The following is a 124566-nucleotide window of genomic DNA, read 5'->3' as shown; positions in this document are numbered from 1 at the left end:
AGGGTCGATTTAAAAGGGAGGTAGCTTTTAGAGGGTCTACTAAAATTCCACAATGAAATTTCGTGACCTTTTCTTTACCAAACCATAAAATTTCGTACATATCTTTATCTTATCTCTACTTTCAAAGGCTATTTCTTGGAGTGATAAAAGGTTGGTATCTTCTCACAGTTGAATAAACTGGTTAGGTGCGTAGGTCGTTTCGGCGATGCGATGTGATAGAGCGAATTTGAATGTGAATTAGGACGAATTTTCATGCATGCGATAGAAGATACTTTGGTTGCTATTTGGTAGCGTCTAAAGCAGGCAATATACATTTTTGGCGGTGAATTTTGACATTTTATACAAAAAAAAATCCAGGCTGCACTTATATCCGTCCAGATAAAAAAAAAAGTGACCCAAAAGTTATATTTCGTGACTTTTTCTTTACTTTCATGACCGTTTTCTGGTTTCCTGACTTTCGTGACCGATAGACAGCCTGTTTTAGTTTCTCCCCCAATCTTCCACAAATATAGCTGAGCGAGCGAAAGGGGGTTAAAAGCCTCAGATCTCGTTTTTTCTACCGTTGTACAGAAACAGAGTAACTAGTTTTTAGAGCGATGGAACGACTTGGGGGAGATTCTAAATGCCATCTTAAAGGGTATAGTAGAGTAGGGTATGGTGGGGGTAGGAACGGGTTAGCTTAAGGTTAGGGAAGTTTTGACACATTTTCATACAATTAACAATGAAATTTGTCGTTTCTGACTAATTATGCAAATTGGAGCGGGCACTGTAAAGTTAACGCGCAATTTCAAATATACTTTCAGATGCAGATTTGCTTTAGGCATTTTACTGCTCGCTGATTTTGTGGTTAAAACACTGGAATTAAAAGAACGACATTCATGATTCCCACCAAAAATCTTTTCTTGAAAATGTAGTGTTTTCGAGTAGTGACGTGTCGTTTCTTAGCTCCTGTGGAGATTAAGTATGCATTAAGGAAATCACTGTAAAAGTAGTTTATATATATATATCAGGGTTATTCCATTTAAATCACATGTTTTTTTTTTTTTTAAATCAATGATTTAAATCAAATTTATTTTTCCTTGAACTGAAGCAAAATGCAATACTTTTGAGCATTCTGAAACTCTAATCCAATTTAAATCAAAAGTCCGTACTGTGTAGCGGCAGTGATGCCAGTTAATAAAATAATCAGAAGGAATGTTCTTAATAGATTACTTGGTTTATGTATAGTGATGAAAGTTAGTTTATGATTCAAGTAAGGTACATACTGAGCTATTAAGATCAGATTTTCGTACTTCTTGGAATGGCATATTATTGATTGTTAAATAATTTGACGCATTGTAATCACCTATCGTCACGTATAGTGTTTGTTTCCTTATTAGTAGATAGCTGTCAAACGACACCATATAAGGAATCTAAAATTAACATTTAGCCAACCTCGTCATTGCTGTTCCGTTTATTAGTTCATAGTTCATATCTTTTATGATCAGGTAGGATGCAAGTTTGAACCATTTTTAAATTCCTGGGCCAAGAATTTTGACAATGTAGAATCCATTGTCAATGACAATGAATAATTTAGAATTTAATATTCACAATTTTCAGTTCAGGATTTTACATACCATGTTTGCTAATATACGTACCTTTCTTTTTATTATTTTTATTATATATACCATAACTGCAAAATTATTAATAACAACATTGAAAAATATATTTTTAAGAGATGGCATTTTTTTTATTAGAAACTACAAGCTGTTTGTTTATGGCAGTGTCTACGTCTTGTGCGAAACTACTTTGTACTAACTGCTAAACCATCTTATATAGTGTTGTATTATGGTGGTCATACTGAGTGTAGATAACTTGATTTACAAGTTTGCCTTGAATACATTTACGGTTTTTAAGCGAAAGATAGTGATGTGTAACAGATAAAATATTTGCCTATACAATACATCTAGCGATCATTCCTCTTCCATAGGTAAATGTAAGTGCGTACAAGAAATATGAACACGTAAAAAGATATTGATATTTATTACAATATAGTAAAAAGAGAAGAGTGTAAAAAATTATTCACTTTATAAACAAAAATATAAAATAGGCTATATATTCACTCTGCAGTGCAATGCAGATTTTTCTACATGAGCATATTTAAATTCTTTTCTGATTAAGTTGCTCAAAAAGAAAAACTAACTTAGAGGCTTTATTAGTGCCTCTAAACGATTTCGTATATTAGATTGTACAAAATCAAACGAAGACAAATTCTTTCACAGTGTGTGTATCGATAACGAAATCTGAAAACGGTCGCGAAAGTCAAGAAATTTAGCTTTTGGGTCACATTTTTTTTGTACCTGTACAGACTGAAGACTTTTGTTGTATAAAACGTCAAATTTCACAAACAAAAATGTCTATGGTCTGTCTTAGACGCTACCAAATTTCAAGAAAAGCACGTTTCTATCGCTTGCGTGAAAATTCACCTAATTTGCTCTTAAGAATGTTACAAATGTTATGGTTTGGTAAAGAAAAAGTCCTGAAATTTTAGTGGACACCCTGTTTTAACCCCTGCAGATGAAACGGAAGCTGTAAACACCTGCATAATTGGCTTCATATTTCCAACTCAAGCATAATTGCTTTTGATTTCCACTATTCCATGGCTGTTACACCTTGTAGAACACACTCGGTGAAAATCACGCTACAGAAAGGAGGAGACCGCTTAAAATTTAATTACCATGGGCAGTAGAGAAGTACCACCGTAAGCTTCTGCAAATTTCAAAGCTAAATTGTTTCCTTCGGCAGGTAATTTGAATTTTCGCTGTTTCGGATCGAGAAGATAGGCCGGAGTACGTCTTTTAGACTCTTCCATATTTCTACAGCGTCAGATATCATTGTTTCATTTCTTTGGATTCTTTCCAATGCAACAGAGATCGGCTTGAAAGTTTGGACCATGTGTCGTACATTTCTTTAATATTTACATTTTTCGCTTTCTGTTGTGTATTTTTGTCTATTTTTGATCGATTCTTCACATGCGTTAAACAAGACTGGCCAATTTTTAATGTCACTCTCGTCACCCCCCAGAATCTTCCACTAGTTGTTCTGCATTGCACACTTCTAAATGCTTCTTTAGCTGGATAACAAGATCTTGCATTTTGCATGAAATCCTTTCTCGTTTGCAGTTGGAATTTGGATTAAAAATAGAAAGAAAAAGACTATACGTTATCTTTCGTTCAATCATTCAGATTTGAACTCACGAGATCAACGTGACCACCCACTGTTACAAGTTAAGAGAACAGTGATGTACTGCCCCTGACTAATTGTCACGTATGAGGAACACCTTTCGGAAAACGCCTTAAATATCGTGAAACCCCCAATTTTGCTTTTTAGTCTAACTAAAAGGAACTGGGGAAACTTCCGTAACTTATCAAAAACAAAATAACAAAAGAGAACAATTATATTTTACTGTTTTTTTTAAATCAACTACTAGTGATTTAAATAAAAAAAAATATCCAAAATAATTTTTAAAAAAAATCGTGATTTTTTCAACCCTGAATTTATAATAAAAACTTAGCTATCTTGAAACTACCATAAATCTAATTTATCTAACCTTAGCTATGACGTGCATTTTTATTTCAAGAAAAGCACGATTATAGCCATTTTCTTTATGTATCTCTGAAGCAAAGGATTTATAAAATATGATTCCTTAAGACAGAGGTGTATATATATTCCACGTCATATGTACTGCGTTATAGTCAGCTTTGTGGCGGGCCTAAATGCTTGCATAATAATTTGTAGGTATATGAATAAGTTGTGTTCTTGTGTCGATAGGTGTACATACCAGGGTTGGCTGGTTTAAACCAAGGTGGTTTAAACAAACAAAAAAAAAAAAGCTTTATATCGTGTCAACTTAATGGCACGTTTCCACATATTAAACTATCCGCATTACGTTTATCTACTTTTTACCTTTTAATCAAGGGGTCCCGTGTTCAATTCTCGGTCATACCACAACCCATCTTTCAAGTGTAAACCAAGTAGCGATTTGAGGTGTCCTTTAAGCGAAAGTCTTCTTCTGATAACCTTGGTATTTCATATGGATGTTAAGCCTAAACATACGAAATGAAATCAAATTATATATTTCTACTTGAATGAATGCCTGTTGTTTCATAAAGAAGTCAAGGTTGCTTAAATATATTGATAGAAATTGGGAAATTTATCAACTGCCTACGTAGCTTCCAACATCAACTTGGATTTGACTTTGTTTTAATTTTATTGAATGATTTCTACATACCAACTTTGTAATTTAATACCATAGTTTTAGCGAAGTGATTATGATATGTTGACCTTAAAATTTTACATACAAACATATTTAAAGTAATAACAGGATTCCGATGGCTAAGGCGGGAGTTTCCCGATTTATATATAATTCTACTTGTGTAACTGTTTATCTTTTTGTCTTTTTGAAATGACTCTTGACAATTATATTAACAAGTACGCCTATGTAAAGATCAGTACAACGTATTTTTATCAGGAGTCCTTCGTGAGTGAGTCGGCAATCGCATTTGTGACCAATTAGTCCTGGTTTCGTGTCCAAATGGACAATTTCTCTTGGATGTAAGTCGAGAAGCAGTTTGGATTCCGCTTTAAGCTTATGTGACCCCTTCCAGCGTAACCTTGTTGTTGCATAATAACACCGAGGCGAAACAAACTAATTTCTGTCCATATCTAATATAAATACATAGAATAAATTATTTAAACCAAAAAAGCCTGGTTTTTTGGTTTTTTCAATAAAAACCATGGTTTTTGCCAACCCTGATACATAATATTATTGTACTATTTGATGCATGGCTTCAAAAATTTTCTTCTGTCCTAATAGATTCCGAAAACCAGGCGCCACAATAATAGAAGTTTACGTCAGTACAAGCAGCTCCTGAAAGAGAACAGCGATTGAAGGTAACAAATGTGAAGTTCTCTCAAACAGCATGAGTGTTCTGTCTGATCATGTACAGGACTTGTAGTTTGAGCATTGAAATACCCAGTTTCCGCTTTTCTGAACGTATCAAAATCCTTTAATGTTGGGCTGTCGATTTTAAGGTTCAAGGGAAATCGGCAGCTTGAAACTTTATAACAAATCCATTATAATTTGTTTTCTAATACTGCACATATAGACACACAAAAATCAGAACCACTGTCAGGTAAGAATTGAAATACTATCGTCAAGGACTCTACGTAGGACCAATGTTTTCAGGCTGAAACATGAGAGATTTTTATGAAGAAATTCATTATCATCAAATGAAAAAGTGTTTCTTGAGAATTCCTCGGTGCACATTCACTTTATCGTTTTGTCTGTAAATACTGCGTCTGGACATATCATAAACTACAATGTAAAATACAAACCAACCTGTGCTAAGTGAACACTTAAAAAAAGTACGAATGCTATCTAATCGAGTCAAGGCAAGAGAGCAGCAGGGGTCCGTCAGCGATGGTGTATGTGTGTAAACAAGGATGTTGCTAAAAACTAGGTTAGGTACACTCTCTATCGACAACTTTGTGTCCTCAAAAAAGAAAGTACCTTTCATTGCTGACTTTTGCCACTTCGCACCAACATCATGTTCGTATTTGAAGATCTACATTTGCCATATTTTCTGGTCAATTTTAATAATCCGTGCCGCTCTATATAAAATATATTCCTCACTGCAAAGGGTGTCATAGACCTGACAATTGAAATGTTACAACCGTCACACGCAACTAACATCTTTGAATGTTGGTGATTAATTTCCTCATCATACCATAAATGTCTGACGTCACTATGGTTCCATTCAAAATAATAATAATAATAATAACGCAACTTTTAACCTTGAAAATGCCACATTATACTTGTTAGCATAAATTTAAATTTAAAATATAACCAATTTATGTACGTATTTTTCACATTTCTGGTTCTACTCTCCGGCACTTAACCCCATATTTCCAGTGAAACTGGCACTCAAAATTTTTCGAATCCTAATACAATGTACGGAAAGGAATGTTATTGGTTGGAGGTACAAAAATAAGACTGTTAGATTCTAATTTAATAACCTGAGGCATGTTCTTTGTACTGTCGAATGACAATTAGATAGTGTTGGCTGGTTTAAACCAACTTTTTTTTTTTTTTTTTTTTTTTGAAAAAAGAAAAAAAAATTAAACCCAAAAACGACAAATGTTCGTGTGTTGAACACATTTGTAGCTTATCACGTTTCACTCCCGTATATTATTCGTACTATATTCAGAGCTAAATTCCCCATTCGTTACTCAAGGAGATTACACTAAAAAGCAACTTTTATTTTGTTTTATTTTAAGCTTATGAATGTTTCTTTTGTGATTTTTTTAATAGTTTATTATTATTGTTATGCAACTGCAATCAAAGAAAAATTCTAAATATTGTTTCATTCTAATAATGTTTACTATTGATAAAATGCATCAAAGTGACGTACTTTCGGGGGGGGGGGGGAGGTCATACAAACCCCAGAAAATCAGAAGTATCTATTTATGTATAAATAGGTCAGAGCCAAAGTGGACTCAAATAATTCGTATCTTTATTCACTTTTCTTACTGATACACAAATGAAGTATTTCTTTAACTTGGACTAAATTAGTTCGTCTGTACTCTGCAGTATTTTGAAATTGTTCATATGTAATTCTGTATAATGGTTTCACTTGTGCAACTGTTTATCTTTTTGTCCTGAAGTGACTCAATTATATTAAGAACTATGTAAAGATCAGTACAACGTATTTTTATCAGGAGTCCTTCGTGAGTGAGTCGGCAGACGTATCGTATTTGTGGCCAATTAGTCCCGGTTTCGAGTCCAAATGGAGGAAAAATTTCTTTCGGATGTAAGTAGAGAAATTGTTTGAATTCCGCTTTAAGCTTATGTGACCCCTTCCAGCATAATCCGGTTCTTGCATAGGGACACCAAGGTGAAGCAAACTTATTTCTGTCGATGTGTGATATAAATACACTGAGCAAATTATTTAAACAAAAAAAGATTTAAACAAGAAAGAAACTGGTTTTTTGGTTTTCAATAAAAACCATTGTTTTTGCCAACCCTGCAATTAGGTGGTGTAGAACTGAAGTGAATCAAACGCCATGTAGTAGAAACTGAGAAACGTAGTGGTAAAGTTTCCACTCTTATGAGCTTTAGTGCAAGCTTTACTGTTTTAACACGACAGTCTACCACTTTATGGGTGCTATAGTGTGTTCACTCTACCAGTACAAGCAGTGTGCCAACTCAAGGATCAGAAAATATCTCAAAATCAGCTGAAAGTGGAGTTGGTTCACTCTGGTTCTACATCATCCAATTTTGTATCTTGTCCCAAATATATAGTAAATCACTGAATTTATAAGAATAACATGTTAGAGTAACATGTCTCTGGTTAGCAAATTAAAATATAATGCTTAAAAAAATCTTACGCTGTATAAGTAACAAGAATACTAGTTGAAATTGTCGCGAGTGAATTACGTTGAAACAATATGACCGATTTCACGAGTTTCTCTTACTTAAAAGAAACACAGTTTGGCTCAAGCATAGTATAGTCAATACATCCAAAAGAATAAATTCATGGTAAAATATTTATTAGCTATATATAGTATTCGGTATGATTTGGTTTAATTTTTTAGGAAAGAAAACACTTCAGTAATAGCGACTTTTAGAGTTTTCCCGTACATTTTCAACTACTTACCATATACGCTCGCGTAAGGTCTTTTTTTTTTTTTTTTTTTTAAACTAAAATCACGGTGTCAAATACAATCACATTTTTTTCGAAGTAAATTTCATTTTGAACTCCCTCGAAATCCAAGATGCAGGTGTGCATACAGCCTGTTTGGACTGCACTTCGTTCTTATCTCCCGTCTGCTGACCGGATTTCTGACGCCGACGTTATGACTCACGAACACCTGCACGAGAATGTAAAGGAAAGTTTCTCTAGTGTGTCTAGTTTTAAATAGTGTGTCTAGTGCCAGAAGTACGAAAATTGGTACCGTGTTAGAAATAGTACAAGACGTAACTTAGATTTTCAAGCTGTGATTTTTAGGGTGCGGACATTACCCGGGTCACTTTTTTTCCCCAAAAAATATCTCGCAAGTTGGGGTGCGGACATTACGCGAGCGTATACGGTATTCTTTTGACCTCTATATAAACGCATTTAGTAGTTTGATGCCTCAGTTTTAGAACCTATGCGCCAAAAGTACAAGATCTGTTTTATAGAGTTATTAACAATTGGTGAACAAGGCAAAATAATAAATGGAAACTACATAGGAAAATTCGGACAAACGCAAGTAACAAATTAAGTGTTTTCATTTTTGGCTACAATTTCCTTACTTATTTATTTAATTGGTTAGTTTAATGCTTCATGATTATGTACAGACGCCCAAGTAGTTTGTGATAATATTGAATGAAATTGTAGAATGATGGAGGAAGAAATGGGAGAACCCCGAGAAAATCCGAGCACATGGTGTTTGTCCACTACAAAGGTCACTTGGTAAAATGAAGGTTATACTAGGTATGCACTTTCTAGTAAGTGAAACTTAAGACTTTTACGCAAATTCTATAACACAATATACTGCATCTTTTTCATTGCGTAAATTTTGTTCATTTATTCTTAATAAAAGTTCGATTGATTAGTCTTCAAGCTTTGATTAGTGAATTTTCAAACGTAGATTGAATACAAACTTGTTACATTTAGCATATCTTCTATATTTTGAATAATAAATTATGCTCCAAAACGTCCTTGATTTGTCGTGTACCAAAGGCAAACGTAAATTTTCTTACAAATATCAAAATTGCGAGCAAACGTAATACACTATATATATATATATATTTTTTAATGCCTGTTTGAATGAAGCACGGTCACGCAAACGCTTTATCATTAATAGTCCAGCTGGAGTGGTGTCGGGCTGACGCTCCAAGTATGCCATGATCTTTGTCAGCTAGTGTGCAGCATTTGCATGTGTGGTCCGCGTAATTTATTGTATATACAAGCTGTGCAGAAACTGTGCATTTAATGAAAATAAAAAGCAGAAGTTTGGCGTACTTATAGTTACGTTCTTGCTAGCATAGCTTAAAAATACAGTAAAACCCGCCTTAAGCGGACCTTTTATTAAACGGAAATATTTTACGGTCCCATGAATTTTGGAGTAAAAAACGTGTAAAAGTCTCTTCATTAAGTGGAAACTGTTGTGCGGACAACGGAAAGCACAATAAACCTTAAACGGAAAATTCTGAGTTCCAAGCTACAACGTTAAAAAAAAAAAAAAAAAAAAAAAAAAAAAAAAAAAAAAATCCTGTAAGAGGGCAAACATATCCATTACACTGTCTGCGATAAATTCTTCGTTCTTTTGTTAAATCTTTCTGGACAGTGTTGACCTTTCCCAACCACTACTCGTATTCACCCTCATAATTTCCGGCTAGTCCTATGGAGCATGTCAGCTGTCAGTCTTCTTTGTTTAGGCGCACTATTGTTCCGTTTCTGTAGCGACTAGACACAGTCAACAAAAAATGAGAAAACTGATAAAACAAGTTCTGAAAAAAAAAAAAAAAAAGAGAGAGGAGGCAACGAAACAGGAATGATAAATCTCCATAACGTGTCGTGAAGACAAGCAAGAAAGGGTTCAGAGGACTTTCAGAATTATAGAGAAAACTTTTCTGTGTCTTGAATTATACCGCGACCCTGAACAAGGTATGTACAGCAATATATTTTCTGAGTATGTCCGTTAGAAGCATGTATTCTTTATTTTTAAGGAAACGTCTAACCCCATTAAGCGAAGTTTTAATATTCCACGATTATGCACCAAGGCTAAGGGGGGCTGTGATTATGAGATGGGTGGTATATCTGGAGTGGCGACAAGCCTAAAAAAACAGAAAAGAGTCAGAGAATTTTGATTTGCAAAGAATTAGAGTAAAAATGAAATCTCAAGTTTTACGCCCCACGCTTATACCAGTTAGGCTAAAGGAGACGACGATGATGAGAAATGAATGAAATGGTGGAATGAAGAGTGGAGGAAACGGGAGAACCTCGAGAAAACCCACGCACACGGTGTTTGTTCATCACAAAGTTCACTTGGCGCGGGCTGGAATCGAATCCAGAACCCCATGCACCAGAGCTGAACGCTCTACCACTGAGCCACCGCGGCCCTTTGCAATGAAATAGATTGAACATTTAAAATGAAAACAATTGATGATTTCAGATGTATTTGAGTGGTTTGTTTTCTAATTGTCGGCTTCAAACTTAAAATTTTACTTGTTTTTTCCACAAATGTATGTTGTGTAATTGTGCGCATTATTTATTTATTCTTGCGTTTGCGTAGTGGAATGTCATATTGGTGAATCATCTACAAAATGCTGTTGGATCAGCGATCGAATGTAAATTCATTTTTGACGCATGCATAATTCTAGCCTTTCTTCGTTTTCTTCCCGAGACTAATTTAAATTTTATTGGAGTTTCCTGTCCTGAATTAAGTGAAAGTAAGCTTATCACGCAAATGAAAGGATTCTGGAATACGGTTTACTCGTATTTGAGCTTTTGTGTTAAAATACTATTAATTAAAATGCGTAAAGGTTATTTGAACGTTATAAAACATCAGCATTATTCTTGAATTTTCAATATTCCAATTTCTCTTCCTGGTAAAAGGGTAGAATTGCCATAAATAGTTTTTTTTTTCGGGGGGGGGGGAGGCGTCTATTTTAAAAACAATAATATTTTTGTTTAGCGTTCCACGTTTGTGCACTGACGCTAAAGGAAAATGTGATTATGATAAAGGAAATGGGCGCTAACGAGAGAAATCCGAGAACATCTGCGCATATAATGTTTGTCTACCACAAAGTTCCGAGACAAGTCACAAACAAATATGTTTTGTAAAGATTCATAATTTTTAAGGAGGTTCTCATCGTATTTGTTTATTTTGAATACTAATTACAGAGTTACTTGGTGAAGGACTTTACAGAATATAATTTACAAAAGTCTTTATCTGTTTTTCTCGCAAAACTTTCGTTTTAAGATCCCAGCTTTAAAATAAATAAATTTTATGTGCAGCAAAATTTATTTAGATTTTGGTTTATTTTCTGCTAGGTTGTAATACTTCGTTTCCTGAAATATACAACCTCTTAAACAAAAGACAGGTCGGATGAATCACATGTCATACCAGAAAACAACAGAATGTTTTTCGTATATTCTTACTTTTACCCTGCTGACTTCAATACCCATAAATTACTCCTTAATTGTGGATTCAAGGAAAGTAACTGGACAAAGGTATGTTTTGGAGACACTCGAATTGGCAGTAAAACAATTAGCAAATCGTATGAAACAGATGGTAAATCATTATAGTCTGTTTGTAGTTGATATTTTCTCTACTTCCATCACTTATTTAATCGTTCTAGATTAAAAATATAAATAATGTATCAAGTTCAGGACTTAAAATTAACCTAATTTTTTGTATTGTTGTTCTTTTTGTGTAAGACGAAATTATCATGTGCAAACTGCAACATTATCGTTCAATTTCCACCTCTGACTGTGGCAAAAATACAGGGAAAAAAAGAGCCAGATCTAAAGGAAATTCGTAAGGATCCAGGGTTATTTTTTAGGACTTAATGTCTGGACTTTCTGTGACCAGAACTGTACATCTACGATTCTTATCAACAATCGTGTTACTTTAATCAATTAAATATCCAAATTATGCTATACGTAATTAATTATGGGGAGTCTTACAGAACGACAATGTCAGTTCGCTCTCGACATCAAATAAAAACTCTAAGAGCGCGATTTTTTCACGTGAACTCAGTATCACAACAGGTTCCATCTATTGCCTTACCTATTTAAACCGAAAGAGCTAGGAATCAATTAATGATTTTCAGTTTCAACGTTTGTCTGCATGGAATCAAAGTTGTGGTAGCAAGAAGCTGGTTTAGAAATGGATTCAGAAACCCAAGAATAGGTTCCACTTCTACTTTTCTATCTACTACAACAACAAATGGTAGAAATCTCCCAACTTCCGGTCTCGGCATTAATCTCCAGGAAAAAAAAAAAAAAAAAAACAGCGAGACACTTTTTTGATACGGGTTTGCTGTCTTAAGAGTAAGTTCCATCTGAACTCTTATGTATGATTGCATCTTACGTTTTTTCATATAAGTTTTGCATCTCTTTTTTCCCGGTTAAACGATTTTTTTCAGTTTAACGTCCCACGATTATGTCCTTAAGGCTAAGGGAGACGATGAGTAAAGCAAGTGAATGATGTTAGAAGAATTGGTGGAATGAGACTGTGGGAGGAAACGGGAGTAACCCCAAGAAAACCCACGGACACGATGTTGTCCACCACAAACTTACTTGGCCGGAGATCGAACCACGGACACCACGCACCAGAGGTGAGTATCCTACCACTGAGCTACCTTTCCCCCGAACGATTTCCTTCGTTTTTTAATAAAAGAAAGTCTAGTGCTGGACATCTTAGAAATGCTTTTATAAATGTTTTTTTTTTTTTTTAAATTAGAGGAACACATTTCTCACACAGTCTTTAACAACGCAACCCAACGTTATAACTGATTATTCATAGAGAAAATACACAACAGATTGGGTTTTTTATTTCCTATGTAACCGGCACCCCAACCTTATGTTTCAGAATAATTTGGTTTAAGCATTTTTGCACAGTCTCGATCATATTGCAATTTCGATTGATTGTGATGTACTGACGTTAGAAACAGAAGCTACTAAGACATTCCTCATTTTGAGGTTTAAAAATAATAATATAGAAGTACACAGTTAACGGATTAATTTTAAGTTTCTAGAACAATATAGCAGAGTGAAAACATTTTTAAATAGAACTAACAACACGTTTGTAGGTAACGCGGACGAATTTAGAAAAGTGAAAACAAAAACAATTTTAGTTTTGTGAAATGAAAGTACTATAAAAACCGTAGACAATTTAGTTTAGAGGTGCAGATAATTTATCAACCTCCTAGTTATCACTCTTGCTTCGTAAAAAAGTGACATTGGGAAGGAGTAGTTTTGTTACTAATGAAAATGGACGTAAAGACACTGTAAGTACGCTCGCATAAAGCTCTGTTAGTGACTCTGGTAAAAAATACACATAAACAGTCCTGACATGTAAGACGAGAATGTGAACCCTTCAATTATCTTGTAAATATCATTCATTTAATAAGCTCTTTTGGTAATGGTTTATCTTATATGCACTTTGTTATATATTGTTATAATAAATTAGTTTTCTTCATGTAAAGCCTATAAAAGTAAATTTCTAACTCTATACTACCTGCCCTATGGCATTCAATCAATCATATTATTTTTTAAAGATTTGTTACTACTGTGAACTAATAAAAGCAGAACTCCAAGTGGGTGAGATTTTCGGTATGTCCTGCAAGGATTTTTTGAACATTAAAAAAGAGTGAGACGGTTAAAAAAGTCTTCATTAAAATATAATTAAAAGGCAATCCAGATTTATGTAGTATACTTGGATTTCAGATAAGAGTCCCTATCAGCAGCAAGGGTACATAAAACTAGCACTACAATATATATATTCTACCATTATTGGTAAGTTACTTGCCGCTAGTGAGAAACTTCCTTGCCCCATGGTCTTCAGCTATACTATTCGTTATCACGTACGATTTTTCTGTTTTAATATCGTACTTTAATTCTAGTCGTCTTCGCTCCCTCCCTCTCTTTCCTGACACCATGATATAGTTTCTTAGTGTCCCAACAAGTTTCTTTTCCTCTTCTTAATAATATCTAAAATTGTTCTGTTCTCCCCCACCATTTCTAACACCCTCTCATCAGTTTTTCGGTCGGCCTAGCGGATTCTTTCCATTCTTCTTCACACTCACATTTTTTCCAAAGCTTCCAGTCGTTTTTCATCATCGCGTAATGTCCATGTTTCTCTCTCTCTCTTTCTGTTTCTGCTGATATCAGAAAGAGAACAAGTTTTTTATGGGTTGCAATTATTTTTAATGCAATTGCCGCAAGTGGCGGCACTAAGGTCGTAGTATTAGGGTGTCAAGATGTGAGGCAAAAATATTTTCGGGATGCGAGGCAACCACGCGTTTTAGTTTAATTATTATTATTCACCGGTCGTACATAGAAAAATAGGGGGGCGGAGGCACAGTTGTAGATCGTTCACCTCCGGTGCTTGGGGTCCCTGGTTCGATCCCAGCTCGCGCCGTGTGGACAAACACCGTGCTCGTGGGTTTTCTCGTTTCCTCCCACTTTCTTCATTTCTCATCATCACCGTCTCTTTTAGCCTAACCAGCATAATCGTGGGACGTAAAACTGAAAGATTTCACTTCAAAGAAAAATGGGGAGGAAAGCAGGAGTGAGAAAAAATATTGGGGTGGCGGTCGCTCACCTGTGACGCCACCAATGATTATCGCAGTTTCTAATTAAAATTATTCTTCGTTACTATGTGAAACATATTGTTCTTATATGTAGCTACGCTACATTATGAATATCTTCTATTTCCCCCTATAAATCATAACATCTTCCTTTTTTCTCAGGAACGTTTGAAAACTCTAATTAAACCGGAAGTGGTACAAATCAACTATTTCCGGTTCCAACACTGATCCCAGTAGAGTAAGAACGATGGCAAATTGGTAGAAGCTGTTTCTCTGAAATTAGTTCTGCGTCTCAAGGGCAGGTTCCATCTCTTAACTTTATCCCTTTTGCAACCGGAAGTAATATGATTTACTTACATCCGGTTTCAACATTGAATCTGCATAATTTGTAAGTCTATCGTAGTTTTACGGTGTGAACCAAACCTTACTTGTTTAACAAGTTAAAAAAAAAGCAATTTTCAATACGTACATATTGTGTGTACAACTTTACTTCCGCCATTTTCCAATAGATGGCTCTAGCAGTAAGTGATGATGGAAATAAACAGATTTAGACGTCATACAATAAGCTTGGACATATGCCAACATAATCAGATCGAAACATAGTCGATTTGTGTCCGAATCGTGAAGTTATTCTCGATTGAAAATGTCAGTTTACAAGCACAATTCTCGTTATTTGCGGGAGGTTTTAATTTTCTCCTTAAATATGAAGAGAATGGTTTCATTGGTTTCAACGCTTCAAGAACAGGGATTTTGACGTCAAACATCGGCATAGTGGTGGAAGAGAGGTTTTTAAAGATACAGAATTGCGAGGCATTACTTCAAGATTTGGTGTCAAACGCAAGAATTAGCAAGATCTAGGAGTGACTCAACACGCCATTTCAAAATGCCTTAAAGTCATGGGAATGATAATGATTCAGAAACAAGAAACTGGGTGCTGTACGACTTGAAGCCAAGAGGTATTGAACGGCGTTTGTTTGCAGGTGAACAGCTGTTCGAAAGGCAAGAAATGGGGGGGGGGGGGATTTCTGCATTCCATTGTGATTGGGGACGAGAAATTGATTCATTACGATAACCCTAAGCGCAGAAAATCATGGGAACTTCCCAGACATGCTTCCACGTCGACGGCGAAACCGAATGTTCACAGCTTCAAGGTCATGCTCTGTAGTTGGTGGGACCAGTTCGGCGTAGCGTATTACAAGCTGCTAAAATCGATTGAAACGATCACAGGCGATCTGCATCGAAAGCAATTAATGTGTTTAAGCCGAGTATTGAAAGACAGACAACCGAAATACAACGAGATACACGATAAAATGATTGTGCAGCATGACAATCTCGACCCCATGTCGCGAAGTTGGTCAAAACATACTAGGAAACGGTGAAATGGGAAGTCCTGCCCCACCCGCCGTATTCTCCAGACATTGCTCCTTCTGGAACACGGCCTGGTTGACCATCACGTACGTTCTTATGAAGTAGTCAAAAATTGAATCGATACGTGGCTCGCCTCAAAGGATAGCAGTTTTTTTATGCGGGATGCATACCTTGCCCGAAAAAAAGGGAACAGGCCAGCGATGAACAATATTTTGAATTGTAAATGTATAACCAGGTTTGTACAATAAAGCATCGAATGTAAATTAAAAAAACAGCGGAAGCAAAATTGTACACCCAATATTTTCCACCTACTCTGTAGTTACATACATACACTGAAAACCGGGTCTGGATTCCAAAAATTTTATTCATTCAGAGCACAAAGCACAAATAGCCACTCAGAACCTACAAAAAATATATAACACTGCATCTTTACCAATTATCGTATGCAGTGAAATACGGACAATGCACAATACAAAAACAAACTAATTTATAATATACATCTGTATTTTTTTTACATTGCTTTTAAAATATCTGGTAACAAATGTACATAAAAAAGAACATGTTCTCTTGAGATCTTCCATTTTTTCTTCGATCACATACACACCCGGAAAACCACGCTTAAAATTGACATTAAATCAACACAAAGGAATACAAAACACACAAGTGCTTATATACCACACATACACACACACACAATTTACAACGAAAATTTATACAAACAGTGATAAATATACAAGCACTGGTTTACAGGCGGGTCGTTTCATTATTATACTGCTTAAGAATTTACACTATATTATAGTTACATATATATATACATATACAATCAGTACCTGCCTACTCTTGGTACATGTTCGACGGTTTCTAGCAGGCCACTTCGTATCACATATCAATTATTTATATCTAGAACAAGGCTATTCAATCTCTGGCTCAGCAACCTAGGTTTTCTGAAGTTTAATATTTCGAGAAATGAAGACTACACCTGATAAACGAGTTAAATTCAATGTTTATTTCAGAATGAATGAACCGAACTATCATTTGATAACAATTGCACGACTTGATGACAACTGTATATACGTGGGCCAGTCAAAAAGTTAGTTGCACGAGTGGCAACACTGCAGACATGTAGCTGTATCGTGTGACGTAGCGGCTTTCACGAGGCAAGTGGAGTTGTTCTGATAATCAGTCGTAAATATGTCTCAACAGCTGCAAGTGGCGTCCAAATTGGAAATGCGTGCAGTTTATTATTATTATTATTGTGGGCGAAAAGGTGTAACTGTAGTGGAATTTATCAGCAGTCGCATGAAGTGTATGGTGAAAATGCAATGTCACGTCAAGCTATTGCCAAGTAGTGCAACATGTTTGAGAATGGACGTACAGATATTGACAATGTTGAGCGTGAGGGAAGACCTTATAGCTCAGACTTTTTATCGTGTGACTTCCACGTATTTGGTCGCATGAAAGACGAACTTTCAAAGCTACGATACCACTCCGATGACAAAGTGAAAGCTGCAGCTCAAAAATGGGTTATCGGGCATTTGACGATATTTCTTTGCAGAAGGCATAGAGAAACTTGTACCACGCCTCGCCAAATACTTAAATAACGGAGGTCATTACGTTAAGATACAAATAAAGTTATTGTAAAATTTCTATCCTGTTTTATTTTCTTAAACAGTGCAACCAACTTTTTGACTGACCCTCATATATATGAGTTTTTTTTTAAAAAAAAGCCTACAAAAAAATCTACATAATTTAATGTAGGCTGCTGAGAACAAAAGACTGAATCCCTTTTTCCCTTTTTCAGAGTATATTACTCGACTTAGTAGTAAGGAACTGACGTACAACGAACTTGTTTCATTTAATTCACAAGCCTTACTTAGAAGCTAATAATACAATATTGCATTCTAAATGACTAAATCTCTTTAACTTGAAACTTTTCAACATGATATTTAGTCCCTGTAATTACAATATTATCGGGTGATAAAAAAAAATCACATGAATAATAAGGATTTTAGTTTGCCACTTGAAACGTTTCTACGCAATTTAACTTATCTATTCACTTTCAGGAGTGTAAATGTGGTGCCCGCTACTCATAACCACACAACGAGCAATATCCATAATTACTTTCTTACGCTGTCGAACCATTGCATGCAATCAACAATTTTTGAAGACCTATCAGTTTTTTTTTTTTTTTTTTTTCAAATCATTTTCTACCTCTGAAAATATCTCACTACATAGGTTAGAAATGTGTATATTAATTACAGATACTATTACAACAAATGCAGCCTTCCTCCCCCAAGTATCTCTTGCAAGTTTAAGTATGAAAAACATTCCAACCTCCTTTCTGGTGGAGAGTAAAGTGCTTCTTGGCTATGACAAACTGAGATAGCTTCCACGCAAACCACGTTTTTCAGCTAACTTCTTCGTATTCACACAGCAATTATATATTTTAACACCTTGACTGCCACCATATCTGTTGCCCGTTATCACGTGTGCGCCACAGGTAAACAGTCTGCCAGTAATATTTTGTTTTCGCCCCATAAATGTATAATTTGCTTTGTGTGAAATTTTGCATATATACGCGGCATAGACATTAAATTTTGACTTCTAGGCCATATGTATGTAATTGCATACACACTTACAGAATGAACGCGACGAAAGTGCAATATATTGTTTGTATATGGAAAATAATACACGCGGCGCTGTACCGGAGAGCCGTTTGTATGGAATTCCATACACATAGCAGTCAACTTGTTAATATCGACCACCAACTCTTTCGCGCCCCTCCCTCTTTTTGCTTCTACCATTCCTTCCATTACAGTCCTCACGAGAGTTTCTTCTCAGCCAATATATTCCAATCAGTTTGTCAACAAGAGAAAAAATGCTACCTTATCCTGATTATTGTAGTGTACCAGAACTTGGAAAATTAAGAAAGGGCGATAGAAAAAAAAAACTGCCTATTTACCACTCCTTACATTCCGCTATACTTCTTTAACAGTAGATCAGGCCACTTATGTCGAACCTGAACTCTTCTTCAGGGAAACGCAATTCGACATAAGTTACCGGGTCTCTTCTTAACGGTAAACGCCCACACCCACTCAGCACGCAAACAAGACACAAAATTGAAGAATTAGGGTGGAACGGCTGTCCCCTCTCCATAAAGGCTCAAATTTAGCATCGAGTTACTTCCATCTTTTGCTGGTGTTAAAGTGCATTGCAAAGTGAGGGAAGTGCTAAATAACCAGAGCCCTGATTTTTTTTCCCCCCAAAGGATTCGGACAAATTGCTGTAACGGTAAGAGAAATGCCTGAATTTCAATGGGGATTATGTTGAGAGGTGAAGAAGAACCCACCTACACTTATATATATGATTTACAAATGTATCTTAAAAAATAAATAAAAGTTTACAGCTTAGGGAAACATATATTGAACGACCCACGTATATTAAGAACGATGTCGAATAAGTGAAGAGTATTTTCATTAATGCAATATATTATTCAACTGTGCTTTCATTAATTATATAGTCATCTTGTAAATCCTTACACACTGAACGAACAACTGTCAGACAGAAAACAAGGCACTTACACCCTGTACTTGCTTTCACGTATGATTTTACCATAAATACCTTACTTTATAAAAAAAAAAAAAAAAAAAAAAAATCCACATACTTGAATGCACAGATTCCTTATCAGAAAAGAAAAAAGCCACACACCTCTCTTTGAAATGCCTTACACTCTTACCAACTGTAGAAATTTAACAAATATGGTTCTTTGACCAACTGAAGTCTTCATTTCGAGACAAAGTGTTCGAATTTCCTATACGGTTGCTAGAATCTAGCCTTTTAAAGTTAGGTGGATGACCATGATTTTTTTTTTTTTTTTTTTTTTTTTTAAATAAGACTATACAATTACACACGAAAAGACAGTACTTTCATATCTATAACGCAGTCATTGTGTAACACACAAATCTACTTAAAACACATTAACAGAATATTAACCACGTACTAGAATCTTAAAAAAAACAGTACAGCCCGCAAAGTGTCCTCAAATTCAATCATCCATTCCGAAGTTATTTTCCTCTACACAATAGGTTAAAAAATTTATCACAATATTTTGGGGAAGGAAAAATTCCTCAATCCAAATAAGAAACCGTTTATAATGACCCGTGGCCGGAAGTGCATAGTTTTGTACATATAGGGTGCCGAAAACGTGATAAAATGAACTTTAAAGGTCCATAGTTCCACTACTATAGGACCAATCGTAGTCGGGTCAAGACATTATTGAGGAACCAGTATGCGAACTATACAAATATCCAACTTTCAGAATCTCAAATACTTGCACAATCATTTTTTAAAGAGACTGTTTGGGAGCACTTGATCACTCTTTACCTACCTCTCTCAAAATTGGTGTGCAAGTACTGAAGCATTTTTAAACATGGATATTTGGATAGTTCACATACCAGTTCCTCAGTGATGTCTTGACCTGACTACGATAGCCCCCATACTATTGGAGCCATGAACTTTTAAAGTTCACTTGTTTCACGTTCTATCCACTTTTCAGCACAGGTTCATATGAACTCTTTTTCTTATTTTGTTGTGAGAAATCTGTTCCCAAAATATTTGAGACACATTTTTTGTAACACCCTGTATATGTAGAGTGACTGAAGAAATTTTGGTAGCTACCATAACATAGCCTCAATACTCCTTCTCAATTCTAGTATAATTAAGGAAAAAAGAAAAAAACAGAACTATTTGCTGAAAAATATAAGCCTAGTTATTCTCACATCACTGATATAAACTGTTCATAAATATTACCTAATTACTGGAATCAATTATGTGGACTGAATTATGTATTGTAATTTCTAGAAAACCAACTCTTCGTGAGAAAACCATTCAGATTCGAACTCCACTGACATGACTACTATGGTTTATAAGTGTGATCCCGACCGTGATAGTACAGCAATGAAAAAATCTTTGGTAGACGTTTAACTCAACTTACAAAATTTTATGAAAATGTTTCAATGTACTATAACAATATAGATATTTTATGTTCACACAAATTATAAATTATTTTCTTTATACCAGTGCTTTTTTTCTTTTACAGAAGATATAAAAAGTATTAAAAACTCGAACCAAACACAACTCATTTTTAACGTAGGACAAACACATTCCACATACATGTTTGAGTTCGGCTTCAGTTTCATAATTCGACATCAAACCAGCTTTACATCGCTGATGCAGCTTGGAATACAGAATTGACATGGTACTATTTCTATAAATTAAGCAGTTGATTAATATATTCTAGTTACATGTTACATATAAAAATATATTTTGGACAGTTTTACATAAATAAACCTTGTGAAAGTAACAACTACACAGGGTTTGTTGCTTTTAGGATTGTTTCTTTTGACATAGCATGGGAAAAAACTGTTAAGATAAAATTAACTATATTCTCTAGTTGTTATGGCACATTCGACTTTTCTAGCCTTACAAATGTTCTTTATCCTTGCATTATGTAGTTTCTAAAAATGTTTTTAATTCAAACAGATTACTCTGTAAGTGCAAGATTGTGGAAGATCATCACAGATTATTTTCTAACGAAAGAAATCTGAATATGGAAAACGAAAATTTAATTTTCTGCTGTTATAAATTGTTAACCATGTTCATTCTTACTGACGCATGATTTTGACTTACTAAATCAAATTCAGGAATGCGTCTAAATATTTATTCAAGTCGAAATTTTCGGTGGAAAAATCGCACCTTCTTCAGTGGCTCTTTTATTTAGATAAACACACACACGGTTGTGTCAATCACATTTCATAGTTTATTTGTGCATTTGAAGCTATTATATTTGCTATGAACTATCTATCACGATATAGTCTGAAAACATTATTTTCAGAATGTTAGAGGTAAGCTTAACCATTCCTGAAATAACATGTAATTGAGTATTTATGTAAATAACCCAATGAAGGTGGTGGTTGCCACTGAAAATTTCGGCATTAATAAGTATTTGGACACAACCCCGAGTTTAATTTAATGTTCATTTTTATCGTTACACTATTAAGAAGCTTTGAACTGGCAACACTTCAGACGAAGGGCATTGATAAATGTGATATATACATATAATCTCCTTTTACTATTATCAAGCTCTATAGATACGAACGTATGACTATCGCAAATCAGAGGAAATTTACTTGGCTCTGAGGGAACCCACAATTTACTGAGAAAGTGCTTCTAATAATAGAAAACAGACTGAGAGGTAATCTTTTTCACATCCATGTTCCCCGAAGACAAATATCCCAGGCCAATGTTTTAACATTTATACCGCCCCTTCAGTATCAATAAATGCCAGTGTACAAAATTTGTAACAGTGACTAATTATAATTCACGTGGAAGTGTAAAAATAATATATTATCAGTAACAGTTTCAGTTAACAAAATTACGGTTAATTTGAATATTCGCCAACATGAGGGTACTACGGAAGAAGCGTATGATGATGAAAAAAAAAAAAAAAAAAATCTGGTCAGGAAAAGTTGACAGCCATACATAAATATCGCCGCAAATATAATGCATAAACATGTACAATATCTTTAAATATATAATTTCCTTCCTCGGGCAGAAAAAATAGCTAATTTTTTTTCATATGTTCCCATTTCAGGAAACATAGATGTGTGTATATCTGAAAAACTTAGGTAAGTGTTTCCTATGTTCTTCAGTTAGATATTGGAGGTGTTTAGCACAGTACACGAAACTAGAAGGGCATTGTTCGAAGAAAAAATTAAGGATGTGACAAGCCACAGAAGAAGGAAAAGCACGGAGGCAGAGAAAACTGCTACGTGAGGATGAACAGATTAGCGGGAGGCTGATGGTGTGAAAGCTTTTGCAACAGATGACTTGCCAACGACAAAATACAATCATAGCAATTAATGGTCCTGAGTACCCCAGCGCGGCATCTTTGTTTTTACCCCATTGATTTATATATATATAATTTGTGAACTGGAATTTTAATGGTTCAATTTTTCTGATTTTCTCACGAAAATTAAATTTTGTAGCATTTAATTTTAACAATTTAATTATAATTGTACTAAATTTATATATAATGCAATTTGAAGAACCAAGGGACATTTAACACTCGACATGAATAAGCATCAAGTAAAATCACATTGAAGCTCTAATTAATTTCAGAGAAAACGAAAGTAATTCACCGCATAAATTAATAGACCAAACAATAAAAATGGCGCGGGCACTCTTCACCGTTAAGCAGGTACACTCACCAGCGAAAGAATGTATCTACGTTTTAAGTCTGCGACGAAAGTTCTCTCTCTTCCATTCCGAAGTTATTTACGAAATTAACTTCGTCAAACGAAGAGAGCTTTTGTCGTTGACTGTACAAGTTCCCTTATATATATATATATATATATATATATATATATATATATATATGAACACCTAATTTGAGCATAGTTTTTGGTAATGTACAGAAGGATTACATTCTCTATACGATACATAAAAATACATTAAATTTACGAGTTTCAAAATAGACAAAATGTTATTTGCGAAGAACCAGGACATTCTTTTGCCAATGACTAGCCAGGACCAATAAGGAAAATCATATAGACTGACATATTTTAATGTCAAACTGTCCGACAAAAAAAAAAAAAAAAAAAAAGGGTATTGCGTATTTCGCTTTTGGCAAGAATTGTACAATATTTAACAATTCATTACACTCAAAAGAACGCCGTGTGCCACCACAAGAAATACAATCACAAGACGCCACTGTGTTTATTACCTAAGAGTGATTTTATACGATAATACGTACGGTATGGTTCTTGTATTGCTTTAGCCTACACTTATGAATAGCAGCACACGTTAGTAATTTACATACTTCAACAGGAGCTACGTATTCCTGTAAATGACTGACGAAGAATGTGAATTCAAGATTCAACCTGCTACTACAAAGTCAAAATAAAGCCACTAGTTATTATCTGGTTTCATAATAAGTTACCGTAACATTCAGAAGTGTACACTCAGTGACAAAAGTTCTTTCCGTTATTTTGGGAATAATGGTGGTATGAGTGGAACGTACAAAAAATCACATGCTTTTTAATTTACTGAGAACTGTACTCAAATTTTCCTTCCATTCTGAAGTTATTTACGAACTAATTTCATCAAACGGAAATAATTTTTGTCGCCTGTACAAGATGTCCCATTTATTATGTACACCCCCTATGTGTAGTAAAAATGTGTATTAAGTAATTATTGATGAGAAGGAAAGAGTGCCATCTTTTGCAGTTACATCAGATGAGCCACCAAACACAAACTAGTATTTTTCTAAAGGTATTAACGCCAGCTTCTGAATGTATTTTAAATCCATATTTGAAATCATAAGACCACACTGTCTTCTCAGTTGCAATAAATTAAGGCTGTTACAGCATCATAATAAACATTGGAAGTACAGACGGTCTAGAACAATAACAATGCATACAGAGAGCATATTAAAACCAACGAATTATAGATAATTAGAAATTGTTAACATTAAAAATTTGAATGTTACTAAAAGTATGCACTTAAAAGAGTAACCCATCTAAAATATGTTACAAGTTTTGAGTGCCATGAATTTGCGATATCAAGCTATTCCGAAGAAATAAATATGGAACTTCTGTAGTAGAATTGAATTAAACAAAAACACGAGTTTGTAACCCATGTATTCGTATATTGTTAAGGGTAACTGAAGCATCGTTTAAGTGTATGCATGCTTTTTATCTTTGAAACGGCTTCGGAATATAACTTAACGATCTGTATTTTGAACCATTTGCCGAAAATATCCTATATACACTACCGCTCAAAAGTTTTCGAACACCCCGGATTTTTGTAAGCATCTACAGTGATTCTATTATTTAGGCACGAGAATTTTACCGCCCTGCATCAGATGTACTCCTGCCTAAAGCATAGAATTTGATGACAGTTGAATGGAGGTCTGAGGGATACTGCAGATGATATGACGAATTATAATTTTTAAAACTGGGGTCAAAAATAAAATATTACATAGAATAAATAAGGCAACAAATTAGTTTTGTTGAACGATGTAGATACAGTGGGGAAATGAAGTGACAAAAATTTGAAAGAAAAATCATTTTTTCCAAATTTTGCAATTCTCTATACTTTATAGATAAGCTAGCTTTAAAAAAGGTTTCTTTGAAAAATGTTTACGACGATCAATATACACCCTTTTCTGCTCAATTCTCGCTCATTGGAAGCGTATACGTAATGCTCGTCGTTACTATTTCAACGAGCAATAATCGAGCATATGAAACCATCACTTTTCAAAGTATGGTATTTTTTGGCGTTTTAAACGTTAGCGTCTCAACATGCTATAAAGAACTGCAAAATTTGGGAAACTTTCTCTTTCAAATTTTTATCACTACATTGTCCCTCTATGTCTATATTTTCCAAACAAAACTAATATCTTACCTCTTTTGTTTATACTATGCAATATCTATATCAAATTGACCTTTTTAGCCTGTTTTTAAGAATTCTAAGACGACATATCATCTGCAGTACCTCTTAGACGTCGATTGAACTGTCATCAAATTTGATGCTATAAGCAGAAGTACCTCTGATACAGAGCGGTAAAGTTCTCGTGCCAAAATAACAAGATCACAGTTGATGCTTACAAAAATCCGGGGTGTTCGAAAACTTTTGAGCGGTTCTGTATGTGAAGTTTAGGTAGATGTCCATTCGGGATCAGAATATCCAATATTGCTGTTTTACATATTGCTGTCTGACTATCCCTTACGTGTGTTCCTGATGTTCAAATATTACGAACTTACAGTATTTCAAATATTTGTGATGCTGTAGCAACACTAGCTGAGAAATAGATCATGGATTTTGGTGTCACATGTAGAAACACATCCAATTCGACAATGATCTATTAAATATAAATACTTAATCGTTTCAACAAAGATGCTTGACTTAAAAACCAACACCTACAAATCTCAAATTACCACCACTAACAGCAGCAAGCTTAACGCTTAGTCGAGGGCTACACCATAAGTAACCAAAATTAAGCTGGAACTGCAACACTAAACACAAAAGATTTGTTTACATTCATTATGGATACTATTTGTTCTTTACGTACGATTACTTGTTCCACATTTACTCAATACACACCTTCATTTTGCTTTCCGTATTGCTTCTAAATTTTTAGGAATCCGAATTCTTCTGAAATTGCATTCTAATACATACTTTGTAACAGATGTGTATACTCTTCCGCAATTATAAATTAAGAGATACTAGATTAGCATTGAATAATTAATTTGACCAATTAATATGTGACACGTAAGTAGTTGAGGTTAGTTTGGTTTGACAATTCATCATGAGCACACTCACGCCGGAGCAATGTTTGTAAATTGTGTAAATTTATTTTGAAAACCATGGTTCGACAAACTCATCGGGACGCATCGGACTGGTCACCTCGTTCGTGCGATTTTACGCCATTAGACTATTGCCTGTGGGGATATGTAAAGTCGCATGTGTACGCCGAGAAACTACACACAATTAAGCACTTGGAAACCAACCTTCGACGCGTTATTGCCGAAATACAGCCTGATTTACTGAGAAGAGTGTATGAAAATTGGATCTCCAGATTAAACCATGTACGCGCGAATGGCCGAACCACGATGGCCAAATGCCCGAAATCATATTCAAACATTAATACCACAAAAATGACTGTCAAATAAGCCAATTTCATGTATATTCAAAAAAACTGTTTCATTGCAACATATAGTTCTCCGCCTCTTAAAAAAAGACATCCTATATAATCAGTCACCTTTTTTTTTGTGTGTGTGTGTGTTTCGGTCACGTATTGTCTTAACAAAATCAGTTAATATTTAACACCTCGTAACATTTTGCTTCTCCGAACGTCTTGACAGTATTTTTAGAATGTTGCTATATTTATACGTTCACTCTGACTTCTATCTTAATTTTCTTAAAGAGAAATTAGACTGAACCTCGCCGAAGTAGGTCTGTAGTTTTTCCATCTTTACTGAGACATCTGCAAGGAACTTTTAATTTTAAAAGCGTTTAACAGCACACAAAAACTGTTACAAAATACACCATTAGAATTTGTATAAGCATGTTATTAGTACAGTAATTAGAGTGAAAGAAAAAAAGAACAATCAATTTTCGTTTGACCAGTATGCTTTATGTATTATTTGTCAAATAGATCTTTTGTATTTAATGAAATACTAACGTTGAATTCTACCCAAGCACTCATTTAATTAAATCGTTTACGTTTCGATGATTCCTGTCATCATCAGTATGCGGAAGTTCATCAACTCTTCAAGTATAGGATTAGCATAAACGATCCATTCGTTTTGAAAAGGCTGTATTTTCAAAAGTATTACATGTACACGCATGAAAGATATACGAAAAGAACAACAAACTCAGTACGCTCAACTCAAGTTTGTGTATCATGTCACAAACAAAAAACCCGCACATATTGAACATTTCTAGAGGGTCTATGAACTTTTCAAATGTCTTTCATATGTGTACGTGTAACACTTTTGAAAATAAAGCTTTTTTTTTTTAAAAAAAATAAAGGAACCATTTATACTAATCCTGTAGTTTATTCAAGTTAAAAATCCAATTTGATTTTTTTTTTTTGCTAATAATGAACAATGTTTATTATTATTATTGAAAACTTTATTATCTAAGTTCACGAACCGAGCAAAAATTCCTTAAACAGTCACGTGCATATTATGACAAGGAGTCACCGAAACTTGTACGATTAAATTAACAAAAACAGGTGCTTATGTGCAGTTCAAGGATATTATTTTATTATTTAAATATGCATCTTATGAGTTCATTTAGTTAAGATCTTTTATATGTTTATAACCAGGTATTTTCCCTAACTTTCCTTACATAATGTAAATAATCAACTCATGTTCATTCTTCTTCAAGCTAATTTACTTGACGAAACTTGTAATCCCAGTGTCGACTATTAAATTATATTTGGTCTATTATCATTCGTCATTGAATACATTCATGAACTTTCTTCCATTATTTCTTCCTGTAATTTTATGGTTTGAAGCAGAAATCTGTACTTAAAAAAATATATCAGAAGTCTGTACAGTCGTCAGCAAAAATGCACTACCACCCTCCCAATTAATGTTTTGTTAACTTCGAACACACTGACCAATTTTCTTTTCGCCACGCAGAAAAGTTAACTGCTCTGAGTTACCAATGTTGCATTAATTTGTTGAGAAATACACGAAAATAGTCTATATACTTTTACAGCAAGTCTTCGTTAATCAGTGAAAATGTGCAATTTGGCTGGTGATTGAACTTAATTCTCTGGCCTAGTCGTGTTTTTCTCCCTCTAAATTTCATGGTGCTCACAATATGTCCATTTATTCAACAGTTATCGACGAAAAACACATGTATGTACTTGATATTAAGTTTTACTGGTGACTACAAAACAAAAACTACTTTTCCTATAAAAACTCTTACACTATATGTAATAATGGCGAAATCATAATTTGAGAACAAAGTTTTCATACATAACATATGGCAAAATAGAAGCTCGTGACGCATCATTCATTTTCGTTTTTGAACTTCACACAAGCAACATCTTTATCCCCTTACATACTGAGAAGTAATCTGTAGTCTTCACAATTCTTGTAGAATATTTCTCCCCCACCCTCAGTGTGAAAAAAAAAGTACGTAATAATCATTAAAAAGAAAAATTTACATTCAAACAACACATGCAAAAATAGATAGATTCATATTTTTGAATTTCTGTAGAAGTATTTACACACAGCCCGACTAACACTTAGATCAGCGTATACTGCTTCAACTTCATTTCAAGGAAACGTTAATATTGGCATTTGAAAACGTAATGGTAATATAATGAGATGGTGCAATAGCGAAATATCGAGCTGCTGTATCTCGGGAATTAGTACATCCGATATTCTGTTTGCCACGATATTGCTCTATCAATTAGCATAACGACAATTTTTACTATATTTCCGCGTTCTATTCCGAAATCCCTCCTGGAACAACCATTTGATGGCCATTTGTAGAATTTTAGTTGGCATTAGTCTACTTAATTATTTAAATTATTTCATACAATAATCTAACAGACTGATTAGGGGAGGGGGAGATGTATGATCTTCCGCTTTTCGGCAATACTGTTCTATGCCTACTGAAATTGCCTATAAATTAACTTAAAATGAAGATACTTTCAACATTTGGAACTATACTACCTTCCCTGGTACCAAAGGTGGGACGAAAAATTCTACATCATGAACTGTCAGAACAGCTGGACTGGAACCTAAGCTTCAACCGAATGGTCTGAAAGATCGCCATGCCTAACAGCGCATGTATACAACTGAAGATAAACAGATCAGAAAGGAATTTATACACAGTGTAATCATCGCTTTCCACATTGATACCGCTTTTACATTAACGAAGAGCAGTTTTAAACAACAAAATATTGTGATTAAGTGGTTGCCTTTAAGGAAGACATTATTTGTGTCCATTTCAATTACTGTCACATGTCATGTTCTAATTCACCTTGTTCTTACTTACATAAGAACCTGACATACTATAAAACTAATACAAAATTTACAATTTTTCTTTTGCTTGTTTTTCGTAAGTGAAAAAAGATAATGATACGCAATCATAGATAATGTTATTCTACAACAGAAAATATGAACCTGAAGAATTTTCAGTGTTGCCAGAATAACAATTCCCCAAACATCTAAGATAAGACAGCAACTGCAGGAACGAACTCAAGTGCATTTGATTATGTATCATGCTATCTCGGAATCCTTTGAACTACTTTTTAAATAACATTATTATTTCATTTTAATAACTGTATGTTAAAACTATTTTGTTTATTACAAATTAAATACAATTATTTAAAAAGTAGTTCATAGGATTCCAAGACAACATGATACGTAATCAAATGCAGTTGAGTTCGTTCCTCTAGTTGCTGCTTTAACTTAGATTTTAGGGGAATTGTTATTCTGGCAACAATGTAATTTCTATGGATGGCAACAGTTCAGGTTCATATTTCCTAATGTAGAATAACGTTATTTATGATTGTGGTAAGTTGCATTTCATTATCTCCTTTCACTTATGAAAAACAAGCAAATGAAAAATGGTAAATTTTGTATTATTTTCAGTAGTGCTGGTTACACATTTTTTCTTGAATACTTAACGAAGCTTAGAGAAATAATCTTCTACGTTTATCATAAACTCAACACATACTGACATAAATAAAGTTGGAACTAATACATTGTTCGGCATTTTATTAAATAAATTAATAATTAAGACGAATCTAATCAGTTTTCATGCACCAGCACATGACAATTTTATGATAAAACTGTGCGTTCATGATCAGGATTTGTTGACATCCAATTATTAACATAATTACACTAAAAACACTGTCCAAACACTTGCCCTTTCGGTTTGAAATTACACCTTACGACTTTCCAAACACTTGCACTTACAGAATAATAATACTATCACAACTTGTTCAAAATTGTATGCACAATTATTTCCAGATAATAGAAATTATGTCAATTGTTTTTTCCCACATTAAAGAATTACACTGGTCTTGAATTCTTTTTACGGAATTATAAATTATATTGTTTTAATCTGGATTATTAAAAAAAAAAAAAAAAAGTTTTACTTTGGCCATCGTTCTTCTGTCTGAACACCAGCATTAACACCAATAATACAATAACTTTTCCTTGATAACCTTAACTGCGCGGGTTCTCTCTGAGTTCGTTTGTTTTGTGATCTCTTCGTCTTGTCACAGGCAGAACGTTGCCTCAAATGACTCCCAAATCCAGAATTTTTCGAAACTGGTGAATCAGATGACGACCTCTTGAATGAACAGGGACCATCTTCCAAATGAGGAATCAAATTATCGTCGTGGTGAAGCGTTAAATCCCTGTAATACTCTTCTAACCTAGCTCTATCACCTGCAAGAAATTTCAAAAGTAATAATAACTACGAATAATCATTGACTTACACTTTATTTATTGTATCTGATGTATACATGGTGGCCGGAAAAAAATATAGATCAACACGGGTACACACGTCATTTCGATACGCAGCCCGCCGAAAATTGAACGAAGCGATAAAATACAAGATCATTAACTCTGTCGGGTAAAAGCATGTAGTGATTATTCTGCACATAAGATTCAATTTAATATATACCACTGGATATGGAATGTGTACTACCTTTCAGTTCCCGGTTTATCACTTCCTTGTCTTTATCCCCTCTTAATGCCAAGTGGGGAGTACGCTGCCCCTCCTCGCTACTGTTTATAGCAATCTTAGAAGAGAATGTGAAGAGAGTGAACAGGAAACACGGTAAAAATGAGTTTATTCGCAAACATCGTCCACATATGAGGCAAAGATGGGGAAGAGGTACAGAGATTACCAAACGAATGGGTCGAAAAACAGGAAATCTTTCAGACTAACGTCCCACAATTATGCCCTTTACGCTAGAGGAGATAAGGATTAAAGCAAGTGAATGATGATGGAAGAATTAGTGGAATGAGGAACTGGGAGGAAACACGAGTATCCTGAGAAAACCCACGGATACAATGTTGTCCACCGCATACTTAACCGGGGATTGAACCAGAGACCCAATGCACCAGAGGTAAGCGCTCTACCACTGAGCAACCGTGCTTTCCCCACTTGGAGTAAAAGCAGTACGAATTGAAATTTATGTAGAAAACAGCGAGATGGTGATTGGTCGAGAAACAAGAAGGTAGAAAGGGAACATGGAGATAGAAGGAAAATAGTTCAGAAAATTGGGAAACTTGAAATACCTTGAAAAGCGAACTTTAAATGTCTTACAAGCTTTATTATTATAATAATAATTATTATTAAATACATGCAGGAGGTGCACTCTACAGTACTGCTCCATTCTCCCACTCAGAAACTTTAGTAAGATGAATTAAAGGACTATTTAAGCTTCGATTTCTCGGTTAGAAGAACGCCATTTAGTTTCATTTTAGTGATGCATTCTACGGACTGTTTCATCCTGAGTATTACACTAACCCGGTAATCTCAAGAGCACTGCAGGTAAGTCTATCAACTAAGGATGATATGTATAATTACTCCCATAGAAATACAATGCGAACCGATGTCTTTGATTGTCCACATCCTGAGATCAACTGAATGGACCACCGCCATCAATAACCTTGATCCGTAACTTTCGCCCAAAACTAATGGTGATCTACCAAGCAGCCAATGAGATTTTTCTTTGTTTTCCGCCGGGACACACGGACAGACAGAATAAATATAAAAAAGAGTTTTTGGTACACCAACCTTCTTTAAAAATGCACTTGATCCAAATCCAACTTTGGGAACGACGGAAACAAACGGCGTGCACACTATAACATTTCAATATGCTTACTAAATGCGTCAAGTTCTATCCCCATGCCTACTTATGATCCAGATTGGATGAATTCGGTTGAACGATACACAGAGTTTGTACGTAAAATAATGAGACTGGTCTGGTGTGTGTATATATATACAGGGTGGTAGGTAACTCCACCGACAAACTTTGGGAGGCGATTCCTTATACAAAATGAAAGAAAAAAAAGTTCCAATAAACATGGGCCGAAAAATGCCTGCTTTCAGAGTTATGATCCATTGAAAATTCGAAAAATCATTTTTCAAAACTCCCTAACTTAGAAACTACAGGACCTATCCCAAGCGCTTTAAGGGATTACACAGAAACTGGTACACGCTCTATCTAAATATCGATGTTTCAGAATTCACCGGTACCAGCGAAACGAACGCACCACTAGTACTTTAAGGAGTATTCCTATACTTCAACTTCCTTTTCACAATTCCTTTCACCGATAACGGAAGATGGTAAAACATGGATATTTAGATAGAGAACATACTAGTTCCTTTGTAATTCCTAGCTTGGGATAGGTCCTATAGTTTCTGAGACAGGGCGTTTCGAAACGTGATTTTTCGATTTTTCGGCGGTTCATAACTCTGAAAGGAGGCATGTTTCGGCCCATGTTTATTAGAACTTTTTTCTTTCACTTCGTATAAGGAATCACCTCCCAAAGTTCGTCGGTGGAGTTACCTACCACCCTGTATATATATATATATATATTCGATCGATATGCATTGTTAAAATTCTTCAAAATAGTCTCCTTGAGAGTCGAGCTTTCTAGAGCTTTGGGAACACTGGTGGGCTCACCTCGGGTCTGTACGGTGGTTGCAGCAAGATTGCAAACCTTATTCGGGCCAGGTAGGTGGTCACAACGAAGACGGTGTGGGCTAGAGCGTTGTGGTGGAGCTTCCAGCGATCGGCAATCTACGATCGTTTCCGTTTGACGGTTCTGTGCAGGCGCACAAGGACTTCTTTATAGAAAACGGAGTTGACGGTTCGTTCCGGAGTGATGAAAACTCAGAAACAGCTTTGGCGACACGCATGATCGTCACTGCGTCAGATCTCGGGCGCGACTGCCGCTCGGTGCGTTGCTTAGTTTACAACCCCCACCACAAATCCGCCCGCTGGGGAGCGCGCTGCTGGCGACTGGAGCGCCGCGCAGCGGCCAGTCTCATAACTTTATGGACAAACCCGATATAGTGTCCCTGTGATATACATTTTTTTAAAAAAAAGTCAAATGAAGGACAAGAAATAAAAGAAAAAAAAGATAAAGTATCAGCCTATACATACGTCTTAAGGGTCTTCACTACAGCGAAATTAAACAACCGTTAATTTTAGAGTTTTTCTGTAATATCTTCAAAACAAATAAAAAATATTCGAAAAGCAGAAACGTAGTGAACTAGACAATACGATTTTGCATGTGATACCGTTATCACAACTCATCTATCTGCTTTCGATTTGCAACTGTAGATAGATTTATAATTTTTTTGCGGGTTCTGTAAATAGCGACATACCAAAAGCAGATAGGTTAATTGTGATAAAGATATCACACGCAAAATCGTATTATCTAGTTCACTACGTGTCTGCTTTTTGAGTATTTTTATTTGTTTTGAAGATATTACAGAAAAATTCTAAAATAAGCGGTAGTTTAATCTCGCTCTAGTGAATGCCCTTAAACAAATGTAATACAAGGAAGAGTCGTAAGTCTTGCAATATTTTTATATAAAACATACTTGTATTTATTACAGTACCACAAAAGCAGGTCAACATTCCAAATATAGTCCCCACTCGTGTTGAACTCGCTGCAGCCACCTTCATGCCAGTTCCTCGATACCACATCGACATCACACCTTGCTCTTAGAAGCAAAGAAGTCAGTTAAGTGCTGTTTCCACCTCCTGCTGACTGATGAATTATCGTGATTTCAGAAAGTACGCCATGGACCGTAACAGGTAGTAATCATAAAGTGCAACGTCAGGGCTACAAAGCGGGATGTGTCACGTTTGATGCCATCAAGTTATGTTATATATTTCGAGCTAAGTACAGTTTCGCGTTATGCTTTTGCAACAGGGCGCGCTTTCGTTTACCAATGCAGGATATTTTTTGGCGTAGTGCAGCATACATTTGCTCCAACTGTTCAGCATGAACACTGGCACTGACGTACGACCGTCAGGAACGATCTCGAAGTATATTACTTCCTCATAGTTGTATCACACAAAGTATGATTTATGCTCGAAACGGTCTTGTTTGACGACCAGTTCTGGAAGTTAGCCCTTGCTGAACCACTATCTTTGCACATTCAGATTTTCAAAAAATAATACTCGCTGTTTGTCGCATGTGGCAATGTGTTTCAGGAAACGCGGATTTGGCAGCAGTTGCCGACACTGTTCACTCTCCTCTAGGCCTGAGCTGGGGTCAATTCATGTGGCACAATGCAACAGCTTCTGATGGTATTCCCAAGCTCGTGAAGGTGGTATACTACAGTGAACTGGCACATACCCAGTTGATTTAACATTTGTTATATGCTGGTGGATGAATTTTTCTCAATGGAGCGTCGTAGGACCTCAATTTGTTACTCTGGGGCGGCCAGATCTTGGTTTAACCTCGACATTCTTACAACATGCACACAATTTCTGGACCAAAGAGTTTCCATGCGGCTTCACTGCACCTTCCCGTTTCGCATGACAACTGTTTTGGAATGCCGCCGCAGTGTTTATGTCTGAGTTTGAACTCTCAGCAAGAGTTCACACATATCAGACGTTGTTGAGCACTCATCGTCAATAGTATTAGAAGATGCTGAAAAGACTGGCAGAGTAGCGTGTCCTCCGTGCTAAAAGGTCCGCTTGCCACACTACCTCTTGGGCCAATTTCCCCTTGTGCTTACGACCGATCACGACGTATACACGCGCCTGGTATGAGTGGTGGAAATATTGCAAGACTTATGACTAATCCTTGTAATACTAACTTAAATTACTCACCTAACGCCGCATCTTGCCTCCTCTTCAAGATTTCGATTTCCGAGGTTTTCCGAATGCTTCAATGAAACAAAACAAATACAATAAGTAAATAAACAGAATTCTATATATTTAATCTATATAAAATTAACTTCTCACTTCTTAAGCTATTATTTAAGTACTCTCTAATTACCTTGTAAGACACACTAGCACCAAAACATACGAAACGGAGACTAGAACAATTAGGTTTTGAAATTTTTCGACACAATATTATAGCAATCTGAAATTATACTACTAATTTCACTATATAATACGTTAAGTTACACCTTTGTTATTACAAAGAGCTCATGGTATACTAAAGGTAACATCCATCACATTAATTTAGCACTTTTGCTACCCTGCGGTTCACCGGAAATGCTTTCCAACTATAAAATGCACTTAGAAAATATGTAAACTAAGTTTACTTATTTATTTGTTGAAATCTACACTGGTTTCTTTTCAGGATGGACCACGAACCACTTTAATACATTCAAATTAATGCTCTCCCACCGGTAATAGAACCCGGAACTTCAAGCCGCACGCGCTAGCCACTAGATCAGCGGAAGAGCCGAAGTAGATTTAGTACGACCCTTTAAGAGCCTAATATACTACAAATATTACAAAATTTATCATAAGTGAAAGGAGATAATGAAATACAATTTACTATGATCATAGATATTATTCTACAACAGAAAATATGAACCTGAAGAATTTTCAGTATTGTTATGCATAGAAATTACAGTGTTGCTAGAATAAATTTTCCCCTAAAATCTAAGTTAAGGCAGTATCTGTAGGAACGAACTCAACTACATTTCATTACGTATCATGATGTCTTGGAATCCTGTGAACTACTTTGTAAATAACATTATTTAATTTTAATAATTGTATGTTAAAACTATTTTGTTTATTACAGACTAAATACAACTATTATTTAAAAAGTAGTTCACACAGGATACCAAGACAGCATGAATACGTAATCAAATGCAGCTGAGTTCGTTCCTTTAGTCTCTGCTTTAACTTAGAGTTTGGTGGAAATGTTATTCTGGTAACACTGTAGCTTCTATGGTTGGCAACACTGAAAATTCTTAAGGTTCATATTTGCTGTTGTAGAATAATATTATCTATGATTGTGGTAAGTTGCATTTCATTATCTCCTTTCACTTACGAAAAACAAGCAGAAGAAAAATGGTAAATTTTGTATTATTTTTAGTATGTCAGACTCTTAAGGTCTTATTTTCTCCAAAATTGTAGCTCTGAATGGCCCTAAACAATAAAAATACGACGTAATAAAGCTCGTTGAGTTCACACAATGTTAGAAATTTAAGATATATATCCAATAGCTTTGCAGGTTCGTAAATAATCAAAGAAATAACATTAACATTGTATTAAATGTTACTCATAAGTGTTATCACTAGAGCCCGGATGACAGACTAAATTTCTTTATCCTAATGCTAAAACTTTTCTGAAACTACGGTAGATTTCCACATTATGGGCTTTCAATACTGAACCGAAGGGGGTAAATTTATGACTTCCGATTATAATATAGGTCACTTAAACTCATTCTGCAACTCCTTTCAGCAGGCAACCTATGTTTATATACTAAGAATGAAAGGCGTCCAATACATCATGTCTATACCGCCAACATATCAGTGGACTTATCGCATTTGCAGACGTGTAGTGAGATAAAGAGAGGCCATGGTGAAAAAAAAATGAGTTTCCTGCAAACACACCTATCACTGAGTGATCAGAGATCAGATGATGCAATTCCTCAAGGTGACTGCTGAAGCCGATGATGATGCATTGAAGAAGCGTCATATTTAAAGAGACAAAAGTCTGAGGCAAACCTTGTCTCGTAACTCAATTACCATTCTCCACCATATCCGATTTCAGTGAAACTAGAATTAGCTTGTGAACTGACGGAGATGTCGGTTTTCTGAGAAAGGATAGGGTTGTTAAGATGATATGCTGGCTGAGTTTCATACCAGCGATGTATGGCGAGTGACGATGTAGTAGTGTTATCTTGAAAACACCACAGCAAACTACCTTTGGACTTTTCGCTCTGTATAGTGGCTAAGGTTTTTGGTTGTACACTGTAGGAGTTCTGTTTGGATAGAAACTCAGTTGCTTGGGTTGAAAGAGATTTCCGAGAACCCAGATGCAAACGCAATCGGGTGCGAGGTAGAAGTGTTTTCTCGACCGTTTTTCGCATCAATAACGGGTATTTGTCAAATAATCATGAGCTCTCAGATAAGTTTCTCCTTCTGAAAGGCTGGACAGCCCCTAAACCGACTGGAATGATTAACTTTGCAGTTACCGCAATAGGACTTGGTCCCTCTACAAGGTTCCGTACCATTCATTACATTCCTTCTCCTAGTTCGCACAAGAAGGACTCGTGCCTAGTGTGCCCGAAGTAGGGAAGAGGACTGGAAATATAATGATGTACTTTCACAAATGTCAGAAATGGATCAGGGATTGAATAGGAAGCAATTCACTGGGACTTCTTACTTTCGATTCGAGCTACTTAACATACTTTTCAAATTGTACAGTAGTCTTACTTTTCCAAGAAATTTAACCTCACGGTTTGGAAAATGAATTTTCTATATCACTTCAAAGTGTGAATACATTGATTTTATGCACTCAGTATGTTGAATCTTTGCACAATGTAACAGCTGAATAGAAATTAAAGTTCTAAAAGTTAATAATAATTTTAGGCTACCTGTCATTACCCAAACAGTATACTGTTCTCTTACTCGCAATGAAAATCTTGGCGAATATGTATCTCAAGATCAGTTTCATCTTAGGTGGCGTGGTTACAGGGCAGTATGAACTTTCAGGTTAACAAAATTTTATCTATTTATATCTACACTACGTTGCCATTCGTCACCGGACACTCATATCAGTACGTTAATCCAATCTCCCATCACTATAGCAGTATCTTGTAGGGCCACCTCTTGCCACAATGATGTCCGCAACCTTTCGAGAAAGATTTTCCATCAATTTGCGATATGTGTCCACGGGTGCATCGTGCAAAGCGGCAAACAGCTCAGTGGTGTTTTTCGAGCGACATGCCCTGGCTCACAAAAGTAGCTCCAACTCGTCCCAAGTGTGTTCAATGAGGCTGAGATCCGGATTTTGGGCTGGTCAATCAAGTGTTGCCATACCTACGTCCTCGAACCACCTCTTTATAATGCCTATCGTATGCCACGGAGTATTGGTATGCTGAAATAGGTTATGGGTCAATACCGAATTGTGTCCCTAATGTCGGTAATGTAGAATTGTTTGGTATTCTTCGGCATTCATGTTTCCCCGAACTAGAACAAAAGGACCAAGACCATACCACGAAATGAAGGACCACACCATGATGCCTTCCTCCCCGAATTTCAATATCGGTACGACAGTCTTGTACACAGTGTTATCTGGGCAAACGCTACATCCACATACGTCCACCGGATCGCCGCATCTGGTAGCGTGATTCATCACTTCATAGGGTGCATTTCCATTGTTCCGAGAGCACAATAGTGGCGTTGCTTGCATCACTCTAAACGACGGGTCGCACTGCGGGCTGTGATATGCGGCTTACCAAGTATGGCGATCTTTTGGCGACCACTTGCAGCGCTATTTGAAAGCCGGTCGAAACGTCTGTACCACCACCTCTTAACAATGCTTTCGAGTTTGACTTCACCACAAGTTTCAAGCATTGACGGTCACAATCTGTTAATATTTTCGCTTTGATCGGCCTGGGCTGTCATGTCATAACACCCTCTCGCTTCCACTTTACGATATCATTACTTAATGTCGACCGAGCTATCTGAAATTTGTTGGAAATGTCATGGGTCGAATGTCCAAACCTTTGGGCTCAAATCATCATCCCTCTTTCCGCCTCACTAAGTTCGTGCCGTCTGTCCATATTGGCTACTGTAGCTGATGTGAGTGTATTTTCAATCAGCAACGCCTTTTATAGGTTGTATGACGTGTACATACGATCCCAAGCATGTTTGAGGAATGTCTGGTGACGAATGGCTACACAGTATATAATTAGTTTTTACTGATTTCTCGAAAAATATGCATGAGAATAGATTTACCCATACTACTCTATTCCGTTTACTGAGATCTATAAACTATATATGACATCTTTAGACATTTTATTCCACTCTACGCTAATAATGTTGGGAATAATAATATGGCCATCAAGAGCTACAATTTTGGAAAATGTTACATCTTACAGGATGGAAGTAGTACTATTTAGATTTTCTACATCGGTTTTCAATTGGGAAGCATTCCTTGTCGGTATAACATTAATACTACTCATTTTATCTTTCTTTCTTCTGTACAGCACAAACCTCTTAAGTCACTCCAAGGAAATAGTTTTTCAGAAATAGGTAAGAAAATACTTTCTTCACACCTGATTTCTCTCTTTCAACACTGAGACGTGAAGTCACAGTTTAAGATGGAATCCAAATCACGTAATGCGTTCAAATTTCAACAATCTCTCACCAGGAACCGAACCCGGGATCCAGTGCACCAGAGACATGCACACAAACTATTAGACCAGCAGCGAGGGATTAATGACAATCAAACCATCAAATAAAGCTTGGAATGACTTAACGACAATCATATTAAATTTCAGATTTAAATGTGCTTTTCCTACCATACAGTTTTTTTCTTCGGACCTCGATAAAAATAACTTAATAAATACAATAAATGAAAAGCAAAACCCTTTCACACTGTACGGGGTGATTCAGAAAGTAATGCCTCCAAGCTCACTACTTAGTCAATAATACTGCAAACATTCTGAACTGTTTATCATTAATGCACTGATGTTTAAGCTCCTATCTCTTCTCGTTCCAGAGCAATGGAACAATGGATGACATCCAGTGGTGACGTCCGGCTGAAACAGCGGGCTGTCACTAAATCTCAGACTGAGGACGGTTGTGCGCCCAGGAACGTTCATCGCCGGAGTACCCCACACGTCCTCTCCACCGTCCCCCCCCAAAAAAAAACAAAGTTGTCTCATCTGCTAGCTACGTGTTGCTGACATTCTGCCTCATCCTGTCTATAGTCTGGATCTTGCACCCTGCGACTTTTGGCTCTTCCCCACACTTAAGGATTACATTAAAGGCCAACGCTATAGTTATGACGCGGAGATGGAAGCAGCAGTTCGGTAATTGTGTCGCCAGTAGCTACCACAATTCTTCACTGGCGGCATGAAAAACCCTGTTTCGCGTTGGCCGTAACAGGGACTATGGTGAAAATGATGCCAGCATTTGTAACTGACACTGTAAGCTTTCCACTGATAGTTGTATCACTGTTGGTTGTCAAACACAAAGGTATCACCGTGGAAGGGCCGTGCCATGGGAAGGGGGGCGGCGACGGCCCCGGGTGTCGAAAAATCCGGAAGAAAAAAGGAAAAAAGATAGGAAAAATTGCTTGGAATATATGTATGGGGGCGCCGTCGTATATTCTCGCTCCGGGCGCTGATTTTCCACGGCATGGTCCTGCACCTTGGAGGCATTACTTTCTAAACCACCCTCGTAGTAACAAAAGTATATGCGAGCATTCCATTAAATCTAATTTATAAGGTACAGCATATAACTAATGAGGTAGCGAGACTCCAAATACTTTTCTCAAACTTAAGTTCTAACTATTACATTATTCTTAAGTAAATAACCTTGAAACGTCTTATTACGATATTGTTCAGTTCTAAAAATAAAGGATGTGAAAAACTAAGTACTAAACGGAACTTAAATTCTGTCTCTCAAAAAATAAAAAAGGCTCAATACGTTAAAGAATGGACGGACTCAACATCATCATAACCAAAAGATCGCCGAAGATTAATATTCTGTGCCAATTCCAACCAGTCAGGACTATCACCTACCTCATATTATCTTGGCCTGCGAAAATACTATTCCCTTAAAGTTTTCACCCCATATTTTATGCACCTACAGTACACAATAATACTTCTGACTTATGATTAGTTCGTTCTAGAAAAGTTACTTGCATCTTCGAACGTTTGCCGATCAGTTTTTCCTCATAAAATTACGAAGACTCCACAAAAATATTAAACAAGTAGAAGTGTACACTACGTAAATAAGTTTGGTTTATATGGCATGATATTTTCTCAATATTGAAATCAGAAGGGTGATTTCTACCACTTCTAATTTTAGTAGAGATAATAAAGTGGCGACAGAATATAATCTTGGGACGCTTGACTGGTTGCAGAAAACATCTCCTCGCTCTTTCAGTTTTTACTCTATAACGATGAACGTTAAAAACGGGAAGCTGTTCATCTGTCACTTTCGGTTTGAACAGAGAGTTAAGAGAAAAGAGAGTACCTATTTTTAGAACGCAAAATAAATTTAAAAAAAAAAAGCTACTTGTTATCTTCTTGTTTCTGCTTAAGCAGATCAATGTTAAAACCAGAAATGGTTGACAGCGAACTTCATTCCTAACTTTTGACCTCTACATCGTGGACAAAATTGATGGTGATCCATCTAGTAAGTCTTTGAGATTTTTTTTTGTCTTCTGGACTGACGGACACACGGACAGACAGGGTAAATACATAATATATGAAGGAGTTTTACTTGGTAAACGTAACTCCTTAAAAATCTATTTGCAAATTATATTTTATCAATAATTTATTTCACAAATAATAACAAATACAGTACGTATAATAAATAAACCAATGAAACAAATGAAGAGAAATTTCACACTCAAATTATAGCCAAGAATGTACACATACAGAGTGAAAGAGTACAAAGCTGTGCGCTTAGCGGAAAGCGATGCCTTTAAAGCTGATTTTTGTCATGCCTTGTCGTTAGTCTGTTCAATACTCGTCCGCAAGCTGATTTTTTTTTTCGAATACTGTAATATCCTACACGTGGTCTGTATTTATAAACACGAATACGTGCTTTTATTTGGTAAACATCACGTGTTCTACTACGACTACTAGGAGGAGCAGACGACAGGAATCCACGCCTCACTTGCGTGATGTGACAAGAGGAAAGCCAGCGCTACCGCTGTTCAGAAGGTATAAAACTCCATGCATCGCCTCAATCGACATCAATTTCGGCTAGATAACTCCAATTTCTTAGCTTGCCTGGAGCTCTGAGGTCTACTGCGCACCTAGCTTGCCTGGAGCTTTACGGGAACTCAACCCCTCTCTTAGCTTGGGTGGAGCTGTAAGAGATTCCTTACAGCAACCACCAAGCTTGCGTGGAGTTCTGTTGTTCTCCTTCCCTAACCTATCTTTGCTTGCCTGGAACACTGAGAATTCTAACCCACTTCCACTTAACTTGCCTGGAGTTTTGTGAAAATCTGTCCCTTGGCTGCCTGAGCCTTGGGACACCTATTTACCCTCACTACTTCGTGGATTTTATTGGTTTTAGGACCACACTTATAGTGATTCTCTGTTATATTGTATTGTAACAAACTTTTATAATAAAGATTATGCGAGAAAGCCGTATCCCAAGTGTTAATTTCCTCTAACTTCTATCTAGAGAAGGTAATTGTACAATATATTTCACTCGCAACCTGTATTATTCGCAGGCCAAGATATTCGTAAATCGAGGTTAACACTGTATTTTCATACGACAGACATGCTCATCTCAGTTTACACGTCTTTTCTAGTAATTGCATCACGTCTGGTGACAATTATATATTATGAAATTTGGTTCAGCGTTACGTAACCTTACCAATTTCCCCGTTTGTTCTTTCACTTCCAATAACAACTACCCTACAAATAGCGTTCTACTGCTTTGTTAACATACTACAATACGAGGGCAGTTTGATAAATATAACTTGGTTCGCATACTAGCAGATGGCGCTATACTCATCTGTATATGTAGTCACAAAGTTTCCTTTCTATGAATACATAATACGTAGTCTGAAGTCATTCTGGCAGTAATTTGATGTTTGATAGTTACTTAACCAGAAGAGTTTCGAGTAACAGTAAAAAACACAAATAAATAAATAAATAAATAAAACTGGAATTCGTGATGTGATTCAATTCTTTTTCTGAAAGGGAGTTCATTTGAGTTGATTCTCAGTTTAGTGTCCGTTTCAGCAGCGAGGCTACATGAGACGTGAACCTACTGATTAACGTGGAATCCGAACCACATAAGCTTCCGCCGGGAATCGAACCTGAGTATCCCACACAAAAGGCGCGTACACTAACTGCTTAGCCATGAAGAAGCTCTTTTTCTGAAAGGGAGGAACAGCAAAGAAAATACATAAGATGATTTTACCTATACTGGGTTACTCATGTTCTTATGAAATTATTCGATTTTTGGTAAATGAATTTAAATGTGTCAGAACAAGCATTGAAGATGGAGCTCCGAAATCAGCTGTAACACCCGAAATCATCGATAAACTCCATGATTTGGTTTTAGCTGACATACGAGTGAAAGTTTGCGAGTCAGCAGAAGGCGCAAGCATCTCAACTGAGCAGGATTACTTTATTTTGCACAATGACTTGCACATTATTAAAAAAAAAAAAAAAAAAAAAAAAAAAAAAAAAAAAAAAAACTTTATGCAAGAAAACTTTATACAAAACTTATGCAACAAACTTTTTCAAATTATTCCTAGTTTTGATTCTTTGAACCATTGCGATCGTAGTACCTGCCTTTTTCGCTAAATCGCGAACAGATAATGATGGATTTTGTTTGATTAACCTCACCAGTTTTTGGTCCAGTTTTGGGTTACGTGCACCCTTTTTTCGCCCCGATCTCGGCAAATCTGTAAAAGTAAAATGATTACCAAATTTTTCAATAACAACTTTCACACTTGCATGATGCACTTTCACCTATTTTGCTATCGGACTGTAGGTGACTCCTTTTTGGGAACACCATATGTGCACAATTTTGCACTTCACTTTCCTCGGAATTCGTCCCACAGCCCCTGCAACTCCTCACACGGCATGCAACACGCTACAGCAGCGAAGTACAACTTGCCAACTAACCCGCAGACTGCGTGGACTCACTTTCAGCTGCATGGCCCGTGCCTACCAGCGCCACCAATGTTGATAGTTATTTTCGATAGAGTCCTAACAAGAAGTTCAGTAATTTACCTCGGATTTTCAAATAAGAGAATAAAACTCAAATAAGAGAGTTGATTTTAACATCCTTTTCACCAGCGAGGCTATATGAGACGGAACCTACTGATTAACATGGAATCCGAACATGAGCTCCTGCCGGGAATCGAACTAGCGTCTCCCACGCGAAAGGAGCATACTCTAACCGCTTAGCCACGAGGGAGCTAATCTAAATTAAAGGACCTAACCGATCGTGCTTTCTGAGGAAGTATTGGCAAGGTTACATATCTCAAGTAGTGGAAAAAGAAAAGACCTGTAATTATTACACTTCCACTCAAAGCTCTAGTTTCTCTAATGTACTATGTTATCATGATCATGACAAAAAACATACTGTACTACAACTAAAATTATTGATGGCATTTTTACGTAACTTATACTAGTATAATGAAACTATTTCACCCTGAACTGCTTTTTACGTATTCGGATCAATTTATTTTGCCTATGTTTCAGCTGCTTAATCTTCTGCGAACTTCATCGGAGCTTACAGCTTATAGTACATATATAGGCACGAATCTCCCAAATTTTTTCCATCTTCTTTCTTAACTACCTACAATTCACACCAAAATTGTGAAAGCACTTAATTTATTTGTTCAACCTTCACTGCTAGAATCATAAAATGATGAAAATTCATACATAACTTGCCAGTAAGCTGGAAGCCCAGATAAAATTTGCAGAAATTAATGGAACAAGATAAATAATCCGCTTAGGAAAAGAAAGAGGAACAAGGTAAAATAGTTTTATTTTATTATACAGTCCGCAGCAAAAAACCTGCAACATTAGCATGTAAGTTTATTGTGAAACTATGCCTAATAGCGCAGGGAATCAACATAACGTCTAAGTGGGTCGAATCACGCCAGGAGAAACCTCGGCGTCCTCCCCTGCACATTTAGTTTGGAACAGAAGACTTCGTCGTTTCACAATAAACTTAAATGTTCATGTTGCAGGTTTTTTTGCTGCGGGCTGTACAATTAAAATTACTTCAAGCTATATCCTTATGATTATTCTATCTGTTCAATAGAAGAGTTTCAGCGAAGTTCTTCAATATAAAATTACACAGAAACAGAGTATACAGTAAACACCCAGTGATTTTAGGATATTTTTAGTGTATTTTCATACATACAGCACTTCTGTTAGGCTCTACACTTAGGTGATCTATCAATTTGATTTTTACAACTCGTGTATTATGACTAAAAAATCGGCACTAATAAAATACAACCATGTTTTTCCCTAAATAACAAAAAAAAAAAATAAATAAATAAAAAAAGGAGAAATTGATACTCGGAGAATGTAAAGAGAACAAAACCCAATTGTTTTTTTTTTTTTCTTTTCCTACATAATGTTTACATCTGAGAAAATAAATCAGTATTTTTATTGGCTTATTTCTCAGCTATAAACTCACACATCCCAAAATACAATCACTGCAGTTTAATATTCTCTACTACTTTTTCCTTCAAAGACGCTTTTAATTTTTCTTGTTCTAGTTATTTTGGGAAAAACTGAAATAAAATAGCGTGAAACTTAATATCTAAGTATAACCTCTATGCTTTAATATGACAGCTTTCTTCAAACTGTCATTATTCTTAATATTACTTATGTTATTACTACGAGGCGTGTCCGGAAAGTAAATACCGTTTTGAAGAAAGAAAGAAAAAGAAAAAAAAAACGGAAACAGGTTTGGCAAGTTGGTCACCTGCTATGACAAGTGTTTGAACACTGGTCGAAACTATGTCCAAAAATAGTTTAAGGTGTGCTCTTTTATGCAAAAATAAATTTGGCTTGAACAAACCTGTTTTATTGTTTTTTTTCAAACGGTACTTACTTTCCGGACACGACTCGCATTATAAAAATGTAATTAAGAATTTGTCCTTATTCTATTTCATATGCAACTGTATCTAAATTACTTTGCTTCTCAAACTTTTGTTCAGATTCTTTTTGTATAGTTCTGTTCTTTCCCCTTTGTATTTTTTTTTTAAATATCTGCAGAAATCTCCTGAAAAAAATTACAAGGCAAAAATTACTGCACAAAATAATTTGCAGATACTTGGGGGCACTCAGCTTAATACCGATATTTTGTTTAGTATTATTATTATTTTTTTTAAGACGCTCATAACGGCGATACACTTCCGAATCTTCTTCACCTTTCATGGACCCCAAGTTCTGCACAATGAGATACACATGTACCCTCCAGATTCTCTTTTGACGACTGTATTAGAAATTATGCCAATACGAAGAAATGGTTACTAAAGAGAGAAAGAAACGCACATATTCAGGGCGTTTATGGTATTTATTAGAATTTTTACTTTCGATTTAGAAAGGTTTTTAAACAAAGGAAAAATCGATATCTCGAACGATTGAAAAGTTTTCCCAAAACTGAAAAGAAAAGGGCGAAATTAAAATTTGAGAGACAATGTCCAACTGTATCAACCATAGGGAAGAGAGGGAAGAACACGTCAGAAACAAAAGCAAGCGTAGAAATGAAAAAAAGAAAGAAGCCTTTTTAAACAAGATATGCTTATTTTGGAAATCTTTGGATAAGGAAACAAGAAATTAAATTAAATCTGTAGTGCTAAGTTCCATGACGAGAGACGAATAATCAATGAAACTGAAGTATGAAATAATTAGTGAAATAAATAAAATAAATAAATAAATAAATAAAGTGGAGCGCCCCACGGAGAAGTTGTACTGCCCACAACCTCAAACGGTTAGGCATGAGACCAGTAACTTCTCGAACTACAACTGAGGACTCTTACCAATGAGTGACTGTATCTTCAGTTAAAAAGGGGCCGCCACGGTGGCTCAGGGGTAGTGTCCACCTCTGGTGTGGACAAACACCGTGCCAAGTGGACTTTGTGGTGGACAAACACCGTTCGCGTGAGTTTTCTCGGAGTTCTCCCGTTTCCTCTCACTTTCTTCACTCCACCATTGCGTTCATTTCTCATTATCACAGTCTCCTTTAGCCTAGCTGGCATAACCATGGGACGTAAAACTGAAAGATTTCATTTTCAGTTGAAAAGTAGTCAGCAAATGTTCGTATGGGAAGGAAGAAGGTAGATTAGTACTGTCTCAGGTTCGATCCCGGACCATGTGAGTTTGTAGTGAAGAACATTGTGTTCGTGAGGCCTTCGAGTGGTAGAGTGTTCACCTCTGGTGTGTAGGATCCCTGGTTCGATCCCAGCTCGCGCCAAGTGAACTTTGTGGTGGACAAACACCGTTCGCGTGAGTTTTCTCTTTCCACCAATTCTGTCACAATCATTCAATTTCATTAATCACCCGTCTCCTTTAGCTTACAGCGTTAAAGTAAAATTTTATTTTTATATATACGAGGGCAAGTCAAAAATTATCAGCAATGTAGCTATAACTCTTCTTAAATTGTTCATACTTATCCACTATCCTTGTTTCTTTTATTGTTATGTTGTTCTGGTCATGCTATGAAAGTTTGATCCTATTTCCTCCATTTATCTTCCTTTTGTTGCAGATAGATCATGGTCGTCGCTCCATTAGAAGTTTGACTCAAAGAGGAACAACGAGCAGTGCGGTCGGACGCACGAGGAAAGACCCGGACGACTTTCTACGATCACAAATAATGACAACGTTGAGCGTGCACGTGACATGGTTCTGTTAGACGAGAGACTATTCATGAAGTGGAACATCGTCTGGTCCCTGACACCTTTCGACTAGGAATGTCCATTTCAGGAAAAAGTTTTCCGGTTTCCGAAAATCACATTTTCCGTTTTTCCGGAAAATTTTCCGTCTTTCGTTTTTCCGGAAAAAAATATTTTCCGTTTTTCCAGAAAATGTGGCCATCCCTACTTCCGACCACAAAAACCGGATCACCTCATAGTTCCTTTTTGGTGCAAACTTCTAATGGAGCGGCCATGATCTATCTGCAACTAAAGGAAGACAAATGGAGGAATTAGGAACAAACTTTCATAGCATGACTACAAGAACATAACACTAAAGTAAACGAGGTCAGGTCAATATCAACAATGTAAGGAGGGTTACGTCAAAATTGCGAATATATATTTCTGGGCATCACTGGCATCCACCACCTCCCAGCCTTAAGCTCGTAACGTATAAGGGATAATGTTTATCGTCGATCACATTATCCGAGTAAGGGGGTAAGGAAAGAGCCTGGGACCCAAATGTAAGGTATCACCTCAGGATTTCTCATGGTATGAAGAGGAAATACTTAAAGCATGGCTGGCCTAAAAAGCTGCTACAACTTTACGACCGGGTCTCCACCAGGAATCGAACCCGGAATCATTAGCAAAGGTGAAAGTGTCAACAACTACGTTACACGAGACCACTAAAAATATATTTTTTTAAAATTTTAAATGCTTCGTTAAGAGTACTGAGTATTACGAAAAGGCAATAAAAACTGACAAGAGACTTTCGAAATATGGATGTGGAAAAAAGAGTGCACAGGGTGTCTACTATAATTCCAAAATGAAATTTCGTGACTTTTTCTTTACCAAACAATAAAATTTCACATTCTCACAACAGAAAATTTGGATGCGAATTAGGCCTTATTTTCATGCATGTGACAGAAGCGTGCTTTGCTTGTGATTTGGCAGCGTCTAAAGCCGACCATACATACTTTTGGTGGTGAATTTTGACGTTTTATAGAACAAAATTTTCCAGTCTATACTTATATTTGTATAGATAAAAAAAAATATCGTGACCCAAAAGCTAAATTTCTTGACTTTCATGACCGTTTTCTGATTTCATGACTTTCGTGACCGATAGACACCCTGGTGCAAATATTTCGGGTAGGTAGTGCAGAAAACAAATACAAGGATGTTGGAAATTGAAGAACAATTCTGATAGTGATTTTACAAAGAAGAAACTAATTACAGTCAAAAGAAGCTCTGTTCCGCGCGACCTGATAGATGGTAAAAGAAATAAAAACGAGAAAACGGCAGTAAATCTTGGCCTGTACAGAAACGGATAGCTGCAGCGTTAAAACGTAGAGTATAGTGCAACTGATCTTTAAATAAATAAAAGTGGCAAATGACTAAAGTCACAGAAAATAATGACTTATTTCTCGGCTGAAAATAACACACGAAATGTCTTTTTAAAATCGTAATTGTAGCTATTACCTCAATTATTGTGAAAAATAATTACGTAAATGTTACTCTCGTAACGTTTTATATGCTTAGATTGGCTCATGAAAGGTTGAATACCGCCATATATGTTAAGATCTACTGGCTGATGTGTGGTTATCTACTATCGCCAATTACTTCCAGCTTTTAAAAAAAAATTGAATTCCTCTTAATCTCCAGTAGATCTCTCATTACTTTAAGATGTCATAGACAACATTGTAAACAATATGTTGTCCTACTGAAAATTAAATACGGACGAAACGCACCACTGATACGCATGCAAAACAAAGAAAAAAAAAAAATAATTTGAATGTGTATTCGACCATATACACACTGTTCGGATGCTCAACGAATCGGAAAAAAATTTCGGATCGTAGAGAGGAGTTTCATAACACTTCCCTACTCAAAGACAGTTCTTTTTAAAATGAATTATGGGCATTCTTTTTATATTTTTTTTTTAAAAAGGCGATTTATTGACAAGTTTGACTTCCTTTCACGGTTAAAAATGAAATTTGTTGGTTTATATCTTACGGTTATGCTCATACAACGAAAGGAGACGGATGGTTAATGGAATTGAATGATTATTGATTGGTGGAATGATAATGTAGGAGAAATCCCACTAACACAATGGTGTCCATCACAAACTCGTGTAGCCGGGTATCAAATCAGTGGGAATCTTCCGCACCAGAGGTGAGTGCCCTATCAGTGGGTCACTCTGTCCCCTCTTCACGGTTGAGAATGAAATTAAATCTTTGAGTTTTACGTCCCACGTTTATGACGACAAGGCTTAAGGAGACTGTGATTATGAGAAATGAAGGAATAAAAATAGTGGAATGAATAAAGTGAGAGGAAATGGGATGAGAACCCCGAGGAAACCCACGCACACGGTGTTTGTCCACCACAAAGTTCACTTGGCACGAGCTGAGATCGAAACAAGGACCCAAAGCACCAGAGGTGAATGCTCTACTACTGAGCCACCGCGGCCCTACGGTTGAGAATGAGTAAGTTCATGTGATTGGAATATATACCTTTCAATTTTTTCTTTATTTTTGGATCAAAAGATTCCAATGTATTTCAGTCAATTTTTCTTGTAGGCCTTATATCTGGAGAGAGCTACATATGGTGTAGCCCAACCCAAGCTATCACTTAACTTGGTATGATGTGCTTATTCCGCAGAAAATACGAAAGCTTGATTTAGGTGCTCTTCAAAAATTTAGTGGCTCCTGATCCAAAACCTAATAATTACTGGGCAAGATCGCAATCTTTTGATTTATTTATTTATTTTATTATTATTTTTTTTTTTTTTTTATCATTCCTAAAATTCTTGTTCTGATATAGACATTGTTAACTCCTATCAAACTCTTCGAATCAGAACACTATTTAGAAAATTACTTGAGATCCAGCTGTATGTTAAATTTTAAACGTATTTTGCACTAAGAATGTGTCGCCAAGCTTCAGCCGAGTGGAAACCAGTAGATAATGCTTCAAGAGCATTGCCAGAACAAACTTAAAAAGAATGAAGAGATGGTGCGGGAAGGATAAGAGTGATTATTCCTACATGTAAATCTTCTTATCCGCACTTTCTTCTGTTTCTCGCAAAATATCATCTTTCTATGACTTACGGTTCCTGAGATATGCATTCTTAAATCTCGCGAAATCGAAACTATTTTTTTGGTTAATATCTCGGAAACGGTAAGTCATTGAGAGAGAATATTGGTGTCGATCAATACCTAAGACGATGGCAAAGAGTTTACTACCAATAGTAACCGGTGGCCACTGGCCAAACAGGTGGCTACCGGTCACCAGTTGGTACCAAATTGTTCCCCATCCTCTTTGGTATTGATCAACACCAATATCATCTATAACTTACGGTTCCCGAGATATGGCTCCTTAAATCTCCAGAAATTGTCCATTGTTGGCCAATATCTCGAGAATGCTAAGAGTGAAGCGAAAAATTCCATCACTTTCTCAGGTAGTTTTGATGCTCTACCGAATGGAAGGCTCAAAATTGAAAAAAATAGCAAATAACAGACACAGACAGACAGACAGACACAGACAGAGAATTCAGCATAACGAACTTTTTAAGTTCGTTGAAAATTGTATCGTTAACCGTCATTGTTAGCCACTATCAAGAAGTCAGAATAAAGCAATAGCATTATTGCCATTTAGGAATATTTCTTGTAAGAATAAGAATATGTTGACAGAAAATACCCAGAAGTCTGTAAAGTTGTTCTTTAGTCTACACCTTACGAGAATGGAGGGTAATGTGTACCTCGTACTTACCACCATTCCTAATTCGTGCGAAGCTGTAAGTAAAGCAAACAAACAAAATCAATAACTAGATTGCGAACTACTTTTCGTAAGCATTTACATGTGCAGATACCGGTAAAGATAACTTAAGTTTGCGCTCGCAGTGGTTAGAAACGTTATCGTAAACTGCATTTATCAAGTGGCTGTTAGCCTACATTGTAATCGATTCATATGCAATTTTGTGAACGATGTACCCGGGTTCAAATCTCAGAACCGTTCATTTCGTTTTCCTTTCATCATATCTGGCACGGTGCTTCTTATCTGATCGTTTCACTGTCTCAAAACCAAAGAAAAATAAATGCACCACATGAAAACGGACGTAGGTAACCAGAATTCTTGGTCTTATAATACTGTCCTGACACTGTCTTTTACGAACACGGAAAGTATTTGTAAATATTACAATTATTTATTTATTTATTAGCGAATTTCTGAATGTAACTGTTACAAATTCATATTATGCAGGGAATAATAAGAATAAAGATGTGAATAAATTTTCGGAATCTGACAGAGACTATATACCAGCGTTTCCCAACCGGTGTGCCGCGGCACACTGGTGTGCCGTGAATGGGCCGCTGGTGTGCCGCGAGGAATCGAAACAAAATTATTAATTTTATAGCAATTAAATTGCAAAACGTAGGGGAAAATGTATATTTGTATTTCACATTATTATGAACCTCTACTGTGAGTCTACAATTTTAAGTTACATACCGTGTTACTGCTCTGTTGAAAATGTATTTGTTATCATTGTTATGACCATTATTGCTTCTTTATTGTTGCAGACTATTTTATAACTTGAAAATTTAATCATTCAATCCTTTCGACAAATTACCTACATTTGTGTTTTAAAAGTAAAAGAGATTTATTTGTTTGTTCGTTCGTTATTTAGTGATCTTCCTTCTTAGTAAAAGGTTGGTTGGATACAAAAGGAAAGCGTATTTTTAAAAACCTGAGTCCAATATTTCATTGCAATTGTTTTCTATTTTTAAATTTGAATGAAAAATAAGCATAATGATTTACCACGGGGAAAAACCAGTGATCAAGCTTTCTTCTCTGTGAGAAGGAGATCAATAATCACAGAAAAAATACCACTGTGTTTTATATTTACAAATAATATCTATAAGTGTGCCGCGAGAATCCAAGTAACACCCGTAGTATGCCGCAAGATGAAAAGGGTTGGGAAACGCTGCTATATACAGTAAAAGCCCTGACAATTCGCGAGTGCAGCAATTTTCTTTTTTGTTTTTTTATTCTGTTGCAGTGCCCCTGTTATTTTTCATACACAGTCGCTGCGGATTGATAGTCCACATGCAAATAAGTACTGTATGTTCTAAACCATAAAACTACATTGCATTTCAAAAATCAATATTTCCAACAATTGTGCACATTTCGAAATGCAACTGCACATGTCGAACGATTACTGAAATGCGGAAAATGAAAAGAGTGATTTGCGTGGTAGTAAATTACATTCATTGTTTACCGCGGAGTGAAAGTCCACGGGCGACCACTGGAGGGTTAATTACGAATAAATACATAAATAAATAAAAGCCCTACAGAACGAAGGTTTACTGACAAGTTTCTTGTCTATCGTAATCCTATAGGACTTCTCGGCGGCCTGCGTGGATAAGTCGCAGGCTCTTGCTCTTTTGTTTTGGCCATGGCTTTCACATTCTCTGATTACTGACCTTGACGACCCGACCAGGCGAGTGTATTGATCCATTCTGTCAGGTCACTCTGGTCCAGATTTTATGCTGATATATATATATATATATTTCGTGTTTGCACCTCATTTTTAGTCTTTTTTTTTCGGGTTATCCGCGATTTTCGCTATCCGCGGTGCCCATGTCACCAAATTCCGCGGATAACTGGGGCTTTACCGTAATAAGCATCCACGTAACTATTCGCACTAACATGATGAGATATTCATTTTAATTAATTCTTTATAAATGTTTTAGAAACGGAAAAAAAAAAAGATTGCACGAAAGAAGAATGTGTTATAATCGTTACTACAGATTTGTGACGTTATCCCAGGTTAAAAAGAACCTGAACTTGAAGAAAAACGTACGTTTATCGTAATTTTTATATCAAAAGCTACGTTTAGTGAAATTACAGTCCTGTCTCCCTTCCAACACTGAGTGAAAACTAATTTATTTTCCGTGGTGTTAAGTCGCTTTAGATTTGAAACATGCGAAGATTTGCCCAAAAAGAACTATTCAACATGGGTATTTGTTAAGTTTACAAGACATGTTACTGCATTTTTGATAACCGAATCAAGATTGTAGTCATCAACACTCCAGAAATACTGGACAAAGAGTACCTAACTTACAACTATAAGAGGGGTACAGTTTTCTAACAGTGGGATCGGATCTGGGCTATACAAAGTGAATACACCCAAACTTCAAAATCTGCACAATTCCGAAATTTCATAATCATTTACAACTGACACAAAGACATTTCTAAACAAATGAAAAGCCGTTCACGAACCATGAAAACGAGATACTTGTGCGGCGCTTAGTATTGAGCGCTGTGTAATGTTTAAACCAAATCATTACAACATACAGAAAAATGCGGAAGTTTCAAGCGTTAAAAATACAATTCCGAGATTCACCTGGCAATAATAATAAAAACGAAAAACCTTGTCAGTATGGCCGGCGAGACGATCTAAACCGCAAACCATCCAATTTATGTTGCCGGTACCGTGATATGACGATTTCTCTAATACTATCAACAAAAAACGCACTTAATGTAATCTTCGTCGATATCTGCACAAATATACAAAAATTCAAAATCAGAATATCATTAAAAAACTGATCCATACGCGAATTCGCCTATCACCTTTTAAAATGAAAAGATAAGGAAAAAACATAATAGCATTAATAAAATATCATAATTTAATCTTCATATTTAGCATTTCGTAATCAAAAAGTATTTTCCATACATTATTTTATAATTATTTTTGCCAAGAATATTTTTATAAAAATGTTGTAAGTCACAAAATTAGCATTAACATTCCCTGTTAGATATATAACATATATATCGGATATTCTAGAAATAAATGGCGTCCACGGACTACAGAGCATTATTCTACAAGTCAAAATAAAGCGATATATATATATATATATATATATATATATATATATATATATATATATATACACAATTGTGTAAGTTTTGGGTCCTCGTTTGGGGACGCGACCTGCATTATATGGCAACGTCGCAGATAAAGAACCATAAAGTAGATGTACGAAACTATCAAATAGTTACATCGATTCTTTGCAAATGGCAGTTAAAGTCGACAGACGTTGACCTAACACCACTTATTTGCATAACAATCGATATACGTGCTTGATGGATTCGTAAAACAATTCTAATGGTTCCAAGTTAATCTACGACGTTGCCACATAGTGAAATTTTTGATTCCCCATAGCGATTAAAAGAGTCGACGGAGAGTATATCATTTATATAGCATTTTCGCTTTATTTTGATCCGAAGAATAATGCTCTGTTGTCCATGGACGCCGTTTTTAGATTACTCGAGATAATATATCGTATTTCATACAAAAGTTACATAGTATTTGCCATAGAATATACAATTTAAAAATACGGATTCCCAGTTGAAATTTCAAAGTTACCCTTGCCCTCTTCATCCTATTTGTACTGTGTCACGCAGATTCGATACATTTTAATGGGATGATGTTTAATAGTTCTCAAATGTTTAGAGCCTTTCTATTTGATCTGTGCCCCTTCTGGCGCTGCAGTCGGTGTGTGCTTTCCCGTACCACCCTCAAAAGAGGAGGAAGAAGTTGTTGCGGCCGAGATCTTTGAATTGTTAGATGCGGAACCGTTGCCACAATGAATTATTTCACGGACTTCGCTGTCCTCTATCTTGTTAGCCACTCTAAGTAGCCTACGATCTTCACTCGTCAAGACCAAGCGATTGAATGACAAATTGGCAACACAGCTGACGTCATTCACTTCTTTTCCGTAAGCAAAGGGAGAATTTCCTCCGTCAGAGGTTTGGCGAAGGTGGGGCCGAAGTATAGTTCACATACTTTCCGAGGGCATAGATGAGATAGACAGGCTCTAACCCTTATATGAGGTATTAGAGTACGAACACACTTACAGTTGGTTGCCAGGGCCGACAGAAATTCGTAGGAGAGAATCAACACTATATATATAAAATTCTGAGATACAGACTTTTAAAGATTTTTACTCACTTTGCTAGTGGATTGTGCTGGCAATAAAAAGTTGTCCCTTAATATCTGAAACATTGTCAAAACAAGCTACTAAGAAAATGGGTAAAAACTTAAACGTCTTCGTCTGAATTAGGTATATATTTTAAGAAATACAAGAAATGAACCTTTTTTTTTTTTTTTGACAGTTTACAGCTGCCTTTCTGCTATATTTTTCTCCTTTTCTTTCCCAACTACCTGATGAAAGGTTTACTGAGTGCCTATCTGAGTAACTTTTTCTAGTGTGTGATTAGGTTTTCTTTATTTTTCCAGTTTTTCAGTCCCGCTTCGGGATTCCTTTGTTATATGACAGTTACCAAAATAATGGAAAACTTGAAGGAACTGCAATTTATCTTACTAATACAGTGTTGAACCACCATCAGTCTGCAGTACTGATTATATTTATTGCGAAATTCGGGCATATAATTCACTATGTCTACGAATAATGGAAATCTGTGCTAGACTCGCTACTTTAAAACTGGCCTTAGATATTCAAAAATGTTCACAATGGAGATTAGTCAGCCATAAAAGTTATTAACGATCATTCCGTTTTTCCTTAAATAACGCCCGAACACGAATGACTGTGTATTAATAGTGGTGGGCAAAAAAAGATTTTTTAGGTTTTTAGAGAAACTGATTACCGAAACCGGTTTTCAACACTATACAAAGTTTTTTTTCTCGATTCAGTTTTTTATGAAACCGAGTTTTAGTATCCAAAATCCCGGTCCGGTTTTGTATCAAAAACTAGTTCAGGTTTTCTATACTAAAAAAAAAACTTTCTGCTTCTTCGTTAATTTGTTTGAAAATAAGCGCTACAAAAACGAAAAATCACACTGATTTCAGTGTAAAAACCCGGAACTTTTCAGGAGAAAACGGTTTCGGTGGAAACCAAACAAGTTGAAGAAAGCAGAAACTGGTTTCTGCCTATCCCAGATATTGGTAGTTTCACACTGTCAATTTAGAATTACACTTCTGGGATTTATGAATTAGATTTCTGGGCTTCCGGTATCTATTGCCATGTTAGAGCGTCACGCATGAGGGATGACATCCTTCGGCGATCACACTATCCGAGGAAAGGAAGTGGCTTGAGACCTATGTTAGGTACAATCCCGGCATTTGCCTGGTGTGAATGAAGAAATGTTCACTCAGGATGGCTGGCCGGAAATAACTTTTACACTTTTTCAACCGAGTGTCCCCACCTGGAATCGAACCCGGGACCGCTCACACCAAAGACGAGTGTTAGCGACTACGCTACGCCAAGCCACACACAGTGTCAACTTAGAAGAGCGTGTTATTGTTAGGGAACATCTGTATCGTTTCTCACTGGATACGAATGATCACCTAAAATGTCATTTCTTGAAGAGTAATAGTAAACCAACAATACTATGAAATCGGCACCAGAACACAGTCGCCGGCATGTTTAACGGTAGGAACAATACCGTAACTGCCCCAACTTAAGTACTCCGCCGTTCGAGAGTGGGGTCCACGGAAAGCTAAAACCTTCTTACTCCACATGATACGACACATAAATGTATAAATGAAGCACGAAGTATAATGACTTTGGGTCCCCGTTCGAGTTCCAGTCCAGTCAATCACTTTTCACTCTTTGTATGTTATTGAATTCGCACCTACAGAGGATTTGATGTGTAAACATGATTTTAAATCCGTTGTTTCTTCCTTTTATTAATATATGAAGCATGGAGTATGTTTATCTCATTCCAAAAAAAATCTCATAAATAAAATGAAAATGTGATCTGATCCATTTCAGTAAAATGTCTACTATTGGGGCTTCCAGAAATATTTCCTAAGACTTTATGTTTAACTTGTGAAGCATGGAATGAGTCAAACATACAATTTACAAAAGAACTGAAAATAATTTAAAAGTGCTACTGCTGCCTCATCAACTGAACAAAATATATTTCTCTAAGCATAAATGTAATGAGAATCCTATTTCAGTAAAACGCCATCTGGATCTGCTAGAATAAAAATGTTTATTACGATTATAAATTCTAGGGCGGCTCAATTTGTTTTTTATTTTTCTTCGGACCAAAATATTAATTATATAAAACCCGGTTTGTAGAAAAAATTCGGTTCTATCTACCGAAACCGTTTTCTACAGAAAACGAACCAGTTTTAAAACAAGTTTCTGATAGAAAACCAAACCAGTTTTTTTTCGAAGTTTTCAAATACTACCACTATTGCATTCATGAACCCGTACCATTCACTTTCAAACCCAATACAGCAGTAACGCAAAGTCACAGTTCACCAATATTCAATGTTACTAACCCACAAACATAACCTGTTGCAATACATGGGTTATTTCCATTACTTTTTTATAACTATTTTTCTTGTATGTTCTTGGGAACGCTGTCAAGAATTCTGCTTCAAACATACAATTCTGCTTCAAACATACAACTACCTGAAGGAATAATACCAATCAAGTTAGGCGTCAAGAAAATAAATTTTACGGTAACAGCGAAAACATAGGAAAATCTGAAGACGAAGCTAGGGAAACGACTAAGTTCAAACACTTTTATTCATTCTAAACAAATTATGTTTCATTTTGGCACTTTTGATTACAAATAGATCATCCTTACAGAAAACTATCGTAAAGTGTGCTTGTTGCAAACTTTCTAACCTGGCCCTGTGTAAACGCTTACAAGTAGTGGATATAAGAATGGTTTCAAGTAGCCTGTTGAGTGTGTTCGTGCCCTAACATCGCAGTTTAACTGTAAATACCAAATGTCTTTGACCATAATGACAAACTAGTATATATATAGGCCTATATATTAAAGCAGGAAAGAGGTCTGAAAGCTAATAATTTACCTTTGATTCATCTTTGACGCTTCAGGGGCGAAGTGAGTCGACACCATATCCAAAAGAGCCAATTTTGTTTCGACATCATTCCGAAATACCTGCTTCCTCGTCTTCTGGATTACTTTGCTTGGAGCAGCAGCACTTTTCTGAGCAGCGGCTTTCCTCTTAGATGAGTCCACTGAATCAACTGATTCTGTTTCATCACTGAACAAACTCAATCTTTTATCAGGAACTGGTCTATCATTTTTCGAACTACTTTGCTTTGGTGTGTCTTTAACAAGTGATGCAAACACCAAACGATTGTTGGAAGAAGGTAAACTTGCAACTCCCTGAACCTTCATTACTTTATCCCCTATTTTCAGCATTTTTACATTACTCCAATCTTTAGTATTACACGTTACTTTCTTCACTAAAGGCTGTTCTGGTTTTCGGACTGAAATATTACTACTTTCACTAGAATTAGAAACATTCGGTTTGTCTTGCTCTACTTTTGTTTGCCCTGTACTAATACGAACATCACAACTGTTAAAGCCACCTAACATAACATTCATAGGAACGGTTTCTTTCTTTATACCATGACCAGAGACACCATTTATAGGCTTATTGACATTATTACATGAAATTGGAGGATGTACAGAGCGGTGATGTGGTGCAGAAACCCGAAAGGCACTACTACTACTGTTTATGTTGTTACTTTGAGGTAAATTCTGAATACGTGTACACTGGTTCGCTCCAGTGAATCTAACTACCTGAGACGGATTGTTTTGTAAGTAACCGTTCTGCACAGTCTTAGTTTGATTATTTGGTACCACGTTTACTTTAAACGTTTGTCCAGAGTCGCCACTGGATACACATTTTCCATTCTTTTCTGATGTTGATTCAACGTTTGTTACACTTCCAGAAGCAGAGCCCGTAGCACTTTGTCCGTAATTACGTACATTGGACGACTCAACACATGATAATACTAAATCTTCTCTGTCTTTTATCACGGTGAGAAATTTTAACGTTTCCTCCAGAGACGAGAAAGTAAATGTGTGAGATTTTTCGCGATTACTTACTTTTAAGTAAGTAGTATTTTTGCTATTACTGTTATTAGCTCCGGAATTGGAAACTGCTACGTGAGAACTAGATGTCCTTTGGTCTGTACCTGTGCTTTGTTCAAATCTGCTGGGCTTCATGGCGGCGGCATTGACTACAACTGCACTCGACTTCGTGGTACCTTTAGCAACTAGTTCATCAAGGGGTAACTTATTCTCTACTTCTAGTTTCCCGCCTTTACCTTCGCTTACTTTCAGGAAAATAAATTTTCGATCGCCGATTATTTTGACTTCCTTCCCTTGTACTAGCTGATCTAAATCGGAGCGAAATTCGCTTCTAGTATGCTGGACATTATTACTCTGTTGCGGTTGTTCGGTGTTACCTGACAACGACGAACTCACATTTTCAGTACCTTTGCTCTCTCCACGAACGAATTCTGATCGATTACTATGTACAGAAAAATCGCTACTTGTTACGACTGTCGATTCCAACTGCGCACAAACACTAGAATCTGATACTGGCACTTGAAGATCTAAACTGCTAGGTACGGCATTGTTTACTGAACCTGTACGGCTTTCCTCTAATTTCTTAACACCCTCTGTTATTCCGTGATCAACTGACGTATCTTTAATTTGAGAAGTCATTAATTCAGGAACCGGCTGAGTAACTTCCAGATCAATCTTGGAATTATCATTTCGACAGCCAAACTTAAATTTTTGATTATCTTCCACGCTCTCCGATTTAGCGGTTGCCTTCCGATTCAGCTCGGAAGTATCTTTGAAGTCCACGTCACTCTCGCCAACAAAACTTGACGATAAGTCCATATCACAGTCAACACTTTTCATTTCAATATCACCACTAACTCGGGAATCGGAAATCATTTGACTTCCTTTTTCACCTTCAAGATTTTGCAAATTTGTGCTCATAGCCACACCTGAGTCACTTAAACTATCTACATTTACCCTTGACGCACTATCACTTTCGGATTCGTCCATTTTCTGTACAAAGCCATTTTCCTCAGGGCTTTTCGTAACATTATTTTGTAGTACGAAATCACACAATTCCTCAACACTTGTATTCTCACATTGCATATCACAGCCAGAATCGATACTGATGGATTTATTTTGTTCATCACCAAATTGTGCTAGAGTATTAGGTTTCAGGATTTTATCACTCGACAACAAGTATTCAAATGCCTCCCTGTCAACACTGCCATTATACAGACTATGATTATCAGTGTTCAAAAGACATTTACGCGGACTAGACAATTTCAACATTTCTTTGTATGGACTGAAAGCTGATATTGAACTTGGAATTGAAACATTTTCTGACTCCTTCACGTTAAAAGCATCGTCACTTGATTGATTAATCAACTCATGTGCACTATTTGCAGTCTGGGATACATTGTGACTAACAGAACTCGGAACAGCCTCTTTTTTCATACTAGCTAAATCGTTACACGATTTCACGGACGACTCATTACTAGTACAATCTTGAAACAGTTCATCTAATTCTAAGTCAAAATCAGTTGGAAAATTATTTTCGCGACACTTTTTAATTTCTTTCTCTAGCAGATCTTCTAGGTCTAAATCATCACAATCAAATTTAGGTTTCTCGGCCTGAAAACTACCGAACTGAACACCTGCAGGTGGCTGGGTCGCTGGAATTACACCCAGATGCGCTTGCGTCACCGATGTTACTTTGCCCATAGGAACTTCTGTATTCGACATATACTGTTCGACTTCCTTATCAACTGCAATATCGAAAGAGAAATTTGGACTCGTAACAGGTACCTGCTGCGGGGACGTTTGGGCACTAGAATATCCACTACTTGAATGATGACTGTTATCTGGAATGAAGAGAAGTCAAATTTCAATATTCTTGTCACTAGTAATTGTAATATTCCCGAGCTACCAAAAGAAAATCCTATACACAGAAAGTAAAACATTCATAGGATATCTTATTACAAACAAAAGAACAAAGAAACTCCTAGTATGGCTATATGAAAAACGTAACAAAGAATACTTACAAGCAAACAAAACAAAAACAAAAAAAAAAAAAAGAAAAGAAAATCTTTTAGCTTAACGTCCCACGCTTATGCTCCAAGGTTAAGGGAGACGATGAAAAAGTTAAATGAAATCTTAGGCTAAAGGAGACGGTGATGATGAGAAATGGATGAAATGGTGGAATGAAGGATGAGAGGAAATGAAAGAACCCTGACAAAACCCACGTACACGGTGTTTGTCCGCCACAAAGTTCACTTGGTGCGAGCTGGGATCGAACCGAGCACATCATGCACCAGAGGTGAACGCTCTTTCACTGAACCACCGCGGTCCCTGGGACACGATGAGGATAATGAACGAGATTCTGAATTAATAAAGTGGGAGGAAACGGGAAAATCCCGAGAAAACCCATGTACACTCATGTCCAAAATAACTGTCGCATGTCTATAAATATATTGCTGTAGGAATATAATTTGATAATTTGACGAATTCACCCGGTATTTCTTATTATGTTAGGATGCGTATAATCAGCAAAGACATGTATGTAGTAAATTTCATGTCAAAACAAGTAAGAACAATAAAACGAAAATAAAACTTTCTTGTTCATTTAGCAACATTTTGTTTTACTCGTTCTAATTTTCGTATTTATAATTCTTTTCGTATGAAATTTACCACAAATATACATTTCCCGATTACACATATAGTAACAGTATTAAAAGTACCCTGCAAAATCATTATCAAATTATAATTCCACAACAAGACAGTGATAGATATGCGACAATCATTTTGGACATGAGTGTACATGTTGTTTGGTCGACCATAATACCCACTTAGAAGAGCTAGGATCCAACCACTGACTCCACGCACCAAAGGTGAGCGCTCTACCATTGAGCTACCGCGGCTCCCATGAGGTAGAGACCTGCACGGGCCGAATTTTTCGGCCCGAGCCCAATGCAGCCCGAATGTACGTAGGCCCGGCTCGAAAAGTTTTGGAGATTTTCGGCCCGAGCCCGGCCCGGCAAGTTTTTTAAAATTCTTGGCCCAAGCCCGGCCCGGGCCCGATAAATTTTCGAAGTTTCATTTTGCAATATTTTTCACGGGTACACTTCTTCAACGTTTGCCTTTATTCTAATTATCGTTTAACGAATGTCAATAATTATTAAAGAATTATAAGCAATCGGCCCCAGCCCGGCCCGACCTGAAGAGAAATCAGTGTCGGCCCGGCCCAAAGAAATAATAGAGTCGGCCCGCCCAAGCCCGGCCCGTGCAGGTCTCTACCATGAGGTTTTCGATTACACACGTATTATTTTCCAAGAAAAGAAAATGGAGGGAGAGAAAATGTATATTAATAACAGTATCATATATTATGGTCCCTGCTTCGATCCTAGATCAAAGAGTATACTTGACAACACGTTCCAGAACTTCATTTCACCATACGGGGTTCTTCCATAATCGCACTATCTCTTTTAGCCTGAAGAGAGCATAACGTGAGAGGTTAAACTAAAATATCTCATTATCTCCACATGTTGCATCACCTAATTCTTTCTTCTTTTTTATCACGAGATAGTCTGTAAATGCTCAGAAGACTTGCAATCCATTTCATAACTTTTAAAATTTAATATAACTATCACGAACCAAAAGAGGAATTCCTTTGTTCTATGCAGTATATACGAAGATAAGACACATATGAACTAATCAACAATTAAAACTACCTATAAACATTTACTTTAAATTAACTTTATTCACCATCACATGTTTGATCGGAAGCCCTGTTCTACTGATGAAGGATAGTACTGCTTCTTTTCGCAATGTTTAGAAGCCACTTAATTGAATCGTTCATTTAAAAAAAACAAAAAAGTACACATGGGTCATTCAATAAATATATGTTTCCCTAAGTTATAAAATATTTATTTTTTAAAGATGCATTTATAAACGATACATACATGTGTAAGTGGGTCCTTCCTCGCCTCTTCACATGATTCCCATGGAGATTCAGACATTTGTTTTCATCTGTTTCGAAACGTTCACCTTGCAATGCAGACTTTAACAACGGAAAAAGATGAAAGTAACTCGGCGCTACACTGAGACTGAATGGAGAGTGGGACAGCCGTTCCCACGCTAATTTTGTGTCTTGTTTGCGTGCTGAGTGGAGGGTGGGAGTTATCGTCAGGAAGAAAATGAAATGAAATCTTTGAGTTTTACGTCCCGCGGTTATGCCGGTTAGGTTAAAGGAGACGGTGATGATGAGTAATGAATGAAATGATAGAATGAAGAAAGTGGGAGGAAACGGGAGAACCCCGAGTAAACCCACGCACACGGTGTTTGTATCGTCAAGAAGAGGAGACTGGATTGCCTATGTCGAATTGAGTTTCCCTGAAGTATAGTTCAGGTTCGACATAAGCGACCTGGTCTCCTGTCAACTGGTGATGAAGTGAAGTGGAATGTAAGGAAAGTGCTAGTCAATTGGTGATGAAGAAGTGAAGCAGAATGTAAGGAAAGTGCTAGTCAATTGGTGATGAAGTGAAGCGGAATGTAAGGAAAGTGCTAGTCAATTGGTGATGAAGTGAAGCGGAATGTAAGGAAAGTGCTAGTCAATTGGTGATGAAGTGAAGCGGAATGTAAGGAAAATGCTAGTCAATTGGTGATGAAGAAGTGAAGCGGAATGTAAGGAGAATGCTAAATAGCCAGAGCTCTGATTTTCTCCAAAGGGTTTAGAAAAATTGATGCAACGGTGAAACAAATGCCTGAATCGCAATGAGGATTATGTGGACAGGTGGAGAAGGACCAACGTACCCTCATGTCAAAAATGATTGTCGCATATCTATAACTGTCTTGTTGTGCGAATATAATTGGATAATGATATCGCAGGGTACTTTCAATACTGTTACTATGTGTATAATCGGGAAATGTATATTTGTGGTAAATTTCATAGGAGAAACTTTATAAATCGGAAATTAGAATGGGTATAGCAATATGTTGCTAAATGGACAAGAAAAGTTTGTTTTCGTTATATTGTTTTTATTTACACCTCTTTTCACATGAAACTTACCACATACATGTCTCTATCGACTATACACATAGTAACATTATAAGAAATATCGGGCGAAATCGTTACCAAATTATATTCCTACAACAACATATTTACAGACACGTGACAATCATTTTGGACATGACTATACATATGTGTGTACAATTTACAAATGTATCGTAAAAATTAATTTTTTACAGCTTAATAAATTATATTGAATGAACCACGTATTTCATAACATTTAAATGGCACATTATCTCCTTTCAACAATGCCCGATTCAATTATTTGGCTACTACAAAGAACATGGAAGTGAGTAAAGTTTATTTAAAGAAGAAATAAGTTGTTAAAATAGGATTACAACCGTGTTTTGGATTCGAAAGTCTAAACCCAGCAAACTGACATATGGATTCTGGATACAGATTAGTGGCATACACCATTATTCATGTACAGTCTGTACAAAAACAAACAAAAAAAAAATCTTTTGACGACGATTGTACAGTCCGCAGCAAAAAACCTGCAACATGAGCATGTAAATTTATTGTGAAACTACACTAATAGCGCAGGGAATCAACAAAACGTCTAGATGGCACGAATCACGCGAGGACAAACCTCGGCGTCCTCCCCTGCACACATTTTTTTGGAGCAAAAGACTTCGTCGTTTTACAATAAACTCATATGCTCATGTTGCAGGTTTTTTGCTGCAGACTGTACAAGCTAACTAGTACCTTCATTGCATATGGAAATAAAGCGCATCAAAGGGCTTTCGAAATGCGAGACCCTAAGCTCACCTGTCGGAAATTGTAACGAGCAAAAACATGGAACTTTAGCAGTACTACTTCCTCTTCTGTCCTCTTGTTGTTTCACGCTCTAGGATAGGGAGTTCATAAATTATACACTTGCTAGTTATTTCACAGCACTGACCCAGAAATAGTATTTGGTACAACCTCTTGTTTTCCACTGAAGTGGCAAAAGGAAAATATTCTTCGATTTACGACTTTTAGAAAATGTTCGTTCGGACATCCATTTTACTACAATATGAGTTTCGAAATTAACACTTTTGCGAAATAAAGCTATCGTGGAATTTTTTCATAAAAGTATAGGTTTCCTTCACGAGCTCCGTAATGCCAACCCCTCGCTTCTTGACAGTTACAGATGCAAATAAATAAATAAATAACTCCACTGCAATCACGACAGCTGCTCAGTGCTCCTTGAACACTGTGAAAACGATACAAAGTGAAATGCACAAGTGCCACGGTTACTCCGCTTCTTTCATACTGCTGGAAACACCCTGATGTGGTTGCGTAACAATTTGTACGACTTCACCAGTCTCAACATCTGCCCCCCTAGCTCCCCTGATTGAAATCCTATGGATTATTATGTGTGGGGCGTGGTGGAGCACACACCAATTGCACTGCCTGCAGCCCCAAGACGCAGCTCAACAGGATTCAGGAGCCGCTTTGAGGCAGCTGTGCCAACAAAGGTTTCTTTTTCTTTTGTTTCTGAGTGATTTTGCTTTCTCTTGTTCTCCTTCTGATGTACGATTCCCAAGAGTTTAATATAATTTGTTTTGAGGTCAATATTCCGTCTTTTCTATCACCCAAAAGTGTCAAATTTATTCCAAACACTGTATATTATATATATATATATATATATATATATATATATATATATATATATATATATACAGATTGTTCAGCCTACGTTTGGCCGATTTCGTTTTTTTCCCCTCCCGGGCAGAATAGACTCACCCGACCTAGCTCGTGGCGTCGTGCAGTGTTGTGCAGTGGCTTCCTGGAACGGAGTTGTTTTTCCGCGCGGACGACAATAACACACGAAAGACGACCATTGTTGTGAGTGTTGTTAAATTTGTTTCCAAGTATGTGGGTTTCCGCTCTGTGACCAAAATGCCGCCCAAACTAAGCCGGTTTTGGGAAGGCTATGTTGCGGCTCTTTATGACGACCACTTTAGTGGTTCTGTCATTAGAAAAGAGTGCAAGAAGAATGGTTGCAATACCAGTTTAAGTGGAATAAAAATGTTATTAAAAAGTACAAGGACAAGGAAGCTCCACCATTTGGATCACCAACGAAGTTGCTTAGGAAGCGGGAATGCACCAAGGCCATCTCCACCATGCAGAGGAAACTTCGCAAAATGGCAATGCAAGAAAATCCGACAACACAAAGGTGTATGGCTAATCGTCTTGACATGTCTTTGGGGACTGTGAGCCGGACGTTACACCATCAACTCAAGCTGGAAAAAGTCATGAAAGCTCGCGGCCATCATCTCACGGATGCACACCAAAAGGAACGAAAGTGTAACGCCCGGAAGCTGTACGAACGGCATCTGGCAAAACAAAGGTGGATGTACGTCGTAACGCTCGATGAAGCATGGATTTACCTTTCCAACTGCGGCAAACCGAGAGCCATCATGTACCGAGAGAAAGGCGCCAAGAACTGCAGAAGGTGGGTCCGTGTCTGTAAAGAATCCTTCCCAAAACGGTTCATAGTCGTTACTGGCTAGTTACCGAGGTAAACTGAAGATTCGTAGGGTGGCGAAGAACTGCAAAATAAATTAGCAGTATTTTCAGGAGCAGATCATGCGGCACATCTACGAGCATGAGATTCCAACAATGTGCGGAAATGACGCCAATCTGGTGCGCATTCACATGGACAAGGCCTCATCACATACCTCACGATCGTCCCTCGCATTCTACAGGGAGATGGAGGAGACAAGTGTATACAGGTGATACCTTTCAATGAGGTACCTGTTAAATTTTCAGATGCAAGTCCTATGGACTATTGTGGATTTGGATTGCTGAAGCGGACTTTGGGAAAACGGCGTGTGACAACTGTGGAAGGACTTTGGAAAACTGTGCAAAGGGAATGGGACAAGATTCCCCTCCCAGTTCTTCAGAGAAGCCTATTACAGTGGAAATTACGCTGTCGGGCTATTGTTAGGAACCAAGGGAAACACATCGAGCACTCATGGACCTGGCGCCATGGATTCTTCTAAATTTTTAGGAAAGTCGAAATTGGCCAAATGTAGACTGAACAACCTCTGTATATTCATTTGATTATTCTTTTAATAATTTAAATCGTTAGAACAAACAGTGGTTCAGACCCCAATTTTAATACTAATTTTTACCTTTCCTAACATTATTATTGCATACGAGCGTACAGCAATCAGCTTTCAACATTATATACAACTATTTAGTCTGACTTACGAAACATCCGGTATTCTCTTTCAGCATATCAAGAGACTAGTCTGATTGTAATCACTGAAAAAAGATTTTTTTTGTAGACTATACATCAATAATGGTGTAATATTTCACTAACCTCCATCCAAAGTTTGTATATGTCCATTTCTAAGATTCAATCTTTCGAATTGCAAAGTTCTATACCCTATTTACTAACTAATTTCTTATCCATCTTTGAATATGACTGTCTAAATTCTCATTTCTCGGATTTACAACAAGAAAAGAAAAATAAAACACACTTCGATAAATACACTGTATTTCCTGGGGGAAAAAATCACATGAAAATTGGATTATCTTGTAGTTTGCAGACATTTTTTACGTACCAAGACATTTGTATCAGCAAGAACTATTTACACAAATACATTCTACAACTACATTACATCAAGTCTCGGCCAAATCACAGAAATCAAATTGTGCCATTTAGGCTTCGCTCACGGCTATCAAACCCGAACCCATTGATTGTAACGGAATCTGAAGAAATGCTGAGTCCTGGTTTGAATTTCGCCTAAGGAGGGGAAGAAAGGAAAAAATGAAATGAAATATTTAAATTTTACGTCCCACGCTTGGTTAGGCTAAAGGGGACGGTGATGATGAGAAATGAATGAAATGGTGGAATGAAGAAAGTGGGAGGTAACGGGAGAACCCCGAGGAAACCCACTCACAGGGTGTTCGTCCACCACAAAGCTCACTTGCAGCGAGCTGGGATCGAACCAGGGACCCCATGCACCACAGGAACGCTCTACGACTGAGCCACCGCGGCCCCGGGGAAGAAAAGAGACTTTACCAGGATCAGCAAAAGCATACAGAACAGAAAAAAAGCGACAATACATCAAACAGAATGAGAAACTGAAATATAACAGGGAATGTGTTAGATCTGCCTGCGGAAAAGAAAATGTCCAGTCCTTGCACGACAATGTCAAGCAATATGTAGCAAAGAGGACCTACGAGACTTTTAAGCAATTTGGCTGTCATGCACCATATTAACCGGACCTTGCGCCAACAGTTTACCACCTGTTTCATTCCCTCGACAACTAGCTCCGTTGGAAAGCTTTCGCAAATAGGGGAGACCTGCAGAACGCACTTACGAACTTCTTTGCACCTACGACAGACGAGTTTTATCACCACGGTGTTGTGTAGCTCAGGAAAGTTGGCAAAAGATGTTGGATGCTGATGCAGATTACTTCAAAAACCTAAAGGACGTATCGTTCACTATATTGTTCTTTCCTTACCACTGATTAAGAACTGCAAGAACTTCTTTAGTTGCCTTGTACAATTCAGTGAAAGTTCTTAATGTAAACGCGTAAACCTTGTTGATAAAAGATAAAAAAAAAAAAAAAAAAAAACTATAAACCCAAGAGTAAGTTACATGCTACAAATAATTATTTCTGCAATTTCCCGAGCTTAAACAATACTCAACACTGCAGCGAGCGAGCGAGAGAGAGAGAGAGAGAGAGAGAGAAACGAAGCGAAATAGTTGTCCAAATTATGTACAAGGGCATGCGTTTTTCTGTAGACTGCCATGACATCGCGGTGTACCCTACCAGACACTGAACACCTTAAGCCATTGTTTTCATATTTACCGGCACAGAAAGCAAGAACTGAGCTGAAAGAAGTTAAATTGGTAAATTACAAATCGTAACGTTTTTACTGTGAGTAAGACAATGAGGTCAGTAAAAATAACCATTATTTAAAACTTTAGTACATCAACACACACAAATATTCTTAAAAATACAAACTTCTCAGTTAAGACAACGTACAACAAACTGGCAGTAGTTATATCACAAAACTTCTACTAACGGCCCTTGTACCTCACGGAAAATAACATGGCTACCTCCCATCATCCGAAGCCTAAACAAAAGCTATCGTCATGACACACCCATTGCTTTGTTACCGTCTTACCTTATTAGGCTTGGAAAGGTTAAACCTCTGTGGGTTTCACTCCACTCACAATCAAGAAAAACTTGTTGATAAAATTATGTAAAACGCAAGCACTTAGAAGTCTTGCGTAAAAAATGTCGTTTGCAATTTGGTAATATTTTGTCAAACACTTTTTAAATTTTAGACCAACGTTCAGAACTTTAAAGACAGTCTATTATAGACACTGTCAACTAAAAATCGTCGTTTAAAAACAAAACAATAAGTAAAAGACAGTTCTGTCACTGCAGCATCTTACTGTATCAGTTTTACTCTGATCTCCTTTCAAGTCAAACTGCGCATGCACCCCTAGTCAAGCGAACTTGCTTGATACAAAATAAAAGAAAAAAAATCACTAATAGACCACACACTCATGCAAAGTAAAAAAAAAAAAAGTTTCATTACAGAAACATTTTTTTTTTTTTTTTTTACTTAATAAAGGTTTAAAAACCGTAAACGAGCTTGGGATAAGTTACGTAGGAATTCAAATTCTTTCTGCCCACTTCCTTTCCCGCCTTCCGCTCTTGCTGACGTCACCACAAACGTGCAACTCTTAACCAGACTCACCACCAAACACAGAGTAAGCAACCAGTAAAGGACATTATTCAACAACCAACTACAATTACAAAACTAAATACGAATAAATAAACAAAACAAATAATAATAATAACAATAATGCACCTGAACAAATCCGCAAGGTGAATGGTAATTATGTGGTCCCAGGTTCAATTCCTAGTTGAAAAAAAGAATTTATCGTTGAGTTGATTTTGAGTTTCACGTCCTTTTTTCAACAGCGAGGCTATATGAGACGGGACTTACTAATTAAGTGGAATCCGAACTACATGAGCTTCTGCCGGGAACCGAACCCGGGTCTCCCACGCCAGAGTCGCGTATGCTTCTCCACGGAGCAGCTCACAGAATTTATCGTGTTGATTCAAGGTCATGAGGAAGCAATTGGAAACTACCTGAATAAACAATCAGCGACCTGTACTTCTAATAATAATAGGTTCCGTATAAAGAAATTAGTGTGTCCAATTACGATTTCCAAAAGATAGTAATATATAATAAAAAGCCATGCATAAAAAACAAGATTGGAAAGCATAAAAATATAAAGATACAAAGACACATTGAGTAAAACACAGCATAGAGATAATTAAAATAAAACATACAGCCGTAATAATAAATCGTGCACAGACGACAATAAAAATAAAATAAAATGAAATCTTTAAGTTTTACATCCCACGCTTATGCCGGTTAGGCTAAAGGAGACGGTGAAGATGAGAAATGAATGAAATGGTGGAATGAAGAAAGTGGGAGGAAACGGGAGAATCCCGAGAAAACCCACGAGCACGATGTTTGTTCACTATAAAGTCCATACGGCGCGAGCTGGGATCGAATCAGGGACCCCAAGCACCGGAGGTAAACGCTCTACCACTGAGCCACCGCGCCCCCAGAATGACCATAAAATATGCTAACTTAGCGCAGCTAAACAGCTGAAACTGATACCTTATTTCTTCCACTATACGCCATAAACAGCTTGTTACTAGTGCAGTGATATTTTAGTGCCAGGATTAAAAATTTTGGAAATTCCCTCGTAAGCACAATTTTCTAAGCATTCATTATTTACACAAAGAAATTCTATTATTCTTGTATTTCCGTAAGATTTTCAAAAATGTAAAAAGGAGCGGAACGAATGAGAAAAAGAAAAATTTAACATATTTCTATCTCAAGAGCAAACTTTATGAGTTACTTGTATAAATAGTTCTTTCTGATACAACTTTTATGATGATTATCATTCTTTGAGTCAGTAATGGAACAGAGTAACAAAGTGTATTTATCGGTAATGCGTTAACATATGTCCACAAAAGTAATTATACAGTATACACTATAAATATTTCACTTTAAAAAATCAAATCGCGTATACATACACATATATATATATATATATCTTACTTGCTACAAAGAAATATATATGAAAACATGTCATGTAAGATTTTTTGCTTTTATTCTGAAAGTATGCATCACAGCAACATATAAACAGTAACTAAGGTTTTGGGAAAATTAAAATGAAAACTACAAAATATTTCTGTATGTTATGCTTTTTTCTTCTTTTTTCTATTTTTTTTTTTTTTTTTTTTTTTTTTTCACAAAGGAGAAAATTACAGTGCGATGAGAAAAATTTCCTTTGAAAATACCTATTCACCTTCAACTAAGTAAGTTTATTTTTACCAAGAATGTATAAAATAAACTAATTTACTCGTGTCAATTATACCACTTTAGTGATATTGATAACTAAAGAACTACATAAAAGACACTAAAAATGTAATCCCAAGACACCTTTTCCGTTTGTATCTTTCTTAAGTAATTTCTTACTAAGTGATTCATAGTATCTCCAATGCTTTCATCACGAACAATAATCACATTTTACAAAAAATATTCTTCCAAGTGGTCGGACATACCGTTTAATCTCTCTCTCTTCTTCTTTGCTTTCTCTGTAAACTTATATTCGTCCAGCGTTGGTCAATTAACACTATTCCACTGTTAGCGTGTAGGATTTAACACTATTGCACTACTTCACGAATCCTAGCACAAATTAACTGCCATATTAAATTATACTAACTACGTCCATCTTTAACTTCAGCACGAGTCAGTCTATTTATATTGAAATTTTGAACTAAACATTTCAAATCATTCTGGTTTGTAAATCAAAGTCTCCTCGTTAATAGTACATGCATATTCTTCCTCATTTTGGCTAGTTCTTGGATCCCCTCATGGCTCAGTGGTGGTAAAGAGTTTTCTCTGAAGATTTATTATGAATTCAAGACCAGGTCGAACTAAGTGCTTGGGGATTTTATGTTTTTCTATTCCATCATCTCACTATGTTCTTTTGAAAATCATCATTCATATGCGTTTCTCATCCATTGCATTTTGTGTAGAAGGCAAAACTTATTTGTAACGAATATAAATATTCAAAATGTTTATCAAGTTTCAAGCTGTATCAGTAATGAACACTGTTTCCCAAATCCAACTATGCTAAGAAACCGACCTTATTTGTAGTGCCTGAATAAGGTATTTTCAAAGCCCGCTCCGGCCCTTTTCTTCATTTGCTGACTAATATACCGAAATTCAAGAACTTACATTTCCACTTAACACACATCATAAGAAATATAGTTGGTCCACTAGCAAAGGTTATACTCAACTAATACACCAAATTAAAATATTAAACAGAGAAGATGTATATCAACTAAGAAAGTACTCCATTTGCCACTTCATAAACCCTGACCAGTCGCTCCAAAGTGGTGCCTTCAACACAACTTAAATCTCTAAACATACACAATATGTCAGAAAAATAACGGATCGTTTTAAATTAAACAAAACGAATTACTTATTTCACCAACTGTAGTTCTTTTTATTCAAAATACATCCTTTCCGCATTAATACACCGCCGGGCATATTCAACCAATATTAGAAAAGAGTTTTATTATCCTTTTTTGGAATCACCTCAATAACCCTAGTCACGGCAGACTGGACCCTTGTCATAAAATGTTCCTTTCATGACCAATTTCATTTATGGGAATAGAAAACGCTCACATGGCGATAAATCAGGCAAATATGAAGGATGTGGAAGCACACATTTGTTTTTTTAGCCAAAATGTCAGGAACTGCGACGGTTCTATGACATGGTGCGATTGTCGCGCAATAACGACCAACCGCCTGGCGCTCGATACTCGGGCCTTACGCGAACGATTCTCTTCCACAAACGCTCCAAAACACACAGATAATACTCACCATTCACAATTTGACCCTGTGGAATGAATTCCCGAAGTATATTACCTTTGGAATCGTAAAAACAAATCAACCTTGTCTTCTCATGCGAGTTTTTGAAAAAGCACTTTTTTCGATTTCGAAGGACCTGGGGGACTTCCACGTAGCACTTTGGCCTTTTGTTTGCGAGTCGTACTTGAAGCACCAAGTATCATCACTAGTTCATGGATCATCTATATTTCTTATTATAAAATGTGTTATGTAGTTAATAAAGACAAATGGGCTGAGTTCTTGGATTTCAGTATATTTCGCCCATCGAGGAACTGAAGAAGTTGACAGACGAAGCTTTCGAAATTATTTTATTAGAATTTAATACTCAGGCACAATAATGTCAGTTATTATCTTTTAAGGTAAGAATAATATGACGGACGTTTTCTTTCTTTCTTTTCATTATTATATGTTAAGATACAGTACAAGTTGTTTGTATCACATTTGTGTTTTTCGCATCTTTTTTTTTTATTTACCTTATTTCTTTCAAATTATCAACATTATGGATAGTTGATTATAAAAAAAATAAGTCGTATATTCAGTAATTTAACACTGCGAATGTGGACATTCAACAAGTATTCTGACTGTCTCATATTTAGTTACTAGTTCCATTAATTCTCCAGTTCACGACAAGGACACAATAAGACACTTCACTTCACCTCATTTTAAAGTTTACTTTGAAAACACACACACACACACTAAAGAACACTTCAACCTACATTTACAAATGATCTACATTAACAGACCCGTCTCATAACCTAAACTGAATTTTTTATTACAACACTAAAAAGATGTCTCTTCAGAGTTTCGATTCCATCTTGATGTAAGTAAATACATCTACTACTATGTATAACGGTTGCAAAAATCTAAAAGCTCACAGCATTTCTCAATAATTCCGAGAGAAGTCCAAAAGAAATACTTGAACCAATAAAACATAATCATGAAATGACTCATGTTAACACACAATTTTCACAATTCATTTAATAAAATACCTAAAAGGAATTGAGTTTTCTTATCAGTTTATGATGATTGCATACGGTTTCGACATACGTTCTATTTGTACAATACGTGGAATTTCAAGGAAACTTTTCTTCATGTTTGACCCTACCAAAACGAGTTACAATACTTATGACTAGAACAGTAATTCTTAATTTTACAGGTTCATTTTCCTACTCGGTTCTTGTTCTAGATATTTTTGCAACAGACTTCTTTATTTTCTTCTATTTCTTAAGTTGAATATGTCCAGTGTTTCTTCGATTCCAGTATATTAAACAATTAATTACCTTACATTTTTAAGATTCTACTTGACTTTGCCCTAAACAAAATCAACCAACCAAGAGTCTCACATTGTGCATAGTGGGATCCGACCTCGTGATCCCACCGGGAATCGATCCGAGTTTCTGAAATCGTTACATTTCCTTTCCCTGCGCCAAGATCTTATTTTTAATAAATTGCTCAACATATCCATATCAGGTTTACTTAAGGTTATCATTCTTCTCTTCTTCAGATTTTAAGTGGTTCGTTTTCCAACTTATTGGGTAGTATCTGTTCTTATCCGTTGTGGTTAGTCCATGTCAGTGAATGCTTCTTTGATTACAAATAAAACAACATGTATGATGCATGTGATTGCTTTTTCTGAGTAGATTTTTTCGATTCCACAGTTAGTGTGTTTTTTTGTTTTTCACGCTTTTTGTAGAATTTACCTCCTTTGATGCGTCCTCCTCGTAAAGTCGTGATTAGTCCTTCGATCCGTTGTTGTCGGAAATACTCTTTATTTATATATACATATTTTTTTTAACACGCTGCTCAAATTCCAGTCTGTCACAGTCACCGTCAACGCTATGTCACTACCTTGCCGGTGATACGGAACAGGGTCTATCTAGTTCTTCTTCTGCTTTGGAATCCAGACCCTTCTGCAAAGGAATCGTAAGTAAAGGTGTAAATTGTGATTTTAATACCTGTTTACATTCGTCACATGTGTTAAGCGAACCTGCGAAATCGACACTCAGTAGTAGGGCTGTCAAAAGTATTCGAATGTAATGGTTCGTCTCTTTTGTTCCAATAATTTAGGAACTTTTTCGTCAGTGTTTCCTTTCTAACAGTATTTACTGTTTTTCTTGTAATATTAAACATTTTAACTTCGCTGTATCTACACTATCTTAATTTATTTTTAGCCCACTGATATATAGGATATTCCAAAAGGAAGTGGCATGAACAGTATGGATGATTGTAAGCAAAAGTAAGTTCATATGAACATGGGTCCTATTCTCAACAGTTTGAGAGCTAAAGGTTGAGAACCACTTTTGTTTCACCTTATGCAGCTTATTGCTCACACTCTAATTATTCTACAGCAGTGAGACATAGTGCATTTGGAATGGCTTTTCCAACGGTATGCAGCGCGTAGCAGCGGTGTCTTTGAAAGGAAATCAGTGTTACTATTCAACTCTCTTAAACAATCTTACAATAATCTTACCCTTCGCAAATTTCTCTCGATAACTTCCCTTCCAAAGACACCAAGTATCATATCAGTGGTGAGGTCACATGAAATCACGCTCGTTTATTGAGCTCCAGAGTTTGGTTGCACATCTCTGCCCTCGCACCAGAGGTGAGTTCACATGGGATCAAGCTCATTTATTGAGCTCGAGAGTTTGGTTGGACATCTCTGCCCTCGCACCAGAGGTGAGTTCACATGGGATCACGCTTATTTATTGAGCTCGAGAGTTTGGTTGAACATCTCTGCCCTCGCACCAGAGTTGAGTTCACATGGGATCAAGCTTATTTATTGAGCTCGAGAGTTTGGTTGGACATCTCTGCCCTCGCACCAGAGGTGAGTTCACATGGGATCACGCTTATTTATTGAGCTCGAGAGTTTGGTTGAACATCTCTGCCCTCGCACCAGAGTTGAGTTCACATGGGATCAAGCTTATTTATTGAGCTCGAGAGTTTGGTTGGACATCTCTGCCCTCGCACCAGAGGTGAGTTCACATGGGATCAAGCTCATTTATTGAGCTCCAGAGTTTGGTTGGACATCTCTGCCCTCGCACCAGAGGTGAGTTCACATGGGATCACGCTTATTTATTGAGCTCGAGAGTTTGGTTGAACATCTCTGCCCTCGCACCAGAGTTGAGTTCACATGGGATCAAGCTTATTTATTGAGCTCGAGAGTTTGGTTGGACATCTCTGCCCTCGCACTAGGGGTGAGTTCACATGGGATCAAGCTCATTTATTGAGCTCGAGAGTTTGGTTGGACATATCTGCCCTCGCACCAAAAATGAGCGCTCTACCACTGAGACATCCTGCTCCCTCTCAGCTAGCTGCAATTTATATGGGGAGTGAAGTTTCATCCAATTGAAAACTGAACTGAACCAGGGATGAAGTACACCAAAGGCGAGCGTACTAATCACTTTGACAGAAAGCTCCAGGAATCCTTTCACAATGAAAACATTATACAGTGCTACGCGTTAACTAGAAAAAGAAAACTTGCTGAAGAGGTACAGTTTCACTATTAGAAAGAAATACACTGTGTTCCTAAATTATCACTGAAATAATTATAATACATACATTCTAATATTCGAAATAACGAATATCTGAAAAATGTATTTAGAACATTCGAACTTTTAACAGCACCATTCAACAGTGGGATTTTCAAGCAGAAAACGGCACTGAAATAAAAAAGTATGATGAGCAGGAACATGTAATAATTTCGCTTACTACTGTAAATAAAATACAAATGATATTAGTTAAAATAATTCTCATGTCCAAAATAACAGTGGGTACTTTTACTCAAGTACCTCTTAAGAAAGAAAGAAAAAAAATATCCAAAGTGATGCAATTTTTGTGTTCTGCTCAGACAGTAAGGCCCTTCACTGCCCTTTCCACTCATTTTTATTTTTTTTTTTTTATTTTAACAGTACTGGATATCAGGTAATTTAATAAGGAAACGCTATTAAGGCAACTAACTCCTTACCTGGTGTGATAAATAAATCAGTAAAAAGAGAAAAAGGCGTGATTTCTCATCTGGCAACACCTGAATAAGGATAAACCGAACAGAAAGTGGTCACAGAAAATATATTGACTGATTCTAAAAGATGTTACAGGTAAGCTTAACAAGAACGGCATTTTTTCTCATTATACAGTGTGTTTCAAAACAACACCGACAACGTTTGGGAGTTGATTCCTCACACCAAGACAAGACAAAATGTATAGAACAACCTGGGTGCACAAATGCTTCCTTTTGGAGTTATAGGCTGTCGTAAACATGAAAAAAAAAAGGAACTTTAAAAGTCCATAGCTTCAAAACTATGAGGCCTACCGTAGTCGGGTCAAGACTTCACTTAGGAGTTAGTATATGCCCTATCCAAATATCTCTTTCAGAACCCTGTGGTACTTCCGCAACAATTTTTATAGAGGTAATTGGTGAGTTACTACAAATTATAGGCCCGTAGCCAAACCCCCTATATAAACATTGTTGCGGAATTCTGAAACATATATTTTTGGGTAAGGCACATTAGTTCCACAGTGAAGTCTTGACCCGACTACGGTAGGTCCCATAGTTTTGGAGCTATGGATTTTTTTTATTTTTATTTTTTATTTTTTATTATTTATTTATTTATTTTTATGTTTACGGCAGCCTATAACTTCAAAACGAAGCATTTGTGCACCCAGGTTGGTCTATACTTTTTGTCTTATCTTGGTGTCAGGACTCACCTCCCAAACGTTGTCGGTGTTGTTTTGAAACATCCTGTATATCAGCCTGGGTAAAATCGAGTAATTATTACGAAAATACTAGCTGAGCAGATATGGATTATATCGTATAACAGTAAATAATTATATTTAAGGTGTGAGAATAATTATTACAAAAGTTATAATGAAAGTTGCTTACTTATATATGTATATGCACAAACTCCCAACTTAGAGGTAAATTTAGCCCATTTAACATTCTTATTCCCTAAGCCTGGAGAAACACATACTCCAAATTTCATTAAAATCGGATGAAATTTACGGAGTTATCATGCAATATATAGATAAAGTGGCCACTTTGTACGTAAGTCAGTTTTTAATCCTCTCAAAACTACAGAAGAGAGCAGAAACTATGTCGATTTTAAGTTCAGCATCCTACGATAATGCTCCGAGGCTCAAGGAGAGAGTGATCAAAATTATTAAATAGGTGGAACGCGAATGTGGGAGGTAACGAGAGAACGCCGAGAAAATCTACGGGCACGATGCTGTTTACCACAAACTCAAATGCTTGGGATCGAACCAGGGGACAAATGGGGGAGGGGGGTTCACCAGAGAAAGCGCTCTACCACAACTTTCGTAGCCCCTCTTATCAATGTTCGTTTCTGTAATGCAAAGACTCAAGTGTCGGGCAAATTTTAACTCAAACTACGTCCACCTGGGTTACAAGAAACGATTTGGTAGTATTGATTAGCTCCTTCAACTTGTATACACTAAATAGCTTGCTTTTGAAATCTATGATATGCTTTGTTCACAAAATACAAAATAAGTGGTGAAAACGGTAGTGAAAAGCCTTAGTCTCTATTCTTTTGTGCATGCCCAGTCATCACGAGTACATCGCCTAATTGCCGATACGATGTTCTTCATCTTTATCACGCAATGACGAGACAGTAGTCAGTCAATGAAGTCTCCAATTTCACTTTCATTAAGCTTTCTCCGAACTGAATTGTTAGTATAATCAACAGTTAATTATCAACGTATCTCGATTATACTGTAGTCCGAACATTTACTGAACCCGGATTACAAATACGCACTCGTAATTTTGGACATGAATTTTGAATATTAACTACATGATATACTATTAATTTTTTGGCATTTTTTTTTTTTCCTTTTACTGTTAAAGTAAACCAACAACACTATAAAGAAAGAGAAAACGCAAATAAGCGAGGCAACATTTCCAAAACAATGTACGCCTTGTGAAGAACGATGAATATGGAGTGTATTAAAGCAGAGCATACAAGGTCTATCCAATACATATCCGGCCTTATTTTTATTATTATTATAAAGTAATAATCCTGGATGGCACCACTGTACATTTTTCGTGTGCTTGTCCGGCAAATGGCTTGGTTGAATTTGAGTTTTGCGTCCTTTTACAGCCTCGTGGCTATAAAAGATATGGACATACAGCTTAACGGGGAATCCGATCTACATGAGCTCCTGCCTGGAATCGAGCCTGGGTTTCTCGCGCCGACCACGCATACGACCAGAAAGTGGTGTGACAGTAAAAATAGTAGTCGTTACTGTGTTAAGTGCTGTTCTTTTTACAGCACAACGTATACATAGAGCAATGATGTCAACTATCGAAAAATCCCAGGCGCCAAATCGTCATGGACTTTTTTCTTTCTTTTTTCCTAGTATTCCTAACTTTTACTCGCCAGTAGTGTTCAATTGGCGCCTACTTTTCAGAACTGGAACCTTGGTCAGACCACGAGCCCTGCAACGATACATCATCACGTTTTGTCAGAGGTTTGGTGACATAAAGTCGAAACAATCAGGACGATTCCGCACGCATTTGGAGACGATACAATTGGAATTGTACAAATCAGAGAATGGTACAACCTATATAGACAAGATTGAAACACTGGGAAGCTATCCATACGATGTAACAAGGAGGCTATTCAAAGTGTGAATGCTTTAATCACAGCAGATTGTAGTTTCACCGTTACAAGCAACAAGCAGATCTCGGCATGCACAGGGTGGATGCAAAATATATGCACAAGCTGCTTTCGCACTAATAGAAACGCTTCGCTTGCAATTTGGACAGGATATGCTGGAGACTATCAACAATGATCCTGCGGTTCACACTACTGTGATTAGCGGTGATAACATTTGTGTGTATGGGTATGACCTGGAGACCAAGTAGTTCTCCCAATGAAAACATTCATCCCCTCGATCCCCCCTCTAGGACACGAATGGTAATAACCAAAATCAAATTGATGTTAACTGTTTCCTTTAATTACTGTGAACTATGAATCACCAATACGCACCAGGGCAAAGAGTTACGAATTAGAACCTTAATAGTACCCGTGGCAAGCATGATACAGTTCGTCGAAAAAGACTATATCTGTAGGCATCGCACAACTAGCAAGTACATAACGATAAGATACAAGTCCACTGCACAGAAGTGATCTAAAATTTTCTGACAAGAAACATTTCTGCCATTCGACAGGATCTCAGATCTCCAGACATGGCTGTCTGCTACTTTTGTTCCCCCCACCCACCCTCCGGAGAATCAAAGGAAAACTCACAAGTTACACGCTTTGGCACTAGAGAGGACATAGTGGGTAAAGCATCAGCTAAGCTGAGAGCAATTCCAAAGGGAGAGATCCACACCTGATTCCTGCTTCCAGAATTCGATGTACGGAAGCTGTATGATGCTATTTCATGGTGACTGGGAACAAAAATATATTAGGTTAGTAATTATTTTTTTCTTTTTATTATCACTAGGTCGAATAGTTTTTGGATAGACCTTGTATACTGCCTTGATGTAATGAATCATATCGATTTACTTCACTGACCCTCTTGCATCCTTAAGAAAAGTTTTGAAATTATTGTCGACTTTTGATTCACCTACCTGAACATTAAATTATCTTGTAGCTTTTGTCTTTATTAGCTTGCTATTACAGAACTCTTTCATTAACAACTATTGGGGGGAAGCTCTTACCCCCAAAGACTCTCAATCAACACTATACGTATACAAACAGACAGTGAACTTGTTGATATCAGTAAGAATAGTCTAAACTACTTCGTCATTCGATTACAGCTGAAGTAAAGTTTGCTTTGTGGTGGACAAACACCATATGCTTTGATTTTCCCGTTTCCTCCCACTTCCTTCATTCACCTATTTCGTTCATTATCATAATCACCGTCTCCCTTAGCCTCAGAGTAAAAACGTTGGACATTAAACTAAAATCTCGCGACGAGTCGTAAAACGTCATGACGAGTATCTCAGTGAGGATGAGTGATGATTGATCAGAAAGTTTCGTTTGGTACATTAACCTCAATCGCAGTTATTTCTGGATTACCAAACTGAGTTCGTCACTTCTCAAGTCAATCCCTAATCGCCTCACGGAGCCGAATCAATAACGACAATTTTCTGCCCCGGGACCACATGCATCAAAAGCGCTTACTAACCATTCAAACTGTGCTGCAAGATCACATATTTGAAAGTTTACACGATACGGCGTAAAGAAATCGAACCGAAAACTTTAAAAACTTTTTGAATCTTGCCAAGTACCTATTTGAATTACTCATCTGTGTTTATGATTAATACAATCATCATCAATAATAATAATAATAATAATAATAATAATAATAATAATAATAATAATAATAATAATAATAAAGATTTTCCTTCAGCAGGAAAAGTGTACTTACGCGACGCTTTTGAGCACACTGAATCAGCATCGCTGAACCTTGACCTAGATTTTGGTCGTCGTGATTTGCGATGGTCACGTACACATTCTAGCCAACTTCTTCTGAAAACTTTTTCTTCGGGGTTTGGGCCTCCCATGTATGTACACTGAAAAATAAATAAATAATACATTAATTACTTCCATCCTAACTTACTAAAGCAATTTCAGGAAAAGGAAATGTTTCAATAAAAGACGAGTGGATCATTTATCTTAGAAGAGTCCTTGTAACTTTTAAAATAATAGTTAAGTCGAAAATTCTCGAACAGCATGGCCAGAACGAACTTAAAAACAATTAATTTTTTTAGAAATCTATATCAAATTGTACACTAAATTTATTTGATTAAATTCAATAGATAATAATAATACACTTTCATATTTGGAACTTGCGTATTAGGGAATCTATTCAATTAGCTATATTGAACTGTCACTTTTTATCACCGTATATACAGGATGTTAATGAACTATACCGACAAACTGTAAGAGGTGATTCCTTACATCAAAATAAGAGAAAAAGTTCATATGGACCTATGGCGAAAAGTGCATAGTTTCAGAGCTAGGGCTGTCCAAAATCGCAAAAAGCCAAATTTCAAGAGGTCCTATTTCGAATTCTAGAAACTGTGGATGGTGGTCCGTATCACTGTAAAGGAAGTCAAGTATACGCAATTCAAAGATGCATAATTCATGAATGTTCAATGAGTGTACAGAGTATTCCATACAAGGTGAAATTCCCAGACATGTCATCTACCGAATTTTGAGATCTGCTCTGATTTTATGATTGGTCCGAAGGAGGCAAATGATAAGCCTTGATAGCAGTGAACATGGAATCCTTTGGCATGATGTCGGAAGTGTTAAGGATCGTCAGAGGTGTGGTTTCTCGTATTCAGGAGAACGCATTCTGTAATGTTTTCTTACACGCTTGTAAGTGAAGAAAACGTGGAATATACCATGACGAAATACACTGCCGCACACGTTATTCCGAACACAAAAAGACATAAAGCTGCCGGTTCCTAACACTTCTGACTTCCTTCCAAAGCAATGGATATCCATAATTGTGAAGGCTTACCTCCAACCTACTTTGGGCCCTCCTTGAAATCAGGGTATATCTGAAAACTCTATTGCGAGCATATATGAGAATTACACCCTGTAGGGAATACCCTGTACTTATTGAAAATTGACGAAATATGCACTTTTGGATTGTGTATCCGTGGCTTCTTTTACGCTGCTGAGGAACGCCATCCACAGTTTCTGGAATTCAAAATAGGACCTGTTGATATTTGGCTTCTGCGCGATTTTGGACAGCCCTAACTCTGAAACTATGTACTTTGCGCTGTAGGTCCATATGAACTTTCTCTCTCTTATTTTGATGTGAAAAATCACCTCTCAGTTTGTCGGTATAGTTCATTAACACCCTGTATATACTGAAAATGCAGATATAACCAATGGTTACTATTTGGTATCAAAATGTTCACCATCCTCTGAGGTATTGATCAACACCAATATCATCTCTCTATGACTTACGGTTCATGAGGTATGGCTCCTCAAATCTTCGGAAATCGTAACTTTTTTGGCAAATATCTCAGAAACAGCAAGACTGACGCGAAAAATTTCAGCACTTTTTTTTGGATAGTTGTTGATGCTCTATCGAATGGAGGGATCAAAAATGGACAAAAAAAAATCGCAAACAAACAAACAAACAAACAAACAAACACACACACACACACACACACAGACAGACAGACAGACAGACAGACAGACATTGAGAATTCAGTAACGATCTTTTTAAGTTCGCTGAAAAAGTTCGATGAAAATACTGACATGAGGAGCTTGCTTGATTTCCTCTTACCAGATTAACAGTCCTAGAAACCCAACATAAAAATTATATATTTTCATATGACACTACGTCAGATTATAACTAAAATCCACAGACTAAACGAAAACGTATTAATTGAAAGGCCCTTTCTTCGCACGCACGGGGAGAATAGGATTAAAGAAAGTACCACGTGAGTCAAAATGATGTTCCCAACTTCGTTAATTTATTATTCGAACAGTAACGAGCTTCTTTTGTCAATATATTTTTTTTCTCTCAAAACGTTTGTTTTTTCCTCTTTCTATTACAGAGGCGTAGTTACGTAGACGTCCACCAGGAGGCAGTTTAGTCGAAAGTGAGCAATATGGCTTCTCACAGGCCACAGAGCGTTGTGTGTACTTGATTCTCATTCGAGTTAAGTCCGTTGTGCATTTCTGTGGAAAATTTAAAGTATTTGTATCGCCACTTGCTACAACTGTGGTAGAATTGCATGAGCGTATCACTGCAGCTGCGGCCGATATCGACCCTGGCATACTAGGAAGAGTTTGGCAGGTACTTGATTATAAGCTTAGTGTGTGTCGTGGATCGCATATTGAATATTAATAATATGTTAGAACAAAGCTTTTTAAGTTGATCAATCAGTGTGTGTAATCTCTGTTTACAAACGTGTTATTAAGAAAGAAAGGAAAAAAAAATTGAAATAGGGAACATCATTTTGACTCACCCTGTATTTGAACTCCCCCTTCCGCCCTCTGAGGATACACATTTCAATGAAAGTGTGATGACAAAAATCCGTATACTCCCACCCTCACCCTTGGGACCGATTGGGGCTGATCTTCCATTTAAACGGGATCAAAAGTGTCACTATTCATCTCAGTGACCCCGAAAACTATGGACCGAAACACACACAACCGTAGTTTTCCATTGTTTTTACACGTCACTTCTGCCCACCCACTCTCCTGAACTCCGACACTAAAAATTATCAATGGAATATCAAAATTCCTGGGTTGACAATTATGTCAAGCATAATTTTACTTGATTCAGCACAGGCCACACACAAACTCTCATTCGCTTTTGTAAGAGCCCGGCAGAAAATCTAAGTTTTAAAATTGTAATTGTAACCAGACTCATTGATATATGAGCTTGTATTTTAGAATTGAACTGACTCAAAACGTTTTGCTTACAACAATTAGTTATGAAACATACCGCCCCCCCCCCCAAAAAAAAAAGCAGAACAACAAGCGACGGTGAGACAACGTCGCAGAAAGAAAATACGAGCTGCAGAAAGATTGGCTAACCTCTAGACGAAAATTACTGCCACAGAAAGACTATCTAAAATAAAACATGATTCAGAAGAATTAAACGTTTGACATGATAACATATCAATAAACTTTAGAGGCGTGCAAGGGAAAAGAAGCGATACGAACAATCGCAAATGCGAGCGCTACAATCGCCAGTGCTTGCTACAGTGCATGCACCCGAGTTGAGACCCTAGCAGACAGCTGTCCGGTAGCGGATGCTTGTTGAGCCGTTGAGCATTGCTTGGTACCGCTGCGTCGTGGTTATAACGTGATTGTGATACTCAGAAACGGCTACCTCAGGACGATTTGTGAAAGCTGGGGGGAGGGGGGTATAACTAACTGCTTTGCAGCCACTGATTTTTCGTTTGAAGAAATTGGTACAACTGATATATTGGTTTACATTAAGAATAAATGGACCATCTGCTAGCTAGAAGAGAAAGAGGAAATGTTTGAAAATGGCTTTAAGTCAGAAACATGGTAGTCAATACAACCATCACCAAACCTATTTCTGGAGACAAATTAATGTCTGAAGAGGTGACATTCAAAGTTGTAAAAAGGATTCAAAGTAACTTAAACGATTCGTCACCATGTTTTAAGATGGAAAAAAACTTTTTTTAAGTAAACATATGTGGGGCTTTCTTGATTGCTTACTTATTTAGTTATTACACTGTAATAACTAAATAAGTAAGCAATCAAGAAAGCCCCACATATAGTTTACTAAAAAAAAAAAAAAAAAAGTTTAGAAAAATAGAACTGTAAAAAAACTTTTTGCGCTTCAACGGTATTACCTAAAATGCTTGCAGAAAGTTTTTGGATTTTTCGTAAGTCGTCGCAGAAAGTTGCAAAAGTTTCTGTTTTGGGGTTGCACCCTTTTGAAACCTTCTCGTGTTTTTTCCTGCCTTGACAGTGACTTTGTAGCCACCTCCCCATGCGGTTTCAGTCGCTGTGAAGCATTGGTCAGCAGAATATCGAACATTCCTCTTAGAGACATTAAAAGAGTCAGTCAAGTGTTACTCTGTGTGCATTTCGCCAGCAATTCAACATTAATCAGAATTAGTGCTCCAAACCGCAATATCATTGTGTTAGGCGTTAGCAAATTTAAGAGAAACAGCTTCAGCCGTAAAGAAGAGCTTTTTAGGAAAACCGTGTACCGTTCAAACTCCAAACCATATTGAGCATGTGTCTCACTTTGTTCTGCAAAGGTCTTGTTGATCTGCGACAAAACATGTCCTTGGAATTTTCTGAACACTATATGCACAATATTTCATATTGACCTTAACTTCCACCCTTACAAACTTCTTATGGTGTAACAATTCAGCGCTTCGGATAAGAGAATTCAGTCATTGTTACAATGACATTTTGAATATTTTTAATGGGGAAATTATTTGGAAAATTAATAATTTTGAAAAACAGTAGGAGCGGTATATTTCATACCTTGTGAAATAATCATGCCTCCTTGGGGCAATTTCGAAACACTTTCCGGATGCATCTCGAATTACCGAAATTTTCAACGAAAACTATCGTCTTTCTCATTGGTGTTTTCTTAAAGCATATACAGAAAACTCATTACATAACATGGCATCAATTGTTCTGGTAGAGATGTATCAGGGCAAAGGCGTTTCAACTTTTATTAGATGCGTGTGCGGTTTCGATGTAGGCCTAGGTCCAAAAGGCGTGAGAGCATTTTATGTAGTGAAACTACAGCACTGAACTTCAAATGTTAGGGTACAAACGCGCCAAACTACAAATTTTGAATCAGTTTTATACATATCGCTGAAGAGAGTCCTTTTAAATACTGGTGTGATATCATGGGTCTTACTGTGTAAGAGCAACAGTTTTTGTAAAGTTTTTGCCCACACAAGGTGAAAAGGCTGTGAATATTCATCGACAGCAGAAGCATGTGAGTGAGGACAATGCACTTGAAAATAATACCTGTTCAAAAGTGGTGCCTGAAATTCATGGGAAAGAGGGATGAACGGATGATATGCCAAGGATTGGATCCTACAATTGTGTACAACTCTACTGCCCGCGTTGTGAACCTGGTAATAGAGGACAGACTGCGAACTGTGAATAACGACATCTGAAACTTAACAGGATCCTGGCAAGGCGCGTGGAATACACACTCATTAACTGAAGCTGAGAAAGTTTAGTTCTTATTGGGTCCCTAGGCAGTTGGATGAGGTGAAGAAGACATCCCAGAAGCCAAATTTCCAGTAGCCTGCTGACAAGAAACAGTAGTGACAATAACTCCATGATCGCTATGGATGAGAAGTACGTATACACCCCTGTTCAATTCCAAAACAAAATGATAGAAAAAACAGTGCAAACATTAATCTTCACCTCCACACAAATATTTCGTACGGTTGCCTCAAACTTCTCTAGATTATATTCCTTAAAAAAAGGGGGTGGGGAGTAATTCTAGCTGACTGTACTGAAAGTACATACGATCAGTAAAGTTCATTCAACGAACCTTCTGATCCTGATGTAAACATTACAGAATGGTATTACTCCGCCACCAGTCATTGGATGATTGGCTATCGGTCAGCGCTTCTTTCGAGAAGCACGTGCTTGTACCCTGTAGGTGTTTTACACATTCCTCGCACGCAGCCATACTGTAAACCGTGATTCGCGCGTAAGGTGGGCCAAAGACACTTTCTGCGCATGTGTATTCTCTTTTATTGCATTAATTCAATTTAGTTCTTAGACACCGTGTTGTTTCTGTTATATAACTGTAAGGAAATTGAATTTCTGGTAATGAGCCTTACAAGCAACAAAAACATTGAAAAACAGCTTATTTGACAATGGACTATTTTCTTTTGCCGCATGGATGTTCCAAGGCTCTTTAACCAATAAAGTGAAACAATTACCACGTGTATCTGTTTACATGAGGTACTGAACGTTCCTTGAGTAAACTATAGGCAGTACTATTGCTGCTTTTGGAGATTGCTTCTTGCACTGCAAGAAACTCGATCACAACTCGCAAGTTCAGGCTTCCTCATGAAGTAGGACAATACATTGTCACATAGAACTGGTATTGTCCTTTTTTTTCAGCACAAACACATCGAATTTCTCCCACACTCACCCTATTCCCTAGAATCTTGCTCACAGTGAATTTTGACTGTTTCCCAAGCTCAAGAACTCCTCGCAGGTCAGACATTTTTCATCCAGAACTTCCCTTGGAACTGTTATATACCAGTTTCTCAAATACACATCCCAAAATTACTTCGCAGATGCTTCTTAACGATGGGCACACAGACTGCGGCAATATGCTAAGGTGGACGGAGATACGTTGAAAAGTGACGGAAAGTCTTACCAAATATTGCATAGGATCGTAGTTATATGTAAATGATACGTACTTTCGTTACATACCTTGAATATATCAAGTATGTTTAGATACTTCTACACCACAATAATTCGATATGAAGAGTCTGTTGTAAATGCTTAACAAAAGACGCTGAGAACGATAGCAGTTCCCATTGAAAATTTCGGTAATACTAAATGCCATACTTTACCAAAATTAGTCTAAGTGACTATTTGTAATCAAGCATCCTTTTACTTATTTTGGAAGTTGTTTTAGTCTGCTTCTGCTTAGTTTCAAAGGCAACGAACGCATTTCGTTTATGCAAGCATTCAAAAATCTGACTGGATAGTTATGCAATTGCTCTCAATCCTCTTAAGGAAAAATAAACTATACATTTTGAAGTGCTAGACACTAAGATCACATACAGTCTGTAAACTAGTTTCGAAAGTGAACTACACAGGTTTTCAAGTTTGTAGATTGTAAAATACATATATTCCATTAGTATAAATGAATTATGTTATTATAATGAGTTTTGGAAGAAACTAACATGCTGCTTTGTAAACGTACTTTTTTTTGTCTTGTTTTGTTTACTAGATCTAATGTAGTATTTTCTTCAACAGTACTTTAGGTCTGTGAGAGACTGTTAGCGATTTTAAGTCGCCCCCACCCACATACAAATAAGATAACTTGTAAAAGCATATATATATATATATATATATTAAAATGCTACAATAGCAATTAGAAGCGCCTGAGCTCCAACCTATAACTTCAGATTTCAAATCTTTCATTTACGGTTGTGTGTGATTTCACGTTTAACAGAGACAAACATTTAAAGTATTACTTTAAATAGTCTAAATTAGTTAACTATATCTTTTTCACAAAGTTTATGATATAAAATTATTGTTCAAAGCCTTTGTATTTTAATAAGCCTTCTCTAAAATCAATACATGCGAATTGTGCTTCCATCTTCCGAGTTCTTTTAAATTATATGTTGAGGACGTTTATATGTTTGTGGTCAATCCTCTCGACAATGGGATCTCGGAAACTACAGGCTCTAGAAAGATGACGTTTTCACTGATTGATTGGAAATTTTGCGTAGATTGTCCAGTTCTAATTGAATATTTAACAAAAGGCCATTATTTCTTTATTACATATTTTAGGGTATACTGGAGGCGTTGAAATTAAAAAAAACAAACAATCATATCCTATGCGTTATACATTCCAACACCACATTGTTGTATATTGGGGTTGCATATGTCTCAGGCGTTTGTTTCATGGCCTAATAATAATGAAAAAGGAAGGATAACCATTTCTTGAGTGTAAGATAAATATTTATTTTTTGTGTGTTTTGTCCAATGAACATCATATATAACTGACATTATAATATTGCATGCAAGAAGAAAGAAAACACTGGTCATACATGAATTAGAAACTCCAATCGGAAGTAGGCCCAAATCTTGCAAACGGTGCGAGATATTGAGAAAAAAAATCGAAAAAATCTCCCCTTTATGATACCCCTTGCCACTTTTTTTTTAAATCAAGACGTCTTTCACTTGTGTCTGTAAAGGGATATGTACATGTGTTGTGAGGAATGAGAAGGAGATTTATGCTCATATACGAATGATGCGCTGTGTAGAGAGCGCAGGCTCAGCTAGTATATATACACTTGCCTTCGGCTAGATGGGGCTCCGCCCTCAGTCCCCCGCGTTTGCTCAGCCTACGGCCTCGCATCTCTTTATGTATCAGACTTTGCATCAACAGTGAATTTCGTGCATTTGATCTTAATATTTGCTGCCAGCTGGGGGCTTTTCCCCCAGACCACATGTTTGCTTGGACTACAGCCTCGCAACTCTTAAGCCCACAATTCTACCGAATTTCAAGATCCTTTTCCTATTTCAACTATCTGAAAGATAAGCTTTTGTATCTCAAGAAAAGGACCATTTAAATAACTTGGGAATTTCTTCATCTCAGCTTCGGATTAACTTTTGGCAATTTTCCTGTGGGTTAGTCCCGGAAGGCTACAATCATGTTAAATTTCATCATTCTAATCCTGCCGAAAGTGTCTAAATATTTTGGGGTGTAGATGATGTCCTATATGAATAACATGGGAAACATTTTTCAAGTCCCCATAAAACCACTCTAAAGTTGGAAAGTTTTATTTTTAGTGATGTTGTTAAATAATCTTAGAGAAAACGTACAAGTTTTTGCCCCCCCCCCCCTTCCTCTCTGGTATTAGTTTTTTACTTTCATACCAGTAAGAAGAAGCGAGATCACTCACACTCCTTTGTGAGCGATAACACTACGCACCCTATTATGCATTTCTTTGTGTGTGTGATTTAATTAAGGTTAGTTTAAAGGGACAAGTTTTGCCGATAGATGTCACTACAGTCTTCGTATCTCTCTCTCATGTATTTTTTTACCTTTCACGAAAATTCAAGATTTCTCTTATAAATTTCACCTTACAGATTTCAGAATTTTTAGAAAAGGAACTTCATAACCTATTGAAGGCAACAATCCGTGCCGATTTTTTATTTAACACTTTCTTCATTGTTGAAATGACTTGTTGTTGAAAGGGTTATCCAAACCTTTAACAATATAACTCTTTCAACAATAAAGAAAATTCAAAATAAGAAATCGGCACGGATTGTTGCCTTCGATAGGTTATGAAGTTTCTTCTCCAAAAGTCTGAAGTCTCTAGGTAGAAATTTGTAAGAGAATTTTGGAAATTTTCGTGAAAGGTAAAAAATACATGAGAGAGATACGAAGACTGTAGTGACATCTATTGGCAAAACTTGTCCCTTTACACCAACCTTAAAGAGCAAACATGTAATATGAGGAGGAATGTTTATTATGTATTTATTGGTACTGATTGTTTTAGATGTGTCAAATTGTCCTAGTAGAATACACGATTCGCCAATACATACAACATTACATAATGAGCAAGACTGATCTGTCTATAAGTCCACGTTGTAACTGGAACACTTTGGTATCACTGTTCTAGCTGATTGGTGAATTCAAATCTGTCTATGAATGACATCTTGACTGACGGACGGAACCTCTGGTTGAACTCCACTGACTGACCAAAACCAACTGAACCGACTGACCTGACTGACGTGGGTGACTTGACTGACTGATCACGAAGCCTCCAAATCTTAATATTTTATATGAATTAAATACTTCTTTAATTCATAGTTTTTCTCATTTTTGAATCAGTTCCTTTCTTTATTATTTTGGCATCAGATGGTTTGTCAGATGTCTTGCTCAATATGTCTGTGTTAGATGAAATTTTGACAACTCGTGATTCTACTAAGCGTTCTTTGAAAACACACAGGAAATTACAATGTCAGTTGTTTCTTAACATTTTCACGTTATAACATATTCATGCGTTTGCATTTACATTCTGATTGAGTACAATGCCTTCGTATTGTTTTAAAGTTGAAGTTTTTCTTCCTTGTTGCTAGTGCATTAGCCTAATTGACCTTTATAATTTAGAATGACTTTTACAAATGCCGAAAATCAAAGTCATGCTACAAAGTATACCGAATTTCAAGTTTTTATTACAAGTGCCTAAAACATGAGATTATAAGTTTTAAAAAAAAATTACAAGTAACATGGTGAATTTCTTCATCTCCCCTTTAGATCCCTAAATAACTCTATGGCTTATGGAGCCCGGAGGTTCAATGCCGCGTTTACAAAAGCTCTCCACTGACTTCTATCCTTAGCCAATTGGATCCGGTTTCTACTTTGTATTCCTATCTCTGCGAGATCCATCTTAATATTGTCCTCCCATCTGCGCCTAGGTCTTCCCCCTTTAGACCCCTAAAAATTAAAAATATTCACTTTTGGCAAATTTTCCTGTAGGTTAGTCCCGAAATGCTACAATCATGTCAAATTTCAACATTCCACGTCAACAGAAAGTACCGGTAACCCCTTTATTTTAAGTCAGTCAGTTCGTGTAGTTTTATATATAGTTAGGATATATAAAAGCATTAGCAGTCTGAGACTGGGACATATCGTTACGAGTTGGATAATACAACACACCATCTACTATTAACTGTACTCTTTCCTGACTAAGTATAGTGTAAATCTCTCGGAAAGTTAAAGCAATAATTCTCAATTGATATGCGCGAAAGTATGACTTATTCAATAATAATTAGTCAAAAACAATTGTGATACAGATTGTACCAGTCAACGCATTTATCGTACCTCACCTTTTACGTGATTGCACGAACTTTTTAATATCACCTCATGTAATAATTGTAACTCTCATTACCTCCTCCTTCCACGTCGAATAAAATTTAAAAAACTTAGTGGAACTTTAACTCACAAATTACGTCTCGCATGATAGCCCCCTCCCCCGCCTCCACTTAAATAATTGAAACAATGACTAGGTCATTTGTTTGTAATACGTTTGTACCATTTTCCTGATAGGGTTACTTGAGAGGTCAACTGGGGGGCTATCTTGGCGCCAAGATAGCCCCCCCCCCCAAATACCATCCCCTCCTCCTCGAAAACTATCAGGGTACAAACAAAACTTTTTTCGGCACAAACGATTTGCTTTCGAATGGTGTATTTCAATTTTTTGTGCTGTGATACGAGGGGCTATCTTCGAGCCAAGATAGCCCCCCTTCCCAGTTGACCTCTCAAGTAACCCTATAAGGAAAATGGTACAAACGAAAATATTTTCGGTACAAACGTAGTACAAACGAATGACCTAGTCATTGTTTCAATTTTCTAAAGTGTGTGTGTGTGGGGGGGGGGGGGGAAGGCATCTTGCCATACGTCACAAATCCCGTACTAACTGTCCAATTTTCAAGTTTCTAGCTTAAGCAGTTTGTCCTAGGAGTCAATCAGAACATCTTTTATATAGAGATATTTCTCAATTCATAACGGTACTAGCGATACTGAACATGTTTTAATGAATTAATTACGATAATGAGATGCCAATAATACGCATATATCATCGGTAACAAAAAATACGAATATAAACAAAACAACATTTAACTAATCGTATTAATAACTAATAACAAAAATAATAATTACCTTTTTTCCTTCACAGAGCCACGCTGCAGTGTCGAAACTCACTTGAAATGCCCTTATTCGTCTTTTGCGGCCCTTCTTCATACAGCGAGGACACCAAAAAGTTTCCTGTTAAAAATAAAGCAGATAAAATATCATTGTATTTTCTTTCCTTAATCTTGTTTAGAATAAATCTACCTGAAGAACATGTAACTTTACTCAAAGTCATTTTTCTCGTGGTATCAAACTACATACAGCAACTTTTATAAGATACGCAGATTATAAATGCGAGAAGTCTGTAGATAAGCAATAGGGAAAATGTTTAGTGTGAGAGCCATTCATCGATATTTGCTGACGCATGACAAAGATACTACAGATGGCACTCTCGCAGTGCTACAGAAGGTCGTTCGTTTTACATCCGACTTTTTTTCTTTCTTTCTTCATATATCTTAAGAGATACCGCGCCGCAACCACAGACCATGTTCTATTGGACCCTCAGCATTGAGGACTATCACATGGCATCGCTTTAACAGTCCAAATGCGCAAAAATCCATTGAACTGACATCTGGGCCTTTCACAGGAATGTCTCCAAATGGAATGACATGAATTCCTAATTCCTCTGCCATTTCCTGATAAAAATGCAGTGATGTTCTGGTGGTATGACTCCAAGCCTTGTGCATATGGATCACCACCTGATTTGCGTCCATTCCATACAATTGTGGGATGTCTTTTCAATATATAAGTGTCAGATTGGATTGTTGAAAGTATCTTGTATTCACCTTCACGTTTTTGTCTACCTTGTGTATCATCAACTTACCCTCATATGCGAATTCCGTAACAATCGCAAAGCCACAAGGGAAAATCCGTGCACTGACGAACAAAGTTGCTACGGCCATTGTCGTCAATGTCACGGTATCTGATCGCCCGAATCTGACCACCACCAGTGAGATAGACATATGATTCTATTGCATTCTAAAAAATACGTATTTAAATTATTTAGTACCTTTATTATTCAGCTGAACCCAACTACAACACAATTACTTAAATTCCATGTATTCAACAAATACACTAACAGAATTGTACATCATAATCCGTCGAACCTTGTAGTCCCATATTCTATCTATATTTGCACAGGTTAATGCTATTTTCAACGTTCATAATAGTATGTGTTCAATTCGAAAGCACTTTGTACCAACTTCGTGCCACTGCCAACAGATTCATCCATCTGACAACTTTCTTCCATTTGGAACCCACCAGGTACTTTTCATACCGTTCCCTGCAGTTAGTCTTACGTTCGGCCATGTGACGCGGTAGCAGGTGGTATATACACAGGCCTTCCGCACACACTTTAACCTGAGGCGTTATTTCATAGTTGACAGTGCAAGGTGGAATCTGAGGCCCATATCACGTAAAGTCGAGGGATTTTCTTGGTACGCCAATCGACGGATTCCTCTCAGCACTGCAGGTGTAGTTTGTTTGCAGCCCTTCTCCTGGTAGTTTTTGTGGGTTAATATTTCGCAAGGGGTGTAACGCGCCACAATATCATTCGCAGTAATCATCCTGAGTGTTAACTTATTCTCCCGACACTGTTTCACAATGCGTATGTACGGAAACAGAGCATGGAAAAGGGCCATTACGTGACTCTACCAACACCGGTTGATTTTCAGGACCATTTCACAACAGTCATTACCAACATTCGCGCACTTACGAGGTCGGACACAGCACTACTCCCGCCAGCAAACCCAGTTCCAGCATGATACGCGAGGTGGCAGCACCGAATCGAAAATGGTCGGATATACAGCGAAAGCAGAAAGTTCAGATGAGCGATCTATTATGTGCCCGGCAAGTATAAAGGTTGAATAATCAGTGCTTTAGAACTGTCAGATAGTGAAGTGTGCTATTCAAAGAAAATGGCTTGGCCGTCTTTGGTATACAGCGTTCTCCTTTAGAATACACTCGGCGGCGGCTGCCTCTTTCGGTTGGGAGAGTTTTGGCCATTCCCGTACAGCCCCAATCTCGTGTCTAGCGATTTCAATCACATTCAGGCATTGAATAAGGTTCTCAGCAGAAGACACTTTGGAACCAATGGCTAAGCAGTATGAAATGCATCAACCCTTTTGGTTATGTGGAAAAACAGACGTCTTCTTGTTCTTAATTTTCGCACTACATTTATATGTCTTGCATAAATACTTCAGTCAAGAGCTCCCAGGGAAAAATCCCGTGTAACACAAACACCTGCGAGTGCTTTACAAACATCTTAATGTTCCTCAGACATGGAAGTACACTCGCGAAATGCTAAGTGCTATGATAATGAAATTTTTATGTATACTAGATTTACACTGCAAAGAGGTGGTTTTCAACCGGTTCACGAAACAACAGTCCGTGAAATTATTTTGCCCAGTATCACTTGAGATGTGATGTTTTATATTAGGAGTGTGGTGCTTCATATTTACTGGTCTGCCAGTAACTTAAGTTTGGATACGACCGACCGTTGTAGATGATTATGTGCAAAAGAATGAAACATCTATAAACAAACACAACGTATGGTAAGACTGCAACTGTATCTTCTTACTGCTTTAACCCTTTCACTACCATTTTTTTCGGAGTGAGAAACATTAATATATGGTTATTTTAAGTTGTTGTCAAACGTATATATAAAACATATTTTCCGCCGTTTCGTTTTTCGACGTGGGAAGGGTGGGACACATGTATCCCAGTGATATTTTTATGTGGGACCTATATGTCCCAGAGGTAGTGAAATGAATGATCATCTTGTATTTCCAATTATAATACATATATTGTCAGTAAATCAAATGGGTCGTAATATTTTACATTTCGCATCCTTTTCCAAATGACAGTACATGCAACTACTGCTTTATCACTAGCACCTTGTTCTTCATTTTTATCTGTTCCATTATCACCACGTTCACTTTCACTACTGTCTATTTTATAGCGTTCATAAGAATTCTATAAACCATTAACAGGCTTCTCTTTAATAGTGGAACATCGATTCATAGCAATAACATGCGGTAAATTATCACGGGTTCTCTGAGAATGTATCGTGGGACACAAATGTCCCAGTGGTACTGAAAGGATTAATGGAATTATGCACCTATGCACGAAGACTGTCGTTTGTGAACTAAGTGTAACACTGATGATAATGGAACTGTCTGTGAAACACGTTCCGCCGATTCTGCAAAGCAGCCTCTCGCAAGCATAAGATCCACTTTCGCTCTAACCCCCGAGGCTGTGATAACGAGATGGATGACAATAATTGTATGAAAGAAGTGGGAGGAAACCGGAGAACAAACGGAAAATCCGCGTACATGGTGTTTAGCTTATAAATCATGAAGGCCAATTGACGGGAGCTGGGATCGAACCACAATCCACGCATTAGAAGTGAGCGCTCTTTCAATGAGCCACCGCGGACCCTTACTGCACGAACTGAACTCAGTTATATCATTCTAGCATCTCAAACATTTACAACTAATTAGACGCAGATTACGATGGAAAACACATGACCATTTCTCTGACACGTTAGCAACCACTGCAAAAGGCCCAGAGATTCGACGGGAAATACTCGCTTTCTACTGTGTTTACAGAGCCACTATATACTGTGTTGCTACCTCATTTTAATCTGGGTATTCACTTCTCATTTTCCACCAATGTAGTTTTCTTATTTTATTTTTATCTAACCAGCTAAAGATATTGCCTGTACTCACGTGCTTTAATTAGAAACAAATTGCTATCAGGTTAAGACGCTTCGGAAAGCCGACATCTCTGTGGAAATCAGTGTTACGGATGATGAAGACGTGTTCGCTTAAGGTTGATTAAAAGGGACATGTTTTCCCGACAGATATCACTACAGTTTTCGTGTATCTCTCATGTATGTTTTACCCTTCACGAAAATTCAAGATTTCTCTTACAAATTTCAAACTACAAACTTCAAATTTTAAGAGAAGGAACTTCATAACCTATCGGAGGCAACAATGAGTGCCGATTTTTTATTTAGAATTTTCTTCATTGTTGAAACAGTATATTGTTAAAGATTTCTGATATTCAATTTCAACAATGAAGAAAATTTTAAATAAAAAAACGGCACGGATTGTTGCCTTCGATAGGTTATGAAGTTCCTTCTCTAAAAATTTGAAGTTTGTAGTTGAAATTTGTAAGAGAAATCATGAATTTTCATTAAAGGTAAAAAAATACATGAGAGAGATATGAGGAATATAGTGACATCTATCGGCAAAACTTGTCCCTTCAAAACAACCTTAAGACGCTGAATCGATTGCAATACTACCGCTTTTGTTCTATGGCGAAAAATGTTGAAACCGAAAATGAATAATTTCAACCACTTTCGGTTTAAATAGAGTTAACTGAGGAGATGGAGCCTATTCTTAGGACGCTGAATCGATTGAAAAACTCCTTCTCGATATCTATTACCGTTTCAACTCTACCTGTCAACAGACAGACGGACGGGCGGATGGATATAACTGTTCCATAAAGCCTTGCAACATTTATGCATAATATATTTTAAAAGTCTAAAAAGGCTGAGTTAACTGTTCTCGACTAGGAATTTTTAGTCACTAACAAATGTATACTAACTGGGAAAGAGGGTTAAAAATTTAGGTCAAAAATAGAGTATCTCAGAGCCCCTGAAGTTAGGGACACGAAACTCGATATCAATATTTGGTATCACTCGAGCAAATAAACTTTATGTGTAAAATATCATGTGAAACATTTTTTGTGAAGGAATGAGTGTGAATATAAGTAATTACTGTCAGTGCACAGCATATTGAAATGAATTTTGAGTGATTGTATGTGTAAATGTGCTCTTTTACTATCCTCGTTTATGCGTATACCCCCCGTAGCTGACTCGCCTGCTCCTCACGGACACACTCCTCGCTAACGCTCGGGGCCTCTGTTGCGCTCCTACCCTGACTCGGTTAGACAGTATTCGTGTTTTTAGTGGCCGCCTAGCATAAGTTGGTTTGTATTTTATGTACTGTAGCTTTTATGCCATACATGCACAGTGTATTTATAGTGAGCGCTTAGTGCATGCTCTGCTAAAAGAAATACAAAGCTCTAACCGTACCTGAACATGTAAGAAATGTCTCAAAATTTGGAAGAACCATCTGTTCGAGTAATGTAAAATATTTTTCACTAGAAATTAGTAGACACACGAGGTGTGGTAATTATAAAACGAGACTGCCCACCTTCTGTCGCGCAGGATCGTGGGGAGGGAGGAGGGCTAGCTAATGATGTGTTGCTGATCTTGAGCCTTCATGAGCAGCCACTGTTTGTTTCATGATTCTGAAAGCTTTTCTTTTCTTTGCAGACTTGCATGAAGTGGACAGTGTTCTGTAGTAGTGCCGGAATCATGGTGAACAGTAAAGTTGAGCAGCGCATTAAAATCAAATTTCTGGTGAAATTAAAAAAAAAAAAAAAAAAAACCGACGGAATGTTGTGCAATGTTAAAAGAGGTGTATGGGCATAATGCTATGTCACGTGCGAGAGTTTTCGAATGGCAGAAACTATTTTCAGAAAGAAGGAGGAGGTTGAAGATGATGAACAACCCGGTCGCCCTTTTGAGTTCAAGAACGGACGAAAATGTTCAAAAAATTAACTTGTGCGGAAAGACAGACGTCTGAGCATTCGGATGATCGCAGACATGACGAACATTAACAAAGAGAAAGTAAGACAATTTTGAATGACAATTTAAACATGACAAAAGTTTGTGCAAAAATTGTCCCGAAAACCTCTTTCAGGAACAAAGACATTCGAAAGACCCTTTGCTGCGACGTCATGGAACGACTCAAAGCAGAACCAGACTTACTAACACGTGTTATCACATGTGATAAAACATGGATTTTCCAGTATGACCCCGAAACTAAGCGTCAAATGCACTGGAAGACTCCCACATCGCCAAGAATGAAAAAAGCACGAATGAGCAAGTCGAATGTGAAGGCAATGGTCATCTTTTATTTCGATATCACGGGTATCATCATGACTGAATGGGTGCCTCAGGGTCAAACGGTGAATCAGACTTACTACAAAGAAGTCCTAATCAAGCTGAGAGAAAGAATAAGGAAGAAGAGACCGGATTTGTGGAAGAACGATGCAGAGATCCTCCACCAAGACAATGCGTCTGTCCATAATGCCCTTTCTGTGAAGCAGTTTTTAGCAGTCAAGCGCATTCCTGCGCTCGACCATCCTCCGTATTCCCAGAACTGGCTCCCTGTGACTTTTACCTATTCCCAAAAGTGAAAAGTGCATTGAAGGGAACACATTTTCAGTCTGTGGAAGAGGTGAAACGAAAAACGGCAGAGTTGTTGAACAGGGTGACATCTGATGACCTATAGCATTGCTTTGAACAATGGAAGCACGTATGCAGCGGTGTACAGATAGGGGAGGGAAGTATATTGAAGAGGGTAACAGTCAATTGTAACTTTCTTTGCAATATATCACATTTATAACACCAGTAAAAAGTATGTTCCCAGCTTTAAGAGAGAAGAAATTCTCAGAGTAGTGGACAGGGTGATGAAGGACAGGAAAATTGAAAACTGGGATAAGGATAGAATGAAGAAAGCTTTAAGTTTTTTTTGTGGGACAAGAGTTTCTGCAAGGTAAGCGACAGGATAGTGAAAATGAAAGATGGGTTAAGCATTGGTTCGTGTATAAGCCCAGTAATAGCGGGTCTAGTAATGAATGAATGGGAGAATACCGTGACGGAAAAGGGTGATGATAAATTACTAGTTTTTTCTAAGTACGTGCATGAATGTTTTGGAGTGTGGAAAGGCATTAGAAGGCAATTGGAGAGCTTTATTAGAGAATTGAATGATAAAAGGAAGGGTATTATTTTGGAGAGGGAAATAGAAGAAAATGGTGTGATAAATTTCTTAGATATGAAAGTAACGAGAACAAGGGAAGGCAATTTTGTAACGTCGTGGTTCCAAAAAGACTGTACAACAGGCGTAAGAGAAGTGATGTTGATAAGGGAACAACGCTGAATTTCATTAGGAATATGGAAGAGAGGATTAGGATAATAAATATGGAGGAAGATCAAAAGGAGAAAGATATTGGAAGACTATGGGAACAGCTGAAAGGGAATGGTTACAGTGACGAGGACAGGAAAAAAGAGTAGGAAGAGAAGAAGAAAGGATGGCACAGCATTGAACGTGCAGGGGTGATCACAGAGATCAGAAGAATTCCGCGGAGAGAAGGTATTAAGACTTACAGGAAGGGCGGAATGATGATACTGGATATCATTAGAAAAAAGAAGATGAGAGCATCCGTGGATTCGTGTAAAAGGGGGATTATATATGAAGTGCCGTGTGGGATGTGCGATATGGTGTATGTACGGGAAACCAAGAAGAGGATGCAAGAACGTTTAACGCAGCATAAAGATGATGTCAGATTGCAGAGAGACACTAATGCTATTTTCAAGCACGTCAGTGAAACCGGCCATGACGTGAACTGGGAAGGAGCAACGATAGTGGAGTATGAGTGAAGACAACTGGTTAGGAAGTGGAAAGAAACTAAGAGGATAAAAGAGGTAGCCGATAAAGCTATGAACTTGAATAGTGGTTATAGTATTCATTAAGAGTGGGTGGACATTTTGAAAAAGGAAGAACAGATAAAGAAGAGGGGTAAAATATAAGGACACTATAAGGTTTATTTGATCAATGTATTCCTTTATATACCTTCATTTATTTAGTTAGTTATTTACTTATTTTTCATGCTTTCATTATTTACGTATGGATTTCTGCATTTTGTTAATGTTTTTAAAATGGTCACAGGCTTTATAAGTTTTGATTCTGTTTAGCTCTTTATTTCAAGCAGGTGTTTCGAAGGTCTTGTTTCCACAAATTTTATTGTTAGAAAGCTGTTGCCGGCTATTATCAGTTCATAGTTGTTTGTTATGTTGTTATTCATCAATTTTGCCAGGTGAAAGGCAGTTACGCTCGCCCCCGTAGGGGAAGTAGTGTTTTTAAAAAGAAAAGTAAACTTTTAATGAGGAGTGATTCATGATTGGTGGAAAGAACTAATGATCTCCTTTCTTTATTGCATATAATTTTATTTTTGATTTCAGTTGTAGAGTGTAGTCTGAGGAAGGAATTGCTATACTTCCGAAACCGTTACTTTTCTAGTTTATTTTTTATACTTAATAAATATTCTAGCCAGCCTTGTAAGAAACCTGTGTTTTTCTTTATTCAAGATGGACACAACGCCATATTATCATAATATCCAAGAGTAATTAACTCACGAATAGTCACTTTTATATTTATTGATTTTTGTAAATCTCCCCACCACCCCCTCCCCTACGTTGTACCGTCAAAGTGAAATGATAAAAATCCCAGCCCCAATCTCATATGCAGGGTTGGCAAAAACCATAGTTTTTATTGAAAAAAAAAACAACAACAACAACAACGAAAAACCAGGTTTTTCTGGTTTAAATAACTTTCTCCAAATATTTATATTACATATGGACACAAATAAGTTTGTTTCGCCTTCGTGTTATTATGCAGCAAAGGGGTTGTGCTGGGAGGGTCACATAAGTTTAAAGCGGAATCCAAACCGCTTCTCGGCTTACATCCGAGAGAAATTGTTCTCCATTTGGACTCGAAATCGGGACTAATTGGCCACAAACGCGACGAGTCAGCCAACTCACTCACGAAGGACTCCTGATAATACGTTGTACTGATCTTGACATACTTGTTAATATAATTGTCAAGAGTCTTCAGAAGGACAAAAAGATAAACAGTTACACAAATGAAACCATTATACAGAATTATATATAAATCGGGAATGTCCCGCCTTAGCCAAAAATCCCGTTATTGCTTGGCATGTAAAATTTTATGGTCAACGTATCATAGTCAGTACGCCAAAACTAAAGTATTAAATTACAAATTTAGTATGTAGATATCATTCAATGAAATTAAAACTAAAAGTCCAATCCGAGCTAATGTTGGAAGCTACATAGGCAGTCGATAAATTTTAACAACTTCTATCAAACATATTTAAGCAACCATGGCTTCTTAATAAAACAACATACCAAATTCAGGCATACAATTTGGTTTCGTTTCGTGTGTTTAGGCTTAACATCCTTTTGTAATACCGAGGTAAGAAGAAGACTTTCGCTTAAAGTGACATCCGAACCGCTACTTGGTTTACACTTGAAAGAAGGGTTGTGGTTCGACTGCGAACTGAACATGGGACGGCTTGATTAAAATCTGAAAAGGAAATAATACTAATACAAGTGGTATGATATATGGAAACGTCATCATGAAGTTCATTCGATTTAAAGCATTTTTTGTCCTTTTTTTTTCTTTCTTTTGGTTTAAACCACCATCGTTTAAACAAGCCAACCCTGCTCATATGCATTGAAAATTTGATCAAGATCGGTCGGGTGGTTCAATAGTTATTAAGTTTTATTCATTTTTTTCTGTCCCTCTACCCTAAATTGTACCGTCAAAGTAAATAGCTAAAAACACTCCCAGTTTAGAACCGCATCTACGTTGAAAATTTTATAGAGATCGGTCGGGCTGTTCAAAAGATTAAGTCACAAACATAGTCACTTTCAATTTTATAATATAGATTACGTCATCTTTTTTTCAAATAATAAAAATTATATTTACAACTGTATTCATTATGGTTCCCTTCAATATCACTTGTACTTAATGACTGTAATTTCATATCGACCGACTCTCACTTTAATTTACAGGTACAACGTATGAAAGAACTTTCCATTCTTCAACAGCGGCTGCAATGGAAATGAAAATGAAATCTAAGTTTTTACGTCCCACGGTTATGCCGGGTGATGAGCAATGAATAAAATGGTGGAATGAAGAAAAGTGGGAGAACCCCGAGAAAACCCATGAGCACGGTGTTTGTCCACCACAAAGTCCACACGGCGCGAGCTGTGATCGAACGAGGGACCCCAAGCACTGGAGGTAAACGCTCTACCACTGATCCACCGCGTCCCCTTAGCGGCTGCAATGGATCCTACTTTTCTGAGACATTACGTAATGTTATATTTTTTGTTCATAGTATTTCATGTTTTTTTTCCGCCACCTGCAAAATTTTGGAAACAAAATTAGGCTGTACTTATCAACAAAAAAAAAAAAAAAAAAAAAGTGGTTTTAGGGAAAAAATTCTAGCCCAGCATGATCCAAATTTTGTTCTGACTAGATGTGAGGTACTCACTGCACCGAGTATTGAGTGCATTATGTAATGTGAAAAGGTACATATATCTAGTTACTACATAGTTGCGCCCTCATTCTTCATCTGTGCGCGAACAAATAACACGATGACAATGGAATATTTATAAACCATGACAATCTCCTTTTATGTAAGACAGAGTACCATTACCCTGTTCCCACTATGCACGTACACTTCAACTTTTGTAAGCTTCAAACTCTATTACAGTGAAGCAAAACTGATGTATCGCGGTTTGCCTTCAAATTAAAATCCCACGCACATTATACGACAGCCCTACGTTTCGGAAAACAAACTATTTTAACTGCATACCAGCTTTGGCAAACATAAAGGCAACATGGTTATTGTCGAAAACAGGTTTTTTGTTTAATATTATATCGCTCAAGGTGAGTTCAACATAAACAAATGTAGATTGTATACCCAAGCCGCCAATTTTGGCATCCAACATGGCACCTGATAATCAGAACCACATTTTCCCGATTAATACTAAGTTATTTCACAAAGTACTAGAAACTTACCGATACGGAAGCCATGGTGCTGAAAGGAATTTGTAACCTCGATGTAAAATATCAGTATTTTACTTTACGACACAATATAACCGGTAAATAACACGTGCCATTTCAGTCCAGGCACCATTTCACCGGCTCTATCAGTACTGCCAGATCTTGAAGATTTTGCAGGGCAAAATTAAATAATAAAAATTATTGACTGATAATTTGTAAAACATATTGACGTATCATCATTATGATCAAACATAAATGTACATATCGATATGATATGTGAGAAATAATTCCGGTTAATGACTAAGCTAATAACAATATCAGCCCTCCTTGCTCGTATAGTTGCTCGCGCGAACCTTTGGTGCATAGGGTCCGGGTTCAATTTCTAGTTGGAATTTCTTGAAATTTAATTGCATTGTGGTGACATGAATTCCACAAACTTTAGAGGGCACCTTATGAGACTGTTTGCGTTGTGATAGTTGTATGTCAGTAGTAACATCATTTTGCATTTGTTTATTTATTTATTTATGCGATGCGTTACTGTACGCAAAATTTTCGACCACTGGTATGAAATAATCTCTTATAACTGCTATGAAGACTATTGCCAATTAACTCGTAAATTTTACGTTTTGTTGAACCAAAATGTTACTATATGTAATTTTATGATATTACTTTCTTTGGCACTATTTAACCTTGCTTGCCCTGGTTAAAGCATATCTCTTAATGCCTGATTCTGATTCACATAGTTGTTGAATGGAAATTTGACGTCTCTGGTTGTCTGGAATTAGTGTATTATGTGATCTGTGGTCTGGAATAGTGTATTGGTTTTGTTATTCAATCATGTTTGCATATTTGAAGAAAAGTACAGATATATGTAACCAATTATTGTTAGGTAAATTTAATTGTATAGATTATTTGCGTTTCAAGTAGTTCATAAAGACTGTCATAATTATATATACTGTTACAAAAATACTTGTTAGAGGTAATGTATAGTACAGAACAAGAATAGGTAAAAGAGTAACAAAATATATAGGTAGTAAGAAAATCTACTATTTAGGTTTTAATGAAAGAATAAGCCAGATTGGGAATAATATACTGCTGTCTTGCATTCAAATTACTACAGCCTTACAAAAGGAAAAATAATGCAGGCAGGTTAAATTTAAGTACGGTACATAACTGCAATATTCGAGCAGACGGTTCTACGAAATTTTCACACATTTTATTGCATTCTGCGGTTTCTTTTTGTAGAACATGCTCTACATGAGGAGCTAGTGCATAAACCACGAACCAACTAGTGCTAGGTGGCCACCAAAAAGCACAAATGTTATTTAACCAAGCCAGGGTAGGAACTCAGTACGGGCTCCGAGTGGAGCGAGGGGGTGCGTCCGTAGGGCAGGGTTCTAGAACACTAGTCCCCCTTCCCATTTAGCTGTAAGAAAGACAGATAACAACGTGCCCTGCGAGGATCTAACCTGCCTTCATTCGCTAGCGCTCGCTCGGCAATAGTGCGTGAATTAAACATTAAACTTTGGTACAGAAAGGAACTAATCTATATAGGGGGACCTGTGTTCTAGAACATTCCCGTTCGTAGGGAGCAGGCGCGTCAGCAACGGGGGCATACAAATAAACGAGGATAGTGGAAGATTACATAAAATATCCGCAGTAATTTTTACATTCAAATACGCTTAAATAATCGTAATGATTTTTACCTTCAAAATAGCTTCACTGCTTTCGCGGGTACAAATGGCCCGCTGCGAAGAGTTTCGTCTGTTCTGAATTTTTACTTCTTTTCCACACTTTGCACTATTCATTTTTCGTTTCATCATACCATAACGCTGTACGAACTTTATAATATGGCGCTCTTTATCACACAATTCTTTGTAATAAAACTGTATGTTTGCATTACATCGATCGCAAACTTCCATTGCAAATATTAACTGCAGTTTATTTCCACCTTCTTCGCATTCTTGTATTCCTCCGCCTTCAGCTTCAGTAAATAGTTACACTTAGAATACGTTCACCACCATTCAAAATGTTCTTCAATATTATAGGCAATGACAGAAATTACTTATATTCACTCTTCTTTTACGAAAAGTGTTTCACATCGTATTTTACCTATAAATTTTGTTTTCTGTAGTATTTGCTATTACTTTAATATATCTTAGCTAGAATTACTCCTCTTTTATTTCCATCCTTCACTCTTAACTTAATTACATTTCTTTTTTTTATTTTCATACTTTCTTTGCTCTTCACCAGATACATATTCATCTGTATTATATTACGGCACAAAATTAGTGGTTAAATGCTGTATCGACGGACCAATTTTAGGAAATTAACCAAGTCAATTGGAGAATATATTTAAGTTTGTGTTGACGTAACTTAATCTAATCTAACCAAATATAACCGAATACAATACATTTTGGTTATCTTTTTTCCGATTATCAAATTGGTCCGGCGATACAGTACTAATGCCAAAATTAGTAACTTCCAACTATTAAGAGTTGCAAACTAGGTACTATTCAGAAATAACGAAAAGAACTAATCCTTACCTTCTCACATTTCCAACTAGTATTATAACAACACTGTATTAATGTAAATAAGGGGGATATGGGGCGGATTCTCGTCTATCAAATACATATTCGTGAGACACCAAAAGTTCGAAAGTACATACTAAATACAATTTTTATATTCATAAAATATGAATTATTCTTCGCAGAAGTGTACCCTTACTTCCGTAGAAAGTGTTTCTAAAGGGAGGAATTGCATTAATGGATGCAGATTGACTTGAGAAGGACTGAGTGTAACTACAGCGTATTCACATATACCATAAAACTGCACTGTATAATACACGAATCAATTCAAAAATAAAACAACTTATGCTATATGGCCACTTAAAAGTACGAATGGTATCTAATTGATTCAGGACAGGAGTGCATAAGGGAAGCCCGAGCGTTAACAAGAGGTGCGTCCGCACGGAGCAGGTGCGCCTGCGGCGGTGGGTATACGAATAAACGAGGATAGTGGAAAAACACTATATGGTATGAAAACACACGTCTTGTGTGTGGCATAGCTTTGTAAGACTTCTATGATCACTTTGTACACTGCCTTCACATAGCACTTCATTTCGAATTTCTAGCTTACCACCCATGAAAGAGGTAAGTTCCCGATATATGCTTTAAAAAGACCCCCCCCCCCCAAGAAGATAAGAGTTCCTGTTGAAAATTTCAGCACTTATTAAAAGATAGGCATATACCAAGATTTGTCCAAATCTTATTATTATTAATACTGTATTCTGTTCTGTTTTAAAGGTGGTGTCCGCTGGGCTAGTAGAAGTCAGAGAGCAATGAGAAAAAGACGTGGGAAAGGGTCTGCTCGAGGACCCAGGGTTGTGGATGGCGCCCATGTGACTGCCGGAACAATATTAGCTCTTCACTATAGAGTTCCAACATTTCATCCTGGATTGAATGTAAGTTTATATTCTTTCTTTATATCACTTATATATGTATATTGAGTAAATTATAGATTTTCAGCCAAGCGGCTACAGCATCATCCCTGTTTATCCTAGGATCATGATTCGTACCACATTCTCTTCAGAATATGGTACCATTCACAAACGGTACCATTCACATTTCCCTATCGTGTCCCTGAGGCGGAAAATTCTGAGAGAAAACAGGAGTTTTTTTTTTTTTTTTCGTGTGTGTGCGCGCAAATTTTGAGCCCCTCTGGACTTTCTGTGTTAACAAATCTCAAAATCAATTGAGATCTCAAAATCAATTGAAAAATATTAAGAGACGTACTAAATGTGTGTACAAAATTTCAAGATTCTATCTTGAATAGTAAGGACGGTAAATAAATATTTACCAATGAGCCCCACAATGCCCCAGATTACTCAAAAAGATCTGGATGTGATACAAACATTTCCTGAGACATCCCTATTTATCCTACGATCATGGTTCGTATATCATTCTCTTCAGAATAGAACAAACTTTCAAACAGTACCATTCACATTTCACCATCATGTATCTGAGGCGGGAAAATATCGAAAAAGGGGATTTTTTAATTAAAAATTTCCTTTTACATTTTTGCCCCTCTGGACCCCCTGTTTTAACGCAGAAATCTGAAAAATACTAAGGGATGCACTGAATGTGTGTGCAAAATTTCAATCTTCTATGTACAAAAGTAAGCCCGCCAAACAATAATAAAAATAGCCATAACAAAAAAAATTTTTTTTGAAGTTATAATGTCATCACACACAATGTTTCGACGCAGAAAGGCGTGAAGCCATACGTGACGTGTTCTACGATTCCTCCATGCTTGAAAAAAAACAAAAAGACGAAGTAAAGAGCTTTGATAGTACTTTTTTTAATCGAATAATGAAGACACTACGTTAATATCTAAAAACGGGGGGCGCGGTGGCTCAGTGGTAGAGCGTTCACCTCCGGTGCTTGGGGTCCCTGGTTCGATCCCAGCTCGCGCCGTGTGGATTTTGTGGTGGACAAACACCGTGCTCGTGGGTTTTCTCGGGGTTCTCCCGTTTCCTCCCACTTTCTTCATTCCACCATTTCATTCATTACTCATCATCACCGTCTCCTTTAGCCTAACCGGCATAACCGTGGGACGTAAAACTCAAAGATTTCATTTCATTTCATTTCAATATCTAAAAATGGGTACTAAAACTTGACCCTCTGACTACACGGGATACATGTGTCCCATGCGAATAATTCAAACACCGTTGGGAATTTGTTTTTAGAAAATTCTAAAAAAATACATGCTGTTCTCCCATCGGGTCATATGTGACCAGGAGACTTTGTTTAGATTCCAAAAACTGTGTACAGATGTCAGGAATATCCCACGTTAAAGGAGTCGTACATATATAAGAATGTTCACACTTAAAGTAGTTAAAGGGTTAAAAGGGATATATGTATAGCTAAGCAGCATTACCATCGATATTCTTGATTTAGGCTCGATTTCCCCTGATAAGACTTGAGGTATTTCGGCATTGACTCAACTATATGAAGTGAAATAACTTTACTATTATTATTCCTCAGAAGCTGGTATTATTCCTAGGCAAACAAAGCAAAGTCCCTATTCTTTCTCCTTCTTGCCACTGCAAAACTGGAGAACAAATTGCTTATCATGTCAGGGAAGAAATCATCCTTTTCTGTTAAAATTAGTGGTGGCACAAAAGCCGGTTTTCGGTTTTCTCCAAAAACCGGTTCGGTTTCCCACGGAAACCGGTTTCAGTTTTCTCCAAAACCGGTTCGGTTTTTCGCCGGTTTCGGTTTTCTGCTATTTGTTCTAGAAAATTTGTTCTATTTCTGTCCAGAATAGTGTTCCGTTGTTCTTCCTAAACCGATTCTGCTCCCATAGAAATAGTTTTATGTGTTTTCCTAAAGTTCTTACCGAAACCAGTTTCGGTGAAAAACCGAACCGGTTTTTGGAGAAAACCGAAATATCGGTTTTTCGGATCTCGATTTTTCTAGAAACCGGTTTTCGGATTTTTATAAAAATCGATTTTGCCCATCCCTAGTTATAATGCAGGATCGTGACAAATCTTAAGTTTTATTTCTGTAAGTGCTCATAGTTTAGCCACTATCAACAATAACTCAGGGCTGGCTCTACTGTATGTGCAACACATGCATTTGCATGGAGCGCCAAGTTTCGAGGGGTGGCAACATCTGTCATAACTATATTATTTAAAATAAATATTTCTTTTAGGAATCAGACTTCATGATCATGGTAGTTAAATTTACTAAGCTGACCTTCTACGAGGGCCACTATTTATATTTTGAGCCTTGGAAACACTCACTGTATTTTTTTTTTCTTTCTTGCATAGAAACGTTTGACATTGTTGACCTTAACATACTTCAGATGTTTTGTTAATAGCTTTATTTGTGTTGTTTACGTTGACTTGAAGATTGCGTGACAACATAAAAATGGAATTAACTCGTAAAAATTTTCGAGCGATGTTTTATTAAGATTTTCGACGTGCATTATCAAGACAAGAGTGCATCGATCAACTTTCTTTCACATTTGGCGATGAAGCTGCATCCTTTACCACGGTGAAACGCTGGTATAACGATTTTACTCGTGGTCGCCATTCGCTTACTGACGAAATTCGCGAAGGTCTTCCAAAATCAGTTGTTATTCAAGAAAACATTGATGCTGTGCAAAATCTAATACTGCAAGATCGTTATGTGATATACTGTGAAATTGAGACAACCCTAGGCATTAGTTCCACCAGCATCTGTGAGAAAGGGTTGTTCTCGTTGGATCGCACATAATTTCACAAAAACTCAAAAAAGAAGCTCGTGTCGATTGGTACATACAAATGCTCAATAAATACAATTGGCGGTGCTTCAAAAGACATATGTAAGTTTGTAACAGATGACGAATCATGGATATATACATATGAGCCGGAACGTAAACAGCAGTCGACTGTATGGGTGTTTCAAGATGAACCAAATCAAACAAAAGTTGTTCGCACTCGAAGCAATATAAACAAATGGTCGCCTGTTTTTTCGGGAAAACTGGTCATGTGGTAAGTGTGCCTTTTGACGAACGTAGAATGGTCAACTCTGAATGTTACATAACAATTTGTTTGCCGGAGGTCTTTGGTCAAATACGGAAAACAAACAAGCGCCGTCGGATCATTCTTCATCAAGACAGTGAGAGCTCTCACACATCTCGTCGAACAACCGACTATTTGAACACAAAAAATCGAATTGATGGGTCATCCTCCGTACAATCCTGATTTGGCACCCAATAACGACTTCTTGTTCCCGAATGTTAAGAGTAAATTGCGTGGGGACAATGATTTTCGTCGGCGGAAGAAGCCGTTGATGCCTTCAAAAACCATTTTGTTGACGTGTCTCAAGAAGTGTGGAAAAAATGCTTTGACGAATGGTTCGAACGAATGCAAAAGTGTATTGATCATAAAGGAGAATATTTCGAAAAACAATAAATCAATTTTCGATGACAAATTACTGTTTTTCTGTTGAGGTCGCATTAGTTTAAAGTCGCATGAACAGTGGTAAAGCAAATGGTCAAACAAATCCCAGCATGAATTGCTTGATTGTTGACAAATAAAAGAACTCAATTCTCGAAGAGTAGCAAAAACCTGTTTCGTTTAGTTAGTCATCACAGTTTTGATATGAAAACTAGTCTTGTCTTTGTCACAAACAAGTTCCTGATCATTGAAGGTGGAAGCAAGTGTTTTTAATTTTTTAACAGATGTAGAAGGAAAATCAGGAAATAGAGATAAAAGAGCTAGTTGCACTGGAATTACGAATTGATATATTGAGATTGAATCTCGATATTGAATTCTATAAAAAAGATTACCATTTTTCCTCTGCAGGTGTGTTTGCTTTATCTTTCACTAACATGATAGATTATTATTTAAAGAAAGAAAAAATATCAGATACAACGAGATTGTATTTGTAGTGTTTAGGCCTTTCTGAATGCGAGTGCTGTTTCCCTCCCCTTTGTTGTTCATGATTGGGTAGCATGCTTAAAATTGTAGCTTTTCAGATTTGTTCTCTCTAAAGAAAGGTGGGGTTAGGGGGTGGATGTTTACTAGGGCCGGCTCTGCAATAACTACATGTAACTTTTCATCTTTAAAAAAAGTATTGATTATTATTTATGTGATGAAGATCTGATTTTGTTGGTATTTTTGAGTGAAATTACTAGAAATAACTCAGTCATCACGATGTTTATTTTCAGTGATTCTTTCATGAAAAAGAAAACAATCATGTCGAGGTTCTAGCTTTGTTGGTAGTCTTTGATACAATTGAGTAATCAAATACACATATATATAGTCTTTTGACATGTCTAAAATATATGAAAAAATGAAATCTTCAAGTTTTACGTCCCACGATTATGCCGGTTAGGTTAAAGGAGACGGTGATAATGAGAGAGGAGTGAAATGGTGGAATGAAGAAAGTGGGAGGAAACGGGAGAACCCCGAGAAAACCCACGAGCACGGTGTTTGTCCACCACAAAATCCACACGGCGCGAGCTGGGATCGAACCAGGGACCCCAAGCACCGGAGGTGAACGCTCTACCACTGAGCTGTCTAAAATATAGTTTGAATTTAGTGGTTATAAATATTTTATGCATTTTTGTGTTATACGAGGGGTAATCAGAAAGTAAGGTTACAAAGCATGCAGTGAAACGTGTATATATTTCATACAAGCAATACAGCCAACAGATAGTACATACATTAGGTCATTTTTCGACATAGTTTGCATAACGTTTGAGGAAGTTGTCGCATCGTGGGGATGAAATTGAAGATTCCCTCCTGCTAAAAATCCTGTCATTGCGTGTTCAGACACGTTGTCACAAAGTATTTCACTTCCTCGTCTGAAGCGAAGCGACGGCCTCCTAGGTGCTCCTTCAAGTGCGGGAACAGGTGAAACTCGCTTGGATCAAGTTCTTGGATGCAGGGAAGGTGGTCGATTATCTCCCAGCGAAAGTACTTTAACAGTGTGGTGTTCTTCTGGGCTGTATGTGGATGTGCGTTGTCATGAAGGAAGATGACGGCCTCGATGAGAAGTCCTGGCCGTTTGCTTTACCAGCTGCTGGTAAATTTAGCCGTAGTTACATGTTTCGCTCACGGAGATCGAATAACTGAGCGGACTTCTTCGTAATTTGTGTTTACCTACAACTAGCGCCGTATGTAGCGGGTGAATGAAACATCGGCCTTGTAACCTTAGTTTCTGATCCTTCCTCGTATATACAACATACAGTGTGGAGCATTTATCCTCATATACCCTTGTAACTTTTTTAACTAATAGATAAAAAGCATTGACATTTTGTAACGTACAAATATCGACAAAGGGACATTGTTTGACATACTCTATAATACCACTAGGTGTTATACTTTTACAGTGCTTATAGTTAAATACTAAATATGGTCTAAAGACCGTTTTTCACTTTTTATTCAATATTGCCCTTTGAATCTATAATACATGAAACACTATCATCACTAATCATTTCAAGACCAAATTATCTACTTCTTGTTATATTTGGCGTGGGAGGCCCAGGTTCGATTCCCGGTGGGAGCTCACGTGGTTCGGATTCCACATTAATCAGTAGGTCCCGTCTCATATAGCTTCGCTGCTGAAACGGACGTTAAACTCAAATTCAACTCAACTCTTGTTATATTCGATTAGCTTTTAAAATCTTCTGTTCTGATTTTTTTCCCAACTGTTTATGCATAATTTCATAAATATTCTGCCCTTTAATTTATAACAAATAACAGATTCTGAGACTCTGGCTCTAACAGTAGGTAAATAGTGCTGTCAAATCAACATTTTTTCTTCAAATGCATGTCAATCAAAAGCGTACAATATCACAAACATCCAAATTTCGGATGTATCTACAGTAGTAATAAGGCATGTGAGACGGACAGGCCAATACACATCTAAAGCACTTTAGTACCTAATTCTATGGTCATGATATGAGGGATTTCGAATGAATGGGAACAAAGTTACAACAAATTAAAAACTCGACTTTTTTTTCGTTTCAAAAGCCTTCATGTCGAAAAACTGCTTAGATAAATATCTCATCCAATCACAGAGATAGTTTCCAATAGATGTAAAAATCGTAATGCTGTTTACAGCGATTTGATTTTTCAAACAATTTCTGGAGATATAGTAAACACTGCTAAAGTTTGGCTCAAAAATAATGTAATTCCAAGTAATTGTTGTAATTACAGCTGCCAAAAACTATTGTCGGAAGGTTATAGGAGCAAAAGAAAACAGCAACCATTTTAAACTAAAAGTTCTCACAAATACGCCATTTTAAACAATGTAGCAATTTTTACGAGTTTTTTCGTATCTCCAGAACAGTTTGGGATATCAAATTGATATAAACGGTCTTATGATCTTTATGTCTACTTAAAACCATCTACGTAATTGGATGTGATATTTACGTAATCACTTTCTCGAAATAAAGTCCTTTGAGGAAAATCAAATTAGTAATCCCTTTTATTTTTGTTACTGCTTGTTGGAAATACGTTATACAGGGTGGCGCAATTAAACCAGGAAATTTTGAATCTAGGTGTAAGCAACATAGCAACGGCATTTGTTCGGGTCCAATGCAACTCTATTGAGAAGGCTTTGCTATTTAGTTTTAGTAATGATAGAGCATTGTAGTAGTGTGAAATGTCCATTTCCTGGAAGGCAGGTTATTTCACGTATCGGTGACATTCGTGGCTTCCGAGATCACCCTGAACTAAATGTTAGCGATTTCTTTCAGGGGTCAATCTGTAACCATAGCAGAACTGAAATAGATGACTGTAGAAAAAATCACTGACGTTTCTTCTGTACGCCGAGAAAGATAAATCTTTCTGATACCGGCTTCAAGAAAAGTCAGACTCAGGTATTACAGGACTAGATCAGGAGAGTAATACTCCCGGAAGTAGGAACGAAAAACATAGTTCTCATTGGTTGGCGTTATCCATTTCTTTCCACGTTGCATTCAAATAGTAGAAATCAAACGATTGTTGTTGTCGGTCTTCGTGGCCGAGTGGGCTAGCGCTATATGCTAGTAAGAAAAATCTCTTTTGGCCTGAGTTCAAACCCGGCTCGAGGATTTTTTTTTTTATTATTATTATTTTTTACCTTTTTATAACACTTTAACTTAAAAGAATATGAAAATAATACTCAAAAAAGTGATTTACTTACTTTTGTGCAGATAAGTAGTAGTAGGAACGGGTTAGAAGTCCCGCAGGGTTCGTTTTGTTCCCCTTGTACTCCATGATATAAATTTTGTGACCAACTTAAAGCAACTGTCTAGGATAGCGCGTAAAGCAGCTGGCTAGAGTAGCGCGCGAAAAAACGTACTTCCGGGAGCATTACTCTCCCGAGCGGGTCGTAGTATTACAATTAATGCAGTCATTGATGACATACTCTTTATATGTGTTTCTATCATTAAATGTGTTTTTTTTTTTTTTTCTGAGTTTATTCATATGTTTTACGTTATTTCAAATTTTCTCATTTCCCTGTGACACAATGACCGTAGCATTTGACACAAAGGTACTTTGAATATGAGATGTTCCGTCCGTTTCAGTTGGACAGTTGCAGTATTATTGTTACCGAAGCCTCCAAAATTTAGTTGTTTTTCATAGTTTGTGATACTGTAGCTTTCTTAGTTTGCAACACTCCATAACAATTGTGCTATTGCTATTGTAAGGTCTTGTATAATAAATAGATTTGAAATATGTAATAATCTGGCTTAGTGCCATTTTTGCAGAAATGGTGTAAAAGTCCTTCTTTTCTGTAAAATTTCAGAAATTTCTTAAATCACATTATGTTTAATTTTTTTTCGAACAGGGGATTTATATGAAATTTGTAGTGTGATGTCATGATAAAAAACAATAAAAATTGGTTATTTTAACTTGTATTTCGTTTTTAGTATTTACTACAATTGCCAATGATGGTATCCCCACCTATGATCTAAATTTCCTTACCCAGGTTTTTTTTTTCTTTCTTTCTTTCGGGTAACAAGAATGAAGTACCTGTGTTTCTTTTAAGTGCGTGGATACATCTGAAGTAGGGAACTCCTCATACTTCGAGTCTAACTCTCTTTCACTCTGGTTATGGTGTTCTTTTCGTTATACAGGGTCATTCTTTTAAAACTCACGGATTTCATTTCGGTCTAGAATTCCTAACTGAAGTCCGATTTTCATGCGGCTTGTGGCAAATGATCAAGGGAGGATAGGAGATTTATGGAATTATGTTCACCGGTTTAAATTCATCCGGGTTAATATCGATCACGCCTCAAGAAAAACAGCAAATTTTCGCCAGTGTACCTTACAATTGGAACGAGGTATAGTGCGGTGTGTAGATTTGAGATTTTTCGTTAGATGGCAACCTCAGCAAGGTCAAGAAGAAGCAGAAAACTGGGCCGCTGTGTTGGGAATTGTGCCGTACGGTTCTGTGCTACACAGTGAGAATAGTGTATTCTTTGGAACAACACGAGTTTGTCGTTAAAAGTTTTGGAGAACGGAATTTGTTGTTGCTATGCAAAGGGCATTCAGAAACAAATTTGCTTCACGTTCTGCCTCAGACAGGAACATAATGTGGTCGCTAGTAAATAAATTGGAAGAAACAGGATCGCTTCTGAGTGAGACAGGGAAGCATCGGACCCCACAGGCAGCTGTTGTGGAAGATGTCAATTATCGACTCCGTAGGTCGCCCAAGATATATCTCCGTCGTTTATGGCAAGAAACCGGCTATAACTATCCACATGTAATTTATGGGTGTTACTACTAACACATAATTTGTATTCTGATTAACACTTAATTTATATTCTGCAATTTCGCGTAAAAAAAATGGAGAACCTCATTCCAATTGTAAGATACACTGGCGAAAATTTGCTGTTTTTCTTGAGGCGTGGTCGATATTACCCTGGATGGATTTAAACCAGTACACATAGTCCCATAAATCTTCCATCCTTCCTTGATCATTTCCCACAAACCGCATGAAAATCGGATTTCAGTTAGAAATTCTAGACCCAAATGAAATCCGTGAGTTAAAAAAAAAAAAAAATCACCCTGTACTTATATAGAACTTTGAGCAAGAACAAAAAATCTAGGTCCGAGAATTGGCCAAAATCGTCCTGCTAATAATTTTTGGATTGAGACAGTGTGTTTTCAGAATTGGTCCCAAGATACCATGGTAAAGTTGATGCCATATTTTGATCCAATATTGCAAAGTTGTGGTTAAAGGAGTACTTGTTCTGAGATACTTGGTCAAAGGGGTAAAGAAATCCACTGGAAATCACTTTTTAGTTTACAATGGAATCCTCAAGCTGTATTTCTCCATTTTTGTAAAGTGTGAACTTTGAAACCATTTTCTCCCCTAAATCAAAGAATAACTCTACATGTTGTTGAAGTTCTTTTTTTTTGGGGGGGGGGGAGCTGATGCGGAAAGTCTTCAGAGAAAAGTTCTTCCACATTTTCTCGTTTGTGAGATTCAAATGTGCGAATTCTTCATGCACAAAAGAGTCACATGCTGATTCCTACTTCTGCAAGAAATAACTATACAACGTGAGGTCTAACAGTTTGTAAATTGTAATAGCATAAACCACTTTAAAAAATAAAATCGACACCTCACCCTGTGACCGTCCGTGTCTCTTTTCTCTTCTTCTCCAGTAATATTCTGAGGCCTATTTCTCAAAACTAGCAGTCATGTAATACTAGTGTATATTTTGCAAAATCAAATATTATATCGGGTGTCCGAAAAAGAATGTACTCTTTTCAAAAAGCATTGTCGTGCCTCGTGATGTGACATTAAAATACTTTCTGTAAAAAATGCAAGGAAATAAGTCAGTGTTTTTGTACCTACTTTACAAAGATTTAGTATGGGCTTCTTCCTTCGTGACATGGCAGATATTTAGTCGATAGTCCATTTTCTCCCGTGTTCGAACCAACGGTTCTTTCTGCTAAGAAATCTGGCCCATAAAGCTTTGTTCTAGCCATGGTAGCGAAGACGTTCAATTTTGGAGAATCTCTGACGTGCACAATGATTTACCGAGGTAGTTCTGAACCCCAGGTAGAACATTATGCCGGTTGATGTGCCGTAGATATGGAAGGTTGCCTCATCACTGAAGACTACCCTGTCCCAAAAATCATGATTTTCCAGGAATCCCAACATGTCTGCACTGAAGACAATGCAAAGTTTCTTTTTTTTTCTTCTTTTTTTTTTTTTTTTTCATCTTCAGTGAATGTGCACAAGTTGCAGTATGTAAGTCTTGAATTTCGAATGCTTACGAAGAACATCCCAGACTTGCGAGCAAAGCTAACTCACGATCCACTTTCCGAACTGACATTGTGGGGGGCTGCGTTGGAAGGATTACCGAAATCTATCCACTGTCTCAGAATGCGAAGGACAGCCGGTGCATTTGCCTTTGCATAGGCAACCTGTTTCCATGAGTTGTATGTGCCAACGCCTAGTGGAGTTCTCAGATAGATCGACCTAAACTGTTTCCGAACCTTGCGTTGAACTGTGGTAACGGGCGTTGTCTTTGCTTATTCCACAGCATAAAATGCCTTGTGCTGTCGTGCGGGCGTCTTCTTAAAAAAAAAAAAAAGTCTTGGGATTGGCGGATATTTAATCAAAACTTGGAATATTTAATAGCAATCCTTGTCACTGACACTTCTCTCCGCACATTAGGTACCTAAATAATAATAATAAACAGAAAAACAAAAGGGTACAATCTTTTTCGGACATCCTGTGAACTGTGCGTATATATAAAACAGAATCATGACAAATTAGAGGCACCAATATTAGCATTTACAATTGATTTTTTGTGATTATAGTATTTCTACTTCATGATATTTTATAATACTTGTAATCTTCACTGATTACAATGGGAGATATAATCCACGGAGAATTTATCCAGTACCACCTCCCTGAATTCATAACTTTTTTTTTACACTGAGCGTAGGGATATCTTTCGAGTATGAGGGATATTTGAGATTCGTTGGATCTTTTTGCCTCAGAGAATCTGGCACCACTAAGAATGGTCTCAAGATATCTAAAAGTCAGGTGATTTAGTAGGGTGAAGTTGCATAGATTTTGGATCATATTTCGCCGCCTTTAGGACGTAAGTCCATACACACAGAGTGTCCATAAAAATACTATCATACCCATACTAGTGGTATTACGTCGCTTTGAATATTCGTATTTAAATGAAAGTGGTCACATTTGAAATAAAAGCTCAAATATTTTTTACTATATCTGATAGACATTGAATGTGGGCTCCATCGATGTAGACATCAAGACGATATTCTCATTCACGCCACACACGCTCCAACATATCTGATAAAATGGACTGGATGACAGCACTGACACAAACTTGCACTTCTTGTAGGTTTTGAGGCAATAGGAACACATAGACACATTCCTTTACACAACCTCATAAAAAGAAGTCACTGACTGTCGAGTCAGGCGGCCACTTGTAGAAGACGATATCATCATTTCCTTGTAGGGTCGCCAAAAGTCCTTAAAACTTATTCTTTAGTAACAACACAACACAACGAAAGGAAATAAATTTATGTTAGCACATTACAGCATAACAGTACAAAAACATAAAAGTTTCCCAAATGACCTCCAACAGAAACAGCAACTGCATGGGCGGCGATTAGGGGGGGGGCAAAGGGGGCAGTTGCCCCCCCCCCACTTTTTTGAAGTGACCCATTGATGTATATAGTTTCATTTGGAAATGTAAAGTTATTGCATATATTTGGTCTAGGAATTAATTCGTGCGGGTGGACAAGAGATGGCGCAACGAACGGAGCGTCCCACAGTTCCGTGTATCCACACATGTGTTGCAAACCCCTATCATCGCGTATCGTTCGTAGTATAGGGCAGTGGATTAAAGCGTCAACAACACTAGTTTGTAGTTAAGTGAACATGGCGCAATTTGTGCCTGATAAAGTGTTTTTGCGGGGTGTCCTGCTGCATTACTTTAACATGCAGAAAAGTGCGACTGAAAGTCATCGTATTTTGGTGGAAGTGTATGGTGACCATGCTCTAGCTGAGCGAACGTGTCAGAAGTGGTTTGCACGGTTTAGAAGTGGTGATTTCGGCTTGGCAGACCAAGAGCGAGCTGGACAGCCAAAAAAATTTCAAGACGAAGAATTGACAGCATTGCTCGAGCAGGATTCGTGTCAAACGCAGAAACAACTTGCGGCAGCATTAGGCGTTGATCAAACAACAGTCTCCAAACGCTTGAAAGCCATGGGAATGATTCAAAAGATGTCACATTGGGTTCCACATGAATTGAAAGACAGAGACGTTGAAAGACGAAAAACCATTTGCGAATTGCTGCTTCAACGACAGAGCAGAAAGGGGTTTCTGCATCGAATTATTACGGGTGATGAGAAGTGGATCCATTACGAGAACCCTAAACGAAAAAAGGCCTGGGTGAAACCAGGTCCATCACAACCAAAACGAGATATTCACTGTGCAAAGGTTATGCTATGCATATGGTGGGATATGAAAGGTGTGGTGTACTATGAGCTGCTGCAACCGGGTGAAACTATGAATGGAGAACGTTATCGACGACAATTAATGCGTTTGAAGCAAGCTCTGGCCAGAACACGACCAGAATGGGAGCACAGACATGATAAACTTATTGTTCAACATGATAACGCTCGCCCACATGTCGCAAAACCGGTCAAAACCTATTTAGAAAATGTCGGATGGGAAGTTTTACCCCACCCGCCGTATTCACCAGACGTTGCTCCTTCGGACTACTACTTGTTCGATTGCATGAACAACGATTTGATTGGACAGCGGTTTACTTCTTCAGAAGATATCGAAACATGGGTCTCTGACTGGATCGCTTCCAAGGATGAGGACTTCTTTCGCCACGGAATCCGTACATTGCCTGACAGATGGGCGAAAGTGGTGGCTAGCGATGGACAATATTTTTCTTAAGGTATTTATGTATTTTGTGTTTGTACTACAGCTTCAATGTGTGCGTACCAACCGCACGAATTAATTCCTAGACCAAATATATTACTGGTTCATAGAAAAGAATGATGCCATATATTTGCCGTTGCGTGAGTACGTATTGGTTAGTTCTCTTCCTGTTGTATTAAGAAAGCTACAGGAATTGCGTTTTAATTGCCACTGAAAATTGTCCAAAATTTAACGTATTCGAGCACAATGATTCCAGCGTACTTCATTTCTTACATTGTTAGTCAGACGCTTTGAAACTAATAGATAACACTAAAAAAAAAAAAAAACCTTTCACAAGTTATTCTTTAATTGCATAAAAATTGACTAAAATGTATTTTCTTTTTTCTAACAGCAAGAAATATTAATTAAAAACAGAGCAATAAGAAAGAATTACTACCTTTTTTTATTGTTTTACAGTGTAATATACGAATGAAGTGTGTGTTTAGGGGTGTACGAGGATATATACAATTAAATTTACTGAATTCAACATAATTCTAGGTTTCAGGATTATTTTGTATAACTGGAGTGTGAATTGATTCTAAGTATTGTTGAGTTTAGATGTATTCCAAGAAAGTGAAAACTGCACCTAATGGCAACGAAAATGTTTCGGGAAGCTAAATCTTTCTAGAGTAATAACATACATTTAATACCTTGTGTGGAATGAAAAATATAAGTTGTTCATTAATCCCTAATTCATTAAAGTTTCTATGTAACTTGCAAAACAAGCCTCATTATTCATTACTGAGTAATACTGGGTTAGCCTAAAAGAAATAGACAACTTTAGTGGTCCTCCAAATGAAGAGTTTTAATTACATGGTAACGTTAACTTACATGAGTTGTTAGGGTACATCTGGAAGTGGTTGTGATACAACTACAGATGTTCTATGTGTGATCCTTTGGTTACACGGGAAACATCTAGTCTGTAGTCCAATTCTCCCCAAACAGGCATCAAACTCTGACTGTCCACCAATGCAACGGCATCTCTGATTCGTTCTTTCAGTTCCGACAGACTGAGGGAGGGGAGGGAACATACACATTATCTTTTCTGAAACCCCACAGAAAGTAATCACACGGTGTGAGGTCTGGACTTCATGGTGGCCATTGAGTCATAGCCATGTTCTCATCAGTTGAACGGCCAATCCACCTCCTACGAAGAACTTCGTCAAGATAGCCCCTTACATCGGAATGCCAGTGAGGTGGATTCCATCCTGCACAAATATGAAATTGTCACTATCTTCTTCAAGTTGTGGCATCAACCAAAGTTGCAACATGTCAAGGTACGTTCTTCCAGTAACAGTTTCTTCTTGAAAAAGAACGGTCCATACACCTTTTTGGGCGATACAGCACAAAACACGTTAACCTTTCTGAGTCCCTAATCTGCTCTGTTTACGATATCACTAATGTGAAAGGTTGATTCGTCCTCAAATGTAAGCAGCTGAATGAGGTCATCTTTTTCTTCACAAAGATTTTGTATGAACACGCAAAACTGAACGTTGCTGTTTGTCACTTTCATTGAGACTTTGCAGTAATTGCAGTCGATATGGATAGAACTTGAGACGTTCGCATAGAATGTTCCAGACAGTCTTTTGAGGGATATCAAGTTCTTTTTCTGCACATGTCGTTGATTTCTTCGGGCTACGAGCGTAGCTCGCACGAACGCGCTCAACTATTTTATTTGACACTGGAGGTCTTCCCGTGGATTTCTTCTTATACAGACAACCTGTTTCTTCAAATTTATGCACCCAGTCATAAATGGACTGTCGTGTGGGTTGGTCTTTCCCATACTTTGTCCTAAAATGACGTTGCACTACAGTAACTGAATTTGTCTTGGCATATTCCGGAACACAGCCTTCTCAACTTGACTCGCCATATTCCTCCAAGCCACGTCAATGTCAAGTTCGAGGGCAGGGCCGCTTACGTCACACACCCGTCATTGAAACAAAAGAAAAACTGTCAGCCGCAAAACTTCAAGTATGTATGCATGTACCACCGGTAAAATCTTTTTGCTCAAAAAAAATTATACATAGCATAACTTGTCCATTTCTTTTAGGTTAACCCTGTATTTTCCTTTCTATTTATTTGTTTTGCAAGTTTATTATTAAATAATCTGATCACACAATTTTCCAGACAGCATTTTAAGATGTTCATGAGCAAGAAATCAAATCTCTTCTTACACTTTCGTTGTTTAAGAATACAAAGAACTAGTACCTACTTCCCTTGCTCTTGTCAATTTCCTTAATAAAATATGAAATAGAATATATAGTATTTTAACTGAAAAATATAGTATCCTATTAGTTATACAACCTTTCGACAAACAAAGTGTTAGCATCAACCAGGTAAACTAACACTGATATACAAATATTCAAATCATGCCTGCCCCCCACTTTTAACGGCCAATCGCCGCCACTGAGCAACTGCCTATGAAATATCCAACAATGAACCTATATTGACTAATCATAAAGTAAACATGAGTGAATTTACTTTTTCTGTGTTTGATCTCGTTAATTATTGGTAGTGCTGTCCATTGTTGACATGCACAAAAATATTTGAGTTTTTCTTTTCAAATGTAATCAATTTCATTTAAATACGGTTATTCTAAGCGACTTAATACCACTTAAAAGTATGGTAGTATTTTTATGGACACTGTATTTTAAAAGTCTTTCGCCCTAGTAATTCATAACCTGGAGAAGTCATGAAATTAATTTTGTCCTCATTGGAATCCTGATCTCAAAACAAACATTAAAATATGTTTTTGTCATGTTTTATAGTCATAGCTTTATTCTGTGTATAGTGTCTTTTCTTCTCTTCTTCTTCTTTCTCTCTCTCTCTTTGACTCCAGTTTTTAATTCTGTCATTTTCTCTTTTGTGTTTCAGGTTGGTATCGGACGAAACGGCACTCTGTTCGCCATGGAGGATGGTAAAGTTATAGTCTCGTGTGAGAAAGTTGACTTCAACTGGGAACACTCGTGGGTCAAGCAAAACTACGCCGGAAGAGAAGGGAGGACGGTGTACAAGAAATATTTTAATGTTATAACAGAGCCACAGGAGGGTCGATTCAAGTTGATTGACAGAATATAAGATAGTATTATCGTACCTCATGATTTCTTCCATGTGATAGTTCATCTTGAATAATAGTGTGTTAATTTTATATATTTTGTACATAAAAAAACTATTTACATTATTTACTTCTGTAAATAAATAGCACAAAGCAAGTTTTGTCGTGTAATTATTTTTATTTCCTTTATTTTTAAATATGCATAATCAAAAGAAAACGAATGTACTGTAGTGTATAGCATTAGTGTTAAGGAAATGAATACGTTTGTTGTGATTCTGATAAAGGGAGTTAAGGACGGTATCGGGAGCTCCAAGTTTTGAAAAACATTCATCATCATCATTATCATAGGTATTCTGCCATTATTAACAGGTCACTTGCCGCAACTGAGAAGCTTCCATGCTCCATAGTCTTCCGTTAACCTCTTCGTGTCCACGTACGATTTTTCTATTGTGATATCGTCCATTAATTGTAATTTTCTTCGTCCCTCCTTCTCTTTCCTGCCACCATACCCTGTAGCACGTCCCTTGTGATACAGTTCCTTCTTAGCCAATGTCCCAATCAGTTTGTCTTCCTCTTCTTAATAATATCTAAAATTGGTCTTTTCTACCCCACCATTTCTAACACCTCTTATTCGTTTTCCGCTAGGCCCACTTATTTTCTCCATTGTTCTTCACACTCACATTTCGAAATCCTTTTCCCATCTTTTTTTATCATCCTTGGCGTAATG

At 37.0% G+C, this 124566-nt stretch overlaps 2 protein-coding genes across 6 annotated transcripts; one reads left to right on the top strand and one right to left on the bottom strand.

Moving 5' to 3' along the window:
- Positions 1 to 16198: 16198 nt before the first annotated feature.
- LOC145684331 (uncharacterized) lies at positions 16199 to 104647 on the bottom strand. 4 transcript variants are annotated; one of them, XM_081756530.1, is made up of 7 exons: positions 104328 to 104647; positions 93616 to 93720; positions 82126 to 82270; positions 58690 to 61567; positions 51598 to 51631; positions 35121 to 35176; positions 30557 to 30699 (listed from the first exon to the last, which is right to left on the bottom strand). In XM_081756530.1, the coding sequence occupies exons 1-7, from the start codon at positions 104340 to 104342 to the stop codon at positions 30696 to 30698; spliced, it is 3237 nt and encodes a 1078-aa protein (XP_081612656.1). In that variant the 5' UTR covers positions 104343 to 104647; the 3' UTR covers positions 30557 to 30695. The 4 variants fall into 4 exon arrangements, with proteins under 4 accessions (XP_081612655.1, XP_081612659.1, XP_081612656.1 ...); XM_081756532.1 differs by having other exon boundaries at positions 51609 to 51631; XM_081756529.1 differs by lacking the exon at positions 51598 to 51631 and having other exon boundaries at positions 16199 to 30699.
- A 130-nt stretch (positions 104648 to 104777) lies between these two features.
- Positions 104778 to 123996, top strand: mRpL27 (mitochondrial ribosomal protein L27). 2 transcript variants are annotated; one of them, XM_081756534.1, is made up of 3 exons: positions 104778 to 104874; positions 107618 to 107775; positions 123659 to 123996. In XM_081756534.1, exons 1-3 carry the CDS (start codon positions 104793 to 104795, stop codon positions 123860 to 123862), a joined length of 444 nt encoding a protein of 147 aa, XP_081612660.1. In that variant the 5' UTR covers positions 104778 to 104792; the 3' UTR covers positions 123863 to 123996. The 2 variants fall into 2 exon arrangements, with proteins under 2 accessions (XP_081612660.1, XP_081612661.1); XM_081756535.1 differs by lacking the exon at positions 104778 to 104874 and adding an exon at positions 105045 to 105201.
- Positions 123997 to 124566: the final 570 nt, after the last annotated feature.

The sequence above is a fragment of the Thermobia domestica genome, chromosome 4, assembly GCF_964235325.1.
Source record: "Thermobia domestica chromosome 4, izTheDome1.hap1.1, whole genome shotgun sequence".
In the NCBI taxonomy this organism is placed as follows: domain Eukaryota; kingdom Metazoa; phylum Arthropoda; class Insecta; order Zygentoma; family Lepismatidae; genus Thermobia; species Thermobia domestica.
This window is presented reverse-complemented; position numbering and strand designations above follow the sequence as displayed.

Excerpts from the sequence above, each read along its gene's own strand:
- LOC145684331 (XM_081756529.1), bottom strand. Across the intron at positions 82,271-93,615 it reads GGCTCTGTGAAGGAAAAAAG|TGTACATACATGGGAGGCCC; the intron begins GTAATTATTATT and ends TTTATTTTTCAG. Across the intron at positions 61,568-82,125 it reads AGTGTGCTCAAAAGCGTCGC|ATAACAGTCATCATTCAAGT; the intron begins GTAAGTACACTT and ends TCTTCATTCCAG.
- mRpL27 (XM_081756534.1), top strand. The coding sequence starts at position 104,793 with ATGTCAGTAGTAACATCATTTTGCATTTGTTTATTTATTTATTTATGC. Across the intron at positions 104,875-107,617 it reads CGCAAAATTTTCGACCACTG|GTGGTGTCCGCTGGGCTAGT; the intron begins GTATGAAATAAT and ends TCTGTTTTAAAG. Across the intron at positions 107,776-123,658 it reads CATTTCATCCTGGATTGAAT|GTTGGTATCGGACGAAACGG; the intron begins GTAAGTTTATAT and ends TTTGTGTTTCAG.